At 35.8% G+C, this 144,179-nt stretch overlaps 2 protein-coding genes across 2 annotated transcripts in view; one reads left to right on the top strand and one right to left on the bottom strand.

The window, feature by feature from the left end:
* Positions 1-3,606: 3,606 nt before the first annotated feature.
* CCHa2-R (CCHamide-2 receptor) lies at positions 3,607-117,155 on the bottom strand. Its single transcript, XM_067777346.1, has 8 exons — positions 116,739-117,155; positions 57,399-58,206; positions 43,160-43,379; positions 42,885-43,060; positions 34,412-34,605; positions 21,638-21,758; positions 11,046-11,483; positions 3,607-3,689 (listed from the first exon to the last, which is right to left on the bottom strand). Exons 2-8 carry the CDS (start codon positions 57,833-57,835, stop codon positions 3,659-3,661), a joined length of 1,617 nt encoding a protein of 538 aa, XP_067633447.1. The 5' UTR covers positions 57,836-58,206; positions 116,739-117,155; the 3' UTR covers positions 3,607-3,658.
* A 17,210-nt stretch (positions 117,156-134,365) lies between these two features.
* Positions 134,366-144,179, top strand: part of Or10a (Odorant receptor 10a) — a 15,798-nt gene continuing 5,984 nt past the window's right edge. The window contains exons 1-3 of the mRNA XM_067777347.1: positions 134,366-134,711; positions 136,701-136,887; positions 144,108-144,179. The exon at positions 144,108-144,179 is cut by the window's right edge and continues 116 nt beyond it. Of these exons, the coding sequence (XP_067633448.1) occupies positions 134,366-134,711; positions 136,701-136,887; positions 144,108-144,179 (605 nt within the window). The remainder of the gene's footprint in view (positions 134,712-136,700; positions 136,888-144,107) is intronic.

Raw genomic sequence — 144,179 nt, forward strand, 5'->3', positions numbered from 1 at the left:
TTTGATAAGTTCATTACAATTGACAAGTGCCTTTGGTTTTTTTAAGCCTTTTCAAATGCTGTTGCTTAATTCCCTTCAAGCAAATGTTGACAAACGCCTCAAAAGTGATGTTGAGCTGCGTAAAACGGACCACCATTAGGCCGCCCTGTGAAATAGAAGGTGTGAATTACCACGCACGTAGCGTTAATAAGAGTCGCCTTAGTAGAGTATACGTATTCATCAAATTAACTGCTCTTTAGAAACACTTGTTTTTATTTTTCTAAATATTTCGGCTTTCGGTTTTCATCATTATTTCTGTTCTGATCACTTTCCTGAAATAATTCTTAATTTTTTTAAATTATCCAAAACAATCACGTTGTTTTATTTTAAACCAACCAATTACATAATTACAAGCAATCAAATCCGTATTACTTAAAAGACGGGTACCGAGTTACATGCATGCAAACATGTATGTAAGTAAAGCTAAAATATGCATATTAAAAAGATTTTGAAACGGCGCTGAAATTATGCCAAACATAATTGGAAAATAGTTCCGGAATAGTTCTGTATTCATCTTCAGTCTTGAAATGATCCTAATAAGATTCGGAAATATTAGAGAAATGGTGCCGAAATCATCCATACATATATAAAAATAAAATTAATAAATGTAAGTCGCGATAAACTCTGAGGAGATTTAAGGCCGAGCCGCCGTGGTGTGATGGTAGCGTGCTCCGCCTACTACACCGGAGATCCTGGGTTCACGCCCCGGGCAAAGCTACATCAAGAATTTTAGAAACAAGTTTTTTCAATTAGAAGAACATTTTTCTAAGCGGGGTTGCCCCTCGACAGTGTTTGACAAACACACCGAGTGTATTTCTGCCATGAAAAGCTTTTAGTGAAAATTCATGTGCCTTGCAAATGCCGTTCGGAGTCGGCATAGAAAAAGTAGGTCCCATCGAGCCAATTTGTAGATAAAAATAAGAGGAGCACGATGCAAATTGGAAGAGAAGCTCTGCCTTAAATCTCTTCGGAGGTTGTCGCGCCTTACTTTTTTTTTTATTTATTTTTTTTCTTCCAATTTGCGTCTTGGTCCTTTTTAATTTTTCCTACAAATTGGCGGGACATGACCTACTTGTTTTATGAAGACTCCGAACAGCATTTGGAGGGCACATGAATTTTCACTGCGAAGCTTTTCATGGCAAAAATACACTCGGAGTGTTTGCCAAATCACTGTCGAAAGGCAACACCGCTTACAAAAACTTCATTATAATTAAAAAAAAACTTTTTTTATTTTGATGTTTGCCAGCGAGTTGAACCCAACACCTACAGTGTGGTAGGCGGCGCACGTTATCATCACACTGAGGCGGCCGCCTCACCCCAATGATAACGTGATGCTAAAATTGCAGGTCTTTTTCATATCATACGAGTATAGCATTTTCAGATCATTTCAAAAACTTTAGACTTATTTGAAAAAAAAAAACAAGTAAGGAACGCTAAGTTCGGGTGTAACCGAACATTACATACTCAGCTGAGAGCTTTGGAGACAAAATAAGGGAAAATCATCATGTAGGAAAATGAACCTAGGGTAACCCTGGAATGTGTTTGTATGACATGTGTATCAAACGAAAGGTGTTAATAAATATGTTAAAAGGGAGTGGGCCTTAGTTCTATAGGTGGACGCCTTTTAGAGATATCGCCATAAAGGGGTGACTCTAGAATGTGTATTTTAAAGGGGAGTGGGCCTCAGTTCTATAGGTGGACGTCTTTTGGAGATATCGCCATAAATGTGGACCAAGGGTGATTCCAGAAAGTGTTTGTACGATGTGGGTATCGAATAGAAAGTGTTAATGAGTATTTTAAACGGGCCTTAATTCCATAGGTGGACGCCTTTTAGAGATATCGCCATAAAGGTGGACCAGGGGTGACTCTAGAATGTGTTTGTACGATATGTGTATCAAATTAATGGTATTAATAAGGGCTTTAAAAGGGAGTGGCCTATAGTTGTATGTGTGAAGGCGTTTTCGAGATATCGACCAAAATGTGGATCAGGGTAACCCAGAACATCATCTGTCGGGTACCTTTAATTTATATATATATGTAATACGACGAACAGTATTCCTGCCCTTATTCCAAGGGCTTTTGATCTGAGATGAGTGCCAGAAGCGTACATACACAATTTCATCAAGATACCTCAAAACTTACTCAAGTTATCGTGTTTACGGACGGACGGACGGACATGGCTAAATGAATTTCTTTCTTCGCCCAGATCATTTTGATATACAGAAGTCTATAACTATCTCGATAAGTTTATGCCGTTACAGGGTACCGTTATGCGAACAAAATTGATATACTCTGTGAGCTCTGCTCAGCTGAGTATAAAAAGTTCATAGGAAATGAAAAAAGTTTAATTTTATTAGGATAAAGTTTAATTTGGTTCGAACAAAGTTGCATTTGATTTCAAGGAAGTTCAATTTGAAAAAAAGTTTCATTTGAAATGAAAAAAGTTTAATTTGACATAGAAAAAGTTAAGAAAAGTATCATTAGAAATGAAAGCAGTTTCACTTGATTTTAAAGAAATTTTATTTGATTTAGAAGAATTTGAATTTGATTTTAAAAAGGTGTTATTTGAAATGTAAAATAGTTTAATTTAATTTGAAAAAATATTAATTTGAAACGAAAAAAGTTTCATTTGAAATGAACAACGTTTCATGTGAAATGAAAGAAGTTTTATTTGATTTGGATGAAATTAAATTTGATTTTAAAAAGTTTCCATCTGAAATGCAAACAAGTTTCACTCGATTTGGAAAAAAGTTTCATATCAAGAAAACAGTTTAATTTGACTTCAAAAAAGTTCTATTTAAAAAGAAAAAAGTTCAATATTATTTGAAAAAGTTAAATTTTAAATGAAAAAGTTTCATTTGCAATGAAAAAATTTTAATTTGATTTGGAAAAGGTTTCATGCCATGGAGAAAGTTTAATTTCATTTGGCTTAATTTTATGTGGAATAGTTTCAGCTTGACTGAAAAAGCTATAAATGGGTCAAGTTATATTTGGTTATCGGTATGTCATACGTCAAGTACCAATCCTTTTGCCTGCGGGGTTGCTATTAAAAATATTTCTCTCTGCCACTTCGGTTCTCCTTTCACTGCTATTGAAAATTTATTTCTATTTATAGAGAACTCTTTTATGTAATTTGTTTTCGCTTAAAATCTCCACCTGCAACACTTGACATGCATGTTTTAATTATTGCGCCTACGCAAGCTTTTTTTCTTCATAAGGACGAAAATGCAATATTTTGCTGACCATCTAAAAAAAAATGAATATAAATTTATGCGTTTAATAAATCAGAGATGTTGTTAGTAAGTTTAACACTGAAAGTTTTTTAAATTTAATTTTTTTTTTTATTTTTAAAGCAGAGAAAAACGCCCATAGCAAACTCTAAAACATTGTAAAACTTAAACTAAACCACTAAATTTTTTTATTTTCTTGCATTGTTATCATTGTTGGTTTTTTTGTTTTTTTTTTTTTCTTTTTTTTTTTGCAAACAATACAGTCTTAATATATCGGTTTAGTTTCATTTTTTTAACATATAAATGTACACAAAATTTCACTAACCAACACTTCACAAAAAAACCTTGATGAATGTAAAGCTTTGCAACAGCGACCAACGGTTTCTGACTTAGTAACGCTCCAAACTGTCGAAAGAATATCTGAAATATATTTTTCAATTGAATTATAAACATTTAAGATTAACAAATTTGCCGTATGTCCGAGAAAAAAGATTGTTGTTTTTTCAAATCTATGATTACGAACAACAAAGAAAATCAGAGAATTAGGAAGCAAATAAAAAACACTGAAGAAAAGTTGTGTGATTCTAATAAAAATTAAAATATTTCAAATGCTGCGAATTGAGCAATACACAGTAGGCAATTTAATTAGTAGGCATGTGAATAAAAATTCGGTTAAGTTTACGCTTTAAAGTTATATACAGCAGCGAACAGAAAAATAGTAGTGGCATTTATATTGATTTTTTTTTTTCAAATTTCGCGAAATTTTGTATTTTTTATTTTTTTTTTAAACTTCTATGGTTTCGAAACTGATATTCCTTAAATGAATTCCGTAAACGTTTTCGAAAATAATTGATTTATTTTCATATTTTCAGTAACCAACTTCATTGAAACGTATTCATAAAGTATTGACAAAAAAGGAATTTGAAAAAAATTTGGCACTGCTATTTTTTTGTTCGCTGCTATAAATAATAATGTAAATTGAATGCTAATGTAATGTAAATTTGCGTGGTACTTAAGCCGATTATATAAAATGTTTTAGCTTTAAATGCGGATGACTTCTGAATGAGCAAATTAAAATTTCCCATAATAATGTTTATATGACATTAAAAAAAAAAAAATAGCATTTTCATGGAAATATTTGAAAAAGTTACAAAACTTCACACAATTTCATGTGGAACATAATATTTAATAGATGTTGTGTTTTTAACTGTCAATTTAGGGATTATAGCTTAAAAAAATAAAATAAAAAAATTTTAAGCACTTCCTTTATATAAATGGACAAAAATCAGCGCAAAATGTCTCCTTATATAAAGACACTAGCAGACCCGGCAGACATTGTTCTGCCCTAAATTTGGTCTATTTGCATACATTTTAATAAGCTTTTTCCGTCTAACTCTGCCCTCCCCCTCTTCACTTTTTCTTAATCCTTTTATTCACTCCTCCCTCCGTCTTTTTCGCTTCATCTATCTCTATCTTCGTCTCACTCTATCTCTTTCTCAGTCTCCTTCTCCTTCCCTCTTTTCTCTTATCTCAAATCTTCTCATTTTTCATCATTTATTGCCAGTCCAAGAGGGTGGTATCTATTTTGTTCCAGTCCCATTCCAAGTCCCAGTCCCACTCCGAGTCTCAGTCCCAGCCCCTGTCTGGTCTACTTAACGGAAAAAAGGATCGTAAATACTAATATAGGCAAATTTATATACCAAATTTCAGGCAAATCGAATAGTACGTATGTAAATAGGTATGTGGGTATTATTAATTCGTGTCTTTATTTCGGTTGCGCATGCATATTTATCAGTATTGCCAGGTTGATGCGACTAAATAGAATATCACAATGAAAATTACTTTAAAGCTCTCAGCAACAGCTTTCATTTGATATCCATATTCTGTAAACACATTCTAGGGGTACCAGCATCCACGTTTTCGCTTATATCTCGAGACCCTAGTTACCGGCGGGTACGAAAAATACCCCGTATCAAAGTACTCATAAACAGCTTCCATTTAATATCCATGTTGTACGAACATATCCCAGGATTACCCAGATCCACGTTTTGATTTCAAGACCCTAGCCAGAACGGGATAAAAATTACCCTATGTCTGTCTCCTGGTTCTAAGCTACCCCTCCACCAATTTTAAGCCAAATATGTTCATCCGTTCCTTCCTCTTCAATCACTCTTTATTAAAAAAAGCGCATCAAAATCCGTTGCGTATTTTTAAAGGTTTAAGCATTCAAAGGGACATAGGGACAGAAAAAGCGACTTTGTTTTATACTATGTAGTGATGTACATCCATACATACCTATAAACCTACGCCTGAAGATAAATAACGCAGCGAATGCTATATATGTACGTATGTACGTGTCGCATCATCCTCACTCAAAAGCAATTAGCGCGAACAGTTCACAGCGAACAATCATACAAACACATTTTTTGATGCAGATCGAAGGTAAATAGTTCAAAGTTTTACTGAAAAGTAGAATTTTTGAAATCCATCCATCTGTTTATGAGTTATAGCTGTGTAAACGAAAATTTTATGATTTTTTACTACATTTTGGCAATTTGCCACGCCCCTATAACATATATCTTCAAATTATATTAACTGTACCATCTCACGTAGCTAAGCTTTCAAATGCAAACAACCGTTTTAAAATCGGAGCATTCTGTGTGAAGTTATGTGCATACATGGCATTTAGCGACTTTATTTTATAAGATTTATAGATATTCTTGCTAAACTTTGATTTTTAAATTTTGACATAGAATTGCAAATATATTTATGAGAAGTAAAAATATAAAGTGGGGCGCACATTACTTGGATTGGAAAATTTGTAGGATATTATTAGTCAATCAATTGCGCTCCACCTTTATATTTTTACTTCTCATAAATATGTCAAAATTTAAAAATCAAAGTTTAGCAAGAATATGTCTTTATATAAGGAGACATTATTCGCTGATTTTTGTCCATTTGTATTTGTATTGCTTAGAATTTTTTTATTTTATATTTATTTTCCCCTTTACTTACATTTTCTCTGTGTCTTAACCTATTTGTTAAGTTTTACGCTTGTAGCTCAATGAGAACTGACATAAAAATCAATCCCAAAATTCCCTCCGTTCCGTTTGATTTTTCTAAATATCTCAGTCCGTGCGCCCCCTAGCGAAACTTTTTGTATTGTATCATCGGCTGTCATCGACCTTTGAATTAAGCTGGAAATTTTTAGCCCCTAGCTCATGGCGAAGTTACTTAAAACCCGGTTTCAAATTTCCAAATTATTATTTAATTGTTTCGATCCGTGCGCCACCTAACGGAATTTTTCTCCTTTTCTTAAATTTTCTCGGCGTCTTATCCTATCTGTGAAGTTTTACGTTTGTAGCTCAATGAGAAGTTACTTAAAAATCGATTGGAAGATTTGTATGAAAAGACAAACATTCAACCGACCTAATATAAAGGAAGTAAAAAAAGCTTCGGTTGGTCAGTTCAGCCCAATATACCCTGAAATATTCATTCATAATCGACAGCAGCTTTTATAGGTACACCATGTCGTATACGCAACATAAGCCACTTAAACTAAACAGCGTGTGGCACTCAGTGCAATTTAGTAGTTAAATAAAATTTTATGCAAAATTTATTGCAATTTTAATATTTTTTTATTTTTTTACATACAAATGTAAACCAGACACATAGTGTGTATGTGTGTTTATTTTTTTATTTTATATAAACTACATACAAAGCGAAATGTCGCCATTAACAAGTAAAACTTATTTGGTTTCGTCAATATTTAATTACTAAAATTACGTATAATTTTGATTTATTCACAACAAAAACGGTGCACATAAATATATCATTTAAAGCTATTTTAATATTAAGTAGGTATATTACATAACATTAATTATTTACAATTTGAAAACTATTTCTGTTGACATTAATTTTAATTGAGCTATTGCTTTTTATATGTGAACTATATGTACAATTAATGTGCGCATGTGCCAATTAAATATCAACTTAACTTAATATCTTTGTAAGTATATGCAACACTTATAGTGTGAAGTGCTCAATATTCGTACATATAAAGAAAGTATATATGTGTACCAACTTAAATAATATGTCTTGGTATTTAATATAGAAAATTTATTTTAATGCAACATTTTTTAAATTCGCATACACAAAAACATGTGTATGTGTGCGGTAGCTAAGCTTTAACGCATCACATTATACTTATCTAAATATGGGCATTTCCACAGTATTCGTCATGCTTGAGTTCAGAAATAAAGTTTCCAGTTCTACAAGCTGGCTTGAAAAAGGTTGCAGTTGAATTGAAAAGCGTACAATTTTATTTCAATGGTTTCATTTTGCTCCAAAAACATTTCATTTATCTTGGAAAGAGCTAAATTTATTCTTTGCATTTTTTTAATTTAACTTGAAAATCATTTAATTTGTTTTGGAAACAAATTTATTTGATTAGTAAAAATTTCAGTTTACTGGAAAAGGGTTTGACTTAAAAAAAAAACTTCATTTGCCTTGAAAAATATTTCGTTTCACTTGAAAAAGGGCTCGTTTGACTAAAAAATATTTCATTTTACTCAAATAAGGTTTCATCTTATCCGAAAAGGGTTCTGTTTTACTTAAAAAGGGCTGACTTAACTTTAAAACCTTTTAATTTGTCGTAAAAAAAGGTTCTACTCGAAAACGTAGCGGCCACCGTGGTGTGATGGCAGCGCGCTCCACCTACCACACCGTATACCCTGGATTCACACCCCGGGCAAAGCAACATCAAAATTTTAGAAATAAGATTTTTCAATTAGAAGAAAATTTTTCTAAGCGAATGTTTGGCAAGCGCTCCGGGTGTATTTCTGCCATGAGAAGCTCTCAGTGAAAACTCATCTGCCTTGCAGATGCCGTTCGGAGTCGTCATAAAACATGTAGGTCCCGTCCTGCCAATTTGTAGGGAAAATCAAGAGGAGCACGACGCAAATTGGAAGAGAAGCTCGGCCTTAGATCTCTTCGGAGGTTATCGCACCTTACATTTATTATTTTTTTACTTGAAAACGTTTTCACTTGGATTGGAAAAGGTTAAATTTGGCAAGAACAAAATCTCATTTTACTTATGAAAGGTTTCATTTGATCATTCGGCAAAACAACATTTCATTTTTCTTATAACAGGTTTCAATTCATCAGAAAAGGATTTATTTTTCTTAAAAAGGTTTCACTTGGTTTTAAGGCAGCTTCATTTGTCGTTAAAAATGATTTAACTTAAGAAAGGCTTTACTTGAATTGGAAAAAATTTCATTTGACTTGGAAAAGGCTTCTTCTGCCTTTGAAAATGTTTTATTTTACTTAAAAGGATTTTGTTTGACTTGGAGCAGATTTTATTTTACTTTGAAAGGTTCCATTGTTTTTTAAAAGGGCTTCACATAACTTGAAAAGGTTGAGTTGAAAAATTTATCTTAAAACTTATTTTAATAGAAAAGGCTTTACTTTATTTTAAAAAGGCGTAACTTTACTTGAAAAAGGTTAAATCTTATTCGGAAATGGTTTCATCACTATTAAAAAGGGTTTCACTTTACTTTATATACTAAATTTGACTTAAAAATTATTTCTTTTACTTGAAAAGTGTTTCAGTTTACTTTCAAGATATTTAGTTTGACTTGCAGAAGGTTAGTTTTACTCGGAAAGGTTCCATTGTTCTTTAAAAGGGTTTCACATATTGTTCTTTAAAAGGTTAAGTGGAAAAAGTTTGATTTCACTAGAAAAGGAGTTTTTATTTTATTCTTAAAAGGTTTAAATTTACTTGAGAAAGGTTTCAAAAAAGTTTAGCTTTATTTTAAATATTAAATTTGACTTAAAAATTTGTCCTTTTAAAAAGATCTTATTTCAAGTTGGAAAGGTTTCACCTTACTCGGATTTGTATTTTTTTAAGAGTTTCATATAACTTGAAAAGGTTTAGTTGCAAAAGTCTGACTTTACTTGAAAAGTTGGTTTTATTTTATTTTCAAACGGTTTGAATTTACTTGGAAAAGGTTTAACCGTAAACGTAAAAGGTTTCATTATAATTGAAAAGGGTTTCACTTTACTTAGAATGTTGAAAAACTGAAATTTTTGCTTGTGCTCAAGGCCGGGTTTTCTTAAATAAAACATTTGGATGTGTATTTTATTTTGTTTTACTTTTTCAATATTTCTTTCTTGTTGAAATGGATGCAGTCTTCAAAGCGTAGCTTAAGATTCCTGAGTATGACTACAGACTGAATTCGAAATATTGAAAAATAAAAACAAAATAAAATACACAATCCAAGTGTTTTATTAAAGAAACCCCGACCTTGAGCTCAACCAAAAATTTCAGATTTTCTAAACACTAACGGCCAATAACGAGAAAAATAATGTTAAAATGTTGAATTTGATTTGAAAATCATTCGTTTTACTTGAAAAAGGTTTTGTTCTACTTTAAAAAGGTTTCATTTGACTTGGGAAAGGTTTTACTTTTTACTCGAAACGGTTTCATTGTTCTTGAAAAGGGTTACACTTAGTTTGAAACGGTTAAATTTGAGCTGAAAAAGTTTTTAATTTAACAAGCGTTTTATTTTACTTTTAAAACGTTTCAATTGACCTCAGAAGAATTGTACTTCATTCGGAAAAGGTTTCAATATTCTCGAAAGAGGCCGCAATTGGTTTGAAAAAGTTAAATTTGAGCTGAAACATTATTTTATTTTACTTAAAAAGGGGTTACTTCAGGGAATTGCTCAGTTATATTGAAAATTCAAACACAATAAAATAAAAAAGCCAGTAGTAAATTCTGAGGTTTTGACTTAGGTAAAAAAAGATTAAAAAATTGTAAGATCGCGGGTTCGAATCGAGCTCAAGGCCTAACAATAATTTTTTATCATTATTATTATGATAAATCTTTTTTCTTAATTGAAAAAACTTTTTCAATTAGAATAGAAGAAAGAAAAAATTTAGACAACTGCCAAAAAAACAACAAAAATTGATTAAAAAATTTATTAAACTGATGACTGTTTTAAAATTAAAGCTCAAACTTCTAACCGTTGAAGGCGCGTTTTTTTGTCCAAATTTCCTTTTTGAATATGTTTAGCTCGTTATTTGGGAGCTAACTGTTACGAGCCTTGATACACTTTTTATATAAAATGGAAACGATTTGTATAAAAAAACTATACAAGATTTTTACTATAACCAAAGGAAAAACAAATTTGTTTAGCCCACCCTATTATAAATATAACAAACAATGGACCCTTACTAAATATTTTGAATTTTACTTTTAATAACTTTTTCACTCATAATTTAAGTACTTATTTATTCAACTACTTTAATACATATACATTGACTACATTGTAGTTCTTTTTTTAAATATGTACTATTTCCTATTTAAAAATCAACATTAAATACATAAATTTGCAAAATTCTATAAAAAAAACAATGCCTTAAACATTGATAGTTTTAAATGAGTTCACTAAAGACATTTACAACGCGCATACATCTGCTTTGCATATTGAAGCCATCAAAGCGCCCTTGTAACCACTACGTTACATCACAATCTTTTTTAATTCTTCTTTGTAGTAATATCAAACAATAACCGCGAGAAATAAACAAAGAGCTGTAATAGCAACGTCGTGCGTAATTCCTTTACAACGCCACGCAGTCATCCTCTTCAAAAATATTTACATTTATAAATTTATGCATAATATGTGTGCACGCGCAAGGTGCATATTAAATACATTTGCAACATATATTTAAAGAAATTCATCTGTGTGCAACATCGTCACAATTTTACCTCACCTTTTGTCACCACCAATGCCACCCCCAGCACCAACATTACCAATATCCTTGATTTGTTTGGTCATGCTGTGATGCAGCTGCATTGTTGTTTGCCTTTTAAAACTAGCACTTGAACCAACACGAGCAATACCCTCTGGTCTACCACAAACCATACCACCACCACCACCACCACCACCACTACTACTTCCATTCATGCCATTTCTGCATGAATTGTTGTTGCTATTGATACTGTTATGCATTGATGAACGCTTGTAATTGCTGAGTGTTGAACGTCGCATCGACATGATGCTCGTGTCCATTACGCCTGTTGCTGAGGAATGTTGTCGTAGATGTGGTTGTCGTTTAATACACCAACAGCATAAATACCGATTAAAATGTTGTCGGAATACGCCGGAGACACAATACAATGCCACAGGATTGACGCATGAGTGCAGGAAGCTGCGTGTGAATAACGTTGAATTAATGTGTGCATAAAAGTTGTTGGAATAAATTTGTTAAATGCAAGAGACAAAAGGAAAAAATTAATTAGTTTTAAAGTGGTTGTGTATGGCATGACTACAAGGCTATGATAACAATAACAAATTATTTGGCCCACTAATGTTGGCCTTGTTTTATCCAATTCAAGTCAACACTGCTCTTGTAAATATGCAAAGAATTTGTTTTGTAAATAAGAAAATTTTGCGAAAATATTTACGTTGAATTAGGGGACTGCATACGGCTTTGGTTGCACAAAGTTAAACTCGTTAAACAGTTTGCAATTGGCTACGAGTATAAATGGAAAATGAAAATGGATGAGATATGAAAATAACGAAAATGAATGAAAAACAATGGAAAGTAGAAAATAACGGAGATTGGTTGTAAAATCTAAAATCTATTAACGTCAAAGTCCTTTCATGGCGATACGATTGCATCCATATCAACCAGTAAACTCTTTTATCCTAGATATGACAACCTTGTAAAGCCCGTAGCTACTTTATATCTCCGTTCTGGCATCACCTATTGGAATTTGCTTCTATTGAATGCATTGTCAACGGATTCTAAGCTAGGTATGGTAGGTTACTCAAAAATTACTCGAAAATTTTCATCCGCTCCGTACTACTTTCCTAAATATCGATATCCTCACGCAACATAGCGAAAATTTTTCGCTCATATTGTTACATTGTTGGCGCGATGTAAGTGTTAGGAGTCAAATTTCAAGCTGAAAGAGCAGTTACTTAAAAATCAAACGCTCAAACGATATCCCAAGCATCTCTAAACAGCTAGGTCCCTACCTCAAGGGGTTGTGTAGTGCAACCCTTTCAAGAGGTTGCCAGCGTAATTTATAGCTTCTCCAATACCATTGTGAACCTCACCTACCCGTGACTAATCCTGTTTCTTTAGCAGCCGACGATCTGGCGGCCCCAAGTTCATGGAACTAGGCGGTGGGGGGAGGGATAGCCTAGAAGGTTCAATGTGTTCATAAAAAATCGTTTCCAAGGTAGTCGGGCTTGTATCTCAATAGTGCTTGTTACCGGAACGTTGCGGATTTATATCCGGTCAACATAACAACCCCAAAATCTTCGAAGAGTGTCTTTATCGCTACAGCAACAACAATAAATCGCTTATAGGTTGGTAGAAATATGCTGTACATTTTTTTTATGAACTTATGTTGGAATTAAATCAGGGATATATCCAAAAGATTTTTTTAAGGCATTGAGGTACAGTAAAATAACTTCCACGTAATAAATGTTGAGCAGAGATTGAGTTACTTGAATGCAGTTTGTAAGAATATTTTCTAGGTGACGAAGCAATCTCAACCGAATAACCGAAGGTTTGAAAAGTTGAGCGAAGAAATTTACCATCCCTTGATTGTCGTTAGAAATGTTAACATTCAATTTGAAAACAGAAGGGAAACACATTACACCGCGTTAAGAATTTACGAAACCATAAAATGACCTCAAGTTGCAAACAATGTTCTCTTTAATTTTACAGACGTAAGTTTTATAGCACTTTTTATTAAGCTCAAAGTACTATGGCCAATATTAGCAGTTTCGATACATCACTATGCTGCTACTAAATAAATGCATAACAACAGCAAAGCAAGCAGACACACATACATGTAAATAGCACAGTTAAGAGCGAAGACAATAATTCTCATATACACATACATGTAAACAGCACAGTTAAGAGCGAAGAGAATAATTATCATATATCAAGTCAGTAGTTAAGAGTGAATTAGAAAAAGAAACAGTCACATATACATGTAATCAGCTAAGTGCGAAGATGACATGACTTACGTGTACGCATGTATATAGCTAAACAACCAACTATGTAATATGTAAACGAGGAGTATACAAGAAACTGCTAGAGAGGGCTATTCGTGAATATTCTAGACCGTAGGATAAATAGGCAAGCGAGGCAGCTGAGGGCATAAAAAGCAACGCTAGCTAAAGAATAATAAATCAGTTCGATTTTAACACGCTACAAGTAAAGTACGCGAGTGATTTAATTGTGAAGTACTACTACCATAGTAGTGTTGGGAATAAAGTACATTTTGCTAAAGTGAATATTTGAGTTATTTATTCGACAGTTTAACAGAAGAATTTCCTGAGATTCTCTACAATATGTATGACGCAGAATAGAATACCGAACGTTATCCCCCAGTAAGTTAGGGGCTTAGAATATACCCGCGACTGGTATGCCTGTCATAACAGGCGAATACAATACCAAATTGTTTCAAGGGATTTCCCGCGCAATATATAGTTTCTCCACCCCAATTGTCAACCTCACCTACCCGTGACGAATCCTGTTTCTTTAAAAGCCGAGGCTCTGGCGACCCCTGGTTCCTCTCGAGTCTAGGGGTGGGAAAACGGGATGGCGTTGAAGGTTTCATATGGGCATATTAAATCGTTCCCGAGATGGTCGGGTTACTCCCTTGATGGTGTTTGTTACCGAAATGTATCGGATCTGCATCCAGCATAGGACTATCAAAATCGATAACACCACCCAATGCCTTCGGGGATTGTGCTTATCGCTACAACAATAACAACGACAAACGTTATCCGAATGTTAGCCAGTCATTTTTTATAGTTTGAAGTAAATCAAACTGTGCTGTGAAATTGCTATATACAGGAATCCAAACTTGCTAAATTTTGCAATTATTATGGCAAAAAATTAAATAAACTTAGGCCACAATCTGTGCTAATTTCTTTTAGAGCTTAGTTTATGCACAAGTCTCATTACTGAAACCTGCCCTAAACAACTTGATTCAATAAAGTAGCTGAATGTTGATGGTTACAGCTATTAATTGAAACCTTTATCCTTCCGTTTATGTGACATGGGTTACTACATTCAATTTCAGATTCAATACTTTTAATGTTATAATGGCAAAGTAAAAACAATTCCTTATGCACTTTGTGAGCTCTATATATTTTCTAATGCATCTAAGGTTTTTTCAATGTAATCTTTATGTAAGCCCCGGAGCACTTGAACTTTTATTTCGAACTTGCGAACATGCGAACAAAAGATTAAAAAATAATTGAATTCTATTGGTGCACAACAATGCCATAGCAATAAGAAAACATAAAAGGCACGCAATTTTATAGCAAAACACAACGCACAATTACGAAATCCTTACTCGTACACACAAGATAAACATGACAGCAGGATGCACATTACATATGAAGGGCTCAGAACCAAAAGGATCTAAGTGACATTTTTTTTAAAATTGAGTTATACCCATATTTGTATATTTAATATAGTGTATATTTGTTGACAATGCGATCCAAGCCATTTTGGACATTTTAGTGCCATATATTTGCCAGGCCAAAAACGTACTAAATTTTATTGCATTAATGATTGGAGCCAAAAGGATCTAAGTGCGCTCCTCCAAGCAATAAAATTTAATTGCTCGTCCAAAGAACATGCAGAATTTTTTCAAGTATGCAGTTTTGTAGCCCGTTTAATTTTAGTATAATAAAGTGCTAAACTTAAGTTCGTAGGAAGTCTCGCTGATTTGAAAGAGGTGAAGAAGATGGGTTTGATGGTGAATGAGGACAAAACGAAGTACATGCTGTCATCGAGCAAAGAGTCAGCGCATATGCGCCTTGGCAACCACGCTACTGTTGGCAGCCATAATTTCGAAATAGTAAAATACCTCGTTAATTTGGGAACCAGCATCAACACTAGCAACAACATCAGCACTGAAATCCAGCGAATAATCAATCTTGCCAATAAATGCTGCTTTGGACTAGGTAGGCAATTGAAAAGTAAAGTCCTCTCTCGGCGAACGAAAATCATACTCTACAAGTCACTTATCGTACCCGTCCTGCTATATGGGGCAGAAGCATGGACAATGACAACAGCAGATGGAGCGGCTTTGGGAATGTTCGAGAGAAAAGTTCTTCGAAAGATTTATGGACCTCTACGCGTTGGCGATGGCGAGTACCGAAGAAGATTTAATGATGAGCTGTACGAGCTATACGCTGGCATCAACATAGTCCAGCGAATTAAAACGCAGCGGCTGCGCTGGCTAGGCCATGTTATGCGAATGAAAGATGATGCTCCGGCCAAGAAGGTGTTTCTATCGGAACCCGCCTATGGAAGCAGAGGTAGAGGGCGGCCCCCACTCCGTAGGAAGGACCAGGTGGAAAACGATTTAAACTCCCTTGGTGTGACCAATTGGCGCCGGTTGGCGGAGCGAAGGAGCGACTGACGCGCCTTGTTGGACGGCCATAACCGTTTAGACGGTTAAGCGCCAATTAAGTAAGTAAGTAAGTAAGAAGAAGCCTCTCCCCTCTCTCGTCTGTGCCGCAGACTTGGGTTCAATACTTGACTAATGTAAAAGCAGGCTTACATGAAAATACATCATCGTATAGCAGTATAAATAAAATAAATAAAATAAAATGAAACTGACGTTAACTTAAATTTAGCACTCTATTATACAAAAATTAAACGGGCTACAAGACTGCAAACTCAAAACAATGCTACATGTTATTTTGGCCGAGCAATCAACGTTCGAATTTTTTTTGCAATCATTTTTGGAAATTTTTGCAATAATTTTTGGAAATTTACAGTTATTTTCCATCTGCAGTAAACATCCTTTGAATTAGTTGACTAACCTGCATTCATTTAGACAGGAATCATTTCAAACGCATTTACCCAGAATTTACAATAAGTAATTTACATTAACCTTAATTATCTCAATTCAACGTCGATGTTACTTAGATCCTTTTGGTTCTAAGCCCTTCATATATAATTACACTACAACATAACAAAGGTAACGTTATTACCGAAATTAAACTGATTGGTATTACGCTGTCTAATGGGTTTAGCATTTCTAAGGGAATCATTGCATCATTGTCCTATTGAATAAAAAAAAATGTGTTTGATGCGTAAACGTATTTGCTCACAGTATGGGGTAATCCATAATGTAAGCATAAGACAAGTGTAAGTGTAAGAGTTTGGAAGTGATGGCGGAAAAAATAGAAGAAAAAAAGAAAGAGATTGTGGAGGAAATCATGTAAACCAAAGCCAAAAACAAATTTGAAACCACAATCAGACGGCATGGTGTCGATTTGCTTTCGATAACAACTGCTATCGACGAGTTATTGGATTATTATCATGGAAATGACCTTATTATCATTTTTTTCGACGAGTATGATATGCATTTGTTACGGAATGTTAGTCTTTTTATTAATGTGGTGTGGACGAGTTACCGATTTGTTATCGATGCGTTATAAATTTGTTAACGATATCAAAGTTTATCGATTTTTACTGACGGCTAAGTTTCTATCAATGAGCTTAGATATATTATCTTGAACCTATCGAAAAAGTATCGATTTTTTACGAAAATATATCTTTTTTTTTTTAATTTCGATTTATTATCGAAAATTTATGAAAAGTTATCAATTTTGAAAAAAAATATTTTTTATCGAAAAGTTATAAAAAATTGTTTCATTTGTTAACGAAAAGTTATGGGTTTGTTCTTTTTCTTTCTTTTCTTTAATTGGCGCTTAACCGTTTAAACGGTTATGACCGTCCAACTGGCGCCAATTGTTCACACCAAGATCGTTTCCCACCTGGTCCTTCCAGGGTAGTGGGGGCCGCCCTCTTCCTCTCATGGGTTTGTTATCGAGATCGTATCGGGGTGTTATCGAAAAGTAATCGGTTTGTATTAAAAAGTCAATTTAGAATTTTGAAATTTTGCTTTCGATTTCTAAGTCACTCCTCATTGAGCTGGAAGCATGAAATCTTACATTTACAGTTGAAGTCAACTTGACATTGCCTCAAAAGGAGAAATAAAAAGAAGATAACACATTTTTATGTACTTTCTCCATTTTTGAGATATTTTGATGAAATTTGGTAAGTCGGTATATTTGGTTGTGCGATTAATTATTGGTGGGAACTGATCGGATCGGACCACTAGCATATAGCATCCATACAAATGATCACCGGTTATATTACCCATACAACCGATTTTTCACAAAAGATGGTTTTTTCATTTATTCATCATCTTAACAGGCTCATCTTAAAAGGCTAGTACAGGAGGAAGGGCGCAAAGGGCGGTTGGTCATAGGCGCAGATGCAAATGCGCACCACAATGCATGGGGAGGAGCAGATACGAACGAGAGAGGCGAATCTCTATTTTGTTACATCCTGCAAACCAATTTGCAGATAGCCAACAGGGGAAATGTTCCTACATACATTGGTCCAACATCCAGCAATATTCTGGATATTACATTGAGCTCCGAGCGTGATATATCAAGGTATGATTGGATGGTTCTCGATAGACCATCCTTCTCCGACCATGCGTATATAAGCTTCAGCATCCCACTAAAGAGGGTAGAGAAGGGAGGAACCTTTAGAAACCCTAGGGCAACGAATTGGACTAAATTCCAGAAACATGTAGAAACGAAACTGGGACAACCCAAAGAGGTTGCTAATGTAGAGGAACTGGAGGAGTCGAATGAATTCCTAACAAGGACGCTTATGACTGCGTATAACAAAGCTTGCCCTCTAAGAAGATTCAGAGGAAAAGCAAAGCCGCCATGGTGGAGCAATGAGCTGAGTCTTCTAAGAAGACAGGTAAAAGAAATGTTTAAACTCGCAAAGACCGCGGAAAGCGAAGCGTGTCGGGACGAGTACAGGGATCTACTGAGGATCTACAAGCGTGAAATTACCAGGGCGAAGAGAAACTCATGGAAAAGTTTCTGTACGGACATAGAGTGCTCCAGTGAAACAGCACGGTTGAAAAAAGTCCTAGCAAAGGGAAACATAGTCCAGGGACTAATAAAGAAAGAGAACGGGGAATGGTCACGTGATAGTGAGGAATCCCTTGAGGTGCTTCTCGATACACATTTCCCATCGGGAGACGGTTTAGAAGAACCAGCAGACATCACTCACACTTCGATCACGGAGCTAGTGGTGCCGGGCTTGGTGACCGATACCAAGATCGAGTGGGCAGTGAAGACGTTTTCTAAGTTTAAATCGCCGGGCCCAGATGGTATATTCCCGGCCATGCTACAAGTCTCAAGTAGGGCGGTCGTGGAATGGCTTAAAATAATATTCGATGGGTGCATAAGACTGAATCATGTACCGCACTCTTGGAGAACTACTCGTCTAGCTTTTCTACCAAAGGCGGAGAAGATCGGTCACGTGTATTCCAAAGACTATAGACCCATTAGCTTAACATCATTTCTGCTCAAAACCTTTGAGAGGCTGATAGATGTGTACATAAAGTCCAACGTGGATGAAAAGCTGCTTTCCACAACACAGCATGCGTACACCAAAGGCAAGTCGGTAGACACCGCATTTCATAGGGTGGTAATAAGCATAGAGAAATCCCTGGAATATAAGGAGTATGCTCTAGGAGTCTTCTTGGACATTGCCGGGGCTTTCAATAATGTTGCAAAATGGGCGATTATGGATGGTCTTAATTACATTAAAGTACATCCTGCCTTAATCAGATGGATCGGCTGCATGTTAAATTGCAGAAAGATTACGTCACAATGGGGATTGTACGAGGCCACGAAATCAGTGGACAGGGGCACGCCGCAGGGAGGGTGCTATCACCTCTGCTGTGGACACTGGTCATCAACCAACTGCTCAGGCAATTCGATGAGGGACCCGTAAAACTTACGGCTTACGCAGATGACGTTGCAATTGTCATAAGTGGAAAATGCCTTCCAACGATTAGTTCTTTGATGGATCGGGCGCTTCGGGATATTCATACCTGGGCATCTAATGTCGGGCTGAAAGTCAATGCGGAGAAGACGGATATGGTCTTGTTTACAAAGAGGTACAAGGTCCCAAATTGGACCAGGCCTAAGTTAGGAGCGGTGACCTTACAGGAGAAACCTTGCACAAAATATCTAGGAATCATCCTAGACAGTAAGCTGTCATGGAAGCTCAACTTGGAGGAGAGGGTCAAGAAGGCCTCAACGGCACTCTATGCATGTAAAAGAATGCTGGGGTGTACGTGGGGCCTATCGCCCTCTCTTTCTCATTGGGTTTTTACAGCGATTGTAAGCCCTATTCTATACTATGGAGTTCTTGTTTGGTGGAAAGCCACACAAAAAACAACATACCTCAAAAAATTAGAGGGGGTATGCAGACTATCGATGCTTTGCATTACGGGAGCCCTGAAAACAACCCCGACGGCTGCACTGTATGCCATTCTGCACATTCCACCTGTAGACCTGGTAGCAAAGAACAAATCGTTAACGACCGCAACCAGGCTCGATGCTTCGGGGCAGCTTGAGCGCCGACCATATGGCCATAGTAGTATAGCGTCCTCAGTCACAAGACGAACAGACTACATGATTCCCTACCTGCACTTTGAGGGAGATCTTAAGGCCACAATAGAGGTGGACGGTTGGCGCAAGGGTGCGCAAATGGCGGACGAGGCGATACATGTGTACACCGATGGTTCCAAAATAGTGGAAGGAGTAGGGTCTGCGGTATACTGCGCTGATCCGGAATTAAGCAGATCCTACAGGCTGCCGGATTACTGTAGCGTTTTCCAAGCGGAAATATTAGCCGTAACCAAAGCAGTAGAAACCCTGGAAGAGAATAGCTTAAGCTGCAACCGTGTTAACTTTTATATTGACAGTCAAGCAGCAATTAGGGCAATAATCTCGCATAGCACAGCATCTAAATGCGTGTTAGAGTGTAAGCAGTCTCTGGAGAGAATCGGGACAGGGAGAAGCATACATCTATATTGGGTCCCAGGGCATATGGGAATAGATGGGAATGAAAAAGCGGACGAATTAGCTAAAAAGGGCGCATCCCTTGAAGCTTGCTCCGTAGACGTCCCAATTAGATTGGGCGATATTAAGCGAATGCGAGAGGTGCACATGATCGACCAAGCAGAAAAGGCGTGGGTTCAAGCGCGGGGCTGTAAAGTGTCGAAGATTATGTGTAGGTCTTACAACCTTAGACTAACACAGTTGCTTCTATCATTAAAAAGAGAGGACTGTAGACTCATGACGGGTATTCTGACTGGACACTGCCTTCTGGCGTCACATGCCTTTAAATTAGGCTTGGTCAGTGATAGCAGGTGTAGGAAGTGCGGGTTGGAGGAGGAAACGATCGAGCACGTTCTGTGCTCGTGCCCTGCACTTGCCAGGCTAAGACTCCAGATATTAGGAGTGATACAGCTGTCAGATCTAGAAGCAGCAAGTGTCTTAAGTCCTAGGAAGCTTCTAGTATTTGCCAAGAGGACGGAGTTATTTAATAACATAGGTCCTGGTTTTTGATAGGGTTTTTCAGTTTGGTCGTTAAAACAAACTTCTGGTAACACTACGGACTCAATCAGTCTATGTGAGGTCCTCATGGACCGGCCAGTTCAACCTACCTACCTAACAGATAGAATATTGAAATCGCATAAGATGTTTAGACATAAGACATACAATGAAAAATACTGTCAAGATCGATCATATATACAATATATATCCCATACAACCGATTGCTCAGAAAAGGGATTTAACGTAATTTCTTCCTCATTTTAAACTCTAGAAGCTTGATATCTTTTCAGATACAAATATGGCATATATTATTTCCTGAGATAATCGTTAGGATCGAACATATATATGTATATTGTATATCCCATACAACCGATTCTTTAGATGAGAGGTTTTTCTCAATTTCTTCTTCATTTTGAAAGCTAAAGCTTGAAATTTTACAAGATTCTTAAATATATTTCAGAATTTGTATGGAAAAATCGTCCAGATCGGTCATATATACATATATATCCCATACAACCGATTGTTCAGATTTTATGAATTTTTGAAATTTCAAAACATTACTTTTCAGCTATCAATCATGATAGGTGTGAGGTTTCGGCACAGCCGTTCTCACTAGTTTTAAATAGTATTCTTAACAAAATTATAATCTTATGACTTAAATGCAAGCAACTTGATGCATGAAAAAAATTTAATTTTTCTAACTTTGTACAGCTTTGCCTTAACGTTGACAATTTAAAGAATATTATTAATTTAAAACATAAATGTCGCACGTTCTTCCTAACACTTGCAGTATAAACTTAATTTCCTGCTACTCAACACAGTTAATCTTCTCTTAACTAAATTTGAAATAGTTGTCAAATCATTTACCTTGCACAAAATCCAATCATGCGAATCGCATGCCAGAAGTCATCAAAGTCCTCCTTAGCTGTGGGGTTGAGGTGAAACCACAGCTCGAATAAATGATAAGGAAAGAAACAAACAAAGAATACTAATGAGAAAAATGAAGAAGAAGAGAAGAAAAAAATTAATTTAGAATTTTTGTTGTTTATTTTGTTTTGTATTTTTAGGATGTGATTGATTGAGTACGTACTTATGCTAAGTGAAAAATATGAAACTTTTGAGACTTGTGCTTGTAAGCATTGAAAGTTTTTTATGGGATTTATGATTCTGGATCTAATAAAATCAAAATAATTTAAACGACTTCAACGAGGGTGTTATAACGATGTTGTTATACATTTGTTTTGTTTTTGCCAGTGTTTTTATACCATTTTTTACTAAGTTTTCGTTAAGCTGGAGGCTTTGACAATCGTCACCAAAATCACTAATATCCCTCCCCAAAGAATCATTAATAACCCCAAATTACAAAATCGTTATATTTAGAGGCACATTTTATCTTGAACCAGAGTTGGGAAAATGTATTCAAAAGGCAATTAAAAGACTTTATACACTTATCTTTTTTTATTTTCTGTCTTCTATATAAAAATTGTAGATAACTCTGTTTGACTGCAGTTACATTATTTTGTTTGCTATTCGTATAATAAATTAACATACAGTTTTTTTTATTTTTCACTTTTTATAACGACTTTTGAGTGGAATATCAACCTATTTTGGCGGTCTTTTCGAAAATATCCGGTCTCATAAAACGCCCTATCTCAGAAGTTCTTTCAAAATCGCCTTCTATGAGCTTAAATTCCATACATTTTGACATTCGCCAGCGCATTTTTTAACACCGAATTCTGAGATATGACGGTTTCGAACAGATTGCCGAGATAGGCTGGTTGATAGAGTGATATTCTTCTCAGCAGTCGATATTAAAATAAGCAAACTATAAAAAGTGTATAGGGGAACAATTTGGCTTTGTGAAACAAGTATCCCGAAATTTGATTTTTTAAGTAAAAATTATTCGGCTCGTTTGCTCAAAGTTAGTCCAGGATAGTCCAACCTTCTTTTTCGCTAACCTACTCTTGAAAAAAAATGTTTACCCTGGGCAAATGAACTACAGTGAGTAAACAATCATTTTGTATTTTTTTTGTTTTTAACAGTTTTTCATTTTGGGAAAAATAAACCACAGTCAGAAAACAATCATTATGATTATAAAAACTCTTTTTTACGATAACCTTTTGTTTAAAGGATGTCCCAACAAAAGAGATAGTCGGGCTGTCCTGAGGAAAACTTTGGGCGAACAAATCACAGTAAGTAAACAATCATTTTGCGTTTTTTTTTCGTTTTTGAGACTTTTTCATTTTGAAATTTTCTTTTTTACGATAACTTTTTTCAAAGGGGGTCCTAACAAATAAGAACGTTGGGCTATCCTGGACTAACCTTTAGCAAATGAGCCACAGTTAGAAACCAATCATTTTGAATATTTTAGGTTTTGACAGTTTTTCGTTTTAAATATTTTTTTTACGATAACTTTTTTTTAAGTTGTGCCAACAAAATAGAAGGTTGGCTTATTCTGGACAAAGTCTGGGCAAACGAACACCAGTGAGCAAATAATCATTTTGAATATGTTTGATTTTGAGAGTTTTTTAGTTTTAAAATTTTCTTTTTATTATAACTTTTTTTTAAACAATCTCTTGTATATTTTTTGTTTTTTAGAGATAGTCATTTGAAAAATTTTTTCAAAGCGCGTCCTAACGGAAAAGAAGGTGGGGCTATCCTGGGGTAATCTTGGACAAAAGAACCACATAGTTTTTTTTTTTTTGTTTTTTTTTTTTTTATTTCGTGGTGCCAGCTTCATCTTATATGTACATAAATAAATTTTTCTAAATAATATATATTTATATTTTTTTTAATGATGTCCAACTCTTCTTTGCTTACCCACCACTAACTGGGAAACTATTCAACCGATTTGCACCAAATTTAATACTAAGATATTGCATCATATTTTTGATGATTTCAAACGCACTATTGCCACTCAGTGTGTTTTTACAGAGTTGCCACCTTTTTAAATCTTTCAAAAATTAACAAAAAAAAAAAACATGCTAATTTGGTACGAAGAAAAGTGTTTAATATCGCATTTACACAGAAATATTTTTCAGAAGACTTGCCAGCTAGAGTCGCCACATAAGCGTCTTATATTTTTATACTCAGCTGAGCAAAGCTCACCGAGTATATTAATTTTGTTCGCATAACGGTAATCCGTAACGGCATAAACTAATCGATATAGATATAGACTTCTGTATATCAAAATGATCAGGGTGAAAAAAGAAATTAATTTAGCCATGTGCGTCCGTCCGTCTGCCCGTTAACATGATAACTTAAATTAAATAAATTTCCAGGGCACTCATATCAGATCGCTATTTAAAATGAACGAAATCGGACCATAACCACGCCCACTTTTTCGATATTGAAAATTTCGAAAAACCGAAAAAGTGCTATAATTCATTACCAAAGATGGATAGAGTGATGAAACTTGGTAGGTGGGTTGAAATTATGACGCAGAATATAAAGTTAGTAAAATTTTGTACAATGGGCGTGGCACCGCCCACTTTTAAAAGAAGGTAATTTAAGAGTTTTGCAAGCTGTAATTTGGCAGTCGTTGAAGATATCATGATGAAATTTGGCAGGAACGTTACTCTATTACCATATATGTAGCAAATAAAAATTAGCAAAATCGGATTACGAACACGCCCACTTTTAAAAAAAAATTTTTTTAAGTTAAATTGTAACAAAAAGTTTAATATCTTTACAGGATATGAGTAAATTATGTCAACATTCAATTCTAGTAATGATATGGTGCAAAAAAATACAAAAATAAAAGAAAATTTCAAAATGGGCGTGGCTCCGCCCTTTTTCATTTAATTTGTCTAGAATACTTTTAATGCCACAAGTCGAACAAAAATTTACCAATCCTTGTGAAATTCGGTAGAAGCATAGCTTCTATGACGATAACTGTTTTCTGTGCAAATGGGCGAAATCGGTTGAAGCCACGCCCAGTTTTTATACACAGTCGACCGTTTATCCTTCCGCGCGGCCGTTAACACGATAACTTGAGCACAAACCGATATATCTTTACTAAACTTAGTTCACGTACTTATCTGAACTCACTTTATCTTGGTATAAAAAATGGCCGAAATCCGACTATGGCCACGCTCACTTTGTCGATATCGAAAATTACGAAAAATTAAAAAAAAATCCATAATTCTATACCAAATATGAAAAAAGGGATGGAACATGGTAATTGGATTGGTTTATTGACGCAACATATAACTCTAGAAAAAACTTGGTAAAATGGGTGTGACACCTACCATATTAAGTAGAAGAAAATGAAAAAGTTCTGCAGGGCGAAATCAAAAGCTCTTGGAATCTTGGCACGAATACTGCTCGTGGTATTACATATATAAATAAATAAGCGGTACCTGACAGAAGATGTTCTGGGTCACCCTGGTCCACATTTTGGTCGATATCTCGAAAACGCCTTCACATATACAACTAAGGGCTACTCCCTTTTAAAAGCCTCATTAATACTTTTAATTTGATACCCATGTCATACAAATACATTCCAGGGTTACCCTAGGTTCATTTTCCGACATGGTAATTTTCCCTTATTTTGTCTCCAAAGCTCTCAGCTGAGTACGTAATGTTCGGTCACACCCGAACTTAGACTTCCTTACCTGTTCTTTATGTGTCCGTTACAGGCTCTGAACAAGAAAGCTATATGTTCTAGAAAAACAAACAAAATTGTATTCGAATAATTATCTAAATAAAATTTGTTTCCAATAATACCCAACTCCGCTTTAAGCGTGCGATTTTTATTTATACACAACTTTTCTCGTAAAGTGCATCATATTTTTAGACTATTTTACCGCTACCACTCCGGGTATCTTCATAAAGTTGCCACCCAGTTGAAAACTTAATATCGTATTTTAACCAAAATATATTGAAATAGATTTAACAGTTAGCGTTGCCACCTAAACTTATTGTATTTATTTCTTGACATATGCATTATCCTATCCAAAACGGCATAAACCATTTAGATGCAATTTTTTTATGTAAGTAACATAATTAATTTTATGTAATCTCTCTCAGATGATGCCACTCATAGTATAGTTCTTTGAGTAACTGTCTCCCATTTTCGTTTAAGGGCAGCTATAGGTGGCAGCCTAGAACAAGAACATGCTAGAATATAATAGGCGATTTGTGTGCCAAATTTTATCTAAATTTGTTTAGCAGTTTCTGAGATAGCAATACATACGCACTTATACGAGAATTACTCCCATAAAATTTTAAGGCGTAGTATTTTTATTTGAAATTAAAAAAAATTGTATTTAAATCAATTTGCAAGAGAATGCGTAATCCTCTAACAATGAATTGCTACAATAACAATTTGTGCATATATCAAGTGATAAAATTAATTTCCAATACTAATATATTGAAATAAATTTCAAAAGCTATTGCTTACATTTTATCAATAAATCATTTTATTTACTTTTCAATCTGAAACATTTGCTAAGCAAACATATTCAATAATTCATATTACATTCAATTATTCATGTAACCATATGTTATTATACGTTCCAATAAATTTTCCAATCTAAACAAAGCAAAAGATGCACATACTCGTAGATATAAACTCATACAAAGCCATTTAAGGCACACAGCATAGATGGGCACACAGCATAGATGGGCACACCAAGACGCAACTTGAATAAATGAGTCGTTTATTTTGAAAGTGGTTCCATTCCATTTAAAAAAACAATGGAGTTAATGATAACAGTAATCACAATCCTATATAATCTTTTTTTTTTATAAACAATTTATGTCTAGTATCATTAAAGCCGCTATGATTTTGGGAACTTGAAAATTAGTTACCTAATCCCGGTATTATTTTGAAACCGGTTTAGGTCCACTGAAATAAAATTTATTATTTATAATTTGCTAGCTGACCTTGGCAAACTTCGTTTTGCACAAAATTTTGTTTAGAAATTTGTGATTGCTAATAACTTAGGTTATAGATTTATATAAAAGAATAAAGTAAGGCTGCGTAACTCTAGGCGGTGTTGAGTTATTGAGGTCATACCGAGCCTGCCCCCAAATTCCAATTTTCGCTTAGCTAAAATTCCATCGCCAAAAATATCTAAAACAAAATCAGGTGCGCAGAAAAGCAGGCAATATTTAGTACCATGTCGTCGATAGCAAATACCACCTAAGTAATAGAAGTTAGACAGTTATCGCTTATGACTACATGGTATTAAATGCTGCATACTATTCTGCGCACTTGGTTTTCTTTTAGAGATTTTTGGCGATGGAATTTTAGCTTAGCGAAAGTTGGAATTTGGGGGCTGGTGTCACTGAAGTTAACACACTGTTTCGTTATACCGTGGTGCAATGACGCCACTAACAGCAGTACCACTACAGACTCAACTTCGACATAACAGCAATTATCAACTCTTCAACTCAATGCCGCCAGTAACACCAATAACTCTCCTGTGCTAATCTACTTAGTGCTTAGTACTGGTATTATGATCGGGCGACGTCTGTAATTCGGTAATCGGAAGTTGCTCTTAGTCAAAACTTCACCACAATGCCGCCAATAACACTGCTGTGACGCCACCTATGACTGGTAATAAATAGCGTTATGAGCGGGCGACATCTGTCATTGGTAGTCGAAAGTTCCTGCTAGTCATATAATGCCACCTACGAATATTGTAGCATGAGCGGGCGACATCTGTAATCGAGCGTTGCTGCTATTCAACACTGTGCGTAATACACAAGCATGGGATTCACCACGTGGAAAGAAATTTTTATCATATAAAATAGCATGGTTAATCCTATACCCGTGAAATAATGGCATGAAATATAGCTTGGTAGGATGACTTGAACCTTCTTGTTACTTCTAGTTACCCAGCGGAATAAAAAATACTCTTCACGAATGCCCTTATCAACAGTTTTCATTTGATATCCATATTTTATAAGCACATTCTACTGGTAGCCGGGACCACGTTTTGGGCTATATCCCGAGACCCTATTCACCCAGAGGTTTGAAATTATTCTGCGGTAAAGCACTCATCAACAGCTTTCATTTGATATACATATTGTATAAACACATTCTAGTGGTACCCGGGTCCGCGTTTTGGTCTCAAGACCCTAGCCACCCAGCGGTATGAAATATAGTATATAGCCTATTCGGGTACCTAAATAATATACCCACAAAATTTTATAAAAGTCGGTCCAGTAGTTTTCAAGTTTTAAGTATCTGAACATACACTCACCACGATTAATTTATATATATATAGATTACTAGCTTTACCAGGCGCACGTTGTAACGCCCGAGATCGAATGGATGTTGCGTTATTTTTATACTCAGTTGAGCAGAGCTCACAGAGTATATTAAGTTTGATTGGATAACGGTTGGTTGTACATATATAAAGGAATCGAGATAGATATAGACTTCCATATATCAAAATAATCAGGATCGAAAAAAAATTTGATTGAGCCATGTCCGTCCGTCCGTCCGTCCGTCCGTTAACACGATAACTTGAGTAAATTTTGAGGTATCTTGATGAAATTTGGTATTTAGGTTCCTGAGCACTCATCTCAGATCGCTATTTAAAATGAACGATATCGGACTATAACCACGCCCACTTTTTCGATATCGAAAATTTCGAAAAACCGAAAAAGTGCGATAATTCATTACAAAAGACCGATAAAGCGACGAAACTTGGTAGATGAGTTGAACTTATGACGCAGAATAGAAAATTAGTAAAATTTTGGACAATGGGCGTGGCACCGCCCACTTTTAAAAGAAGGTAATTTAAAACTTTTGCAAGGTGTAATTTGGCAGTCGTTGAAGATATCATGATGAAATTTGTCAGGAACGTTACTACTATTACTATATGTACGCTTAATAAAAATTAGCAAAATCGGGGAAGGACCACGCCCACTTTTAAAAATAATTTTTTTTTAAAGTAAAATTTTTACAAAAAATTTAATATCTTTACAGTATATAAGTAAATTCTGTCAACATTCAACTCCAGTAATGATATGGTGCAACAAAATACAAAAATAAAAGAAAATTTCAAAATGGGCGTGGCTCCGCCCTTTTTCATTTAATTTGTCTAGGATACTTTTAACGCCATAAGTCGAACAAAAATTAACCAATCCTTTTGAAATTTGGTAGGGGAGTAGATTTTACGACGTTAACTGTTTTCTGTGAAAAAGGGCGAAATCGGTTGAAGCCACGCCCAGTTTTTATACACAGTCCACCGTCTGTCCTTCCGCTCGGCCGTTAACACAATAACTTGAGCAAAAATCGATATATCTTTACTAAACTTAGCACACGTACTTATCTGAACTCACTTTATCTCGATATAAAAAATGGCCGAAATCCGACCATAACCACGCCCACTTTATCGATATCGAAAATTACGAAAAATAAAAAAATGCCATAATTCTATACCAAATACGAAAAAAGGGATGAAACATTGTAACTGGATTGGTTTATTGACGCAAAATATAACTTTGGAAAAAACTTTGTAAAATGGGTGTGACGCCTACCATATTAAGTAGAAGACAATGAAAAAGTTCTACAAGGCGAAATCAACAGCCCTTGGAATCTTGGCAGGAATACTGTTAGTGGTATTCCATATATAAATAAATTAGCAGTACCCGACAGATGATTTTCTGGATCACCTGGTCCACATTTTGGTCGATATCCCGAGAACGCCTTCACATATACATCTAAGGGCCACTCGCTTTTAAAACCCTCATTAATACCTTTAATTTGATATCCATATCGTACAAACACATTCTAGAGTCACCCCTGGCCCACCCTAATGGCGATATCTCGAAAAGGCGTCCACCTATAGACCTAATGCCCACTCCCTATTAAAATGCTCAGTAACACCTTTCGTTTGATACCCATATCGTACAAACATTCTAGAGTCACCCCTGGCCCACCCTAATAGCGATATCTCGAAAAGGCGTCCACCTATAGACCTAATGCCCACTCCCTATTAAAATGCTCAGTAACACCTTTCGTTTGATACCCATATCGTACAAACATTCTAGAGTCACCCCTGGCCCACCCTAATGGCGGTATCTCGAAAAGCCGTCCACCTATAGACCTAATGTCCACTCCCTCTTAAAATGCTCAGTAACACCTTTCGTTTGATATCCATATCGTACAAACATTCTAGAGTCACCCCTGGCCCACCCTAATGCGATATCTCGAAAAGGTGTCCACCTATAGACCTAATGTCCACTCCCTCTTAAAATGCTCAGTAACACCTTTCGTTTCATACCCATATCGTACAAACATTCTAGAGTCCCCCCTGGCCCACCTTAATGGCGATATCTCGAAAAGGCGTCCACCTATAGACCTAATGCCCACTCTCTCTTGAAATGCTCAGTAACACCTTTCGTTTGATACCCATATCGTACAAACATTCTAGAGTCACCCTTGGTCCACCTTTATGGCGATATCTCGAAAAGGCGACCACCTATTGAACTAAGGATTACTCCCTTTTAAAATACTCATTACCACCTTTCATTTGATACCCATATCGTACAAACACATTCTAGAGTCACCTCTGGCCCACCCTAATGGCGATATCTCGAAAAGGCGTCCACCTATAGACCTAATGCCCACTCCCTCTTAAAATGCTCAGTAACACCTTTCGTTTGATACCCATATCGTACAAACATTCTAGAGTCACCCCTGGCCCACCCTAATGGCGATTTCTCGAAAAGGCGTCCACCTATAGACCTAATGTCCACTCCCTCTTAAAATGCTCAGTAACACCTTTCGTTTGATATCCATATCGTACAAACATTCTAGAGTCACCCCTGGCCCACCCTAATGCGATATCTCGAAAAGGCGTCCACCTATAGACCTAATGTCCACTCCCTCTTAAAATGCTCAGTAACACCTTTCGTTTCATACCCATATCGTACAAACATTCTAGAGTCCCCCCTGGCCCACCTTAATGGCGATATCTCGAAAAGGCGTCCACCTATAGACCTAATGCCCACTCTCTCTTGAAATGCTCAGTAACACCTTTCGTTTGATACCCATATCGTACAAACATTCTAGAGTCACCCTTGGTCCACCTTTATGGCGATATCTCGAAAAGGCGACCACCTATTGAACTAAGGATTACTCCCTTTTAAAATACTCATTACCACCTTTCGTTTGATACCCATATCGTACAAACATTCTAGAGTCACCCCTGGCCCACCCTAATGACGATATCTCGAAAAGTCGTCCACCTATAGACCTCGTGCCCACTCCCTCTTAAAATGCTCAGTAACACCTTTCGTTTGATATGGCGATATCTCGAAACGGCGTCGACCTATGGAACTAAGGATCACTCCTTTTCAAAATACTCATTAACAGCTTTCATTCGATACCCATATCGTACAAACATATTCTAGAGTCACCCCTGGTCCACCTTTATGGCGATTTCTCGAAAAGGCGTTCGCCTATAGAACTAAAGCCCATTCCCTTTTAAAATACTCATTACCACCTTTCATTTGATACCCATATCGTACAAACACATTCTAGAGTCACCCCTAGTCCACCTTAATGGCGATATCTCGAAAAGGCGTCCACCGATAGACCTAAGGCCCACTCCCTCTTAAAATGCTCAGTAACACCTTTCATTTGATACCCATATCGTACAAACAAATTCTAGAGTCAGCCCTGGTCCAGCTTTATGGCGATATCCCTAAATGGCGTCCATCAATAGAACTATGGCCTACTCTCTCTTAAAATACTCTTTAATACCTTCCATTTGATACACATGTCATACAACCACATTCCAGGGTTACCCTAGGTCCATTTTCCTACATGGTGATTTCCCTTTTTTTGTCTCCATAGCTCTCAACTGAGTATGTAATGTTCGGTTGCACCCGAACTTAGCCTTCCTTACTTGTTTCTGTTCTGTTTGTTGATAATTTAATTTATTGTTCTGTAAATTGAATAGAATTTTGTACGCATATTTGGTGAAATTTTCTGTTAAAACATTTTATTCTTGTATCTTATTTTATATTATTGTATTGCTTTTACCGCTGGTGATTGTTGCTTTGATTACATTCCGAAGAAGCATGACTGGTGAGCCAATTTTAAAAGTTAATTATATGCGCAGGCATTCCTTTTGGTTCTAAGGAGTATAGAAATTCATTTGGATAATTCACAATTTTATCTTCATCTGTAACTGTGTCGATTGATTTATATTTCGTCACTTCACCAGGAAATTGATTTTGAAAGCGATCATTGATTTTGTTAACATGATCATTTTTGGGAGCTAAGATAGTTCTTTCTCATAGCCAAAAAACAAAAACATTTAAATTTAAAATTCTTAATTCTGAAATATGAAGAACTTTCGTCTTGATCGAAGGAACCTCGAGCCAAAATTTGGTGATGATCGAAGTATAGCAAACACGTTTTCATAGGGAACACACACACAGAATTTGATTTGATTGAGAAGATGTAAATAGACTGAAGCTAAACAATTTTTTAACAGCGGCAGATTACTAAACGTCCAAAAGGCATAACAGCTAAACTCAACAATGCAGTCAAACTTTAGGTGTTAAAATAACTTAAGTTTGTACGGCAGCCATAGTTTTTCCCCATTCCACATTTTACTGGAGGTTTTAGGACTTAACGTCACATAGCTCCTTACCAATTTTAATTATCCTACCATTACGACATCCAGATATATGCAGTATAATATATTCCATTTGTATGGAAGGTGCCACGCCCCTTTTATATATCGAAATTATTTTTAGCCTAAAACCTTCCCGTTGATCGAAGGAACCCATAACCAAAATTTGGTGATGATTGATGTTTGGGAAATACGTTTCCATAGCGAACACACACACACACAGAATTTGATTTTTATATATATATGGCTAAACCTATTTAGGATTTCAAAATCAACTAACGATCACCACTCCTTCCTGTATCTTTCCTAAAATTTCATGGCAATCTGTTGAGCCGTTCTCGAGTTATGAAGTGGCAATCGAAATGTACACTTCTTTTTATATATATAGATTTGACGCGTGAAGATTTTTTTCTACAAAACCTCTGAAGGAAGCAATTCATTAAAGATTAAAAAAAGCTAGTGGCGAACCTGTAAATTGGCTAAGGATATGTTGAATGCGATTTATAAAAAGTGAACCCTATAAAATGTTTTATAAAGAATTTATGGAAGTGGATAAAGATTTCAAAATACTTGACATATTACCTTGACGGGGAAGACCAAGGAACTTCAACAAAATAAAATTAATACCAGTATACAAAAATGTACGTTCAACTCCTAACTACTATGATATGATGGAGTTACTAAGGTATATACCACCTACGCACCATGAATATTTTAGCAACCTCAAACTTATTTAAACGAGGAGAAATAATATAGCAAAATCTTTAATATTGTAACAAATTTAGTGCAATTGCGCTTATTTGCAACCTTACTAACGTTCGAGTCACTAAACTGTTGAATAAATAACTCCAGTATTCAATAATGCAAAATAGCCTTTATTAAAGTGCTTCACAATAACACTTCTACTGCTCAACAGATAGCGTGCTTAAATCAAACTGATTCGTTGCACCTCAGCAGCTACTGCTTTTATACTTTTTGGTTTCCTCGTTGACATATTTCTAGGCGTTTCTATTTCTAGAATTTGCTACCAGCTAGATGCACGTTATAGCTTCTCATATGTGCGTGTATATGTGAGTGATACTTCCACAGATAATTGCCTAATTTTGGGAGCATCTCAGATAAGATATATGCATGTGTTTGTGCGTCTCTCTTAACTGTGTGTACGTACATATGTGTAGACATAATGATTGATTCGTTTATGTAGATACAAGTGAATGCCTGCTTTATTGTTGTTGTGGCTTCATTTACTTAGCACCAGACTAGTGATGTGAGTATCATTTTGTGTCACTAATATTCGTCACAATAGTATCCTTAATAAATAAATGAATTTAAATTTAATTTTTTAACAAATTAATTAATATTTATTTTTAAAAAATTTTTTTTAATTACATAAATAAAAATCTGTATCTAAATTGAAAGCTTCCCTATTTATTTTAAATGTACTATATTCATCTACATCAATTTCTATTATTTAATTTCTTAAAAATAAGTGGACTTATTCATTTTCACAAACAAAAAAGTTATTTTATTAATTCCGAAAGTAGTTTAAGTCCATTTTAGGTTCTGAAACACAGCTTATTTTTCTAGTAAAGTTTAAAAAACGTATTACGTTATATATTCTAACATATTTATTTCACAAAGCCATAAAAAAAAAAAATAATACCACTTAACAATATTTTTGAAACAAGTCAAACACAACCCCTTAAATATCTCAATATAAGAAAAAATGGACTTAAACCACTTTCAAAATAAACGACTCAAATATCGTCTTTTCATTTGATTATTATTAGCTGAGGCATAACATTCAAATCGGCTTTACTTGATTTTGCGTATTGAGGGAAACTGCTCATCTATGTTACAAAACCTTTCAACTGCAAATTTTTCTTTGCTTCAGTTTTCAATTTAAGTGAGTATATATGAACATTTATTGCCAACATAACACCCCCATACTTCTTTATTGTATTCTGTATAACAATAACTCTCAATGCTTTTAAGATGTATTTTTTATTTATTTTTGTTTTCATTTACTTACTCACAACAAAAGCGACCACCATGCGTGCCACATGTCGACGTGCCCGTGCTTGTGAACGACTCTGCACGCCTAAAGTCTCTCCAGGCATTTCACGTGCACTGGTGTGCAAACGTTTGGCCATAAGTATATAAAGTGCTCCGATGACAGTTAAAGGAAAGAGATAATAAATGCAAGCTTTAGCGATCACGGTGTAACTGTGGAGACAATAAAAAAAAAATTTAAAAACAAATTAGCAATATGACTCCTTTTTGAGCTGAAATTTAAAAGCGGAGGTGGAGAGTCACACGACAAGGCTCCCTTCGCAAGAGGAAACATTAAATTATTGCCATATAACGCCAATATGACCCACATTCGGAAACAGTCCAGAGTTAAGGTTAGGTTGAGCTCGCTGGTCCGTGGCAGCTCACACAGACTAAATGAGTCCGTAGTGTTACCACAGGTTTTTTTAATGAACAAATTGAAAAACTCTATAAAAAGCCAGGTCCTATGTTACAAAATAACTTCATCCACTTGGCAATTACTAAAAGCTAGGAGCTATGCTGCTTGCTGTTTCCACATCAGACAGCTGTATCACTTCTATTAGCTGGCGTCTCATTAGCTTGGCAAGCGTAGTGCACGAGCACATAACATGCTCGCTCGCTTCCTCCATCAACTCGCACTTCCTAAGTCTGCTATCACTGTTCAAGCCTACTTTAAGTACATGCGACGCCAGAAAGCAGTGTCCAGTGAGAGTACCCATCACGAGTCTACAGTCCTCTTTTTTTCATGATAGAAGTAACTTTGTTGGTCCATGGGTATAAGACCTACACATAATCTCCGACACTTTACAGCCCAACGCTGGGGTTCACGCCTCTCTCACTTGGGCGATATTGTGCACCTCTTGCCTTCTCTCAATCTCGTCCGATCTAATTAAAACGTCTACGGAGCAAGCTTTAAGGGATGCGCCCCTATTTAGCTACTTCCTCCCGTTTTTCATTCCCATCTATTCCCATAGGCCCTAGGACCCAATATTGATTTATGCTTCTCCTTATTCCGATTCTTTCCATGGACTGCAAACACTCCAACACACTATCAGATCTAGAAGCAACAAAGAGCATAACTTAGTATGAATCAAGTATTTGCCAAGAGGACGGAGTTATTTTATAACACAAGTCCTTTGGTTTTTAAGTTTCGTCGTTGAGCAAACTTTTGGTAACACTATGAGCTCGTTCAGTCTCTGTAAGGTCCACACGGACCAGCCATTTCAATACAAACCAATCTTACCCGAAATTCTACCGAAGTATACCCATAACGTTTACGTATGAATATATGTATGTTGATACTAGAAACTTTTTTATTGATGTAAAAATTTTGATGCTCATTTATCGTGTTACCTCGATACTTGCTTTTGTGAGTCAGTTGCCACAGAGCGGCTATAAAAATTTCGTGAAATTTGGCGCCTAGGTAGCTTTTATTGTTAATATATCAACAAGCTAAATTTTTTTTTTTTTTTGGAAATAATTTGAGGTGAGTCTCCCTGTTGAAGTACCTGGCTTTTGGGGAGGCAGTCCATAAATATTCTCGAAATGTTTTTGAAATATCCCGAAAGTTATCGCCTAATTATACTGAAATTAGTTCCCAAATGATTGTGATATGGGTTTTCAATAGCCTCAAATCTTGAAATAGCTTCGAAAAGATGCCTAGAGCAGTTCCAAAATGGTTTCTAAGCATTCCTTAAATTACACAGGCCAACAAAATTTAACCAACATTCAGGCCCAGAAACCAGACTATATATTTCCGAAGGTTTATGATGCGCTGAATTCAAATCTGGCCTCGGAATTGCTCTACCGCTTCTGGTTTTCGAGATATCCTAACCTAAATGTGCAAAAAAATACCGCTTTTACCCATATTTGAGGTTATGTAGCTTTGCAGATCTTTTCTTTCACCAAAATTAAAGGATGGCTGATAGAGCATTTCTGAGGCCAGATTTGGATTCAGCGCATCAAAAGCCTGCGAAAATATATGGTCCGGTTTCTAGGTCTGAGATGATAACGACCTGTGTTATTAAAAGCATCCGTGAAACGGTCCCGTAATTCAAATTATTTCCTTTCCTTTCTTATCCTATGAATAAAAAAAAGTAAGGCGCGATAATCTCCGAAGAGGTTTTAGGCTCAGCTTCTCCTTTTAATTTTTCTTACAAGTTGGCAAGACTGTACCTACATATTTTATGCCGACTCCGAACAACATCTGTAAGGCAGACGAGTTTTCACTGAGAGCTTCTAATGGCAGAAATACACTAGTAGTGCTTGCCAAAGGGCGACTCCGCTTAGAAAAATTTTCTCTAATCGAAAAAACTTGTTTCTAAAATTTTGATGTTGCTTTTCCCGGGGCATAAACCCAGGATCTACGATGTGGATGGCGGAACATGCTAACATCACACCACGGCGGCTGCCTTTCCTTTCATTTTCTTTCCATTCCCTTCCTTTCCATCACACCACGGCGGCCGCCTTTCCTTTCCTTTTCTTTGCTCTCTTTTCCTTTCCTTTCCTTTCCTTTCTTTCCTTTTCTTTTATTTTATTTTATTTTATTTTATTTTATTTTATTTTCTTTTCTTTCCTTTCATTTCCTTCCATTTTCTGATATTTCCCACCAAAGCCGATGCCTCAACAAACAAACTTTTTTGCCTCCTTAGTCATATTTTTGAGCTTTAAGCATCGAAGGCAATTTATTCAATTAAGCAGAAGCTCGTAAGGTTCATCCCTAATCAAGCTCTCAAACTTTTCGCTTATCATTCAATTGCAGTCAAATAAACTTAGCCACAATTAAATTGAAAGGAAAGTAATTTATTTGTTTACAAATCCTACTCCCGCAGACATATTTGCTACAAAAAAATCAATAGCCTTCAAATATCGGAAACATCATTAATCTCTTTCCTGGATGGGGTGCTCTTAAAATCAAAGCTCCCCAAATGTTTTATTTATGTTTTGTTTTTGTTTTTTTTGTTTTAGCTGCAGCAGCTTTTGTGGCACGAAATTGTGTTGATAATACCATCGCTTTTTTTAAGGAATTTAGATTCACATGCTTTCAATACAAAATGTGTAATTTGTTTGGGCACCAAACAAATTTAATGTAGCATAAGAATTGCGAAAATAGCACTTCTACAACAACAACAATTGCGAAAATAACAAAATACCGTCACCCTTAGGTACTGAAAAGCGAAGAAGAAGTAATAGTAATTTGTAACCAACCAACAGTGGCAAAAACAAAACCAAAAAAAAAAAACAATTATTTTACTGTACACATGCCCTGAGCTGAAAGCATAAGGACGAGCACGTATTAGGGTGAGACAATTAATTTTTATTAAATCATCGTTCCTCGCAGGCATGCAATTTCCTGGAAAATTTTGAATTGGATCCCCAAATTATGTGTGGTTGAACTGGCCGGTCCGTGAGGACCTCACATAGACTGATTGAGTCCGTATGTGTGAGTATCACCTTTTTCCTAACATGCTGCATACATAGTTGGTAAGAGCTCTTAAACGTACATCAGTTATTTGCAAATTCAATACCACGAACTCTGTCTGATAAAGCATTAATTGATTGATGCTTTGACGATATTGGATATTGCGCAGGAAAATTTTATCTGCCCCCACCTTCCCTTACTCCATACACATGTCCCCTAATCATGTTCCATAAAACCTTTGCCGCATTCGTCATCAGAAAAAGAATGATCTCCGAGACTTCTTAGTTTTCTTAAGAAAATACTATCAGAACCGCCTGTCATTGTCCTTCCCGACAAATGGTTTGCGTGTATTTTTACAAGTTCCCACTATGGCCGGCGAGCGCACTTCTGGTAACACTATGGACACATTCTGCCTATGTGAGGCTCTAACGGAACGGCCACTGCAATCTTAAATAAATTAACCTTTGAAAAGTTGCCCTACCTCCCCTCCGTATCACTATCTATTCTGTCTTTTTGCACAACAGCCTCTATGTCTCCTTCTTATTTATGTAGCTGTACCCATTCCGTCTATCTTCTTCTTCATCGCTTTCACTCCCACTCTAACTCGCACCTTCCCGTATAGATTTACTCCTATACTTTTTTCTTTTTCTTTTCATATTTCGGCATCCACTCTTACTGTCACTCAGAATTCCACCGACTCACAATCTCAAACTCACTTCCGTTCACTCAGAAAGGCAACGATTAACCAAAATCTACTTTCATGTCGGAAAAAAATTAAGTAACATCATCGCAAAAAATCTCATAATTCGAAGATAGCCTTGCAGTAACAGCTTAATATGGGAAACTTTAATGAGCTACAAAACTGCGTATAAAAAAAAACCTTAAAGTTTAAATATTTACGTTCATCAAGGTGATTTGCTAGTGGCTAAGTAAATAAGCATAAAGCATCTTTCAAGTAGAGCATTCAATTTGTACAAAATATTTATTTTACATTCAATTTTATGTTTGTGAATATGTAATTCTCTTCTGGATAAAGATCTAGTGGTTTTTAGTATTGGAATAATACTACTAAAAAGTACAGGGATCCGAAAAAGTATGCGGGTTTTAAAACGTACTCGCATTATCCGATTCTATAAAGGAACCCGATTCTGAGAAAGTACTGGGATCCGAAATAGCGCCCAATGTTAAAAAGTATCCGGATCCGACAGAGTGCCCGGTCCTAAAAATTTACCCGCTTTTAAAAAGGACCCGGTTTTAAAAAAGTACCCAATTCGAAATAAGTAACCGAATCCAAGAAAATACACGGATAAAGTATATGGATCTGGAAAAGTTCTTTCATCACAAAAGTGACCAGTTCTTCAAAAAGGAGCCCGGATTCGAAAATCTATCCGGCTATAAAACAACATCCGGATCCGAAAAGGTACCCGGTTCTGAAAAAGTACCCGCATCCAAAAAGTACTAGGCGCATAAGTCACGCGACCGACGATTTTTTTAATACTTTTTAGAAGTGCCTAGCTTCTTTTATGACCTATTAAGGAAAAACTAAATTCCATTTTTTTATCAACTCTAATCCTGAAGTATTCGCTTTTTATGGTAGAATTCGAAATCGGTAGGTTAGTAGGTTAAGCCGGCTGATTCGTGAGGACCTCATTTAGACTACGTGAGCTCAAAGTGTTACCAGAAGTTTGTATAAGTACCAAGCTGAGAACCGCTATCAGAACCGTTAGAAAATAGCTCAGTTCTTTTGGCAAATACGAGAAGCTCTCTAAGACCTATTCCGAAATCACTATAAAAGTTGCTTAAAAAACTGTGTCCATAAAAATGGAGCTACCCTAAAGCATTTGTGTTAGGTTTAGTGAAAAATTGTTGGTAATCAGCCCTAAAACATTACACAAAAACATTCCGAATCAAAATGGAACACTTTCACGTGTTTGTAATATATACATACGTCTGTATGCTACGGTGTAACATAATAAATTTTTTTTTCCTTTTGGTATACTGAAATTATGGTTACGGTTTTTGGAAAGTAGCCGGTTCCGACAAAGTATCCGGTTTTAAAAAAATACCCAATTCTAAATAAGCACGGGATCCGTAAAAGTTCACGGCTCTTGAAAGTATATGGATCCGGAAAAGTACCCGAAGAAGTAACCGGTTATAAAAAAGGTAGCCGGATACTAAAAAATATCTGGCTTTAAAAAATACCCGGATTCGAAAAGGTACCCGGTTCTGAACAAGTGCCCGCATCCGAAAAGTAAAAGGTTATAAATCGAGCGATCGACGATTTTTGGGGAACTTTGTATACGTGCCTGGCTGCTTTTATACTTCGATTAGAGAAAAACAAGATTCCATTTTTTATACACCCCAATGCTGAGGTTTACGTTTTTGATGGTAGACTGACCGGTTCGTGTGGAATTGACATACACTGAATGAGCCCAAAATGTTACCAGAAATTTGTGTAAGAACCAACTGAAAATTTCTATCAAAAACAGGACTTATTTTACAAAATAGTTCAGTCGTCTCAACAAGAACCTTTCTTTAATCTATTAAAAATTGCCCACCCTAATGCATATGTGTTAGATTTATTGAGAAATTGTCAATGAGCAGACTCAGTGTTCCTATACATAACAAACACATTCCGAATCAAAATGGAACACTTCCATGTGTTTTAATCTGGAGCTTGAATAACAAGTAACATATATAATAGGGTGGGCCAAAAAAAATTGTAATTAATTATTAAAATTAAAAATTACATATACTTTGTTTTGGTATAGTGAAATTACTGTTCAGGACATCTAAAAAGAAATCCTGTAAAAATTTCAGCTTTTTCATTGCATCCTAAGAGGTGTCTCAACGCGATTTTAGTTTTTCCATACAAATCGTATGTATAATTTTCTAGTTTTTTCAAAAAAAAAAAGAGAATCAAAACCTTAAACCTTTGTACCCAAATCAGTAGCAATACGTTCTCTTGAAGAAAGTTGAACTGTCTAACGAGGCTTTTCGTTAACTTGTTTGTTAGTTGTTTGAGGATAAAATACAAGCTCAAATTGGCTGTGATTGCCCATTCTACTAAATTTGCGCTGACCTTTCCAGAAAATATCAATTTACACTGTAATATCGAACACTGAGTTCATAATATGGACATTTCTCAACCAAACAATATTTGTCCCTTCATAACCGAACAACTCAGAGTTTTCTCGGCATCAATAAAAAAAAATTTTTTTAATATCTTAATTTCGGAACTCAAACAATGATATCACACACCTAGAACAAAATTGAGCTAACTCAAAAATCTGAAATTTTGATGTTATGGGCACCACTCGATTTATTAGTACCTCCAATAAACAGCAAGAAAAGGCTTTCGAAAAACTAAAACTGCATTGGCTAATATAAGGGGGGTAGACAATTTTTCAAGTTTTCTGAATATTTAGATTTTTTGAGTTGATCGCTATTTTGATCTAAGCATGCGTTATCAAAAAACAAACGTCATGAAACTGTGCAACTTTGACAAACACTTCAAAAACTTTAAATCTGGTTTTTTCGAAAACAACGGTAAGTGCCTTTTTTGATTATGCCGGGAAGCCACAGAAGAAAAAGCTGAATTTTTAACAGGTGCTCATGCTCTGAATAATTTTGTGCCGAATTTTAGCATCACTAATCTGTTAGTGAATAAAGCACAACAACAATAAAGCAAGCTGACACTCGTACATGAACACATGAACTTAATCCATTTACACGCGTACATACAAGGCAATGAAGAGATATTACTCGCACACACTTGCGGTCATCAGCTGACGTCGTGCTCACACATACACACGCATATGACTATGAGAAACGCATAAACTAGAAATATACATGTATATCGCTGGTAAACAAGATTCTAGATTCTAGAAGGCGAAACGTCTAGACTTTAGTAGAAATTTGCGAATGAAGCAACGGGGAGTATAAAAGCAGCGCAAGCTGAGTAATCAGTAAACAGTTTGATTTAAACACGCTATCAGTTGCGAAGTGAAGTATAATTGTGAAGTATAATTGTACCACACCCAAAGTAGTCTAATAAAGACCATTTTGCAATATAGAATATTGGAGTGATTTATTCAACAGTTTAGCGATTCCAACGTGAGCAGAAGGTTTCAATAAGCGTAGTTTCTCTAAATTCGGTACAATATTTTCACTATACAATAGGTAAAAAAAAAACGTTTGCCAATCTAATATATCGTCGGCCCTATGGAAGACTAGCACGTTTTAACTTTCCATGGAAGACTAGCACGATCCATGTTCGCGTGGAAAACTATTTGTTATTCGCGTGGAAGACTAACCTGCTTCATCTGTTCGCTAGGCGTTTCAGTTGTTCGCACGTTTCAGTTGTTCGCACTTCTACCCGTGGAAGATTGACACGTTCCACTTGCTCGCGTTGAAGACTAACACGTTTCAGTTGTTCGCGTGGAAGAATAACACGTTTCTTCTGCGCGAACAGCTGAAACGTGTTAGTCTTCCACGCGAAGAAGTGAAACGTGTTAATCTTCCACGCCAGCAACTAAAGGTGTCAGTCTTCCACGCGAATTCCTGAAGCGTGTCGGTCTTGCAAGCAAACAACAACTGGGAGCGATGATATATATGTACTTGTTTGTATGTAAACAACAACAGTATGTTTAACTGACAAGCATAAATAAGCATTTTGGACAAAGACTAATGTGCAGCTATTAGCTAAACCTTTTTTGTTTAAGCAAATCCTTTATCCAATTACTTGTCCTCAAATTCACATAAATGCAATCATAAAATGAATGACGCTTAACAAGGCGCTGATAAAAAAGGACTGGTTGCTTACATTTTGCTATCAAATTACGCCTGAATACGCTTTAGGCTTTGTTTGAAAAAAAAAAAAGCTTTGTTTATCTTTTGTCAGAGCAGAACTGACAACTTTTCACAAAATTTGAGCAACACATTTCAAAGATAAATGCAAATTGATAACAATGACCATAAAAAAAACTAAAACAAGAAAACCATTGAGTTACGAAAATAATGGCAGACTTACCGCGAATACGACTCCAAATTTGGGCGATTACGTCCGAATGGCGAACAAAAAATTATTGTTGTTTTATTTGGCAAAATATGTATCTCCTGAATATCAGAGACTACAAACGATGGCATTGCAAACAAAATTGCCGCCAACCAAATCATTGTGGCTGTGAAAACGGTCAAAGGTTTTGTCTGTCAAATAAAAATAGAAAATAAAACAAAAATTTATTAAAGAAAATTTGCAAAATTTCAATTGAGTCTACATTTGCAATTTAAATAACTGTCACTCACCTGTAATTTGCGCAACGGATTCACTATCGCACAATAACGCTCACCGGACAAAGCAGTCAACGTAAATACCGAAACACCAAATGAAATATCTTTAAAGCACTCACTAATGCGACACATTCCAGCGCCAAATGTCCAACTCTCCTGCGTATAGACAATGCAGGCCAATGGCACACAGATGATTATGACGAGTAGATCGGCCAAGGCCAATGACAGAATGTAGCTGTAAAAGTAAAAAAAAGAAAAGAAAAAAATGTGCGAAAAAATGAGATAAATCAATGCATAAAAACGTATAAATGATGCTATCAAATATGAAAGCAAATCATTGGTAATGATAAATATATAAATGTAAATATGTAAATTTGTACGCAAATCAATCATTAGCGTAAATACATCTGTGACTTGCAAGTGTGGAACTAAATTGCCTTTACAAATCGAATATGCAAATAGTACAATGAAGACATGAACGTTTATCAAAGTTTACATTTGGTTTGATTTTATACATTTTAGCTTTAGTTGTTTTCCTTTTTTATTATATTACCATTATTTGTAGCTCTTAGGCAAGGTTAGGTTAGGTTGAACTGGGCGGTCAATAAAGACCTCACATAATTGAATGTGTTCATAGTGTTACCAGAATTTGTTTGACGACCAATTGAAATAGCTCCAATCTGGTACCAGAATTTATGTTAAAGAATTACTCTACCGTCTTGGCAAGTACGAGAAGTATTCAATGAACTAGCCTCGAGATTTGGTAGCTCTGCCGCACCTAATAGCTGAACCTTTGACTTAGCGAGCACAGGACATGAACACAGAACGTGCTCAACCGTTTCTTCCTACATTTCGTACTTCCTACATGCTATTACTGACGAATTCTAACTTACAAACATGAGCCGCTAGAAGGTAGTGTCCAGTTAGTGTGCCCATTGTGAGCCTTAAGTATTCTATCTTCAGGCAATTTGTGAGTCTCATACCGTAGGGTTTGCACATGATCTTAGAAATTTTGCAGCCACGCACTCTCTGTCCATGCCTTTGCTGCTTGATGAATCATATGCAACTCCTGTCTCCTGACAGGTTAACTTGTTCACGGATGGTTCGGGATGGAAATGTTGGTCGGAGGGTCTTTTGCCAAGAGCTAAATGTAAGCCGCAAGCTTAAGTTGGCTGATCACTGCTGTGTATTCTAAGCGAGCGGAAGTTGCTGCGATTAAGGATGCGATGGATGAAATGCTATCCAGTGCTACTACGGCTAGGGAATTTAACATATACTCTGATAGCCAAGCGGCTATCAAGACCTTGAGTTCAGCTACAGTGCGATCGAGGGTGGTCTTGGAATGCCTGAGTTCACTTTCGATTGCATCGAACTATTTTATAATTGAGATTATCTGGGACCCTGGCCATAGTGATATCCCGGGTAACTGTCAAGCGGATCTCTTAACCTGCAGCGGTGCAACTGAACCGGATAAAGATGGCTGTAGGGTTTTCGGGATTCCGCTGGCCACCCGTGGTTTGCTCCTCCATAGCTGGGCCTCGAGTCAGCTCAGCAAACGTTGGGCGGTCAGCACCTCTTGCAGGGTAGCAGAATCTTTCTGGGCGAAAGTGGATGGCAAGGGGTCTGCCGAAATAATTGGGTTCACTAAGGCTCACCTATCAATGGTCATTGGGGTTTTGACAGGGAACTGTCCCATGGGTATCCATGCGGTACGCCTCAATATACTGGAAACTCAACTCCATACTGCTGTAGCTGTATGGGGGATGATGAGGTGGAATAACCAATTCACTTTATGCTTCATTGCCCAGCTTTTGCCAGATCTCCCGAGGATTTTTCAAAGGTTGCTACCCAATGATTCTCTAAGTAGCTAGATCTACATCACCGTTATTCTATTTTATTTTATTGTATGTGGTATCACAACGGATCTTCGTGTGTCCAAGTGAGCTCTCCTTATAAGGGCAGCTACCTCCTAACCTGACTCCTTTAGATTTCTTCCAAACGAATTTGGCTATCTGCCGTCAATTCAGTGAGTGCTGCACCCTCCTTTGCAAAGTTATTGACCTTTTCGTTACCTCCTATCCCTTTACGACCGGGAACCCAGTATAGATGTATGGTCCGGCCTGAGCGAAGTTTTTCAGATGCTTTTCTGCATTCATGGGACAATCCTTTATGAAGTACTGTATGAGATGATTGCCTTAATTGCTATCAATATATATATTGACGAGACTGCAGCTTAAGCGCGCTTCCTCCAGGACTACTGCTGGTTTCTTCACGGGTATATTTCCGCCTGCAATATGATGCAGTAATCTAGCAATCTATAGAATCTACTTATTTCTGAACCGACACTTAGGCAAACAAGCATTAAATAACTGTTGGGTATGGAGTTTTAACTTTTTAGTGCGCTGAGCATAAAAGAATCGACGAGTTGGTACCTTAGCAGCCACGACAATGTTGAAGCATATAAATTCTAGATCGTGAGGGACTTCGTCAATCTTGGTACCATCAATTACAGCATATACAAAGTGCGTCTAGAAAACAAACAGAGAATAACTCGCGCCAACAAATGCCACTTTGGACTGAGTCGGCAATTGAAAAGTAATGTACTTTTCTATGAAAAAAATAAAATAAATTACGCTCAACAAGAACCTCAGCACACATGTTCTGATGTACGGCTCAGAATCATAGACGAAATTTCTTCTGAAGATTTATGTTCCTGCTCGTGATGCCGACGGCTAGTATCGATGCATTTATATTTATGAGCTGTTTTAATATTGCTATCGACATCCGTATTTGATAACAGAGGACCTACACTCAGCCAGCACAGGAGGCTGGAAGTAGCGTTGATTTCTCTTGGTGCTCCTAACTTACGTCAGTTATCGTTAAAAAGGTATAACTGGTGTGGCTTGCTACGCAACGACCAATGATGTCTAAGGCCCGGTTTTTTGTGCGAGTTTAAACTTCAGTTAATTAGTTGACTAGAGTTTAACCTTGCAACCTTATTTGATAACATAAAATTTTCCTGCTCGTATTAGTTTAAAGAAGGCAGGGTTAAACTTTAGTTAATATAAACTGAAGTTTAAACTCGCACTTAAAAGTCGAGTCTAAATATGCAGCAGGTACACCATTGCGTATGAGTAACGCGCGATGAAAATTGCAAATTGAATCGGTAATTTTACAAGGACATGTGGCAAACGTTTTATAGAATAAAGGACTACCTCTAGCCTGTCGGTTACCTTTTAAAATTAAAACAACAAATCGATAAGTTTGTGTATCTCATTCTCGCTCTTCCCCTTCAGATCGTCTAACCCTGTTTTCAGTCCGTATGCGTTGAACATTCAGTCACCCACTATCGATAAACCTTTGTTCCTTATCCGTTTCTTTTTCAGCCCTTGTGTTCATTCCCTTAAGAATAGACATTTCTAATCCATTTCTATCCGCGCTACCGCATAGCTTCGCCTGTAACACCAATGTAAGGCATTCTTCGTTTAAGGGGCTCCACAAGCTTTACCAACACTATCTTCCACCGCTCTAAAATGTTTCCAGAAAGTACGTTCATATATCATGTATGGCTCACTAATAGCACTTCTGTCTTATAGTTAGCAACTTCATCCCAATACTCGTCACTAATTATTTTATTCTTACTACAGCGACAATACACAGCTCCTGGTGCAGACTCAGTCTTTCTGTCACTACTAAAACTGCAATGTCATCTAAATAGTGTTGTTTTAGGGGAAGTTCATTATTTTAGTGTAAACAAAAAAAACACACAAAAACTTTTCTATGAAAGTCAATATTCATTGTATTTACATGTGTTAATTCTCATAGTTTTTTTTTTTACATACATATGTACATACACACATGTCTATTAGTCACCTTACATGTACATATCGAAAACTCAAGCTGTAATCCTCCAGCCACTATTAAGCACAAAAACAATCAACACAATTTTCACATCACCTTTACAATAGATTGAGTTCAATCTTTAAGCAAATATTGTGGCATTTTCAAGCAGCAGTGATATAACTGTAAGCACACTGCTCACAGGCTGACACAACAACTTTGAAAAACTACAAATCCAAAGAATTGGCCACACAACGTTGTGTACTGAGATGTCAAGCGCTTAAGAGAATAGTATGTCCTCAGGCAATAACACAAACAAAAGCAAAAACTAAAAAACGAGCAAAAAAAAACCAAACAAAAATATCAACAAACAAAAAATTTGCTGAAACAAAACTGACTCGTGATGACTATGCAATGGAAAAATTTATTATTTTGCTGCCACCATTAAAATTATTGATTGATGTGGTTATTCCGGTGCCAATTGTAGCGGAGATCAGCTGTCTACATGTCTACTGCCGTTAAGATATCTGTGACTAACAAGTGATGATTTTGCTCAAATATTTAAGATGAATTTAATTTTTTCGAACATAAAAAATGAAACGTGGCTTTGATGAATTTTGCCAAAAAGCATAATAAATGCATGTATGTGAATACATAACGACAGCCATACAAATATAAAACAAATATTGAATAAGCAGGCATTTAAGTTTATGCTAAATCACTAATGCGATATTGTTTCGTATGTATAACCTTAAACAAGATGACTTAGATATAATACAACATCAATGTATGTATGTATTCAATATCAAATCCATATTGCATTATAGACCCGCATCATACTTAAAGTTGAATATACAAGGGCGAACAGAAGCAGTGGCAGATTTTATCAAACTAGAGTACGCCCAGTGGTTGAAATTCAATCAAAACAGACGGAACTATACCTACATATGTATGCTATTAGGAAAGCTCCTTTGAATTTTTCCCCTTACTCTTAATCTCGTTCAATCTTATTAGAACGTTTACGGAGCGATCTTCGAGGGATGCACCTTTTTCGAATTTTTTCGAAAACGTTTTTGATAAGCGATTTTGAAAGACCTATGGCTTGTACTTTGTTAGACTAAAATTTATTGGGTTGCAAACCTGAACTCCATTTTCCGATATTTCGAACCCTTTCGAAAACATTTTTTGAGATGCGAATTTTGATAGACTTATAACTTTTTATTTATAAGACTTAAATTGATTGGGCTACAAAACTGCATACTCGAACTAGTTCAGAGAACTCCAAAAAATTTTTCGAAATGTTCGTAGAAATTGTTCGAATTTTTGAACTCTTTCGAAAACGTTTTTGGTATGCGAATTTTAAGAAATCCATACTTGTACTTTGTTAGACTGAAATTGATTGCGCTACAAAATTGCACATTCAAAAAGGTTCAAAAAGAAAAATTTCGAAATATTCGTAAAATTTTCTCGAGTGTTCGAATTTGTTCGAAAACGTTTTTGAGATGCGAGTTGTGAAAGAACCTATTACTTGTACTTATTAACACTTAATCTTATTGCGCTACAAAACCGCATACTCAAAAATGTTTAGAGAACTCCAAAAAAAGTTCGAAATTTTCGTGAAATTTCGTCGCGTTTTCGAATTTTTTCGAAAACGTTTATAAGATGCCAATTTCGAGAGACCATTAGCTTTTACTTTGTCGGACTAAAATTCATTGGGCTACAAAACTGCATACTAAAAACTTCAAAAAAAAAAAGTTCGAAATGTTCGTAAAACTTTCTCGAGTTTTCGAAATTATTTTTGAGATGCGAATCTCGAGAGACTTATAGCTTGTATATTGTAAGAATAAATTTTATGTACTACAAAACTGCATACTCAGAAATAAATCGGCAAACTTCAAGAACAACTTCGAAATGTTCGTAAAATTTTCACGGATTTTCGAATGTTTTCGAAAACGTTTTTAGATGCAACTTTTGAGCGACATTTAACTAGTACTTTACTTGTACTAGACTAAAACTTACTTTACTTGTACTAGACTAAAAATGGTTGAGCTATTAAACTGCATACTCAAACAAATTTCGAAAACTGCAAAAAGATATGTTAGGAACTTTCGAGTTTTAGAGATGCAACTTTTGAGAGACTTTAATTTGTACTTTGTTAGACTAAAATATATTGGATTATTAAACTGCATATTCGAAAAATTCAGAAAATTTCAAAAAAAAATTATGTTTGAAATTTGCGTGAAATTTTTTAGAATTTTCGATTTTTTCGAACAAGTTTGTGAAATGCGAGTTTTGAAAGAACCTTTTACTTCACTTTGTAAGACTCAATAATATTGCGCTACAAAACTGCATACTCAAAAAGAAATTCGGAATTTTCGTGAAAATCCGAATCTTCGAATTTTCGCGAATGTTGAACTTTTTTCGAAAGCGTTAAGACGCTAATTTCGAGAGACCTGTAGCTTATACTTTCTAAGACTAAAATTGATTGGGTTACAAAACTGCGTACCCAAAAAATTCTGAATTCAAAAAAAATTCGAAATGTTCGTAAAATCCTTTCGGATTTTCTATTGTTTTCTAAAACGTTTTTGAAATACAAATTTTTAGAGGTTTTGTTAGACCAAAATTGATTAGACTATAAAATTTCACATTCAAAGCAATTCAGAAAACTTAAAAAAAAAATGTTGGAAATTTTTCGAATTTTAAATTTTTTTCGAAAACATTTTTGAGATAAATTAGCATTGTTGCATTGTTTCAGTTTAGACGGTTAAGCGCCAATTAAGTAAGTAAGTAAGTTTCAGTAACAAACTTCATAGAAGTTTTTTCCCAAAATTTTGCAAGAAGAATTGTGCTGAGGAAATTTGAAAGAAAAATTTCACTTCTGTTTTTCTGTTCGGTGTTGTATGCATTGGGCTTATTTTCAAGTAATACTGCAAAAATTTATTATTTGTAAAACTAGTTTGCTTAAGCAGCATTTATGAAATTTTTGTTATATGGAAGGATGTTCGCATCTCATTTCAACGGACTCATAAGTATTTCAAACAAGCAGCTTTTGCATACGTTCAATCAGTACTTATGTCGGAATAGAAGTGGGCAAACTTGGGCTTAGACTGGCAATTGGCATTGCTTCTAGCCATGCTTATAATGGCATTATTTCGGGGCATTTAGGAAGAAATTTGAACTCGTGTGTATCCGGACACCAGGATTGTGAGCACTTTGACAATGTTTGTAGGGTGGGTGCATATTTATACTAAAAAAAACGTCTCAAACATTCTCTTGGCGCTCGTAATTTAAAAATACGAAATAAGTTAAAAATAAGTGTGAAATGTAAGAATTATAAAAATGTTTATTATGGAACCTTTTGTAACTGCGCTACGATAAAACTATGAGCCGCATACCAAAAAAAAAGTGTCAATAATAAGAGTTCATTGGAGTCATAAATGACGCCGGAAAGAATTCCAAAAGAGGCTAAATATAAGCTGTTTATGAATGTTCTAGGCGTCATATGTGAGTCTTATTTAGACTCATATATGAGAATAAGCTTATATAGAGCGACCAACGAAAACAATAAAGTACACTTATTCGGCCTACCAAATGACCGCATAATAAATGCAAACGCTCCCATTTAGATATATTTTTTTTAATCGGTTGTTGGGTAAATCAAAATGTTTGCACCGACGCTGGATTACAGATAGTTCAAACGATGGCGACCTTTGAGTTACACGAGTATAGTGTGGCGAATATTAGCAGTTCTATAGATCACTATGCTGCTACCAAATAAATGCACAACAACAATAAAGCAAGCAGCCGCACTTATGTACATGAAAACATCATAGCAAGCAGCCATACATAACCAGAAGCTTGAAGAAAGAGAAGCAATCACATATCACGTTATCATCAGCAGAAGTTGTTACTCACATATACACACGCATATGGCTAAAAAACCAAGTATGAGATACAACTGTTCCAGAAGGCATGTTCGTGAAAAGTCTAGACCTTGGGAGCAATATGTGAACGTGGAAACAGAGCGTATAAAGGCAGCGCAAGCTGAGGAATAATCAATCGGTTTGATTTTAAACGCTATAAGTGACGAACGCGATAATTGTACTACTCCCAAAGTAGTCTAAATAAAGACCATTTTGCTGTACTGAATATTGGAGTTATTTATTCGACAGTTCAGCGATTCGAGCGTTAGCAGAAGGTGTATAAAATTCGTTACAATAGTATATATCGCATATAATTTGGATTGATTTTGTGTGTAAATATTCTTATTTTGAGTACATACTGGGGTATTTATCCATTTTTATCATACATATATAACTAGTTTACTGTGTATTTACCATATGGGTAATTACATTTTTCCCATCCCTAGGTATGATGGAAGATGGTTCCAATATACATTAGAAATAGAAACCTGTATACACTTCAGAACAAACCCAAAAAATTTTAAAAATTCTAAAAAATAATAAACGCAAAAACACATTTCTCACCCATTAAAAGTGCAAGTTTTTGTCATCACTACCCTGTAAAGCCATAATGCATACATACTTATACACCACGGCATATCTATGAGTGGTTATGTAATATTTCAAATTGTTTGTAATTTTTCGCTCCGTATCCGAAAAAAGAACAAAGTTTCTCATTAACTTGAACAACTTTTCTTAGCAAATGACGCACAAAAAAACCAATTTCAAGTCGTCTTCGTACCTTTCTCTACAACTTTGAAGCTCAAAAAGTTGAGTGTCCTTAATAAACAAAAAAAAAGTTCTTGTACCAAAAAAACAGCAGTAAATCAAAATCAATGTCGATCTCCACCCAATTAGATAAACGTTGTGGTAAATTAAGTGCATCATTATAATAAGTATTTCTGTCTGTCATCCACACATATAACCACTTAATACCAGTTTGTCCTAAATATCAAGGTTAGCTTTATTACTTACGAATTTGAGAAAGAGAAAGTTCAACGTTATATTAAATTTCGGCACGAAATTCCTTATATTTCATACCACTCCAGCTTCTAGTCTAGCATCATGGCATTGCCAACATGTGTATACTACACATTTTTTACAATACACTAACAAAATACACGGCTATGAATTTGCTACGTCATTGCAAAGGAGCAACATCAAATCCACCTTTTTTTCAATATTGAAAAGTGCATAAATCTGTAACTGTCAATGCAAAGTATATGAACAGGAATAAACACGTTTTTTTTTTCAAACCAGCCAATTACACACAAACATATCTGTACTACCTGAAATACCGGTACCAGTGGGTACAGGATAGGTTAAGAGGGCGTGCGTAGATATTTTTGCCCATTGTGAATGCCCTCAGTAAGTGCAGGATAGCGGCACAATCATTTAACCCTATTACCTCCTAGTGGTCCTCAACGAACCATTTGCTTTCGCTGATGAATCCAAGAAGAAGCGAGACGTCCCAACCTCTGGCAGGCTGTCGAAAAACCGAGAGCCCAGAAATATGAACCTTCTTCTTTGGAGTCCCGGACACCGACAGAGATAGTGGTAGATCGACTACTCTTCCTCCTCATCCTGACAGCTTCTGCAGAGGAAGCTTGTTGGTATTCGGCACCGTCGGAGCATTGGTGCTATAGCACAATGATCTGTGATGACACCCGTAAATACCCTCACCGCAGATTTGTTCATTTTCAGGTTTCCCAACCTCTGCCAGGCTGTCGAAAATCCGAAATCCCAGATATTTGAGTATTCTTCTTTGATGCCGGGCATCGGCAGAGAGAGTGGTAGATCGACTTCTCTTCCTCCTTATTCTGACAACTTCTGCAGAGGGAGCTTGTTGGTATTCGGCACCGTCGAAGCATTGGTGCGATAGCACAATGACCTGTGATGACAGCCGTAAGTACCCTCACCGCGGATTTGTTCAGTTTGGGAAGGAAGCTGGTGCCTTTCCTATCCAAGCATGACCATAAGGACTTCGCAGTTTGTCCAAATCGGAACCTTTCCTAGCCATCTCACCTGCGAGTTAATTCCCTTCAATACCGCTGTGCCCAGCGATTTTATCATGTCGGACTCTAACGCCCTTAAGGCGGCTTGGCTGTCGACAAAGATTGTAACATTGATTGAAGTAGCTTTGTTGCTCTGTCTATGCCATAGACCTCGGCCTGGAATTCACTGCATGCGTCAGGAAGTCGGAATAATTGGCTTAACTATAGATGTGTTGAGTACATTCCAGCTGCAGTTCCCTTTTCCATTTTCGATCCGTCGGCGTAGATTGTAATACCCCTGCTATTGCTTAGGCCTTCTTCCCATTCCTCTCTTGAAGGATATCGTATGCTCTGAACCTCGAAATCCAAAACCGCTGTGATGTGGTCGGTTTTGGATGTTCGGTCGGTTATAATTCTGTTTAATTGTCCCTTCGTAATATCGTACAGAATGGTCGCGTGTCCGTGCTTTCCACATATTGGATTCTCTTATTCGAAGAGCCTTGTAGAGGCGTCAAATGAAAGATTACATTAAGCGCTTACTGAGGAGCGCTGCTCACGGCGCCTGACATTCCCAGGTATTCCTGCCTTTGTATCTTACCGGTCCTCTGTTGGTATACGTACAAATTTTTTGTAGAGGTAAAAAAGTGAAACTAATATAATCGTGAAGCTTATATTTGCTATTTGATTAAGCTTCTATACAAATTTAAAAAACTCTTAGGTTAGGTTGAACTGACCGTTCCGTGAGGACCTCACATAGACTGAATGAGTCCGTATTGTTACCAGAAGTTAATTAAACGAATAATCATATTAAAAACCAGGAACTCTGTTATAAAATAGCTCCGCCCTCTTAGCAAATACTAGAAGCTTTTTAGGGTCTATGCCACTTGCTGCTTCTAGATCTGACAGCTGTATTACTCCTAATAGCTGGAGTGCATGAGCACAAAACGATTTTTTTCTCCTTCATCCTGTACTTCCTACATCTGCCACTACTGACCAAGCCTATTTTAAAGGCATGTGACGCCAGAAGGCTGTGTCCAGTCAGTACAAAAATCCTTGAAACATTTTTGGATATTGACCTAAAAATACCATAGCATTCTTACTATTTTCTAGGGTCTGGATGTGGGTTTTAGTATGTGTAGGCAATATTCCATCAAATGTACGTACAATGTAATCCTATAAATTCTGGGTAATGACTGATATAAACAAAAAATAAATTCGCCTATCAATTTCCATAGAGATATCTAAAAAATTGCGCGTCTTATCTGAAACAACTGACTACCAACTACACAGTATAGTGAAGTTTTTTAAGAACCACGCCTCTTCGGATCCTTTTGTGTATATCAATTCTTTTAGTTTCAGACTACCCAATTTTACATTGTTATTACTATGGTTATTGTTAGTATACAAATATCTAAATAATTTTTATAGAACCTTAATCGTATTTGTTGTTGATAAAACGCTGAAATAATATCTTAAATAAATCACACATACATTTTGCACATCACCCATTCTCACGCACTAGCAACCCCGTCGGAAAAGTGGTTAGCCATGACCTTGACGACGTATGCGAATATGCATGCGTAGGCGTAACAAAAACCCTGATGGCAAACACGTCAACATAAAAGTCGTACGTAGAAGAAAATCTGCGCCAAACTGTTCTAAGCTGTAAGAGGAATAAGAGGCCGTGCTACACAAATAGGCATTAAAATCTGAGTCACAAACCAAACACACTGTGGCACCAAAAACGCAACCATTTGAATGCGATTTTTGCACATTATAATAATGTGACGCTACTTATTGCTCAACGATGGCATACTGGAGATCCAACAGAAGCATGGTAATAGTGAGGACAAGGCCCGAGAAAATGGTTAAACGGTAATCATCGTCAGCGCCTTTTACGCGAAAGCCAAAGAGTTTCAACTACGAACCGAAGAGAAAAATGAGTACTGTAAATAACTCCAAAAAGCTCCAACATAGCAATGATTGATCCCAAAACAATCCCCTAATCTAGTGATAGTTCAGCAAGTGATGACGTGACATAAGGTCACTTAAAAGACCAAGTTATCACTTTAAATGAACATAAAGTCAATTGGCCTTATCAGCATGTTAAATAACGACTTCAAATTACCATGAGGTCAATTGACTTTATGACGACTTTATTTACCATAAGGTCAGCTGATGTTATGACCTATTTTATATGTGACGTAATGGTCGTTTAGAAAATTTTCTTTTTGCCTTAAGACCATTTCGGGAAAAACGCCTTGGTTTTACTGATTTGAAATCAGCACAGAATCGAAAAAGCACCGCAGGATAGATTATACGTTTAGTTAAAATAGTTATTTATGCGATTTGTCATTGAGGGGAAACCCAAACATAAGGTAAGAAGAACACAAACTTTTTAATCCAAATTTTTGCTAGGCTTTTAGTTGAAAGAAATGTATGGCGCTGATGTCCATAAGCAGCTTTTACGTTGAAATTATACCAGAATAAATTAGTGGGGTGATATAACGACAACGGCCATTAGCGGGTCAATTCACGCTGTGACCACTTACTTCAAAAGTTCAATTGGCTATATGAACTCTTCAAATAGAGTCAATTAACTTTAAAAGCGCAAGAAAGATAAGATTAGGCGCCTACGACATTGAAGACCTCGAGCTCTAGTCCCAAGCAAAGCAACAGAGAAAATTTTGACAAAAGTATTTTCAAATAGAACAAACAGTTTTTCTAAGCGGGTCCCCCATCGACGTTGGTTTGGCAAACCACCACAATGTATTTCTGCCATAAAAAGCTTCTCAGTGAAAACTCCTCTTGTCTTGCAGCTGTAGTTCGGAGTTGGCGTAAAACAATTACAAGGGAAAAATAAAAAGGAGCACGCAGCAAACTCGAAGAGAAGCTTGGCCTAAATCTCCTCGAAGGTAAATGGCTTTTAATTTTTTTTTTTTTTTTACCATATCTTCCTCAATTTATGAGATATTAGCTCCATTTTTACCGCTTGCTTCTCTATACATTACATATTGTTGTCTAAAAACATCGTAGAGATCTGTCGTATTTATAGTACATATCCCATACAATCGATCGTCTGGACCAGAAGCATTTCGCAGGCCAGGCAATGGTTAGCCCTATTAAAAGAACTAAAGTCGTTTGCTGGCAGTACGTGGGGAAAACAGAACGTTGCTAACCACGAACAAAGCAATAGGCCGGCCGCTCATGTGCTACGCGTCACCAGTTTAGTCACATGGTCTTGAAAACACAAACTGAAAGAGGCTGCAGGCCTATCAAAATGCTGCACTCAGAACTGCCACTGGATTATTCCTTATGACCCCTGAAGATCATCTACAAAACGAAAGTGCTCAATATTAAAGAGCATAGCGAAATGCTGAGTGTGGTTATATGAAATATGTTGTTTAGACTTTCCGTGTAACAACTAGGCGTATACGCGACTTTCTCGTACTGAATATACAGATCCGACTAAATTAATAAATTTCTATTTAATATATGTATATTATTTTATAAAATGTAATTTTTATTTTGATAGATATTTATCTTTTATTAAGTTTATATTCAACACAATTTCTTTTTGTAATGAACATTTTTGATAATCACAAAATCAATATTGAATATTAAAAATTGGTAAAACATTTCAAAATTACAAAATTCAAAGTAACTTAAACACAAAGTTAAATGAAAATAATAAGAATCCAACACTGAGCATGCATAATTTCCAAACGTGGACACCCTAGCAATCAACTGCTAGATCTAGCTTTGCCTACAAAAGGGTTAAACGAACATCTCAATAAGCACTATGATGGTATCCGGCACCTACCTACACAGTCGTTCAGAAACGTTAACGCCTTTGCCTGGACGCGCCCTTTTAACCCCGTTATCAATACACACTATCCTACTCTTACAGAAGAAGAAAACAAACTACTAAGGGAGACACGAATGATCCTGGCACAGCTTCGTTCTGAATACTGTAACAGGTTAAACTCTTACTTGTTCGGAATCAACCCCGACACACGTAATGTATGGCCTGCATGCGATGTGTCGACACATGACATCAACTATCCTTTCAATTGTAATGTGGAACCTATGCCTCTAACACCAACTTCCCTATGGCCCAATCCTGTTGAGACTGCTAGTTTCCTTGGACTCCCGTTAGAGGACTTTGACGGCAATTTGTGAGTGGTCGTACTCATTGAATGGGGCCAAACATTCTCAACACAGCAACAACAACAAACAAAATAGGGCTTTTAATTTTATGGATAATAAAAAAAAAACATAAAACCACGGCAATTTTCAATTAAATGTCTATCATTTTGTAATTCATAGACTTCGATACGTTTCTGTCTATATTCCCATACCAGTCTGTTTCGCGCTGGGAAATGGCTTCCATTTTTAATATTCACACACACACACACACACATGTTCATACATAAGCACACGTATTCAACAACTTACGTGTTTGGAATGTTACGCATTGAACGATGTCGAAAAAATATTATCACCAAAGTGCCATTACCCAAAACGCCTACAATAAAGATGAGTGCAAATAGTACCGTTATAATATATGTTTCAGGTCGCTGGTCTGGTGGCACATAATCTGTAGCTGGATCGATTTCCGTATCATCATCAATTTCGTTAACATCACTACTTGCATCATTCCCATCATTCGTCAACAACCAAATATTCGATTCACTTTTGTTATTGTATTGTGTTTCGATAAAACTGTTGCCTGATGACGTTATATTACTTACAGCAGCAGCTAAAATTTGGCTAGCAACATCAACAAAATATGTATGTGATGTTGTATTCGAAATATATGGAATTTCAGTATTGTTGAATGCTGCTGCTGCTGGAGATGGAACGGTTGCTGGTGGTGGCTGTGAGATGAGCATGTTGATGAAGTCTACGCTGATTGGCGTTGTCACAATACAACTGCCAACTGAATATTTGATGAGATGTATGAGGCGCACTTTGCTTTCATCCGTTTACAAAGGGGTTATTATTGTGATATGTATTTGTTGTTCTTTGCTGTCTGATGCGCTCAACTTTTGTATATTTATTTGTATGTACTTAAGCGCTTTGTATTGTTTTTGTATTCAAGTGGATTTATATGAGCCTTGTTATAGTTTTCGACGTGCCTCATGTCGCCTGACATTGTGGCAATGTTTTAGTAATTTTTTTTTTTTTTTTTTTTTTTTTTGTGGTGTGTATTTTGATGTTGCGGTTGGTAAGCAGCTTACTTACATTGTTGTGTATTTATTTGCTGAAATAAAAATTGTTAAACATTTTATAGCTGCCAACTACTAACAAAAGTGAATAGAAATAGAAAGAAATTTATTTAAATTTATATTGGTTTATTCATTTTTTTTTTATTGCGGATACCGTGGTGTGATGGTAGCGTGCTCCGCCTACCACACCGAATGCCCTGGGTTCACACCCCGTGCAAAGCAACAACAACATTTTAGAAATAAGGTTTTTCAATTAGACGACAATTTTTCTAAGCGGGGTCGCCCCTCGGCAGTGTTTGGCAAGCACTCCGAGTGTATTTCTGCCATTAAAAGCTCTCAATGAAAACTCATCGGCCTTGCAGATGCCGTTCGGAATCGGCATAAAACATGTAGGGCCCCGTCCGGCCAATTTGTAGGAAAAATCCAGAGGAACACGGCGCAAATTGAAAGAGAAGCTCGGCCTTAGATCTTTTTGGAGGTTATCGCGCCTTACATTTATTTATTTTTTATTCATTTTTCGTAGTTTTTAGTTTATTGGAATTTAGTTTTGCGACTTAGTGGCTGGGGGAATGGCATGCTTTTTGGAAGTAAAATTTCGTTTATTTAGCAAAACTGTAAAAACGAAATAAAATTTAAGCGTATCGAATCGTTTTCTACTCATTTTTTAGGCTGCGTATAGAACGCATTATTTTAAGGTTAGTTTGAAATTTGTAGTCGTAAAAAGGGTGTAAACTTGCGTTCCCTAAACAGGTACCAAGTGCGTTTAGGACTTTTCCTACCTGTCTCTTCATACTCTGTGTATGACGTGGATCCCCCCTGATTTAGTAAGCTTTCTTTGTTTTTTCTCATTTACGGTAGGCCGTTCGGGAGCATCGTCGTGACTGAGGTTGATGTCCTAATGCGGTAAGAGTTGGTTAGCCCGAACATTGCATTGCAACAGGGTGTTATGACTCTTAGAATTGAATAGGTGCTATACAGGCCTCCAATCCCACCAAGGTGTAGGTAAGTCCACTCACATCATCGATTGGGACCAAATTAAAAAAAGCCTTGGGCGCTGGACATGTATGTTTGGATATAACGTGGAATTATGCCAACAATGGCAGATACTCACGTAAAACTAAGCACTTAATGTCTCTCCACGCTTAGTGAAGATATTCCCCTTCTATTGCTTCCAAATATGTGTGTCGATAGCAATACTTTCTGACGCGGAGCCCTCTTATCAGTTGGGAGGTAGGTAGAGGAAGACTTCCGGCAGAAAAAGGGATTAGTTTATGCATCCAATTGACGTCAGTTAAGACGAATTTTACGTAATACATTTACATAAATATTTTGGGTGCATAAATATCTTTTCTTATGGCATGAGAGACTACAAAATGTAAGCATAGGGTGAGTGTAGGCGTAATGTTAGGGAGTGGAAAAAAAAGTAAGAGAGGAAAGAAAAGTAAAGATGTAAAACCAATATCGAAACCGGAACGGGAACTGAAACCAGGCAGTTTGTTACGGATTTGTTATCGAAGTGTTAGCGATTTGTTATCGATAACAAGCTTTATTGACCAGCTCTCAAATGTTTATCGATGGGTTATTTGCTTGTTATCCTTTTCGTTAAGTCAAATTATCAGTTTATTATCCATATTGTTTTATATACATGATTTATCGATTTGCTAACGATGTGTTATATATTTTTTATCGGTAAAATAACGTTTTCGATGAGTTATCGGGTTTTTTACAGAAGGGTTGTCTATCGATTTATTTATGTATAAGTTACCGAAAAAACATCGAGTTATTATGAGGAAGTTATCGATTTGTTATCGAAAAAAATATAAATTTTGTATCAAAAAAAGTCGATTTGCTTTTGAAAAGTTATGGATTTTATATCGGCGTATTAGCGGTTTGTAATCGACGATAACAATTTATTATCCAAAAGTTATCGATTTGCCATGGAAAACGTATATATTTGTCATTGAAAAGTTATTGATTTGTTATCGAAGAAATATCAACTGGATAACGAAAGCTTATTGATTTTATATCGAAATGTTAAAGTTTTTTAATCGACGAAATCAATTTGTTATAAAAACATTATAGAATTGTTATCGATTTGTTAAAATAAAATAGTTAATAGAGAAGGCATTTCGCTTAAGCTCATTTCTCTATCCACTACTCGCAGGTACCTGAATGGCGCAGGACCCATTCCGATGATTTTACGCAGGCTCATTAAGACCTTCTAAATTATAGAGGAAATTATGACTGTACTCCCAGTTGGCTCTCTAAAGCTCTGTTTAAAAAGAACCCAACCCCACGCTGTAGAAGCCCTGAGGTCACTAAGTGACTCCGTTCACAACGGAGGTTTTCACCTTCTACAGGAACTTAAAAGACTTGTTTTACGAAACGTGAAAGTTGCAAATACATATATATATGTATATACATATAGAGTAGCGAATAGAAAAAAAGCAGTGGGAATTTTTATAAAATTTCGTTAAATAAATTTATAAAACTTTTACGAGCATTCCAAGCTTTTCGAAAACATTTTTGAGATGGGTTTGTTTAGTTTGAGTTACAAAATTCAAAGACGTTTTTTATTTATGAAAAAAAAAGAGTTTTATTGACAAAATTTCATAAAATCTTTCATACTTATTTTCTGAGTTTATTTGACGAAATTTGATAAAAATTCTCACTGCGCTTTGTGCGCTAACTAACCAGGGTTGCCAATAGACATTTTTTTTTTTTCCTCCACATCGATCTCAAACCCCTGCCAAAATGGGCTTTCGTTTGCGCTCGTATGACCACATAAATGATTACTATTTTATCTTCATAATGACTTCTATTAACAACTAATATCATTATATAAACTATTTCTACAAACATTTGTAACAGGAAGATACTCAAAAGCAACTAAGAAAAATAAAACAACAGAGCTTACTATATATATCAGCGATACAATAGGCAATCAAATTCAGGATAAACCCGGAAGTACGGACATAAAAGCTAAATTATTCAAAAAACAAAAACATTGCGTAATATATTTGCTGCAAGGTGAAGGAAATCCAAGCATTCACTACACATTGCATGCATTTGTTAGTTTTGCCTTCTTGTAACAGCCCAAACAGCTGGTGGCTAATGCTTACACTGACATATTTATTTAGACAACAAAAGCCAATGCGACACCGTTTTCTTGTGCTTTGAAGGCCATTAGATAATAAACAAGAAATACTAAACGAATGTCGAAGTATGGAAAACATTTTGCTGGTGAAAACTATCTTTATAAATGGAAAAAGATAACTATGTACATTAGAGCGTATCAATATGTAAAATAATTTAAAAAAAATTTTTAAGTTAAACGGCTTTATTGAAAACAATACCTACATGAAGTAATAATAATACTAAAAGCTAGCAAATAATTAGGTAGGTCCTAGGTATTAGTCATCACACTCCTCATCAATCTAGGGCGTTGATCAGACAATTAAATAAAAGCATTGGGCGCGTGAATTTTCCCAAAATGTGAGGCGTAGCATAACCTGATTAAGGTTCAGTTGGTTTTACTTATGACTATCAATAGAAATTTGACGCGTGTAAAGCTTTTATTTTTTTTATACTCAGTTGAGCAGAGCTCACAGAGTATATTAACTTTGCTTGGATAACGGTTGGTTGTACAGGTATAAAAGAATCGAGGTAGATATAGACTTCCATAAATCAAGATCATCAGTATCGAAAAAAAATTCGATTGAGCCATGTCCGTCCGTCTGTCCCTTAACACAATAACTTGAGTAAATTTTGAGGTATCTTGATGAAATTTGGTATGTAGGTTCCTGGGCACTCATCTCAGATCGCTTTTTAAAATGAACGATATCGGACAATAACCACGCCCACTTTTTCGATATCGAAAATTTCGAAAAATCGAAAAAGTGCGAAAATTCATTACCAAATATGGATTAAGAGATGAAACTTGGTAGATGAGTTGAACTTATGACGCAGAATAGAAAACTAGTAAAACTTTGGACAATGGGCGTGGCGCCGCCCACTATTAAAAGAAGGCAATTTAGAAGTTTTGCAAGCTGTAATTTGGCAGTCGTTGAAGATATCATGATGAAATATGGCAGGAACGTTACTCTTATTACTGTATGTCTGCTTAATAAAAATTTGCAAAATCGGAGAACGACCACGCCCACTTTTTAAAATTTTTTTTTTTTTAAATTCAAATTTTAAAAGAAAATTTAATATCTTTACAGTATATAAGTAAATTATGTCAACATTCAACTCCAGTAATGATATGTTGCAACAAAATACAAAAATAAAAGAAAATTCCAAAATGGGCGTGGCTCCGCCCTTTTTCATTTAATTTGTCTAGGATACTTTTAATGCCATAAGTCGAACAAAAATTTACCAATCCTTGTGAAATTTGGTAGAGGCTTAGATTCTAGGACGATAACTGTTTTCTGTGAAAAAGGGCGTAATCGATTGAAGCCACGCCCAGTTTTTATACACAGTCGACCGTCTGTCCTTCCGCTCGGCCGTTAACACGATAACTTGAGCAAAAATCGATATATCTTTACTAAACTCAGTTCACGTACTTATCTGAACTCACATTGTATTGGTGTAAAAAATGGCCGAAATCCGACTATGACCACGCCCACTTTTTCGATATCGAAAATTACGAAAAATGAAAAAAATGCCATAATTATATACCAAATACGAAAAAAGGGATGAAACATGGTAATTTGATTGGTTTATTGACGCGAAATATAACTTTAGAAAAAACATATTAAGTAGAAGAAAATGAAAAAGTTTTGCAGGGCGAAATCAAAAGCCCTTGGAATCTTGGAAGGAATACTGTTCGTGGTATTACATATATAAATAAATTATCGGTACGCGACAGATGATGTTCTGGATCACCCTGGTCCACATTTTGGTCGATATCTCGAAAACGCCTTCACATATACAACTAAGGGCCACTCCCTTTTAAAACCCTCATTAATACATTTAATTTGATACCCATATCGTACAAACACATTCTAGAGTCACCCCTGGTCCACGTTTATGGCGATATCTCGAAAAGGCGTCCACATATAGAACTAAGGCTCACTCCTTTTTAAAATACTCATTAGCACCTTTCGCTTGACACCCATATCGTACAAACAAATTCTAGAGTCACCCCTGGCCCACCTTTATGGGGATATCTCGAAAAGACATCCATCTATAGAACTTAGGCCCACGCCCTTTTAAAATACTCATTAACACCTTTCAGTTGATACCCATATCGTACAAACAAATTCTAGAGTCACCCCTGGTCCACCTTTATGGCGATATCTCGAAAAGGCGTCCACATATAGAACTAAGGCCCACGCTCTCTTAAAATACTCATTAACACCTTTCATTTGATACTCATATCGTACAAAGAAATTCTAGAGTCACCCCTGGTCCATCTCTATGGTGATATCTCGAAAAGGCGTCCATCTATAGAACTTAGGCCCACGCCCTTTTAAAATACTCATTAATATCTTTCATTTGATACCCATATGGTACAAAATAAATTCTAGAGGCGCCACACCCCTGGTCCACCTTTATGGCGATATCTCGAAAAGGCGTCCATCTATAGAACTTAGGCCCACTCCCTTTTAAAATTATCATTAACACATTTCATTTGATACCCATATGGTACAAACAAATTCTAGAGTCAGGCCTGGTCCACCTTTATGGCGATATCCCTAAATGGCGTCCATCTATAGAACTATGGCCCACTTCCTCTTAAAATACTCTTTAAAACCTTCCATTTGATACACATGTCATACAAACACATTCCAGGGTAACCCTAGGTTCTTTTTACTACATGATGATTTTCCCTTACTTTGTCTCCACAGCTCTCAACTGAGTATGTAATGTTCGGTTACACCCGAACTTAGCCTTCCTTACTTGTTTTATTTTTTGTTATTATTATTTTATTTTCAAGTTTTTAGTCTTTATTTAATTGCCTATTATTTCTCATTCTATTTAGTTCATTTAGTAGCTCATTATTACAGGGACTCTTTCCTGACAATTTTTTGCAATCTAAGTCCTCAATACATAATCCTTCCAAAGACTTTACTGGACTCTGCGCCATGTATGCTTGTCCCTCCTCGAACTCCAAAATATTTTGAGGTCACTTCTACCATACGGTATGCATTATGTGTTCCAGATATGAGCCAAATCGGTCCATAAATATGATTTTTTGAAATATTTCGATCCCCGCACCAGCTATGGGAGTTTTTTCTTATTATTGCATTGTCATGGGGTTCTGAACTATATTCCAAGTTTCAAGCTTCTAGCTTATCGGGAAGTTACTTAAATTTCAATTACAAAATTCATGCAGGCCGGCCGTCCACCATATCAAATAAAGCTAAATAAAACCATTTAAAAATCATTTTTTTTTACCAGCTATCTTCTTCTCCTTCATCTTCTTGTAGCGATAAAGATACTCCTCGAAGTGTTTGGGAAGTATTATCGATTATAATATTACCCTGACGGATATGGATGCGGTACGTACCAGAAATCAGCGCCATGAAGGTACTAGATTGACCATTATGGAAACGATTTGATAGGACCACGCCTAACCTAACCTATAAGTTGGTTTAAGATGCAGTTTACAGTAGGTATGCCTCACATGAGAATATTCTAGGACTTTGAGGCCGATGTGGCTACTTGAACGAGATAGTTTGATAATTGATTACATATCCAAAACTTGGCCACATATCCAGCAATTGTCTACAATTTTCCTTAAATTTTTATAATCTTAAATGATTTTACATGAGTTCAGCACATAAAAGGCGATAGTTCGCGAATCTTAAGGGAAAATATACGCGTTTCGAAGCTTTCGTGTCTTCTTCGGGGGATATTCATTTTATTTTCATAAATTAAAATTCAAAATATTTTTTTATATTCAAACCAATTCCATAGGTTTTAACACACTGTACCTAACTTATTTAAAACACAAGTAAAGGTGTCTATGTTAGGGTGCAACCGAACATTATATACTCAGCGTGAGCTACAATTGTACATTTCAGTTCAGATAAATTACTTTTCTACATAACACGTGGCACCGCCCGTAAAAAAAATGTCTCCCGATTTCCTCTTGCAATAAAACTTGATAAGTGAAATATCATTGATTCAAAACTATTTTTTGCAAAGTTATAGCTTATTATTCTAGTCTACGACCCTTTTAAACTTTTTTTATATCTAAGTTGCTGTGGTCTTTAACCGATCCCGTCCATTTTTTCTAGAAATATTTCCTACTGTAGGAGAAATTTGTTTACCCAATTTTATTACGATCCGTTAATTTTTCTTCTAGTTATGGCTCCCGAAACATAGAAAATTTCGCCCATTTTTTTAAATTTGATGTTTTTCCTATTTCCTGTCAAAAATCCACTTGGGAAATGAAAAACCATTGATATAAAGCTCTTTTCTGCAAAGATATAGGTTATTTTATTCGTCCACGACCCTTTCAAAAATCTTTTATATAAAAGTGGGCGTGGTCCTTAACCGATTTCGATAATTTTTCTTCAAAGCTTTCCTTATAGTAAAGGCAACCTCTCTGCGGAATTTTGTTACGGTAGGTTTAACGATTTTTGATTTATGATTAACAATATTTTTAAAATTGATTTTATTACAAGTGGGCGTTGCCACGCCCATTTAAAAAAAAAATTTTTTTAATTTTTATCAAGAGTCTCAATATCAGCCCACACGTCAAGTTTCAACATTCTAGGTGTATTATTTACTAAATAGTCATGTTTTTTGTGTTTCCCAAAATGTTATATATATAAAAAGTGGGCGTGGTTATCGTCCGATTTCGCTCATTTTCAATACCAATCTATTCTGGGTGCAGCTAAGCTCGCATACAAAATTTGGTGAAGATATCTCAATATTTACTCAAGTTATCGTGTTAACGAACGGACGGACGGACGGATGGACTGACATGGCTCAATTAAATTTATTTTCGATACTGATGACTTTGATATATGGAAGTCTATATCTATCTCTATTCCTTTATACCTGTAGAACCAACCGTTATCCAATCAAAGTTAGTATACTCTGTGTGCCAAGCACGATGAGTATAAAAAAAGCAAAGCCAATAGGTGTCATCTTCAGTAAACTTATTATACTCAGTTGAGCAGAGCTCACAGAGTATATTAACTCTGATTGGATAACGGTTGGTTGTACAGGTATAAAAGAATCGAGATAGATATAGACTTCCATATATCAAAATCATTAGGATCGAAAAAAAAATGTGATTGAGCCATGTCCGTCCGTCCGTCCGTTAACACGATAACTTGAGTAAATTTTGAGGTATCTTGATGTAATTTGGTATGTAGGTTCCTGAGCACTCATCTCAGATCGCTATTTAAAATGAACAATATCGCACTATAACCACGCCCACTTTTTCGATATCGAAAATTTCGAAAAACCGAAAAAGTGCGATAATTCATTACCAAAGACGAATAAAGTGATGAAACATGGTAGGTGAGTTAAACTTATGACGCAGGATAGAAAAATAGTAAAATTTTGGACAATGGGCGTGCCACCGCCCACTTTTAAAAGAAGGTAATTTAAAAGTTTTACAAGCTGTAATTTGGCAGTCGTTGAAGATATCATGATGAAATTTGGCAGGAACGTTACTCCTATTACTATATGTATGCTTAATAAAAATTAGCAAACTCGGAGAACGACCACGCCCACTTTAAAAAAAAAAATTTTTTTTTAAATCAAATTTTAACAAAAAATGTAATATCTTTACAGTATATAAGTAAATTATGTCAACATTCAACTCCAGTAATGATATGGTGAAACAAAATGCAAAAATAAAAGTAAATTTCAGAATGGGCGTGGCTCCGCCCTTTTTCATTTAATTTGTCTAGGATACTTTTAATGCCATAAGTCGAACAAAAATTTACCAATCATTGTGAAATTTGACAGGCGCTTAGATTCTGGGACGATAACTTATTTCTGTGAAAAAGGGCGAAATCGGTTGAAGCCATGCCCAGTTTTTATACACAGTCGACCGTCTGTCCTTCCGCTCGGCCGTTAACACGATAACTTGAGCAAAAATCGATATATCTTTACTAAGCTCAGTTCACGTACTTATCTGAACTTACTTACTTTTTCGATATCGAAAATTACGAAAAACGAAAAAATGCCATAATTCTATACCAAATACGAAAAAAGGGATGAAACATGGTATTTGGATTAGTTTATTGACGCAAAATATAACTTTAGAAAAAAACTTTATAAAATGGGTGTGACACCTACCATATTAAGCAGAAGAAAGTGAAAAAGTTCTGCCGGGCGAAATAAAAAACCCTTGAAATCTTGGTAGGAATACTGTTCGTGGTATTACATATATAAATAAATTAGCGGTATCCAACGGATGATGTTCTGGTCACTCTGGTCCACATTTTGGTCGATATCTGGAAAACGCCTTCACATATACAACTACCACCACTCCCTTTTAAAAGCCTCATTAATACCTTTAATTTGATACCCATATCGTACAAACACATTCTAGAGTCACCCCTGGTACACCTTTATGGCGATATCTCGAAAAGGCGCCCACCTATAGAACTAAGCCCCACGCCCTTTCAAAATACTCATTAATACCTTTCGTTTGATACCCATATTGTACAAACGCATTCTAGAGTCACCCCTGGTCCACCTTTATGGCGATATCCCTAAATGGCGTCCACCTATAGAACTATGGCCCACTCCCTCTTAAAATACTCTTTAATACCTTTCATTTGATACACATGTCATACAAACACATTCCAGGGTTTCCCTCGGTTCATTTTCCTACATGGTTATTTTCCCTTATGTTGCCACTATAGCTCTCAACTGAGTATGTAATGTTCGGTTACACCCGAACTTAACCTTCCTTACTTGTTTTTCTTTCAAAATTCTTCGCAATTAATCCATATTGTCAGATACCCGGCGAACTTTGAGTTTTGATACCGTCTAATATACACATATATATACTTACTAAATAAAATCATTAATCTTCATATATTTACCAAACCTGAATCAACCAAGTAAAAATTCAAAGGTAAATTCGGGGTGATAGTAAATGACATCTATTTATAGGGCATACAAATACAAATTAAATATCCGACATACTAAGCTCATTTAGCAAATTTTGCTCGAGTTTGAAGCGACATTAATAGAAAGGAGAATAAAGAAATATTAACATTTTCAGAAGAGCCTTATTGCGTACAGCTTTTCCTGTGTTAAATTAATATTTTTTAAGTACTTTTCTTGTGTAATAATAATCTTTTGTTCCTGATCTTAGAAAGGTTTGCTGGTAGACGGAGAGGGAGAGGGAGAAAGATACGAAGAGATAGAGTGAAAGGAATAGGCAGGGCGACAAAGAGGGAGAATAGAAGAACAAGCTAAGCAGGATGCCAAGATTGTGCAAAAAATTAATCATACATAAATTTAACAAGTGTTGGTTTGTTAGTGTCAGAGTATTGTGTGGGGGAAAATCCAGAATGTAAGTGTGGGATAGTTGTAGGCGTAGATTGTGAGCGTCGTGTTATGGTCGTGTCATTTGTTTATATGTTTTCTGTTTATGTGACGCATAAGAGTTCGAGGTCCCTAAGTTGAATGAGACACATATTATCGACGCGATATTGAGTGATTTATTTGTTTTCAAAGTGTTTTATATTTGTTATCAATAGCATTCGTTATCGGTGATTTATGGTTTCTTGTCGATTTTTTTCTAAATATTTTGTCGAAAAAACATTGAATTGTTATCGAAAAAATGCGTCTCAGATTATGTTTCTGAATGAAAATAATTTGCCAAAGCGCAAAACATGTCTGCAAAAAGACAAACACAAAAAATATAAAAGACTAACTTTCCTAACAAAATTTTAACGGTTTGTTATCGATAACAACTGTTATCGACCTCATTCATTTACAACGCGCCTTTTTTAACGGTGTGTTGTCGACGTGCTCAACTGTTAGTGAGATTAATTGTGCGTGGGATGAATTATCCGTGAGATGAATTGTTCGCGCGATAAATTTTTCGTGAGATGAAATGTACGTGAGATAAATTTTCCATGCGACAAATTATCTGCGGGATGAATTGCTCGGGCGATGAATTGTCCGTGGGATGAATTGTCCATGAGATGACTTCTCCGCGAGATAAATTATCCGTGGGATTAATTGTCCGTGAAATGAATTGTCTGTGGGATGAATTATCTTCGGCATGAATTGTTCACGAGATGAATTGTCCGTTATATGAATTGTCTGTGGGATGAATTATAGCTGAGATGAAATGGGATGAATTGTCCGTGAGGTGATTTGTCCGCGGGATAAACTGACGGTGGGATGGATTGCCCACGGCATAAATTGTCCGTGGAGTGAATTGTTCGCGACATGAATTATCCTAAACCCGGAACATTTGATCTGCTAATAAAAGTAGCTGCGTATTTTCAGGTAATAGGAAAATTGTACAAATGTCATCAAGCGTACGCAAAATATATTATGAAAAAAAAGGAGCTACAAGTATTTTTAACTTCACACAACACGCATGTAATACATACGCACTGTCGTTTTTTCAATGAAATATATTACAAATTTACAACTCAACTTTTTTTGCGTGTAATTAATTTTCATTCGTCTAATTTGAAAACAAAAACTTTTTTAATCTCCCATACCAAGCCAAAAATAATCTCACATTTACTAGGCTCGCATACAAATCAAAACAAAAAAACATAGACGGAGAATATTGAACTAAATGCTCATACAATCGGGTAGACCAGGTATTAATGCTCTTGAAATAGAAATATTAAATCCTTGAATAAGAAAAATTTTTCTTGCGAAATGGTGGCTATTGCTTCCTAACCAGCAGATGTTTACAACAATACAAATAATTTACCTTCTATTTCCGAGAACAAACATGAATAAAAATGTTATAAACTTATGTTTGGAAAATGTTTCTTTTTTCTTCATTTTTTGTTTATATTTTTAGCGACCCAGTTTTTGCTAGCAATTTATCATTTTTCTGCTGGCATATTTAAGCGGAAACGGCAAAGATTTTTTAATTCGAAGATATTTGGTTCACATTATTTTGAAGTGAAAACATTTTGCGTTTGCGTGTTTGACTTAGCTGCCTTTCTATATCTTTTGGTTGGATAATTAATGTTGGAAGTATGTATGTACTGGGTTGGTCCCTATACAAAATAAAAAAGGTGGAAATTCCCCCCTTAAATTTGAATTTTATGTTGAGAGGGTCTCGGAAATTATTTTTTTTATCCTTGCAAATACGGACTATACATATTGTGACGAATATTAGCAACACTAAGGGATACTATCATCTCTAAGCCGATACTAAGCAGTCATTTGTACGTACATAAACAAATCAATCATTATGTCTACACATATGTACATCCAAGCAGCGGAGAGATATGCACAAACATATGCATATATCTGAGATACTCACAAAAGTATGCAATCATCGGCGGAAGTATTACTCACATATACACGCGCATATGGCTATGCGAAAGGCTATAAACGTGCATCTGTTGTTTATAGCTGGTAAGTTTATAGCTGGTAAAAAAGTAGTAAATTCTAGAAGAAGAAAAGCTTAGAAGTATGCGAACGAGACAGCAGAGAGTATAAAAGGAGCGAAAGCTGAGTAAACAACAATCAGTTTGATTTAAGCACGCTATCAGTTGCGAAGTGTTATTATGACGTATTTTCAAAGTAGTATAATAAATAACATTTTGCATTATTGAACATTGGAGTTATTTCTTCAACAGTTTAGTGATACTAACGTTAGCAGAAGGTTGCAAATAAGCGCAATTTCCCTAAATTCGTTACAATATGATCCCGTACTTAAGCTCCAAAGGACATCTTGGGGTTGGCGCAAATTTAAAAAGTTTATGTCTTTGTTTAAAGAAGAATTTTCCGTTTCTTCTGGTCCATTTTTATAAAGGAAGTACTTAAAAATTGTTTGTCTTCTTTTTATTTTCTCCTTTTGTTGCATTGTCAACATGACCTCAACTAAGTGTAAGGTTTCATGTTTCTAACTCAATGAGTAGTTACTTAAAAATAGATCGCAAGAATCCACAATTCTAAAGACACTTTTTAATATCTCTGTCCCAACAAGACATTTTTTATCCTAAATATTACAACCTTATAAAGCCCGAAGTTTTATTCAAAGCCTCGGGTCTCTGGGTTATCGGGAAGTTCCTTAAAACTTGAAAGCAAATTATTAATTGTCATGGGGTTCTGAGGTGTGTTCTTAGTTTCAAGAATCTAGCTCTACAGGAAGTTACTCAAAAAGCGGTCGCAAAATTCCACATATTGTAAATGGACATTCTAAATATCTCTAAATACCGCGATTCCTGAATCAACTAGAAAACTATTTTATCCTAAATATTATAAACTTAATGAGCTCTAGCCTTTCCTCAAGGTTTTATATCTCTGAGTTAGCGGGAGCTTCCTTAAAACTCAAAAGCAAAATTTCCAAGTTCGAACATTTTTTAGAATTTTCACGATCCCTGGAATATTTAGCAAAGTTTTCCCCTCATTTTCAATAGTTGCGTGTTTCGGTGTGTGTTTTAAATTTCATGGCTCTAGCTTTCCGGGAACATACTCAAAAATTGATTCAAGATTCTCCAATTTTCTCTGGAAATTCGCGGACAAAAGTCAAACGAAACTAATATAAAGGAAGTTTAAAGGAAATTCGAAGAAATTAAAGAGCCTCTCAAGGTAGCAATATTATCACATGAAATAAGTGAATTTAATATCAAAAAATAACCAAGTTCAAAGAAATTAATTCGTAGAACTCCGAATAGAAATCGACAACTCTTAGTTATCAAATCGATAATTCTTAAATATCAAATCAGTATTCTCAAAAACTTTTCAACAAAAAATCGTTAACTTTTCAGTGGCAAACCGCTAAGTTTTCGATAGCAAATCGATAACTTTTTGATGGCATATCGATAAATTTACATTTGTTGGTGTTAGGAAGACAAACACAAATTTTCATGATCTTTAAAACGATTTGTAAGGACCTTAAGGCCCAAATAGTTTCATTTCTCTTTTTTGTCAGTATTATTGTTATGTTATACGTTTTCTTAAGAAGGAAAACTTTTACAGTCTAATATTTGGGACATACCCAATGTTAGTCACATCATAGGCTTCAACTTGAGATAGTGGCATCCGTCCATCTCCACGTGCTCCACGATGTCCCGAGAAAAGAGCCTATGTGTTGAAGAGGCATTTTCTTTTACTGCTATCTAGGGATGCTTTCCCTCACTTTACCATTACCCTATAGAAGCATGATATGATAGCTTTTTGTCTGAATTGTAGCAGTGCTGGAAAGTTGCAGTTGACTATTAGATTAGGCTACTAAAATTTACACCCGCCCAGCCTAAAATGCGTTGTTGTCAAGAAGCGCTCACATTAAAGGTATTAAGCTATTGAGTCACTCTAGTTTCAGCTACATATACATATGTAAGACTGCAAACATATTCCATACTCCACCCAGCACAGCTGTTTAGCACACCGTGTCGTATGAGCAGTCGAATCGCCCTTTGGCTATTAAATTGTACATGGCGCAAGTCATTTGATCAAGACACGAAAAAGGTCATATAGTTCAAACTACAAGCAGCATCACATTTAAGCAACTTCAAATTGCAAACTTTTGTGACATCGCCAGACAAAAAAGTTCCCTTTGTGGCAATTCTAGCGTAACAAAGTGACTACAGGAAGTTGGCAAACATGATATAACGCACTTCCCTTTTTAAAGATAGAAGAAATAAGTATTCTAGTTATGCAACGTGCCACTTGTCATTTCAGCAAACACATTTGTCACATAACAGCGGTATGAAGCAAAACCGCCTACATATTATTCATTCAAATTTCATTTGCAAAACCAACCATATTTGTTGTTAGGATCAGTAATTTGATAGCAACGGGAAGAAGAATGATTACTTTTTATGGATTGCAGAACGAAATTTAGAAAATTGCCACTTTTTTTAATATATTGTTGATATAATTTAACAGTAAGATTCGTTCAAATGGGCAATTTTGCGTGAATCATATTCCTTACCCAAAAACACCGCATTACATGATCGCTTGATATAAAATTAACTGGTAATCGGGTTTACAATCACAGGGTCTTATCTTGGTAAGATATTGAGGCGATCAAAGATCCTAACTATTTCAAGCATAATGGCATCCGATTGCAAAGCAGCTCCACCTTTAGTTCTATTACCATTACACCTATTCGATGCGGCAGCCTAGCGCAGTTTCAAACATTTCAAAAAAAGTGAGTACCACCCACTCTTGCAACAATCAACTGTTATCCACAAACTATACGCATAGCCTAGATAACATTTAATAAACATTACTCAACAGTTATACTCCGGGGTCAAAATTTAGGAAAGAAATCAACCGTGTCTTTGATCTTCCGCAGAAGAATCTTTGAAAAATGTATACGTAGGTAAGAATATGTAAAGAAGCTGCTTTCGCTTTGTGGGTTGATTACCATCTTTCCAACGAAGAAGATCGCATTACTCCAAAGAGAATACTTTATTGTTTACTTGTAAAGCTGAAGAGACCGCATTACTCCGAGCTCTTTATTGTCAACTTCAGTGGAGAAGAGACTATATAGCCTCGTAAGTATACTTTATTGTCAACTTCCCCAAAAGCGGACTCCCGCAAATAACGAAAAAATTTAACAATGCGACATGAAACCACAGCGTACCGTGAATCCCCCACTAGAGGGCCGAGCCCAAGGACAGGAGATGAGACCTGTATATAAGCATCATGCGATACATCATATCAGGTCACATACTAGCTATTCTTGCTCCCCACGGTACAGTTTTTTTTCGATCATGATAGGGTCGCGTAAGCAATGCACGTTATCACCACTCAGGTATTTTGCTCTCCTTTTAAGACCGGTTAACCATACCGTGAACTTATTCTACGTCCCTTTACCCACAGGGAGAGAAGAATACAGAATGTAAGTGTAAGAGCAGACGTAGTTTTTGGAAAAGATATGCTATAAGGGGGTATATGGAACGTAGGCCTAGTTTAGCCGCTCTGTAATGTGGAATTAATGCAAAGCAAGGCAAGCAAAGGATAGAATGGAAGATTTGTTATAGGTACCTTATCGATGACGTAAAGACGAGTTATCGATTTATTATACAAGTGTTATATATTTATTATCGATAACAAAAGTTGTCGATGAGTTTTCTGGCGAGTATTTTCTCGATGTGTTATCGATTTGTTATCAAAAAGCTATCTACAATAATTTATGGAAAAGTTAACGATTGGCTATTATAACATTACCTCTTTATTATCGAAAAATTATCAGTTTTTTTATAGAAGAAATATAGTTTTTTAATTTAAAAAAAAAAATATTGGTTTTCTATTGAAAGGTTAACGATTTGCTATTGGGGTGCTACCATTTTGTTGTCGACGTATTTTCGAAAATTTTTGATTCGTTATTAAAAAATTCTCGTTTTTTTTCAAAAATTGCCGATTTGCTATCGTAAATTAAAACGATCTGCTATCGAAAAGCTATCTCTTAATTTTCGAAAATTTACCGGTTGTTTATCAAAAAATATCGATATTCTATTAAAAATGTATCTATTTGCTATCGAAAAGTTAACGATTTGCTATTGGGATGCTTGCCGAAAACGTATTGATATGTTACCAAAAGTTAACAATTTACTATCGAAAAGTTATAGGCTATTTATCGAAAATGTATCGATATATCAGCGAATTATTGTTACTATATATATATTGTTATCGAAGCTTTGAGATTGGTTTGCATAGTTTCAGTGACGAAAATATTCTCAAAACCGTTTTCGATAAAATTTTATGAAAACTTTTGAATTTTTTATATACTAGATAACAAAAAGACAACTTTTTGAACACAAATCGATAACAAATCGAAAATAATTTGTAAATTAAGAACTTTGTTTATTAAATAAAATGAATTGATCGATTCTTTTCGAAACAGGCATAATTGAGTATATGAAATCAAATATATTTGCAAATCCGACTATAAAGAAAAAGAACTCTGCAGAAAGGGTGGCTTTAAAGAACTTCAATTCTCCTCTAATCCTATAAAAGTAAATCATTACTATGTAAGTAGAAAAATTTAAAGAATATTTTTTTGTCACCAAAAGGTGTCGACGATATATGGTCATATAAACAAACCCAAAGGTATGGACGATATATATACACAACTATAAGTTTATCATAATACAAGGATAATCAATATATTCACAAACTTTTTGTTATTTACTTTGATTTATGAACTCAGCGAACACAAATCAAATCAAATGAATATGCAGTCAATAGTAAGTCATGTTGATTGTATTTATGATTAACTTTATATGTTTCCTGTTAATATAAGGGTGGTCCCTCTACGGGTTGAAACACTTTTTTTTTGTTTTTGGCGTGGCACCATCTCAATTGCTTCTCTATCCTTAGAACCTATTTCAATATTTACCTGAATTTTTTTGAGGAATATTTAGAGGTCGCTACCGAGAATTGAATTTTGTATGGCGCATGGCTCTCTTATGGTACTATTTACTATTTTACCTTTTCTAGTAACTTTAAATGATTTTTTCCGCCAAAATAACATAGATAATCTTTAAGGTTATAAGCAAACCCAGAGCTGCCCAACCCCTATACACTTATAGCACTTTTGTGTTTGTTTTACCCTGAAGATCAGGCATATGTATATACAAATTCACAATTTGGGTATAAAAAAACTGCATGCACTCTCATATGCCCTCACATATAAATTCGATTCATATGAATTTCATATGAAAGTGCAAAGAAAAAGCACTTCCATATGAAGCCAAGGCACTAAGGTATGATATTCAAATTTACACCAACAAATTGACAACATCTTTTCAGAAATATTTGGATTTAAAATGTATGCTTTAAGGGGACCATCAGAATTCTTTAAACATTTAAAATAATTTTTTTTTTGTTAATTGCAAAAGTTTCATTGTACATATAGTTTTGTGTATGTATTGTGATTTGCGCTTCAATATAAAAGAGCAGCCTGAGCAAACCTTTTGGAAGACCTACATTAAAAACTTAATTTCCGCTTTTTCCCTGTTTTATCATTATTTTTACAATAATTTTTATTAAAGTTAGTTTCACCTTCGGTAGCGATCTCTAAGTACTTAGTACTCAGAATTTTTGAGTAAAAAACGGGTTACGACGTTAATTTTTTAAAAGTCGGAACATAAGGACCACCCCAATATATATATATATATATATATACTAGCAGACCCGGCAGACGTTTTTCTGCCCTAAATTTGGCCTATCTGTATACATTTTAATAAGCTTTTTCCGTCTAACTCTGCCCTACCCCTCTACACTTTTTCCTAATATTTTTATTCATTCCTCCCTCCGTGTTTTTCGCTTCATCTCCATCTTCGTCTCATTCTATCTCTTTCTCAGTCTCCTTCTATATTTTCTCTTCTCTCAAGTTTTTCTCCTTCTTCTTCGTCTCTGATTGCCAGTCCCAGAGGGTGGTATGTATTTTGTTCCAGTCTCATTTCGAGTCTCAGTCCCAGTCCCAGTCCTAGTCCTAATCCCAGTCCCAGTCCGTCTCTGGTATACTTCCAGGAAAAAAGCATCGTAAATACTAATATAGGCAAATTTATATACGAAATTTCAGGCAAATCGAATAGGACGTATGTAAATAGGTATGTGGGTATTATTAATTCTTGTCTTTATTTCGGCTTCGGATGCATATTTATCAGTTTTGCCAGGTTGATGCGACTAAATCGAATATCACAATGAACTTTAGATCTCTCAGCAACAGCTTTCATTTGATATCCATAATACACACACATTTTAGGAGTATCCGGATCCATGTTTTGGCCTATATCTCGAGACCGTAGTCACCCAGCGGTGTAAAACTTACTATGTACTAAAGCATACATCAACAGCTTCAATTTGATATCCATAATGTAAAAACACATTCTACGTTTATCCGGGTCCACGTTTTGGGCTATATCTCGAGACCTTAGCCTCCCAGTTGTATGAAAATTATCCTGTACTATAGCACTCATCAACAGTTTTCGTTTGATATCCATATTGTATAAACACATTCTAGGGGTACCCGGGTTCACGTTTTGGGCTATGTGTCGAGACCCTAGCCTCCCAGTTGTATGAAAATTATCCTGTATTATAGCACTCGCCAACAGTTTTCATTTGATATCCATGTTGTATAAACACATTCTAGGGGTACCCGGGTCGACGTTTTGGGATATATCTCGAGACCCTAGCCTCCCAGTTGTATGAAAATTATCCTGTACTATAGCAGTCATCAACAGTTTTCATTTGATATCCATATTGTATAAACACATTCTAGGGGCACCCGGGTCCATGTTTTGGGCTACATCTCGAGACCCTAGCCTCCCAGTTGTATGAAAATTACCCTGTACTATAGCACTCATCAACAGCTTTCGTTTGATATCCATATTGTATAAACACATTCTAGGGGTACCCGGGTCCACGTTTTGGGCTATATCTCGAGACCCTAGCCTCCCAGTTGTATGAAAATTATCCTGTACTATAGCACTCATCAACATCTTTCGTTTGATATCCATATTGTGCAAACACATTCTAGGGGTACCCGGGTCCAGTTGTATGAAAATTATCCTGTACTATAGCACTCATAAACAACTTTCATTTGATATCCATATTGTATAAACACATTCTAGGGGTACCCGGGTCCATGTTTTGGGCTACATCTCGAGACCCTAGCCTCACAGTTGTATGAAAATTATCCTGTACTATAGCACTCATCAACAGGTTTCATTTGATATCCATATTGTATAACACATTCTAGGCGTACCCGGGTCCACGTTTTGGGCTATATCTCGAGACCCTAGCCTCCCAGTTATATGAAAATTATCCTATACTATAGCACTCATCAACAGCTTTCATTTGATATCCATATTGTGCAAACACATTCTAGGGGTACCCGGGTCTACGTTTTGGGCTATATCTCGAGACCCTAGCGTCCCAGTTGTATGGAAATTATCCTGTACTTTAGTACTCATAAACAGCTTTTATTTGACATCCATATTGTATAAACACATTCTAGGGGTATCCGGGTCCACGTTTTGGCCTATATCTCGAGACCCTAGTCACCCAGGCGCATGGAAATTATTCTGTACTATAGCACTTATCAACAGTTTCCATTTGATATCCATATTGTATAAACACATTCTAGGGGTACCCGGGACCACGTTTTGATCTCAAGACCCTAGACACGTAGCGAAAAAAAAAGTAGACGTAGGCCGACTCTCAGACATACCCAATATGCTCACACAATTTCATGAGAATCGGTTCAGCCGTTTCGGAGGAGTTCAGCCTCTAAAACCGTGACAGAGGAATTTTATATATTAGATATATGTGTATGAAACTAACTTTCTGTTAAGCTAGTTAAAATATGTATGTGCAGAAAATTTTCAAATTCAAATAAAACAAGTAACCGAACATTACATACTCAGTTGAGAACTATGGTGACAAAATAAAGGAAAATCACCATGTAGGAAAATGAACCTAGGGTAACCTTGGTCGCCATAAAGGTGGACCAGGGGTGACTCTAAAATGCGTTTGTTCAATATGGGTATCAAGCGAAATGTGTTAATGAGTATTTTAAAAGTGAATGGGCCTTAGTTCTATAGGTGGACGCCTTTTCGAGATATCGTTATAAAGATATCGTTATAAAGGTGGACCAGGGTTGACTCTAGAATGCGTTTGCACAATATGGGTGTCAAACGAAAGGTGATAATGAGTATTTTAAAAAGAAGTGGGCCTTAGTTCTATAGGTGGACGGCTTTTCGAGATATCGCCATAAAGGTGGACCAGGGGTGACCCTATAATGGGTTTATGCGATATGGGTATCAAATTAAAGGTATTAATGAGGGTTTTAAAAGGGAGTGGTGGTAGTTGTATATATGAAGGCGTTTTCCAGGTATCGACCAAAATGTGGACCAGGGTGACCCAGAACATCATCTGTCGGGTACCGCTAATTTATTTATATATTTTATACCACGAACAGTATTCCTGCCAAGACTCCAAGGGCTTTTGATTTCGCCCTACAGAACTTTTTCATTTTCTTCTACTTAATATGGTAGGTGTCACACCCATTTTACAAAGTTGTTTTCTAAAGTTATATTTTGCGTCAGTAAACCAATCCAATTACCATGTTTCATCCCTTTTTTGTATTTGGTACAGAATTATGGCATTTTTTTCATTTTTCGTAATTTTCGATATCGAAAAAGTGGGCGTGGTCATAGTCCGATTTCGGCCCTTTTTTACACCAATACAAAGTGAGTCCAGATAAGTACGTGAACTGAGTTTAGTAAAGATATATCGATGGTTGCGGAGGTTATCGTGTTAACGGCCGAGCGGAAGGACAGACGGTTGACTGTGTATAAAAACTGGGCCTGGGTTCAACCGATTTCGCCCATTTTCACAGAACACAGTTATCGTCATAGAAGTTATGCCCTTACCAAATTTCACAAGGATTGGTAAATTTTTGTTCGACTTATGGCATTAAGTAAAGTATTCTAGACGAATTAAATGAAAAAGGGCAGAGTTACGCCCATTTTGAAATTTTCTTTTACCTTTGTATTTTGTTGCACCATATCATTACTGGAATTGAATGTTGACATAATTTACTTATATACTGTAAAGATATTAAATTTTTTGTTAAAATTTGGCTTTTAAACATTTTTTTTTTTAAAGTGGGCGTGTTCGTCATCCGATTTTGCTAATTTTTATTTAGCTCACATATAGTAATAGGAGTAACGTTCCTGCTAAATTTCATTATGATATCTTCAACGACTGCCAAATTACAGCTTGCAAAACTTTTAAAGTACCTTCTTTTAAAAGTGGGTGGTGCCACGCCGATTGTCCAAAATTTTACTAATTTTCTATTCTGCGTCATAAGTTCAACTCACCCACCAAGGTTCATTGCTTTATCGGTCTTTGGTAATGAATTATCGCACTTTTTCGGTTTTTCGAAATTTTCGATATCGAGAAAGTGGGCGTGGTTATAGTCCGATATCGTTCATTTTAAATAGATCTGAGATGAGTGCCCAGGAACCTACATACCAAATTTCATCAAGATACCTCAAAATTTACTCAAGTTATCGTGTTAACGGACAGACGGACGGACGGGCATGGCTCAATCAAATTTTTTTTCTAGACTGATGATTTTGATATATGGAAGTCTATATCTATCTCGATTCCTTTATACCTGTACAACCAATCAAAGTTAACATACTCTGTGAGCTCTGCTGAACTGACTATAAAAATGCAGTTTAAAAGTTGTAGCTATAAAAAAATTTGTATGTTAAATTTAGTTCGGATTGGGAGATTTCTGTTCGACCTATGGCATTAAAATTATTTGGGATAGAGTAAAAAAAAGGGGCGGGTTACGCCCATTTTCAAAATTATTTTAAGTTTTGTTTTTAGCTGAACCATACCACTACTGAGGTAGAATAGCAGTCAAATGTAGTTAAATACCATAGTGTAACGAATTCTGTGGAATGTCGATTATTTTGCACCTTCTGATAACGCTCGTATCGCTGAACTGTCAAATAAATAACTCCAATATTCAGTATTGCAATATGGTCTTTATTTAGTCAACTTTGGTAGTAGTACAATTATACTTCAATATCACGTACTTCACAAAAGCGTGTTTAAAAGAAACTGATTATTGATTCCTCAGCTTGCGCTGCTTTTATACTCTCGGTTTTCTCGTTCCCCCATCTCTTCTAAGGTCTAGTTATTTCGCGAACAGTTCAAGAGCAATTGTATTTCATGCTTGGTTACCAGCTATATACATACATGTATATTTGTAGCCATGCGCGTTGGATGTATGAGTAACAGCTTTGGTTGATGACTACATGTGTGTGTGTGAGATATCTCTTCGTTGCCGTATACATACATAGGTGTTGCTGTTTGCTGTGTTTTGTTATTGCGATTATTTACTAACAGCCTAGGGATGTCAACATTCGCCGCAATAGAATTATTGCAAACTTTGTTAACGTTAGACCTTTAGGAAAAGTGGGCGTGGTATTTGACCGATTTTGATTATCTTCACTGAGTCTATATAATTTAGCAAGTTCAGTGTATCTGCCAAATTTCAATATTATATCTTTATCGACTTTTCATTTACGGCTTGTTAAACTTCCAAATTTTCTTCGTCTAATTTTGCAATGCCCAGGTTCCAACATTTTTTAGAATTTATGTTTTGCGTCATAAAAGAAATACACCTACCAAATTTCATTAGCTTAATGATATTCGATTTTTAATTATCTCATTTTTTTCATTTTTCTGAATTTTCGATATCGAAAAAGTGGACGTGGCTATCGTCCGATTTCGCTCATTTTCAATACCAATCTATTCTGGGTCCAGATAAGCCCGTATACAGAATTTGGTAAAGATAAGTAAATATTTGCTCAAGTTATCGTGTTACCGAACGGATAAACGGACGGACGGACGGACATGGCTTAATTAAATTTTTCGATACTGATGATTTTGATATATGTTAATCTCGATTCTATACCTGTACAACCAACCGTTATCCAATCAAAGTTATAATACCCTGTGTACAAGCACAGCTGGGTATAATAATATAACAGTTACATAGAACTGTTGGGAATAGTTAGTTCGTAGCTAGCTTCTTTTCTTACTGGGAACTCATGATTATTATACGAAAGTAAGTAGTTTCAGCGGTAGTTTGAAAAACATTTAATTCAGACTAATTTCCTGTATATTTATGTATGTTTGCTTGCAGCTGTACTTACCGTTGAAAGATTCATTATGGATTACTGTTATCAATCAGCTTTTAAGCAGAACTTTCCAAAGTCAAATAAGTCTATTGCATTCAAGTTATGATAAGTACGCTGAATCGCCGGTTATATGACTCGATATGCAATGATTGTATGTAAATATGTATGTGTATTTGTAATGTTAACTTATATATGCATCAATCATGCAAAGAAAAGGGCTTCAATTGAAAATTTAACTTCTTTAACCCTAAAATATTTTATCAGTTTTCAGGCTCTTTGTGTGCTTTTCAATTCGGATCTAAATTTTGAATGGTTTAACAAAAACAAAATATGAATCGTTTAATTGCTTAACATGGATATTTTTTTCTTTTGAAAACAACAAAAAATGTGAAAGTTTTTTATTTCTTACGTACAACCGTATTTTTTTTTACATTTAGTTGTCATGATGATAAAAGAAAACAAAAATTCAAAAGGAAATTCGTAAATGAACAAATAAGCAATCAATTTCGAGCTCAATACAATGAATCCACTCATAAACGCTCACATGGATACAATAAATAAGAAGAACTTAATACACATACTACTACAAGGCTTCAATTATACGGTTGATTTCGGCTTTATTGAAGAAAAAAACTCAGTAAGACTTTGTTTTCCTGTCGTATAATGTGTAGATGTAAAAAATTGCACAAAATAAGGCGCATTTAAAGGCCATACAATCATCTTAGCGTAGTTAAGCTTGTAATAATGGAAAGCAATCGTAAACAAACATGTAAGGAAGGGTAAGTTCGGGTGTAACCGAGGTGAGAGCTTTGGAGACAAAATAAGGGAAAATCACCATTTAGCAAAATGAACCTAGGGTATCCCTGGAATGTGTTTGTATGACATGGGTATGAAATGGAAGGTATTAAAGAGTATTTTAAAAGGAAGTGGGCGTTAGTTCTATAAAGGTGGACCAGGGGTGACTCTAGAATGCGTTTGTACGATATGGATATCAAATGAAAGGTGTTAATGAGTATTTTAAAAGGAGGTAGGCCTTAGTTCTATAGGTGGACGCCTTTTCGAGATATCGGCCTAAACGTGGACCAGGAGTGACTCTAGAATGCGTTTGTACGATATGGGTATCAAATGAAAGGTGTTAATGAGTATTTTAAAAGGGAGTGGGCGTTAGTTCTATAGGTGGACGCCTTTTCGAGATATCGCCATAAAGGTGGACCAGTGGTGACTCTAGAATGCGTTTGTACGATATGGGTACCAAATGAAAGGTGTACCGCTAATTTATTTATATATGTAATACCTGCCAAGATTTTAAGGGTGTTTAATTTCGCCCTGCACAACTTTTTCGTTTTCTTCTACTTAATATGGTAAGTGTCACACCCATTTTACACATTTTTTTCTAAAGTTATATTTTGCGTCAATAAACCTATCCAATTACCATGTTTCATCCCTTTTTTGTATTTGGTACAGAATTATGGCATTTTTTTCATTTTTCGTAATTTTCGATATTGAAAATTTGGGCGTGGTGATAGTCGGATTTCGGCCATTTTTTATACCAAGATAAAGCGAGTTCAGATAAGTAAGTGAACTAAGCTTAGTAAAGATATATCGATTTTTGCTCAAGTTATCGTTTTAACGGCCGAGCGGAAGGCAGACGGTCGACTGTGTATAAAAACTGGTCATGGCTTCAACCGATTTCGCCCATTTTCACAGAAAACAGTTATCGTCATAGAGGATTGGTCACAAGGATTGGTAAATTTTTGTTAGACTTATGGCATTAAAAGTATTCTAGACGAATTAAATGAAAAAGGGCGGAGTTACGCCCATTTTGAAATTTTCTTTTACCTTTGTATTTTGTTGTACCATATCATTACTGGAGTTGAATGTTGACATAATTTACTTATATACTGTAAAGATATTAAATTTTTTGTTAAAATTTGACTTTTAAATTTTTTTTTTTCAAGTGGGCGTGTTCGTAATCCGATTTTGCAAATTTTTATTTAGCTCACATATAGTAATAGGAGTAATGTTCCTGCCAAATTTCATCACGATATCTTCAACGACTGCCAAATTATAGCTTGCAAAACATTTAAATTACCTTCTTTTAAAAGTGGGTTGTGCCACGCCCATTGTCCAAAATTTTACTAATTTTCTATTTTGCCTCATAAGGTTAACGCACCTACCAAGTTTCATCACTTTATCCGTCTTTGGTAATGACTTTTCGCACTTTTTCGGTTTTTCGAAATTTTCGATATCGAAAAAGTGGGCGTGGTTGTAGTCCGATTTCGTTCATTTTAAATAGCGATCTGAGATAAGCGCCCAGGAACGTACATACGAAATTTCATCAAGATACCTCAAAATTTACTCAAGTAATCGTGTTTACGGACGGCGGACGGACGGACATGGCTAAATGAATTTCTTTTTTCGCCCAGATCATTTTGATATATAGAAGTCTATATCTATCTCGATCAGTCTATGCCGTTACGGATTACCGTTATGCGAACAAAGTTAATATACTCTGTAAGCTCTGCTCAGCTGAGTATAATAAACAAGTATGTATGTATGAGATTTATAGCCTTCATTGAAACCCTTACGTTTGAATGGGAATCCAATTAAGCTATATCAATTATTAAGACTAGCTGAAGCAAAAAATGTTGCTCTGTCACATTAATTATAGGTAGCTTGTTAGATCCTAGACAAGTTTACGGACAAATGATTTTGTTTACTTGAAAGTGTGAAGCAAATTCCGAGACAGTTTCATCCATCCAACTTCATTTAGCTCAGCTTATCTTTCTCCCTCTAATTCTTCATCATTTTTTGTTTCTTTCTCGCGACCTTCCTCCATCGTTCTATTCCCTATCGTGTTACTCGCCCTCCAACTCTCATATTTCCTTTGTTCCCTTTCCATCTATGTATATCACTTCAAGGTGTATCTGTAGTAGTAGGAATATAAGCGCCATTCATTGCTGATTTCTATTTTTAAATCGACGACCGAGTGGTATATCGCCCCAATTTGGCCCGATTCCAATAACGCTCTGTATCAGATTTTTTTTTCAAAACCGGCCTATTTTGTGATTGGACAAAGTTCTCCGCTAGAATAAAATTCTCGGGTCGGGCATTCTTCAAACAAATTCCGAATAAAATAGGAATCGGAATTGTAATTAGAATAGGAATAAGAGAAGGAATAGGAATACGAAAAAACTATGAATAGTTATAGGAATAGGAATAAGAATAGGAATGAGAATGGGAATAGGAATAAGAATAGGAATAGGAATAGAAATAGGAATAGGAATAAAAATAGGAATAGGAATAGAAAAAGAAAAAGGAATAGATAGGAATGAAATATGAACGAATTACGAAGATACATGGTGTCGAAATTTTGAAGTTTTTCCTTCCGCTTTTTTTTTTTTTTTTTGAGTAAATATTTGAACAACCAAATTTCAGCGTACAAAAGGATGACTACAGTCCGAACCTAAAAAAAAAATTTTAATTTCTTAGATCAAAAAACAACACTATACGGAAAACAAATGCAAAAATTATCAATTTTTTTGTTAGAAATGATTGAAAAATGTTACAATAATCATCTCAATGTCATCCTTGTACATTGAAATTAGTTGATCTAGATATCTATTGAATAAAGCGCAAGGAAAAAAATCAAAATGCCGACACCCTGTATCTTCGTCTAAGAAGACTATGCTCTAGAGCGGTGTTACCTACTTCAATAGCGATGGCGAATTTCCTTACAAAAAAGCTAATGCAATCTGCTACTGATCGCACAAAGTACGTATTGAAATCGCTTATGTCGTTATTGAGCGGGAAACGCAACTACGCACACAACTAAATTTTTTATCTACTGCAGCGAACACGAAAATAGCAGTAGCAATTTTAATGAATTTCGCCAGTTAAGTTTTCTTTTTTTCAATTTTCGATAGTAGTCTAAAAAAACGACTATGAAGTTTTTACCTTAAACTATGCAAACTAAACTCGAAGAACGTTTTCGAAACACCCCAGCAGGTTAGGGGGCTTAGAATATACCCGCGGCAGATATGACTGTGTAAGAGGCGATTAAAACACCAAATTTATACAAGGGGTTGTGTAGCGCAACCCTTTCAAGGGGTTGCGAGCACAACATATAGCTTCTTCAACCTATGGCCTAGAAGGTTTCATGTGGTCATGCCAAATCGTTCCCGAGATGGTGGGGCTAGTTTTGTAGCCCAAACAGGTTAAGTCTAACAAAATACAGCTTATAATCTCTCAAAAATGGCACTGATTTCAAAAAAAATGTTTTGAAAGGTTGTTTCACATTTTATTCTTAAAAAAAAAAACGTACAAAAAAACGAAGAAAAGCGCTCTCTAAATTGAAGAAAATATTAAACACCCTTAGGAAAAAATTATTAAAAATCAACGCCAGTTTTAAGAGCTTTGTTACACTAAAATTGACTGGGTAACCAAATTGCGTACTTAGAAAATAATAGAAAATTCTAAATAAAAAAAGTTCGAAATGTTTCTAACATTTTTTCGAAAACGTTTTTGAGATAGTTTCGTTACAAAATTCATGTTAGATTTTCTCTTTAAGTAACGAAAATCAAAAAAAAGGATTAAATGGACGAAATGTGGCAAAAACTGCCACTGCTATTTTCTTGCTAGCCACTGTATTTCTGTACATAAAAAATGAGCAGAATCTTTTTAATCAAATATTTCACTTATATCATTTTCAATAAACCAGATAAAGTCGCTTTCTGCATATGTATGTGCCTGTTGCTAAGTCTGTATTTAGCCATATTTTAGTAACTGTAATTTTAGTTTAGGCGCCATTGTTTGCCAAGATCAGACGCATAATTAGCATTTTGTATAGCTAGATTTAATATTGTATGTATGTGAGCGTGTAGGTTCAATGTATTGAGCCTCAACTTGATTGCTTATTTTATAATTTGGTATTGTATGGATAATTTTCTTTTTTCCAAATATCATCTTGGCAGCTAAATGAAAACTTTATGAAAAATATATGCACGCGTGGAAATTTTTGTATATACAATTATTTTTTTTTTCATTATTAAGATTGAAATAATTCCATGCTGCAAACTTAAAGGCGTCATATTCGACCTATTTTCATTTTCACAACTTTTCTAACATTTCCTGCCAAATCAAACGTACACAAAACTTGACTGATAAGAAGAACAGTGTTTCATTAAGAACCAACCAATTACAAACGCAAATATATCCTGAAAATACAGGTACCGGTGCGTATATGTTACATTCATTGTATTTAATCTATATGTATATCTGTGGCAATTTGAAAAAACAACCTAATTCGAGTTAGGATAAAAGTGAATTCTGGATTCATAACAGAAATCCGTTACAGATCTCCCTGTGTTACTTACTCATAGCCCTAGCGCCAAATGGCTGCTACAAAACATAGGAAGTTACAATGGTGAATTGTGGCTAGCTTTTCAGATAAAGGTCTATGTAACGCCATTATCCTAACTCGAATTAGGTTGTTTTTTCAAATTGCCACAGATATATAAAAAGAAAGGCTAAAATGTGTGTTAGTTGGTCGCCGGTCACATAAGTTGCACATACCTCACGCGGTGGTTATTACATAGGTTTGATTGCGATCGACGCACAAATGCTAGGGTCTTGAGATTAAAATATGGACTTGGGTAATCCTGGGATGTGTTTTTACAATATGGGTATCAAATGGAAGCTGTTTATGAGTACTTTGATATGGTGTAATTTTCATACCCCTGGGTGACTAGGGCCTCGAAATATAGGCCAAAACGTGGACCCTGGTACCCCTAGAATGTGTTTGTAGAATATGGATAGCAAATGAAAGCTGTTGATGAGTGCTTTAGTACAGGGTAGTTTTCATACCTATTGCTGACTAGGGTCTCGAGGTATAGGCCAAAACGTGGACCCGGATACCCCTAGAATGTGTGTGTACTAAAAGCTGTGTGTGTACTGTAAAAGCTGTTGCTGAGAGCTTTGAAGTAATTTTCATTGTGATATTCGATTTAGTCGCATCAACCTGGCAAAACTCATAAATATGCATGCGAAGCCGAAATAAAGACATGAATTAATAATACAAACATACCTATTTACATACGTCCTATTCGATTTGCCTGAAATTTGGTATATAAATTTTCCTATATTAGTATTTACGATCCTTTTTTCCGGGAAGTAGACCAGGGACGGACTGGGACTGGGATTAGGACTAGGACTGGAATTGAGACTCGGGGTGGGACTGAGACTGGAACAAAATACATACCAGCCTCTGGGACTGGCAATAAGGGATGCAGAAGAATGAGAAGAACTTGAGAGAAGAGAAAATAGAGAAAGAGACTGAGAAAGAGATAGAATGAGACAGATGAACCAAAAAAGACAGGGAAAGGAGTGAATAAGGAGATTAGGAAAAAGTGTGACGGGGGTAGGGCAGAGTTAGACGGAAAAAGATTATTAAAATGTATCCAGATATACCAAATTTAGGGCAGAAAAACGTCTGCCGGATCTGGTAGTATTTGATATAAAAGCAAGTTACATATAAACAAAGCTAATATAAACTTTTTAAAAATATTTTATTTCAACAAGTTTTTTGTGCATGATTTATATACATACATACAAAGTAGCATTACAAATACGCATGCATACATATTTACACATATGTATAAACTTAGTTTACTGATATATAACCGAATAAAAGGCACAGTAGACCTCGAGCTAGATTTATGCCGAAGCTCCCTTCATATTTGTATCGTGCCACTTTAAAATTTTGTCTACAAAATGTCATGATGGGATCTTCATATTTTATGCAACGTACCGTTACAATAGTTGAACCCCCTCCCCCACGGTAACCACGTATATAGTACATCATAAAACAGCCAAACACAGACACCATATAGCAATGTAGCTGGATAGCATAGGGCAACAACAAGGCAAATGTCACATGACAACGCACAATAAAAGGCAAATCACTAAGAAAACAAATTAGCGGTTCATTTCTAAAGCTCATCATAACAGAGGCCGTATTAAGGAAAGGAATTTGTTATTGTCACTTAAGTACACGCATGTGAGCCAGCAGGTGGTTGGGGGATGTATTTTTTTATGACTTGTTGACCCCCTCTACTCTGCTCTGTATTCGGCCATAATCCGCGTAAGTAAGATGGAATTTTTGCACACGCCTCCTACACTCCCTGGACTTGCCGACGCGCTTAATCAGGCGCAACGAAACTTCCACGTCAATACCTACAAGGAAGCGTGTAATTCCTGGAGCTGGCGGTGACCAAAGACGAAGTCAGTACTCCTCGTATATTGGCGGGAGTTTAAGTCGTAGGGCATATAAAATGTCTCCTACTAGTTAGCAGGTGAAAGAGGTGGAGGCGTTGTGCAAGTTACCCCTCACCTTGCATCGACGACGGGGTGGATACCTTCGGGCTACTTGCCTCTCCGTTTCCCTCAACTCATTCTTCCGACTACTTTATTAAATTTTTTTTTTACATATTTTGGTTTGATTTTTTTCAATTTCCTATTTACACTGGTTGCCATGGCGACGCTGCACGACTTTACAATAGCCGATGTTTTGTAGTTAACTAGAAGTGAGTTGCTTTTCGGAATCCCGTGAAATAGTCAGCTGTTTGTTAAGTTTCTTTTAGGAATCGATAATTTTTTCTGTACGGTGCATACTCGAAGAAAAATTCTAAAAATGCTTAATAAAAAATTTAAAATTTTGATATAACTAAAATGATCAAGTTCTGGAAAACCTAATTTAATTCCTGACTACAAAAAGTCAGCTACTAACTAATTGCAAAGTTATGCAGCATTGCAATGGCAACCGCTGCAGCAGATCAAACAAAAAAGTCAAAAAGTAATTTTTCAAAAAAACAAAAAATTATTAGAAAATATTTATCTTTTCACGCTGTTCTACATTTTGTTTTATGATTTTTGGAATTTTCTCTAAAATTTCGAAAAAAAATTAAAATAAATGTTGCCCCGACTTTGTCAAGATCTGATTTCATGCATCCTCAATAAAAGCCATATGTTGTTAGGTTTGAATGCATCGCAGTTAGGGAATGTTTTTAAGTAAAAAATTTACATATAACAGTTGTCAGTAGCCTAACTTATCTTTGGACAAAAAATTGTTGACTATTACTTTGATGAGGAGCAGTGTCTGTTTTTTTTTTTTTCGAACGTTGCCATGCAAAATTAATAAGTAATTAATTGATAATTGGAAACCAACTTGTAGTTAGCTTCTAGTTAGCTTCTTTTTCTGCTGGACTGGTTTAAGTACTAAAATTTAGTTCTAAGGAAATCAGATAGAGAAATGATTTATTGCAGCAAATTTTAGTAAAATCATGATTATTCTGCATTCTCCTTTATTGCTCGAATTGCTAAACTGCCGAGTAAATAACTATAACATTTAATATAGCAAAATGGTAGAACTTCTATGGTAGTAGCACTTCACAATTAGATTACTACCGTGCTTCACTTAATGTTTTAAAATCAACTGATTGACCGTGCCTTAGCTTGCGCTGAGTTCATACTCTCATTTCGTTTGTTCGCGTATTTCTCCCAGGTTCTCGACTTTTCACATACAGCCTTATCGAATGGTTGCTTACTTATTTCTCATTTCTGTATATCATATTGTAACGAATTTAGAGCAATTCTGCTTATTTACAACCTTCTACTAGCGTTCGAATCACGAAACTGTTAAATAAATAACTCCACTATTCAATAATTCAAAATGGCCTTTATTAAAATACTTCACAATAACACTTATACTTCGCAACTGATAGCTTGCTTAAATCAAACTGATTGGTCGTGCCTCAACTGTTGCTACTTTTATACTGTTTGGTTTCCTCGTTGGCATATTTCTAGGCGTTTCTATTTCTAGAATTTACTAGTTAGTTACCAGCTATAAAATTATCAGCTATAACCACGTTTATAGCTTCTCATATACGCGTGTATATGTGAGTGATACTTGCACAAATTATTCAGTGCTGTCATGGAATCCAAGTCGGTTTTGCGTTTTGTCGGAATTACAAACCAATATTGATTTAAAATGGTGTCATAAAACCGTATTGGTTTTGCTCTTTTCGAATGTAAATAAAAGCGATGTTCGAATCAGCTGTTTTGCAGTGTTATCGGTGCTCCGGCAATTTTGATGTTAATTTTTTTGCCAAAATTTTTTTAAAATAATTGTTTTGTGCATCTAAACAGAAATAAACAAATTTATTGACATCAAAATGGCATCTGCAGTTATAGCATTTATGTTATTGGAAGAAGAAAGTTGCTAGAAGGTGAAAAGGAAAATTTTGAGAGATCGTAGCAATCCATTTCAGTTGCCAGACAGCGTAATTAAAAATATTTCTTAATGTGGGTTTCTAAATATTTATAGTGTATTTGCAGTTACATTGCATACAATCGCATAAACAAAGAGGCTTTCCGAATGGTATGGGACACCATTGAAGGACGCTTAAATCGCTCGAAAGTTCTGCCAGTGCTGCCACTAGCAGCTACGTTACGACTTTTAGCTGAAGGACCCTATCAAGGAGCAGTTGGCAAGTATTCTAGCTTGAGTAAAGGAAGAAGCACTATGTCAACGACTTTGGATGATGTGATTCGTGAATCTCTTCGCAATATCTGGATGTTTCTTGCATTGAATTTTTATGCTTTCCCCTACTAAGAATGAAAATATATGTAAATTTAAATTTAAACAAGTAAGGAAGGTTAAGTTCGGGTGTAACCGAACATTACATACTCAGTTGAGAGCTATGGTGACAACATAAGGGAAAATAACCATGTAGGAAAATGAACCGAGGAAAACCCTGGAATGTGTTTGTATGACATGCGTATCAAAAGAAAGGTGTTAATGAGTATTTTAAAAGGGAGTAATCCTTAGTTCCATAGGTGGACGCCCTTTCGAGATATCGCCATAAAGGTGGACCAGGGGTGACTCTAGAATGCGTTTGTACGACATGGGTATCAAATGAAAGGTGTTAATGAGTATTTTAAAAGGGAGTGGACCAGGAGTGGGCCTTAGTTCTATAGGTGGACGCCTTTTCGAGGTATCGCAATAAAGGTGGACCAGGGGTGACTCTAGACTTTGTTTGTTCGATATGGGTATCAAATTAAAGGTGTTAGTGAGTATTTTTAAAAGGGAGTGGGCCTTCGTTCTATAGGTGTTCGCCTTTTCGAGATATCGCCATAAAGGTGGACCAGGGGTGACTCTAGAATGAGTTTGTACGATATGGGTATCAAATCAAAGGCATTAATGAGAGTTTTAAAAGGGAGTAGTGGTAGTTGTATATGTGAAGGCGTTTTCCAGATATCGACCAAAATGTGGACCAGGGTGACCCAGAACATTATCTGTTGGATACCGCTAATTTATTTATATATGTAATACCTGCCAAGATTTTAAGGGTTTTTTATTTCGCCCGGCAGAACTTTTTCATTTTCTTCTACTTAATATGGTAGGTGTCACAACCATTTTATAAAGTTTTTTCTAAAGTTATATTTCGCGTCAATAAAACAATCCAATTACCTTACCATGTTTCATCGCTTTTTTCGTATTTGGTATAGAATTATGGCATTTTTTTCATTTTTCGTAATTTTCGATATCGAAAAAGTGGGCGTGGTCATAGTCGGATTTCGTTCATTTTTCATACCAAGATAAAGTGAGTTCAAGTAAGCACGTGAACTAAGTTCATTAAAGATATGTCGATTTTTGCTCAAGTTATCGTGTTAACGGCCATGCGGAAGGACAGACAGACGACTGTGTATAAAAACTGGGCGTGGTATCAACCAATTCCGCCCATTTGCACAGAAAACAGTTAGCGTCATAAACTCTATGCCCCTACCAAATTTCAAAAGGATTGGTTAATTTTTGTTCGACTTATGGCGTTAAAAGTATCCTAGACAAATTAAATGAAAAAGGGCGGAGCCACGCCCATTTTGAAATTTTCTTTTATTTTTGTATTTTGTTGCACCACAGCATTACTGGAGTTGAATGTTGACATAATTTACTTATATACTGCAAACTTATTAAATTTTTTGTTAAAATTTGACTTTAAAAAATTTTTTTTTTTTAAAGTGGGCGTGGTCCTTCTCCGATTTTGCTAATTTTTATTAAGCGTACATATAGTAATAGGAGTAACGTTCCTGCCAAATTTCATCATAATATCTTCAACGACTGCCAAACTACAGCTTGCAAAAGTTTTAAATTACCTTCTTTTAAAAGTAGGCGGTGCCACGCCCATTGTACAAAATTTTACTAATTTTCTATTCTGCGTCATAAGTTCAACTCATCTACCAAGTTTCTTCGCTTTATCTGTCTTTTTGTAATTAATTATCGCACTTTTTCGGTTTTTCGAAATTTTCGATATCGAAAAAGTCGGCGTGGTTATAGTCCGATATCGTTCATTTTAAATAGCGATCTGAGATGAGTGCTCAGGAACCTACGTACCAAATTTCATCAAGATACCTCAAAATTTACTCAAGTTATCGTGTTAACGGACGGACGGACGGCCGGACATGGCTCAATCAAATTTTTTTTTCGATCCTGATTATTTAGATATATGGAAGTCTATATCTATCTCGATTCCTTTATATACGTACAACCAACCGTTATCCAATCAAACTTAATATACTCTGTGAGCTCTGCTCAACTGAGTATAATAAATGAATAAATGTAAGGCGCGATAACCTCCGAAGAGATCTAAGACCGAGCTTCTCTTCCAATTTGCGTCGTGCTCCTCTTGATTTTCCCTACAAATTGGCCGTACGGGACCTACATGATTTTATGCCGACTCCGAACGGCATCTGCAAGGCAGATGAGTTTTCACTGAGAGCTTCTCATGGCACAAATACACTCGGAGCGCTTGCCAAACACTGCCGAGGGGCGACCCCGCTTAGAAAAATTTTCTTCTAATTGAAAAACCTTATTTCTAAAATTTTTGATGCTGTTTTGCCCGGGGTTTGAACCCAGAGCATCCGGTGTGGTAGGCGGAACACGCTACCATCACACCACGGTGGCCGCCTAGTATCCCTTAGTGTTGCTATAGTATCCCTTAGTGTTGCTAATATTCGTTATAATATTATATGTGTATGTGTAATGTGAACCCGTTATTGCTGTTTTCTGCTTCAACTGCTTGTAGTGCTGTTGTCTTTGTCCAGTAATTACTACTAGCGGCATAGTGACATATCGAAACTGCTAATAAATATCGTCTGTCCAATGCCAAAGTCACGAATGTGCATATTTTGGGTGTGGAGAAAAACGCGTAAGACATTGTTAAAAATAGAGATTTAATTAATAGAGGTTTAATTTTGTATTTTTAGCCACTATTTGAAGGTATACTTTTGTAAACCACTAAGTAATATTAACTTAAAAATTATTTTAATTTTTTTTTTTTCAAAAACATGCACATTTATTATTTTGGCTTTACAAAATTTGACATATATAATATTTCGTTAAAACAAAAATGGCACATTCGTGACTTTGGCATTGTACAGACGATATATTTATATTATCTCTTTGTCGCTTGAGTGTTGTTGGTGGTTATGATCCGATGTTCCATTGATTATTACATCGAAGAGTTGAAAATTATTTTAACCTCGTGTCATTTCATCCAAAAACAGCGAAACACTTCGGTATTATTAATTCCGTAAGTGCCATTTTAAAGTTTATTCAAAGTCTAAAGGTTGACTATATTAAATTGATCACTATTGATCCGATTCAATTGAGGAGCTTTTCTGCTTGCTTTCGCGGAAATTGAGCTAATCGAGCATTCTTAGAAGGCAAAGAAAACAAGTAAGGACGGAACTGTCTTCGGCACCGCCTTTCATGAATGGGGCTGAACAATAATCTTATCCCGTTCGTAATATCCAAATAATCGGCTGTATAAGATATGAAATATATAGTGAACAGATGTATATACCTAAGCGATTTTTAAGATAAATATGAAATAAAAAATAGGTAGGTACTTTGCGTGAGGAGTAAGTTGATAAAATTTGAAGCTTCTAGCCGTAAAAAAGGGGGAAATAATGACAGTTTATATGGGATATATACTATATATGCCACCGATCTATATGATTCTTTCAGCCAACAAAAAATGCTATATACGTCAGCATTTGGGGAAATTTTAAGCTTCTAGCTTTTAAAATGGGGCAGAAATTACGAAAAGTTTCTTATCTAAACAATCCGTTGGGATATTGTGGTATGTTCCATTTTCTCAGACAACAATATGTGCAATATACGAAAGCATATAGTGAAGTTTGAAGCTTTAATCTGATAAATTGAGGAAGATATGACAAAAATCCTCTTTGCTGAAAAATTGGATGTATGGGGGATATACGCTATAGTGGTCCGATCCGGCCGGTTCCGACAAATGTCTAATCGGACACCTAAATATACTTGCTCACCAATTTTAATAATAGATTTCATAAATTGAGAGACTAGTTTGCATATAAAGAGACCGACGGACATGGCTAAATCCACTCAACTCTTTAACCTGATCCTTTCGTTATACTTATTGGTGGGCCTATCTCTTTTCCTTTAAGCACTTACAATTTGAGATTTCATTTCATGAAAGGTATATAAATTAAGCAAATAAAAAAATATTAATTTTTACACCAAAGTATGGCGAAACGAATTAAAACATTGACTTGTCATTTTCTTTTAAATTATTTTTATTTACACACTCAATTTCATTTGAAGTTTTTCATGTAAGCGCGGAAAAGCGTTTTCACTTGACTCTGTATCTGCATCTGTTTTTTTTTTTTTTATTAGTTTTTATTTATTTATTTGTTTTTTTTTTTAGTTTTTTTTTCTGCTCCGTTTGGGATTTTCATTAGACAATATTTTATTTGATTTGCTTGCAAAATCTACTTCTAACTACAATTTATTATGAAAAGTTTTTTACCACCACAAAATAACCAACAAAACATACCCACGAAATACTTTGTCGAAAAGTTTAATCGTAAACAAGAAAAAAATCTGCAATAACAATAATGACTACAAATTAAATTTGGAACTTTTGGTGTTGGTAAATTTTCGCAATTTATTTGGTAGTTATTCCGTAAATCGAATTTGTTTGGAGACTGAATTTGAAAGCACTTTATATGAATATGTCTGTGACTTTAACGCATAGACTTAATCATTTTGGTGTTGAATTTTATTAGAAAAAGTTATGTTGTTCGCTTATTTTTTTTAAAAAACGTATTAATTTTAGTACGTAATGCTTAAACTTAAGCCTGTTAAGCCACATCTTCCGAATTTCAATGTGGCATTTTCAGTTTATGACAAAATTAATAATTAAAAGGCTGCGCTGGTTATGACTCTTCAGGGCTTGTCCTGGCCAAGTGGTCATCCATATCATTCGCAGTAACTTCTATCGGACGCGGTCGACAGGGTCAACTAAGCATCAAACTAATCAGAACTTAAATTGCAGGGCAGTGGTCTACAGTCCCAGAAGATTTTATGTATTTTGGAATGCTGTTTCATAGAAAAATAAATTCAAAAAATTGCGTCTAATTGTGATCGAGCCTTACCTTTTTGGGGTACGAAATATACATAAAATCATATTTTCAAATTTACTCAAGATACTTACAAAATTTTATGGGAATCGGTCGAGCCATTTCGAAGGAGTTCAACCACAAACACTGTGACACGAGAAGTTTATATATATAAGACATAAATAACAAGTAAGGAAGGCTAAGTTCAGGTGTAGCCGAACATTACATACCCAGCTGAGAGCTTTGGAGAAAAAATAAGGGAAAATCACCATGTAGGAAAATGAACCTACGGTAACCCTGGATTGTGTTTGTATGATATGGGTATCAAATGGAAAGTATTAAAGAGTATTTTAAAAGGGAGTGGGCCACAGTTCTATAGGTGGACGCCATTTCGGGATACCGCCATAAAGGTGGGCCAGTGGTGACTCTAGAATGTGTTTGTACGATATCGGAATCAAATGAAAGGTGTTAAGGAGTATTTTAAAAGGGACTGGGCCTTACTTCTATAGGTGGACGCCTTTTCGAGATATCGCCATAAAGATGGACCCGGGGTGACTCTATAACGTGTTCGTACGATATGGGTATCAAATCAAAGGTATTAATGAGGGTTTTAAAAGGGAGTGGCCCTTAGTTGTATATGTGAAGGCGTTTTCGAGAATCGAAAGAAGATAAGATAAGTACGTGAACTAAGTTTAGTAAATATATATCGCTTTTTATTCAAATTATCGTATTAACAGCCGAGCGGAAGGACAGACGGTCGACTGTGTATAAAAACTGGGCGTGACTTTAACCGATTTCGCCCATTTTCACAGAAAGCAGTTATCGTCATAGAAGCTATTCTGTTACCAAATTTCACAAGGATTGGTAAATTTTTGTTCGACTTATGGCATTAAAAGTATTCTAGACAAATTAAATGGAAAAGAGCAGAGCCACGCCTATTTTGAAATTTTCTTTTATTTTATTCTTTTATTATGTTGACATAATTTATACTGTTAAGATATTAAATTTTTTGTTAAAATTCTTCTTAAAAAAATTTTTTTAAGTGGGCGTGTTCGTCATCCGATTTTACTAATTTTTATTTAGAACACATATATTAATAGGAGTAACGTTCCTGCCAAATTTCATTATGATATTTTCAACGACTGCCAAATTACAGCTTGCAAAACTTTTAAATTACCTTCTTTTAAAAGTGGGCGGTGCCACGCCCATTGTCCAAAATTTTACTAATTTTCTATTCTGCCTCATAAGGTCAACCCACCTACCAAATTTCATTGCTTTTTCCGTCTTTGGTAAAGAATTATCGCACTTTTTCGGTTTTTCGAAATTTTCGATATCGAAAAAGTGGGCGTGGTTCTAGTTCGATTTCGTTCATTTTAAATAGCGATCTGAGATGTGTGCCCAGAAACTTACATACCAAATTTCATTAAGATACCCCAAAATTTACCCAAGTTATCGTGTTTACGGACAGAGGAATGACGGACGGACATGGCTAAATGAATTTCTATAGAAGTCTATATCTATCTCGATTAGTTTATGCCGTTACGGGGTACGGTTATGCGAACAAAATTAATATACGCTGTGAGCTCTGCTCATCTGAGTGTGAAAATAAAAACCGTTAGAAGCAGACTTGGATTGAATTTTCCTTGTCTATTCAATTTATCAGCACTACAAGTAAATACTTAAGTAAATAAAATTTAATAAGAAAACCTAAAAAGTTAAAGCACATAAAATATACCCAAAAGGATTGCAAACTTTACACATTTGCTTCGATATGAATACTTTGCCCAGCCAAGTTCCTTTAAAACAAAGGAAATCTTTCGAGCATTACAAATGTTCATATACTTAATACTTTTGTGACCTTTTCACTTTCTTAGTCGCCCGTTTGTGTGTGCGAAAATTGTTTTTGTTTAAAAAAGATGAATTTCTTAGTTGGGTCACGGAAATAATTTCATGGGCCATTGAAGTTTTATTAGAATGTCATGTTATGGTCATATTGCGCACAAGAGCCCAGTTGGTATGTATGTATGTTTGTACTAACTTACTATGCTAAGAAAAAATCACATAAAATAATTTATAAATAAATAAATAAATTTGCTACCAGAAATATTAAGCATTGTTATTATTAGGCGCAAAACAGATATTTTATTTATATATTTTACATGCACATGCACATTCATTAAAACAAAGACGATTCACTGTCCAACTAGAGAAATATCGATTCCTTATTAGCAGCTTCGCTACGTCACTATGCCACTAAACAGCAGCTTACAGCGAAGAGAATATTTCACACAAATAGCACACATAGCAATACAGAGCGCATATGGCCTTACATAAATTGCAACTATTCGAGACGGCTGTTTGCGTCTAGACCCTGGCAGAAATGGTGAACGAAGCGAACTGAGAGTATAGCTGAAAGCAGCGCAGTTCAAGTGATAACACAGGTTTGTGAAAAAAATTTGTTTGTCAGCTGCATGAAATATTTTTACTGAATTAAATTTTTTAAAGTGTGCTGATTTCAAAAGTGATGGCCTTTTTTTTCTATCACATAAAGATTTTTTGCCAATTCAAACACAAAAAATTGGTTAAAGCACTCCTTTGTTCAAAATTTTCAAACAATATATATTTTTTTTTAGGCAACGAAACATTATTTTGATACATATGCTTATTCATGTCCTTTATGAAACCTCTTCTTCTTTTCCTTGATACTTTGACGAGTCCTTTTCCGATTTCCATCTTCGGTTTCTCACTTAAGCAGCCAACAGTAGTCAGCAAGCATAGTGACATCCCATCGCCCTTGGTACTTTCTCTCGATATCACGGACATCCTGGTGAAATCGCTCCCCCTGCTCTTCACTGCAAGCTCCCAGGTTTTTGAGGAAAAAAGTATATGTGAGTGTGTAAAAAATAGACCTTCAAGCTCATCTTGCAGCCTTGAGCTCCGTATGCTGCTAGCATCCGTTGCACAATGGTTTTATAGTTGGGATCCTTAGTATTTCCCAAAAACTTTCGCACTACGTTCTTGAACGATACCGAAGCTTCTTTTTCCTTCTCATTCATAGTTTCCACAAATAAAGGGTCCGTTAAAAGTTTTCTAATGTATTGAATCCCTTTATGACAACTTAGCAGAAGTAGCAGTCAGTGGTGTGATTTTTCTGCTCACGCCATATCATAGGAATTCCAAATCGAAATGCATTTTTATTTCCCCTAAACCACAAACGAAGATTTCCTCGCATCTTCTACACACCTTATGCGGGGACCATGGTTTATCTTCATCACCAACTTTTAATTTAAAGTAGGCAAAATGAACTTTCCTTACACAATCACTTATATTACCAATGAACATAGATACTGCAATATGCATAAAAACTTCTGTGATATAATAATTTGAATATTTTTTCTGTTTTTAGGAGGTCAAAATCTGTAAGAAAATGTAAAAAAATCCTATGCAGTTTTTTGGTCTCAGACCTGTGTAATCAATTGGTTTGATTTTAAAACGCTGTAAGTGAAGTACGTGAGTAATTTAATTGTGAAGTACTACTACCATAGTAGTGTTGCAAATAAAGATATTTTTAGTAGTGCTGTACACAAAGATACTTAATATTTGTGTTATTTATTCGACAGTCCAACAATTCGAACGTTAACATAAGGTGCTGAATTATTGATTATAATCAATAATTTCCTGAAATTCGCCACAATGTGTATAAATAACCCACACTAGGCAAAACACTTCTTGGTTTCTGCGGGGGCTTAGCTGATTTCCCTAGCACACCAGCGTATGGCTACGTGGCTTAGTTGTACCAATGCTTTTCCGCAACGTAGACGGCAAGGGGAGGTCAATGAAGACTTACTGCCAACCGCGTTATTCCAGGGTGTTATGCGGACTGTGCCTATAATGTGAATAACGACCAAGGTTATGTATATGCGGCTGTATAGACCGCTTTGAGAATTAAAGGCGGCCTTACAAGCTAAGAGTGTTGATGTGCAGCATATTTTTACTTTCACATATTTTTAGTATTAGACCTCAATGCCCTTGCTTTGCAGGGCAGGTGGTGGAACGAGCACCTCAAATTTTACTCAATTTATCGTGTTTACGGACGGAAGGACGGACGGACAGGGCTAAATGAATTTCTTTTTTCGCCCAGATCATTTTTATATATGGAAGTATATATCTATCTCGCTTAGTTTATGCCGTTACGGGGTATCTTTATGCGAAAAAAATTAATATACTCTGTGAGCTCTGCTCAGCTGAGTATAAAAACAGATCTCCCTGAAGAAGGTAAAAACTGCATCGAAACATGTAGGAGGAAAAGTAAAATTACTTTACCTTACATGCTTATTTGATTGGCGCTTAACAGTATAAGCGGTTATGGCCGTAAATACAGAACAGAGCTTTATTTGGGCTGATTACGCGTTAGTTGGCGCAGTTTGCAGGATCCCTTTCCTTGTGGGTTTGGCAAAGAACCTTAAAATTTTTATCATTTGGCATGCACTCGCCCGACCATATTTTGCAAAGCCCATATTTTGCAAGATATGTGTTCGCGTCCGTTGTATCAGCCTTACGACTCTCTGCGCCAGCATTGAGTGAATCCAATTAGTTGTCAAAGTAAGTAAGTAAGTGTTTAGAATAATTTAATATAAATAAACTGAAATATTTGAATAAAGAGACATTTAGAATTCGCTCACTGATGTCAAAACTCATTTACCTGCATTTAATCTTTTATATGGCGATCCTGCCTATGATTCTACTGGCTGAATTTTCAGCCTAATTTCATAGCTGGCAAGGATTTTACTGGCTGATTACAACCTAAGCCTTGTAAAAGAAGCAAATGATGTTTTCGATGAATTAAATTTGGAGAACTCAAAAATGACGCCATTTAGCAAATTTTATGATAATTTACGGGCTTTATAATCGAAATGATGCAGGAGCAGTGGATATGACCAGTAAAAATGTTGATATTACCTTGGAAGGAACAAAAGAACCACATTCGGAATAAGAGAGGCAGCATAATAAGTATAAATATAATAAATATAATTACCCTAATTTTGAAATAGTTTTAACATTTTAGACATAATTTCTAAGCAGGAAAAATGTTCGGGCAACCTAACGGCTGCCTATTGACAAGCAAAAATTCAAATTTCGGCTGTAAAAACCTTTTTTTTTTTGCTAAATTTTGAGATATGTTCCAAGGAGAGAACATACAAAGTCAAAGCCAATTTGATCAAATTTTTGAAAGATTAGTTAAACTAAATCTGAAGTTCCAAGAAGGTGAAAACAAAATACTAAACTGAAATACTCAAAGCCAATACTAAGCCAATAACAATCGAGGAATACAGACAGAGAAATAAGATTCAAAAAATTGAGGAACCTAAAGTTCATAAACCGATAAAATTTAAAAGAAAAAGAGGAGGAAAGCAATTTGCCATTCGAAAAACAATAGCCAAGATTTATGAAAAAATTAATTAAAGCACAAATCAGGCAGAAAAAATTAAACTAAAACTAGAAATCAAGGAATTAAGGAGAAATAATTATCAAAATAAAAACCAAACCCAGCAACGTAAACATTAGGGTGTTGAAAAAAAAATAAAATAAAATACAATTTTGTAAAACTATTGATTTTAAAATTATGGAAAGATCAAGAAAAATTAAAAGTTATGTAAAAGGCCCACTTGAGGACCTTAAAAATGAAATTAAAATTGTAGATGAGGAAAAAACTCTAGTATGGTTGAAAAAATGGTGGAAACTTATTGATATGCCTCTGAGCATGTTTGAGGGGTAGCTTTGTTTGCGTAAATATGTGTACCCTATAATCATTCTCGAAGCGCTTACATTTCTGGAGATCAATATGGGTCCGAAATATGTGACAAATATCAGCCTCAAAAACACTACCACCTAAGCAGCTTCGGAATCGAAACTCAGAAATTTGTCCATGACAATTCATTCTAAATAAATAATTAATTTAACTAATACTTATTTCATATCTATCTTGTCCTCATGGGAGTTTTATAACAACAATTTTCTCCCCTATATTTTCCGATTCGGATGTGTCAAAAATTCTTCCTAAATGCCCTGAAGTAGTGCCAATAAGGCTCATATATGATATCGGCAGGGGGCCTGTATAAGACTTATGTTAGAGACAAAATATGAGCGTGCTAAAAATCATATAGCAATCGCTTCTGGTTCCTAAATGAGTACATAACGAGGTGAAAACGATCCAAAGTTTTGACTCCTTTCAGACTAATTGTTGACCCCGAGTATTTGCTGGGTTGTTTGTTTAAAATAAAAACAAAATTTTTTTTAATTTCAAATGACGTATAAATTTAATTGCTGAATTCTAATTCCAAGCAGCCTCGATTCAAATGATTTTTAAATACCCAAAAAAGATAGAAAAAAGGAACATTCCGGGTATTTTCCTGGTATTTACCCATAAAAATAGTAAATGCCCGGTACAATCCCAACTCTAAGCATTTCTTATTTTTGTATAAAACTTTTTACTTATTTGTGGAAATTTTTTTTAATTTTTTCAATGAAAAATGCTTGATTGAATATTTCTCGTAATATTTACATGGACGAGTTAGCTCAGTGAACAAGACTCTAAAGTTGCGGATCTCGACTAGAAATCCACGGCCGTGGCAATTACATATACATACATTTAAATTTTTAACATTTTTTTTTACAATTTAATCAATTTTCAAGAAAATTATTCCTATAGCCAAGGAAAAAATTTCTTTTCTAGATTAAGGAAAGCGTTTCTATAGCGCAAAATCAATCCCATTTTTTCTTAGTTTTCAATTTTTCAATTTTTCTTTCGCTTTCTTGTCCTTATAGTGTAGCTATATTGGTGGAATGTATGGAATATTGCTTTCTCTCAGCTAACAAATATTCATTGCAATGTAATACGTGCAAAAAATATTACAATTGCTTGCACGTTTTCTTTTTTCATTTTGCTTTGCAGTAAACATCAATCGATGTGCAACTTTAATCGCAGTAATCCTTCGACCGTCTAAGTACCATTTCCTTTGGTGCGTGCTACACTCAAGTAATCCATCGGGAGATGGCTTTAGCACTAGGCTCTGCGCCGCTTGAGATCACGTTGCCATTATTTCAGAGTCATACGGCATTCGATGAGCTGGGCGCCCACATACGTGTCTGCCAGTTTATTTCCGTCTTTGCTAACTGCATTTGTGTGTTGGCACATACATGAGTGCATGGGTATACATTAGGACGGGTCGATTTAAAAATCGCTCATTGCTCTCTGAAAATCGTATTCTAGGGATCAAAATAACAAACTTTGCCGAAGGAACCATACCTCTAAAGCGAATTCTGATGCCCCCCACCCCTTTGGGTCGAACTTTTGGGTAGGGGCAATTTCAATTCTACTTGCTGTGTCTTGTGGTGGCTTAAAAAAACAACACAAACAATTTTACGATCTGCAATTGTGTCACAGTGATACCTTCATTTTTTAAAACGGTTGAATAAAAAGCCCACACAACTATGTTTACGACATGCAAATGCATCACAGTGATGCCTTGGTTTTAAAAGGGGGTTGTAAAAACGCTAATTTCTAATAATTTTTTTAAATTTCTTTTCTATTACTAAGTTAAATTAATTTTTTCATTTACATATGTTCTGACTAAATAAATTTCTAAAGAGAAAAATAAACTCCAAAAAGAAAAAACATAGGCACTTCAAAGTGGGATTTTTCAAAATTTGCCCCTAAGACCCAAAGGGGGGGGGGGGGGGGGGGGGGGGGGACATCAGAATTCGTTTTAGAGGTATGGTTCCTTCGGCAAAGTTTCTTATTTTGATCCCTAGAATATGATTTTCACAGAGCAATGCGCGTTTTTTTTGTTTCCCCACAAATCGACCCGGCCTAGTATACATATATGTATATGTGTTTGTATTTTTTGTAAATTCATTTAAATGCTATTTCTTGCCAAAGCACTAATTCACTGAGCTTTTATTTTTATACTCAGTTGAGCAGAGCTCACAGAGTATATTAAGTTTGATTGGATAACGGTAGGTTGTACATATATAAAGGAATCGAGATAGATATAGACTTCCATATATCAAAATAATCAGGATCGAAAAAAAATTTGATTGAGCCATGTCCGTCCGTCCGTCCGTCCGTCCGTCCGTCCGTCCGTCCGTCCGTCCGTTAACACGATAACTTGAGTAAATTTTGAGGTATCTTGATGAAATTTGGTATGTAGGTTCCTGAGCACTCATCTCAGATCGCTATTTAAAATGAACGATATCGGACTATAACCACGCCCACTTTTTCGATATCGAAAATTTCGAAAAACCGAAAAAGTGCGATAATTCATTACAAAAGACCGATAAAGCGACGAAACTTGGTAGATGAGTTGAACTTATGACGCAAAATAGAAAATTAGTAAAATTTTGGACAATGGGCGTGGCACCGCCCACTTTTAAAAGAAGGTAATTTAAAACTTTTGCAAGCTGTAATTTGGCAGTCGTTGAAGATATCATGATGAAATTTGGCAGGAACGTTACTCTTATTACTATATGTACGCTTAATAAAAATTAGCAAAATCGGAGAAGGACCACGCCCACTTTAAAAAAAAAAATTTTTTTAAAGTAAAATTTTAACAAAAAATGTAATATCTTTACAGTATATAAGTAAATTATGTCAAGATTCAACTCCAGTAATGATATGGTGCAACAAAATACAAAAATAAAAGAAAATTTAAAAATGGGCGTGGCTCCGCCCTTTTTCATTTAATTTGTCTAGGATACTTTTAACGCCGTAAGTCGAAAAAAAATTAACCAATCCTTTTGAAATTTGATAGGGGCATAGATTTTATGGCGTTAACTGTTTTCTGTGAAAATGGGCGAAATCGGTTGATGTCACGCCCAGTTTTTATACACAGTCGTCCGTCTGTCCTTCCGCATGGCCGTTAACACGATAACTTCAGCAAAAATCGATATATCTTTACTAAACTCAGTTCACGTACTTATCTGAACTCACTTTATCTTGGTATGAAAAATGAACGAAATCCGACTATGACCACGCCCACTTTTTCGATATCGAAAATTACGAAAAATGAAAAAAATGCCATAATTCTATACCAAATACGAAAAAAGGGATGAAATATGGTAAGGTAATTGGATTGTTTTATTGACGCGAAATATAACTTTAGAAAAAACTTTATAAAATGGTTGTGACACCTACCATATTAAGTAGAAGAAAATGAAAAAGTTCTGCAGGGCGAAATAAAAAACCCTTAAAATCTTGGCAGGTATTACATATATAAATAAATTAGCTGTATCCAACAGATGATGTTCTGGGTCACCCTGGTCCACATTTTGGTCGATATCTGGAAAACGCCTTCACATATACAACTACCACCACTCCCTTTTAAAACTCTCATTAATACCTTTAATTTGATACCCATATCGTACAAACTCATTCTAGAGTCACCCCTGGTCCACCTTTATGGCGATATTTCGAAAAGGCTCACCCCTGGTCCATCTTTACGGCGATATCTCGAAAAGGCATCCATCTATAGAACTTAGGTCCACGCCCTTTTAAAATACTCATTAATACCTTTCATTTGATACCCATATTGTACAAACGCATTCTAGAGTCAACCCTGATCCACCTTTATGGCTATATCCCTAAATGGCGTCCACCTATAGAACTATGGCCCACTCCCTCATAAAATACTCTTTAATGCCTTTCATTTGATACACATGTTATACAAACACATTCCAGGGTTTCCCTCGGTTCATTTTCCTATATGGTTATTTTCCCTTATGTTGTCACCATAGCTCTCAACTGAGTATGTAATGTTCGGTTACACCCGAACTTAACCTTCCTTACTTGTTTGATAGTAAGTTTTCTTTTAATAGTCATATTAATTATGTAACTTCTAAATCTTACTCCTTGCTTGGTTTTTTTAGGCGTAATACCTCCAAATTTTCTGATCCTTATACAATCAAACTTTTATATACCTCGTTTATAAGGTCGCACATTGAATATGCTGTATTTATTTGGAAGCTTTGTACTCAGTTAGCCATAAATAGAATCGAGAGGATACAGAAAATGTTTCTTAAGTATGCCTTTGTCCATTAAACTTCTCAGAACCCATTCCATCCTATTCTTCTCGGCTTATGCTCTTAGGACTCAAGTCTCCTGAGAGTCGGCGATCTATACTCTGTTTAACTTTTGTATACAATGTGATTAAGGGGGTTATTGACTGTAGTGATCTGTTGGAAAGGATTCGCTTTAATGTTCCTCAACGACTTTTTCGGAATTTCTTTCCTTTCTATGGAGATAACTTCAGAACAAATTACGCTAGTTATGCTCCTGTTAATTGCGCTACTTGTGAGTTCAATGTACTGAGTAAAAAAGTCTCTCATGATTTTTCGCTTCCAATAGCCGATTTTTTGATAATTTTGAATTCCGCTTTTAAGTTGTATATTTTAATTTAAACTTCAAAAAAAAAATAATGTTGTAAATTTTTCCTGAAGCAACTGCGTTTTTTATTTTATATTTTTTTCATTTTATTTCCTCTATTGCCACGAAATCTATAAAAAAATTTTAACACATTTAAACATTTTTATTTTGAGTCAACTTTCACAAACATATGGCCATTTGATATCATATCAAATAGATTTGCTTTGTGTTTTTTTTCTTCTTTTTTTATATTCGCACTTTCGCATCAAGTAAACATCACTAAAAATGCAGAGACGAAACGTATTTTTTTGCATAACTTCTTGTATTTTTAGTTCTTGTAAAATGAATTTAAAAACTCCGTTTTGGTTATTTACATTTAAGATCCTTTATTGATATTGATGTCATGACGAACACTCAAAGAAATGGTGCTACTAAAATCAATCGGTTCTGTTGTTCTTGACTTAACGGAGATTCGGTGAAATTGGTCGAATTATTGTTAATTCGACCGAGCTCTTTGTCAAGCGAACAAATTAGTTTAGTCATTTCATCAGAAGAGAAGTTGTCGCTCTTAAGTTAACAAAATTGACAGATTCCTAATCAAACTGATTTTTTTGTTAACACAACTGAAAGTGGTCAACAGTCAATACATGAGCAAATTTCAAAGAGAATTTTACGCTCACTGCGCTCTCTACTGTGTACTTATGTATGCTGTGTACTATATGTATGCACATATTTACGTATGTATATGGCGGCCGCCGTGGTGTGATGGTAGCGAGCTCCGCCTACCACACCGAAGACCCTGGGTTCACACCCCGTGCAAAGCAACATAAAAATTTTAGAAATAAGGTTTTTCAATTAGAAGAAAATTTTCCTAAGCAGGGTCGCCCCTCGGCACTGTTTGGCATGCACTTCGTGTGTATTTTTGCCATGAAAAGATCTCAGTGAAAACTCATCTGCCTTGCAAATGCCGCAACATAGGTACCTTCGTACAAAGCTGTCGCAACAACTTTTTTTTTCATTTAACTACTAAAACGGTCAATTACGAATCAACGATTTGTGCGCAGTTGGTTCAACATCTTATTGCGATGGATAAAAATTGACAGAAATTTCGGTTGATTTTACCAGTCTTTTTCTTTCAGTGAATGCATTCTGCTGCCGCGCATGTGGTAATCGAGTCAAAGTGTAAAGGGAAGTATCCTCGTTTACCATATATAGATACCCCTTGAAACCCACGTGCGTACTTCATATCCCCGGGAGTGGGTAGTTTAGTTCGTCGTACTTTGGCTCATAGCATTTCACTATATTCCAAATTAACGTGTAACTGCCATGTTGTTGTTGTTGTTGTAGCGATAAAGACGCCCCCAGAAGGTTTTGCGGTGTATTATCGTTGTTGATCTTTGCGGGATATAGATCCGGTACATTCCGGTAACAAGCACCATTAAGGTACATGCCCGAACATCTCGGAACGATTTGGTATGACCACATGAAACTTTCTAGGCCATACCGCCCTCCAACCCCCTAGGTCCATGGAACTTTGGGTCGCCAGAGCCTTGGCTTCCAAAGAAATAGGATTCCTCATGCGTAGGTGTGGTTGAGAATTGCGTTGGATAAGCTATAAATTGCGCTGGCAACTCTTTGAAAGGATTGCGCTACACAACCCCTTTAATCATTTCGGTATTTTAGTCGACTGTTACGACATGCATACCTTCCGCGGGTATATTCTAAGCTCCTCTTACCCGCATTTCACTATATTCCAAACTAACATGATGTTTTAACGCTACTTCCATCGTTCTTACCACTTAACTATTGTGCATAACCTTGGGCTTCTCTTGGCGCTTGACGAGTAGCTTCGCTTGGGCTACCAATTTCGGGACTTATACGCATAAGTACTTCACTAGTTAACAGAGAAAGGCGGTCTGAAACACAGCCACACCTCGGCAACAGCTGCAAAACCGTTATGAAAATGCTTCCGGCAAGAATGGCAGACTACAACTTTGACAACCTTTTCAAACCATGCTATTATTCCTTTACAGCACCAGGTGCCAACACTAAGTGATAGAATGAGACTACCTGACTGTTTCCTAAAAAAAAAGATGCGTGAAGTTCGATGTGTAAACACTTATAGAAAATTAAGGTTGTTATGTTAAATAGAGCTCGCACAGGGATTGAAGTTAAAGCACAACAAATGCATCTTTATCCGAAACAAATAATCTTAAACTATTTGAGAGGAGTTTTGTTTGTTTTTTTATCGATGACAATCGATACCGACGTTTTATTATTTTATTAGCCGCTTTTATCGATATCGAATTATCATCGGCGAGTTATCGGTTTGTTGTTGGCTTTTTATCGACGTGTCATATGCTTCTACATATTTGGTTTCTTATCTGCCTGTTTTCAACGGGGACTAAGATGTGTCATTGAATTCATATTTAAGTTTTATCAGTATTTATTTTATAAGAAACCAATGAGCCATCGGTAAAAAATTGATAACTTTTCGATATCAAACCGATAATATGTTGATAACAAATCTAGAGAATTTGTATAACTTTGTGACACAATATCAATAATTTTTCGGTAAAAAGTTGATAACTTTTCGAATATAAATCGATGACTTTTAGATAACATATTGATAATTTTACGTTAAACACCGATAACCTTTTGATAACCTTTCATTAAAAAATTGATAACTTTTCGCTTACCAGTCAATAAAGCGCAGGAAATATATCGACAACTTTCTAATAACAAATCGATATCTCTTTAAAAATAAATCGATAACTTTTGTATAAATTCGCTTTTTGTTAGCTTTTCGATAGTAAATCGATAATATTTCGATACAGTTTCCATAAAAAAACCATAGCTCTTCGATAACAAATCGATAGTTTTTTTGGTACAACTTTTTGTTAAATTTCCGAAAGATAATATATAACTTAAACCTGCTTTTATTAGCATCCCAATCCTCTTCGAGTCGGCTCTGCGCATGTTTGTGGAAGTGTTTCCTTGGCTTTGACCTAACTTGCCCCACCTATGCGTTCCACCAGACTATCGCAGTTTCGATAAGTGGCTTAATTTTGGAGGCAGCATACTTAAAGTTCGCTTCTCCTACTTTTGTGAATTTAAATTTTCGGATTTACATAAGCACATTTTGCTCTGTTTATATTTTTTGGATTTCTAAACCGACGAGATAATTCAGCTCAGCATCAATGCTGAAGAGTAACCTACTATGCATTTAATTCTCTACTGTCCCACACTTCGGTGTGTTCATAGGTTAAATTACCAAATCCATTTAGTGAAACTCCGCAAGTGCGATAAATAGACTTAAATTTCACATCGAAATTTAAAAAAAAGTTTCAGTTTAAATGCGATAAAGTAACGCAAAATGATAGTTCCGCCCTACCGGTCTTAAGACTTCCCCGAACTGATACCAATCGAATGCGCAGCGAGGTAGTGCAGCCCTTATCGCTACAACAACAACAACAACACCATCACCAGTGATATTATGGCTTTTTGGCTCCTCACACGTATCAAAGAAGCGTACTCCACTTCTAAAATGGCTACCATTTATTCTGTGCAGATAAGCAGGTGTGGCCAAATTTACTTGGACTTTCGGTTATGGCTTCACGAGATATATTGTAAACTGTTTATATTGCATCCATCGTGGAGCTTAATTTTTGAAATTTTGAAACTGATTGTTTGGCAAACCATCTGGGCTTTGCGAAATCTGCTGTAAGCGCCCACAAATAGTACGTTCCAGAAATGGAGGAATACGCGTTCTTGAATACAGGGGTTAGGGCTATATTTGGCACTTCATAGGAACCTGCATCTTTTAGCGTTGCATGCATTTCCCTACGCTCTGTAATTCCTAGCATTTACATGCCTTTGAGTTCCTCTTCTTGAGATGCTCAGTAATCTTTTTTCGGAAAAACAGTTTCCACGACTTTTCTAATTATTATCGGGGTTGTAGGTTGCTCTAATTTCTGGCCTTTAATGTTAGCTATAACGTTTCTGGTAAGCCAATCCCGAGGGACCTATATCAGCACACCCAATATTTTCTTGAAACACGCTCTCCTGCTCTTTTTTATAGCATTTTTAAGCGCTGTTCATTGGGCTACATAGGTTCTGTGTAATTTATCATATCATGGCCTCCTTGCAATTCGGCATTTTCGGCTCCCTTCCACTATCTTTTTTTTCGTCCTACTAATATACAGGAGTCCGATGAACTTTCGCGTGACTTCTGGGCATGGAATCATCACACGCCATACGTAATGACTTTGTTATTTGTACGGACAGGTCTTCCGCACATGTTAATTCGTATTCTGACATCATTCCATACAATTAGAAATGTTTGTGGTGTAAAAGAGTTGTATTTCCATCGGCCAAGCTCTAGGCGACTACATAGCTTTGTGGCGCTGTGTATGTTGACGTTACTGGAGGAGCACATTTTTGGTCTAGGATCCCCAGACCATAGCCACCCTTAAACTTCTCAAATGTATCCGAAACCAAAAGTTAAACCTCTACTAATACAACGGTGAAAGTAATATTCCATGCCTTGCAGTGATTTTTGTGTGATACACGTACAGACATAAAGCCATGCAGATATTTTCAATCCATATTAAGCTGATTTCTCTTGCCGCGCATGAGTGGCTATTTCAATACATGAAATATTGCTAAAGATATGCAAACAAACTCAAAACTGCGCATAAAGAGAATTGAAACAATTACATCCATAGCAGAAGCTAACTTAAAGAATTTTATAAAATTTCCATTTCATAAATCTCAATGCCTACGGCTACAAATCTTGTGAATCTGTTTACATACAAATGCACATAATTGAAATGCAGCGGAGCTTTAGCCAATGCCAATATGAAAAAAAAAAATTGGTACAAAAATTAAATTTCATCTTTTCTTCTCTCGGCACTATCCATGAATCTGAACTCTGTGCTTCGGCTAGCAAGTCGCCAAAATCATTCCTGCAATAATATGTCCCAGTCGCAGTCGAATTGTTTTATAGGATTTGTAGTCATTATTTCTATCAGCCAGCAGCCCTTTGCATCCTTTTCATTCGCCTCGCATTAGAGCTGCATTACGACGCACGTTATTTCCACCCCCCCCCCCCCCCCCCCCTCTAATCATATGGATCCTGTTGGGAGCGTTCTTCGTGTTGGCGCAACTTTATTTAAACTTTCATTAATAGTTGTTTTTGTAAACGCTGAATAAACTTTCTTATTTATCTGCTGCATATTTATAGCTGCAGTTAATTTTATGCGGCTTGCAAGCTCAAGTCCATAATGATAAGAATGGCATTTTTTGGCATCCAGCTTCCACATCAGTGTTAGTATAAGAGCTAGTAGCATAGTCGGGCATAATGCACACAATTGAGGGGTGACACAAAGTCAACGGTTATAGCGTCAATTAACGTGACGAGCATTTCAAAAGTGCACAAGCACAATTGAAGTTATGACAATAGGAAATGGTCACAACTTCAAATTCCAAATGACTGCAATTTCAGCGACATTGACATTATTACCATTCAGCTTGCCGAAACGACCATGAAGTCAACTTATATGCAACTGCTGAGTTTAAAACTACATTTTATTATTTATGCAAAGTTCTTTTCAGTCGAATGATGAAGAAAGGAGGGGTGACATAAGATCAACGGTCATAAGGTCAATTGACCTTATTACCACTTCAAAATAGCCAAAAAGTCAATTAAAGTTATAACCATTTTAAATGCTTACAGTGTCAACGATATGTACATTATGACCATCCTGCATGTCCGAAATGGCACAACAAATGCACTATTTTTTCTCAAGAGGTCATAAAGTCAACAACTATTGAATCACAGTTACGTTTTATTGTTTTTAGATGCTTTGATCTTATTGCTATATTTTGGTCGTATTCTAATTAAGAATCGGTAAAAAAAATGGCCCATATAATGACCCATAGTTTTGAAAGAATGTGGAATAACACATCACCTGGTTTTTGGAGTGGACATATTGACCTTATTGTTATTTAAAATGATCATAACGTCAATTGAACTTCTGGCCGTTGACCTTCTGTCATCCAACCGTGAAGAGAAATTCGTGCATGCCGATTAACGCTGTGCGAAACATTTGAGTGTAAAGTTTTAAGCTTACATAAATGATTTCCTAAAAAAGGGAACGCGGAACGCCTTTTTCTTTATTTTAGTTTAACTTCAGCGAAAAATCAGATTGAGAACAGCGCCGCTGAAAATAGGAAACAGGATAAAAAACTATCTTAGCTTAAGGGTATGAAGATTCCTTTTCAAGTTGTCATGTTGCCAATTGACCTTATGACCATTTAAAATGGTCTTGAATTCAATTGACCTTATGGCCGTTGACCCTGTGTCACCCCACCCTTTTTGGTTCACTAAAAATTTGACAAGCTTTGTTGTAATACAAATAGTAGCACACTGTGCCCAACTATGGTCGGTATGGCATGCTTATCAACAAAATTCAGGCCACAATCCAATTGCATTTGCATAAAAGGCAACTGTGTTTCGTTTTTTTTTACTGTCTGCCGGACTTTTGGAAAAGGAAAGCGCTGGCAAATACAAATTAAAATTTTAATTTTTGTTTGTTTAACTCAATTATATTTCCTTGCTTAAAAATAGTAAAACAAATTTACAAAGTTATAATCAAACGCATATTTGGATAAGTTTTGAATGCAAATCACATGAAGTTTTTGAAAATGTGCATTTCATTTTGTAAATGAGGCAGATTAATGATTTTTTGAGGCAAAGATATTTAGTTAAAAGTATTTCAGTGGACACCACGGTTTGGAAGCTGATGAAGGGCGAGACCTCTATTGAGTTGGGAGAGACAGGTGGAGAAAGACTTTGATCTTCTTTAGTGCTATCAAATGACAGCCATGTCAGGGAAAATAGGGAGTGGATTTGGGTCGTAATGCTTTGAAGCACATAGCATTGAAGACAAGATTACCATTTGAGCGATAATTAGAAAAGGCGAAGCAGCGAAAGATGAACTTTAGTTCAACGACAGATGTGGCGCATGGTACATGGTGACAATGACAACGGACGGGTCTATTGCAACAACGGTTGCTGACGGTTCACGGACAATTAAAATTTGGCGTAAGGTTAGTTATGTTTGAACTGGCCGGTTAATAAAGACTTCACATAGACTGAATATAACCATAGTGTTAGAAGAATTAGTTTGACGAACAAACACTAAAAAACCCAACTAGATACCAGCACTTATGTTATAAAGTAACTCCGGCCACTTGGCGAATACTTAAAATTTTCTGAGACCAGCTAATTAACTGACTCGAGATATGGCAGTTCTGCCGCTCCTAGCAGCTGCCGCCTTGACCTTGCAAGCGCAGGACATGAACACAACTGTTTCTTCCTGCAACTCGCACTTCCTGCATCTGCTGCTACTTACGAGGCCTAATTTATTAGCATTTGACGCCAGAAGACAGTGTCTATTTAATATGCCCACTGTGAGCATTAAAATATCTCTCTTTAGAGATATAAGCAACTTTATCAGTCTTACTTCGTAGGATTCGCACATGATCTTAGAAAATTTGCAGCAACGCGCTCTGTCCACGCCTTTCTCGAATGATGGATCATATGCAACTCCTGTCTCCTTTAGACTTCTTCCAAATGGAAAGAAAGAGAAAGAGACGTTATTGAAGGCCAACCAAATGTTACTTGCATCAACACGCCAACGTAAACACCTGGTGTCCAGATCCGACAATTAAACTTACCTCATTCTGCATGTCTGCCTATCATTATTCTTATAGAATATTTTTAGGGAAGTGTTATCGGTACTGAAGTGTCGGCATCTGCTTGATTACACATCGATGATCTGTTCATAATTTTAATATCGATTATAACACTTCGATTTAAAAAAAAACTTTTCCCTAATAAGTTTATAACACGCCAATTACAAGCCGATAACTCTTCGATGGCAAATCTCTAACACTCCGATAACAAATCGGTATTTTGTCGATAACTCATTTATAGAATTTGTTATCGATAGCATATATAACTCTTTAGTAAAATTTCCTTATCAAATTGGTATCTAACCTATAGCTAGCCCATAGCACGCCGATAACAAATGATTATCGGTGTGCTATGATAACTTGCCGTAAATAAATTGATAACACGTGCATTACTCGTCGATCACAATCCTATCAAACGTCAATAAGGCTTGTTATCGATAACAAACCGATTTCCCCATATCATGAGCAAAGATGTTTTCACATCAAAAGCCCGTTATGTCTACGCTAATCCGAAACTGACAGTTGTTGCAATGGCTACGTATGCGTCTAAGCTGAAAGTAACTTCCAAAATATGCAAGGCCGCCAATAAATGCTCTTGCTTGGAAGCTGAATTGCCAGAAATCAGGAACGGAGGAATCGTCGAAATTGTTTTTATTAAGAATAACCTTCTAATTTTTTACCCAAAAGTGTAAAGCCTCTTTTTTTTACTTATTTTAACCTAATCTAAATTTTTCAAAGGAAAAGTTGAAAACATGCCTAACTTGTTTGGTGTATCATGAATGTAAATGGCGTTAGCAGATGCTTATCGCTAGTGGATAACAGTTGATAGTCGTAAGAGTGGGTTTGTGCTCACTATTCCTTTTGAGATGTTTTGAAACTGCGTTAGGCTATGCTGAATGGTTGGCAATCGGATTTAGTGTAAATGTGATTAGTAGCTGGGCTGAATGAAGATGTATCTTGCATCTTATCGCTTTGAGATATTTATTCTATATCGAACGAACATTTCAATACGATGCGATGGAAAGATTGTAATTACATCCCTTAATTGTGATGCAGGATATTGTGGTGGTCAGAAAAGGTTGTGCACATCCCCTTATACTTGTGGATTTGTTTCATGTATCTGGCGGTTTCCCAAGCATCAGAATTGATGCAACGAATTATTTATACGTAGAATAGAATTGTAATGGAACTCAAGGTGGATTTGCCTTGCAACCGGATGCCATTATTCCTAAAATCGTAAGAGGCTTTGATAGACACTGTATCTTACCAAAGTAAGATCTTGTGATTGTACACCCGATTACAAACTAATTTGGTAGTACCGATGATTCGGCTACGAAATGTTTAGGTTGAGAACATTGAGCCGATAGTTGATCATGCAATTACAACTGTTGTGTTTTGACGCCATAACGTTGAGCCTTAAGGCAGGTACAGGCGATTCAAATCTATCACAATGTTGCTAATTGTTGATAAACTGGCAGGCGCTACTAAGGTTGGTCAATAGATATAGCAGTCTTCACAGAACTAGGCATACACGGGTTCTTAAGAAAAACTATTATATTAAGTAAAATAAAAATGTTAATTAATACTTTATTGTTATATTTAATGGCCGCGGTGGTGTGGTGGTAGCGTGCTTCGCATACCACGCCAAAGATCGCGGGTTCAAATGCCGCAACAAAGCAACATCAAAAATTTGGAAGAAAGTTTTTCTAAGCGCAGCCGCCTCTAGGCAGTGATTTGGCAAATACTCCGTGTATATTTCTGCCATGTAAAGCTTCTCAGTGAAAATTCAGAGTTCGGAGTCGGCATAAAACATGTAGGTTCCGTCCTGCCAATTTGTAGGAAAAAATAAAAAGGAGCACGACGCAAATTTGAAAAAAGCTCGGCTTTAAATTGCTTCGGAGGTTATCGCGTCTTACATTTATTTATTTATTTAAAGTTTATTGATCATAATATTAATTATTTTTTTTCATTTTCAACTTGAAACTTGTATATTAGTACGTTTTTGTAAAATTAATTTAACACAATTTAAAATTTTTTATTTTAAAGATTTATTTTTAATTTGAACAATTACCTTATAAGTCGCCGGCACCAATTACGAAATTTAGTAAATCAGTTCAGGTAGTTTCATTTTTAAATATTCCTTTATTTAGTTTAGTAATACTTATACTTGTTGTAAGAATGTAAATTAGTTTTAAGACTTTATTTTCAACTTTCTTAAGTTTTTAACCTTTTTTGAAATGACATATATGTGACTTTTACAAACATTTTAAATAGTTTTTCAACTTTTTATTTGCCACACCACTTAAATTTCGTCTTAATTTTTTTATTTATATTTTTTTTTTTTTTTTTTTTGTAGAAAATCACGTTGCTTTAAATTTTGACTCTTAACTTCAACTCACATCATATTCCTATTTCCGGTTTGAGTCAATGTAACACAACAAAACGAATCAATGTAACTTAGCGTCAATACAGTTATAAACACGTCCGAATGCCACGAATCAGTGCGAAGGACTAAACTTAAGACGGTGCAAAGTTCACAGCAAAGCAGCTGCAAACGCACTATGACGCTGTTTTACAAACAACAGCATTAGCACATACATAAAATAGTCAGCTGTGAAAACACAGCTCTAACACTAACAACAACTGCAACAATTTCACATATAAACAAACAATAAAGGTAAAGTAAACAAAAATGTTTCTTCCGAATGAATTGTGGAATGACACGGCGTATGTGGAACATAAAAATACTCGTGCAATGCACGTGGTGGATTTTAATTTTTGTCTACGTTACGTACATAAATACATACATACATATATCTTATATTTGTCTATGTGTTTACATTTGTTTCTTTGCAGACTTTTTTGCATTTTTTTTTTTTTTGTTTTTTTTTTGTGTTTGCGCGCACTTGGTTTCATTCATGAGTTTGTTTATCAACAAAAAAAATTAAAGCGAAAACAAGTAAAAAAACGTCTAATTAAAAGGCTTTCACACATACATACTCAGCGCTAATTTAATGGGAAATTTAACGAATAACAGGAAATTTGAAGGTTTTAGCTTAAACTAGTCCCACTGAAATTTATTCATGCAACCGACAGTGCTCTTCTGGCACATTACTTTGTTTTAGGTTAGGTTAGATTGAATTGGCCGGTCCATGAGGACCTCACATAGACTGAATAAGTCCGTAGTGTTACCAGAAGTTTGTTTTAACGACCAAACTGAAAAACTCTATCAAAAACCAGGACCTATGTTATAAAATAACTCTGTCCTCTTGGCAAATACTAGAAGTTTCCTAGTACTTAAGCCACTTGCTGCTTCTAGATCTGACAGCTGTATCACTCCTAATAGCTGGAGTCTTAGCCTGGTAAGTGCAGGGCAAGATCACAGAACGTGCTCGACCGTTTCCTCCTCCAGGCCGCACTTCCTACATCTGCTATCACTGACCAATTTAAAGGCGTGTGACGCCAGAAGGCAGTGTCCAGTCAGAATACCCGTCATTAGTCTACAGTCCTCTCTTTTTAATGATAGAAGCAACTTTGTTAGTATAAGGTGGTAAGACCTGCAAATAATCTTCGACACTTTACAGCCCCGCGCTTGAACCCACAGCTTTCCTGCTTGGTCGATCATGTGCACCTCTCGCCTTCGCTTAATTTCGCCCAGTCTAATTGGGACGTCTACGTAGCAAGCTTTTTTCGGAACCATCTACGAATCATCTCATACAAACATTTCATTTTTGTTTAGAAATTACGTTTCTTTGTTGACATACTGGAAGATGCATAGAAATTAGGGAAACAAATACGAAGCGTTCCTGGGAAAAATTGTGTTTTGGAAACGGCGCATGTCTCCATCTGTACATATATATGTCACACTGAGGAGGCAATTATATGGCGAAAAATCTATCAAGAATGTCTCGAGCACTTACGCTTCTGACAAGTAATAATTTGGCGCGGGCAACAACAGTAAAATGAATAAAGAATATGTCCAAGCGGGAAACGCTCTAATTATTGATGCGCATAGTGGATCAAAGTTGATTGATCTACAAGTTAGCGTAAGCAAAAAAAAGTCTGTAAAATCTGCAAATATTTCAAAATTTTCCAAGAACATTCTTGGGGTTTAGAATGTTTTCGAAAACGTTGTTGAGATTTAGTTTGCATAGCTTCAATTACAAAATTCATAGAAATTTTCTCCTTAAATTGTCGAAAATAAAACCAAGAAGAATTTAGTTGATGGAATTTGATAATTGTCACAGCTCTTTGTTGATCTCCCACTTTCTTATTCTCTTTCAGTTTTTCGATCTCTCTTTCGAATAACAAATTGATTCACATATTATTCTTTCTTTTCATGACAGTCTGAAGTTGCCAAAAATTCATAAATATTAACACTTTATTTTATATTTAAACGCATTTTTGAATTGATCTTTTCACTTCTTACACGTGACATTTTTTAATTGCATACATGAAAAGGACAAGACGAAGTAATGGCTGTCATCCAAGAAAGAATCAACGCATTCGAGTCTTATCAGCCACTCACTGTTGATGGATATAAATTAGAAACTTTGTAGGATTTCTTCTATTTGGGAACCAGCATTAGCAGCAAAAACAATTCTAACCTAGAAATCACACATATGTACAAGTTGCTCATCACACCAATCCTGATGTATGGCTCGAAATAATGAACAATGTCGAGGGAAGATGTGGTGGCGCTTGGAGTGTTCGAGAGGAAAGTTTGCCGTAAGACAGACAGGATCTTGACAACGTCAGCGAGTATATACGTAGGTATACTAATGAGTTGTATAAGCCTTAAGCAGATATGATGGTAGTGCAGCAAATAAAAACTCAAAGGCTTCGCTTGCTAGGTCATGTTATGCGAATGGACAAAGACGCTCCGGCCAAAAAAAAGTATTTCAGTCGACACAGCAGTTTGGATGCAGAGGAGGAGAGGGAGAGATGTAGTTGGAGGAAACCTTAACCACACTTGGTGCTCTCAATCGGCGTCAGTTATCGCGAAACAGGCATAGCTGACTTGACTTTTTACGAAACGCCCAAACTTGCTTAGGCGGCTAAGCGCCAATTAATGATGATGATATATATATAATAAATAAAACCACGGATGCTATGCATCCATTATTCATAAGCGAAGGAAAAAGAAAATATAATTTGACACCAGCTAACCGTTGAAGCCTTTAAGCATATCACTGCCGCTGCCTCTTCCTCTTCTTTTTATTACTATAATTTTTATGCATTGCTGGTATTATTTCATTTGTGAAGCGTGATGCCAAATGTGGCAAAATTTGAAATATTTTCATTCTTAGTGAGTTCAGGTGTGAAATTAAATTATTCTTGATTTTAGTATTTGGCGGTTGAGAAATCGTCAGGTTTTGTTAAACCACTTGAGAAAAGTTAGGCAAATGTGAATATGGTGATAATATTATAGGGAGGTCAATGCAACAATAAGAAAGTAAGTTTGACTTTAACAGAGTCGCACAAAGCCAGTAGAGCTTCGAATACAAACACCACTTGTTTGGTAGTCGTATGTTTTACACACTGACGAGCCGTGACAAAAATGTGAGCATAGAATTTAGGCATGACGTCTTTACTGCTTGAGATATAAGCAGAAACTGATTCAATCGAATTCCCGACGCTCTGCGAAGCTATTGAGGGAACATGTGGTGCTTATTTTTTATCGACTAGTTATCGATTTTTTATCGAGAATTTATCGATTTATCATCGACAGTGGCCGATTATCTATCGAAAAGTCATCGAACTCTTTTCTAAAAGTGATCAACTTTTTATCGATTTGTCGTCGGAGCGTTACCAATTTGTTTACGGATTTCTTATCGAATATTTATCGGTTTGCTTCCAAAAATTTTTCGATTTTCTATCGAAGTGTTATCGATTGACTATCGAAAAGTTTTGAATACGTAATTAAATGTTTATCGACTTGTTTTTTTCGGAGTGTTATTCATCTCTTTTTGGCGTGTTATCGAAAACTTATCGATTTCTTGTCGAAATCGGCCAATTATTTATCGAAAAGTTATAAATTTGTTTCAAAAGAGTAATTGACTGTCGATTTTTTATCAGAGTGTTACCAATGTGTTTCGGTAGGTCAGCGATTTCTTATTGTATATTTATCGATTTGCTTTCAAAAATTTATTGATTTGCTACGGAAGTGTTATCGATTTGCAATCGGAAATTCATTAATATGTTATTAAAATCTTATCGATTTGTTTTCGAAGTGTTACTCATGCCTTATCGGCGTGCTATCGAAAATTTATCGATTTGTTACCGAAAAGGCATAGATTTTTTATCGAGTGCTAGCAATTTGTTATCGGCGTGTTATCGACAGCTGATCGGTTTGTAATGAAATAGATACCGACAAAACTTTAAAATAAACTCCATGACATATCAGTAACCCTGTATTGATGATAATAAGCCGAATAAAGCGATAACTTGTATCAATATATCAGCAAATCTAAATTGTAAAATTAATATTCATTTGGCAAAATATAAATTTAAAGTCTCTCAAAATTCGCATTAATAGTTGACGAAATTTTCCGAGTCCTGTTTCAGATTTTCACCTGTAGAAATAATTTTTTGTTTTAAATAAAATTTTGAAAATTCGTGTTCAATAGCCGACTTGATACGCAACTCAATTAAAAAGAAGTTTCAGCTGAATTTGAAAAAACAGTATGTTATTGAACAGCTTTCGAATCGCACTTGCTTTCGAACCAAATTACAGAATAAGGCCTTTGATTTTCGCAAATTGGAAAATTTTTTGATTTTAATTCGAAAAACTATGATCAAGTGCATTGAGTTTTCAATTGGAATTGAATTTTCAAAAAAAAAAATCAAAAATAAATTGAGCGATGTGGATTTTTTAACGCTTCTGCTGGGAAAAAAATTATGAAAAATTAATACGAATTTTAAAAAACTTGCACTTTGTCGGACGAAAATGAATTGCACTACAAGTCTGCTTACGCAAACCGTTTTCGGAGTTTTCGAACTTTTTCGAAATCTCTTTTCGATATTCGATTTTTTTTTCGAAATTCTAAAATGGAAAAGAAAATATCCGCTAAAATTTTGTAAATAGTTTTTTCTGTTTTTTTCACTCGCAAGTGTATGTATACAAATAAGTATGAAATAATTAATAAAGTATATAATTTGAAATTAATTTTCATGACACCACAGCAACCATTAATGAAAAAATCACTAATTTCGCTAATAAAAGTACCATTCAATTGGCAGCAGATGCTGTAGCGAAAAATTAATTAGGACAAAGGTTGTTGTCACGTTTCAATGTGTTATTATTTGGCCAAAAAAAGAAACATACAAAAGCAAAAATTGGTTTCTGCATAAGGGGTATTCCAAAGTAACGGTTGTACTAACTATTTTAACTTGTTAATTAGTAACTTGAAGCCACTAATTTAAAAAAAAAAAATATTTTTATTTGTTTAATACGAAGCTAATGAAATTTAAAAATATTATTATTAGTAAGGTAATTTTCGTTGTAAAACTAACTCTTTCTTTGTGTGTGACAGCCAAATCATCGTTTATTAAAGTTAAGGTCTCTGTCCGATTTTAGACAAATCGTAAGCGCCTTTTATTAGATCGAACATGGTTTTTCATTTCACTTATATACATATGTAGCTTTTGATGGGTGGGAAATTTAACCGTGGGACAAGGCTGATTGGTCTCGAGAGTGGGGAGATCAATATGTAAAAATTGTCATTCTGCAGTGAGTGAATTGACAAATGCAAATGGGATGAAATTGTGCGACTTTTGCCAATGGTCGATAAAGCAAATTGTTGTACAAACACAATCGTTGTGCACAATATTTTTATTTTTTTTTTTTTAGATCGCTGGTACGAATCGGGCTCAATCGCCTTAACAATAATTTTTTATTATTATTACTCTTATGATATATATTTTTTTTTCTAAGTTGAACAAATTTTTCAATTTGAATAGGAGAAAGAAACAATTTTAGACAATATTGCATATATCCATTTCGGGAACTGCTAAACACCTTCACCAGCAACGTTGTTAACAAAGAGTTATTTTTAAAGTCTTGAGCTCGGTTCGAACATGCGATCTTACATATCAATAGGCGATAAAACAACAACAAAAATGTTATTTTTGTTTTTATTTTTTTGGCAACACAGAGAACGAAACGGTAGCAATAAAAAAGAAATCATGAAGTTCATCGCAACATTTATTTAATCAGCAAAAAATAAAGAAACACCAATCGCGAACTTAAATACAATCGATGTTTTATTTCTATCAATTTCTTAAGCGTAATGTCATTTTCCTGGAATGACCCATAAGTAAATGAAATCGTTTGTTCTTGTTCTTTATATAAACACTTTTTACCATCTGTTGACTAGCATGAAATTTTGTTTATGCAGTTTTCTTGCAGATCTACATACCTATATGTTTATATGTATGTAAATATGTATGTATATGCCGGAGTTTTATCAGCCAGTACGTGTGACACGTGCTATTTTTTGTTTACTTCAAAAATGCTGTCCGCATAATGTGATTTTGACCGAAACATCACTTTTGACATGAAAGTAAGCAAACCCAAAGACTCAAATGTCGATTTCATTGCGATGTGTAATGCGAGAAGTGAAAGTGAAGAACTACTGAGCGTAGGAAAAATATTACAAGCACACTTAACCCTTAGAAACATATGGTACGCAGTTCATGTGGTCTCTTTAAGGTTTGGGTAGGCCAAATGATGGATTATTTTGTTTGTGGCCTATAAATATTTATATATATATTAAAGGTTGGAGATAGATAAAGTCACACAAACCACTCTAATTACCCGCAAAGCTTTTATGGCTTTTTCAAATGATGTTGAGCAACGCCATCAGCTCCATTAAGATTGAGAAGAACCTATTCGAGCCATTTGAAACCTAAAGAGGCTGCAGATAAATATACCTTATATCATGCGATTTCTTAGTAATTATTATAGGAGCAGATCTTAACCGCAATTTTTGACGTATGCTGATGTTATTGATGTGATTAGCCTTAGCCAGTGCGCACTAAGTTCTACCTTTTCATTTGTTTGGCTAAAGACTTGTTTTTATTAAATCAAATAATTTTTATTGAAATTTCTCTAGAGGAAAATGGCTTCGTGTGCCCTATTTGGTATTTGTATGCATTTATAAAGTTTTCAATAAATTTTTGATATAATTACATGGAAATTGTATGCCAACAGAACCAGAAAGCAAATCCGTTCTTATAGAAAGTGAACATCTAATAAGCCTTGAACTATGTCGAACACAAAGCTAAGAGATAGTATGATTCTTCAATTGTGTAACGTCTTTAGGTTAATAAGGAGACATCTTGGGCGCTATGGAGGGATAGGATCCACAATGTTTAGAACTCGAAGGGAAAATTTTAGGAAAGTCTTTTGCATCGAGGTACCAAGGGCAGGAAGTTCACATCTCAGCTCCACTATACCGGTAAAAAGAGTTTGGTGTCTACTAGGGTGGGTCGATTTGTATGGACGAAAGTTAACCGATATCGCGCCATCGATTTTTCGATAGGATTTGGGCTCAAGAAAAAAAGTTCCACTACGCATACCCAAAAAAATAATTTTCGAGCCTGCGAAATATGATTTTTTTTTTTTACTTTTTTCGACTTTGATTTTTAAGTTTTTTTTCATGACGTTGTCGATAACGGTTTTTAGAAAAAAAAAAATATCGGACAGGGTATACATGAAAATTTTACAATCAAATGAAAAACTTTTAGTAGGTCATTGGGAAGCGTGGACCTACTGGAACAATTGAAGTGTAATAACGAATTTCAGACTGTTTGGTCAGTCTAGACTCATTAATATAATAGGATGTAGAGACTAAGTACGGGATTTACGAAAGTAGCGTGAAAGCATTTACTAGCTCACTTATTAAGATGCAGTTGATTTGTTTTGCCCCAATCAGCCACTCTATTTAGATCTCCTTGAAGGCTTACCGCATCAGATATACAAGAGATTTTTGAGAAGATTTTCAAATCACTGCATACAGAAGGAGGTGGCAAGACAAGGAGTAATATCATTAATAAAGATAACGAAAAGGAGGTGACCTAAGATGCTGCGTTGAGGGACAGCTGAGGAGGCAATGAAAGGGACGGATGCAAAATCATCAACAATAACTACACACTTCCGCATCGAAAGATAGGATTTAACACAGGGCAAAAAAGATAAGTGAAAGCTACTGCTTATTAGCATTAAATGACTAACTTTATCAAAGGCTTTTGAAAATTCTGTATATACTTTGTCAACCTGAAGCCGATCATTTAAAGCGGGCATATGGTAATCATAGAAGAACGCCAGGTGTGAAACAGACCCCCCAACGGGTTAAGGGGCTTATAATAAACCCGCGGTAGGTATGCCTGTCTTAAGAGGCGACTAAAATACCAATTTGATTCAAGGGGTTGTCAACGCAATATATATAGCTTCTCCAACCCAATTGTCAACCTCACGTACCCGTGGCGAATCGTGTTTCATTAACAGCCGAGGCTCTGGCGACCGCCAACTCCTGATGGATCTAGGGCGTGGGAGGTCGGTATGGCCTGGAAGGTTTCTTGTGGTCATACCAAATCGTTCCGGAGATGGTCGGGCTAGTACCTTTATGGTGCTTGTAACCGGAACGTACCGGATCTGCATCCGGCAAAGGACCATCAACATAGACAACACTCCCCAAGGCCTTCGGGGTGTGTTCTTATCGCTACAACAACAACAACAACAACAAGGTTTGAAACAGTGTAAGTGAAAAATACATTTTCTGTTTGACGATATATGCAAATAATTTTGAGTTAGTTGACAATTTAGCAATTGGCCGATAGTTAGTCACATTTACTTTATTACCGTTTTTATGAATAGGGCTTATTGATGTGAACTTCCACTCATCAACAAAACAATGCACTCTCAAGTGGTTTGTTGAAAATAAGAGGTAGCGGGTTGGCCAGAGCTTCATTCTTAAAAAGGTACGGAGAAAAACCATTCAAAATTCATTTTTTAGTGAATTTTATGTTGATAACACTTTCACATTTTTTTTTTAATCTGAGTTCGAATCCAAATATATACTTCCAATTTCTATTCAGAATATCAAAATACAACAAAAATATTCTTCATTTAATTAGAAAATTTTTAGTTTTTTTTTTCATAATAACAATCTTTGAACTTATGACTTTTTTGCAAATATCTAGAGATTTTAATCCGACGAAAAATTCGGAATCAGCGCGCCACATTACACCCATACACACAGCTACATATCTCTTATCCCGTGTACATACCAATTTATTTTTTTTTGTGCGCCGGTTTATTAAATAAAAGTTTAATGCAATATGAAGTAATTATAAGATGACGATGAATAAATTTTCAGTTGACTTTGTTTGATCAAATTATTCCAGGGAAAAGAGCACTTTTAATTATGTATTCTAATTAATCAATTTTTGTATATTCCTCGCGCGCTTATGTGTGTGTAGGTGTGTGCAAGTATGTGTATTATCATTAGGGTGTTTCTAGACCTTCCTGTATTGCTTATTTCAATAGCACTAAACTCCTATACAATTTGTCCAATTCTGGGTGGTGTTCGTTCGTTATTATTGGTAAGTGATTTTGGCTTACCGGAGCATGTCATATTTTCGCTTACTTGGTGCCGAATTATCCGACCTACAAAAAACATATATGTGAAGTAATGGTCTGTGATAAAGACGCTCACACTCATATACGGATACATACATACATACATACTTGGTATATACATATGTAATCCAAATAATGAAAAATACGATTTTTATATTCGGTCGCTTAGAATTTGGCGAAACCGAACCGGACTGCGTGTTAAATGCTGAGTTATTGGTTTGTTATCGTCGGGTTATTGGTTTATTATGGTTGTGTTAATGACAAGTAATCGATTTGTTATTAAAGTATTATTAATTTGTTATCGATTAAAAAATTTATAGATTTTATATCGACCTGTCATCGGTTGGTTACCGAAAAGTTATCGGCTTATTATCGAAAAGATATCGGTTACCAGTCGAAGTGTTACCAATTTTTTATCGGCGTGCTATTGATTCGTTGTCTAAAAGTTATCGATAGCAATGTATAATCAAAAAAGTATCGATTATTTATCGCACGGCTATCTATTTGATAACGGACTGCTAATAGTTTGTTGCCGGCATGTTATCTATTTGTTATCGAAATTTATCCAATTGTTATCGAAAAGTTGCGAGGAAGGCCGTTTGCCTGGATTTGATGTTACCTTGCTGCGCTACGTCTTTGATTGTTCTAACGTGCATTTTCCAGCTCTAAAGCCATACTGCCTGGGTGGTTGTCATCCCACTTGTTCTCTGGCGGCTGCAATTCGTCATTTTAGAAGCTTTCGGATAGAGTTTTTCGCCCAGTTCGAGCAATAGAAAGAAGCATTCGTAATGGGCTTAAGCATCAAATGATTTAGAATATTGAAATTCCATCATGACTACCTCTTTTTTAAAGCGCGATGAACATATTCAGTCAATGTGAGCTCCTTGCGCACCACCCAGTTCAACCTTACTAATTTGTTATGACAAATTTATTGTTGCCTTCCTGATGCTCTTGTTTTATAAAGTTGGTATTATAAAACTATTCATAATGTCGTTTTTCAATCGTTTTCAACAACGTTTTTGTAGTGGGCGTAAGTATGTATATATGTATTAGGGTATACCAAAAAAAGCCAATGTTTTCTTTTGGTGTAATGAAAATATTAGTCATAGCGACCAATTTCTATTATTACTATTATTTCTAGGCCTCGGCGTACTGAAACTTTTATTTAGCATTATTGTGCTTGACCTTTGAGGCTATTACTCTATATGGGCGCTTTAAATATGTCTAAGAACCTCTTCAGTATTTTTACTCGATATTATGAAGTGATTAACAATCACGCCATCTCGATGGGGGAGTTTCTGCCTTGCCAGAGCGACATAATGTGAACCGGTATTTCATACTTCACAAAAGCGACAGATTTGTGTATCGGCTAGATTTAACATACTTAGGTGATATTGTAGACTACAGTGTCCCATTTTTACCCACGGAGAGTTCATAAGTCCTCTCTGCTGTGATTAATGAGTTTGGCTGGTCTCTGCCCGGAGCATTCATTCAGTGTTGTCTTAACTGATATGTTTCCCTAGTGTGTACCATTATGAGTCCACAGAAGGTCTCTGGACCATAGATGGTTGCTGTAGCACCCTGCTTAGCTTGATAGTCTGCCTGCTCATTACATTCATGTCCCTTATGCCTTGGAACCTCATCCTAACAAAACCTTCGAAATCATCCACTAACTTAGAAGTAATTGTGTATGACGCAAGACACGTATGACTGCCTGGCTGCCTGACATAATGAAAACACTTTTCAAGGATAAGCCTTTTCGTAGACATTATCTATTGCAAACTTCTATTGCATGGATTTTTGCCTAAAAATGGTCGTGTAGCATCCCAATGGCATCGATTTGTTGAAGTTCGGCCTTTATATGCTAGCTCAAGTTTTTCATTCATCAAATTTTGATCCATCCGTGTACCAGACCTCTGAATCAGAGTCCGTATACAGATTTCCTGTTTCCCAAAGAATACTATCCACAATAAACTCCTCAAAGTAACGTGAGATTCGGAGCGAAGGGGCGATTTCATCACGTACAGGGAGCGAAATAGCTACAAGGGACTGTTACTCTTCCACTGGGTGTGTACAAACTTTCAAATAAATGCGTTTTTTGTTGTTCCTAAATTGCTATTCTATACCTGTATATGGGGTATTCCATTCCATTTCGACCAATTTTGAACCCGACCCCTTTAGAATTGGCTGAAAGTTTTTCTTCTTTTTCTAGCTTACCAAAGACGTTTTTCAGAATTTTTCAAATTTTTTCATGCAACTCAAAAAAAGTTATGAATTTTTATGAAAAAAAGGTGTTTTTTTTTTTAATGCTATAACTTTTTCAAAAATTTACCGTTTGGGATCTTTTTTTTTTTTAATTTGTTTTTAAATGTACTTTTCGGAAAAAATACAAAAAAATTTTTAAAGTTTTTTTCTCAATTAAATAAAAAAAAAATTATCGGCCCACTCCGGGATTAGTGGGGATGATTGCAGAATTGATTGAAGTTTTTTATGAGAAAAAAAAAAAACAAAAAAATGGCAAAATTCGAAAAATCTCGAAAAACTGAAAAATTACAAAAAAAAAACTTTAAATATTTTTTTGTATTTTTTCCGAAAAGTACATTTAAAAACAAATTTAAAAAAAAAAAGATCCCAAACGGTCAATTTTTGAAAAAGTTATAGCATTTTGAAAACAAAAACGGTATTTTTTTTTAAAATTCATAACTTTTTTTGAGTTGGATGAAAAAATTTGAAAAAAATTGTGAAAAACGTCTTTCATAAGCTAGAAAAAGAAGAAAAACTTTCAGCCAATTCTAAAGGGGTCGGGTTCAAAATTGTTCGAAATGGGATGGAATACCCCATATATAACAACAAATTGTATTATTTCTTTTTCGTTTTCTAAGGTACCATTTGTTTTAAATTGCTTTCCAAAGTCTTAACAAGTAAAACGAAGAAGTTATAGCAGACGAGCGCGCTTCATCACACGTGTTAATAAAAAACTGTGTCTGTTCTTACTTTTGGCTTATCAAAACGGTATCAACGATTTTGAAATTTAACTATTTACACAAAAGTAAATAGATTAATAAAATTAATTTTAAAATTTTCAAAAAGAAAATTGATTTACGATTAAAATGCCGCGAGGAAACAAATTGTCTCCAGAAGAGCGTTCAAGCATTCTTGCTTACAGAGACTCGGGCGCTACAATACGTGGAATAGCAACAAAACTGGATAGAGATAAAAATGTGATACACAACTTTTTGAAAACTCCCAAAGAGTACTGCTCAGTAAAAAGGAAAGGTGCCAAACCAAAACTGGATGAGGGGACTAAGCGAGATTTGAAGCGCCTTGCCGTGAATAAAACTATAAGCCCCAGGGAAATTAGATGTGAGCTATCGCTAAATATGACAGCGAGAAGAATACAACAAATTTTGAGTAAGGATTCTAACCTCAAATACCGAAACCGACTTACCAAACCTAAGTTACAACAACGGCATAAAGCAGAGAGATTAGAGTATGCTGAAAGTTATAAATTTTGGGATAATGAATGGAAATCCGTTATATTCAGCGACGAGAAGAAGTTCAACCTCGATGGTCTGGATGGTAATCAAAAGTTTTGGCACGATATTCGAGCTCCAATTCAAACCCGCGCAATTTTAAAGGTGGCTCCATCATGATATGGGCTGCTTTCAGCTTTTATGGGAAAACGCCAATTTGCGTCATTTCGCATAAAATGAACTCGTAGCTATACGTAGAGCTGCTGGATGAAATATTTTTGAGCTTCGCAGAGGAAAAACATGGTGAATCATGGATTTTTCAACAGGACAACGCCCATATTCATAGATCCAACCATACGCAATCCTTTTTTACTTCAAAAAATAATCACTTATTCTGTTGGCCAGCATTATGTTCAGACCTAAATCCTTTGGAAAATTTGTGGGGTATCGTTTCCAACAATGTGTACAAGAATGGACGCCAATTTGACACCTTGCTCCAGCTAAAAAAGGCTATTCAGGAAGAATGAGCGAAGATTGACCTCGCTGTACTAAAAACTCTAGTAAACTCATTGCCACGTAGAATTGCGTCCGTTGTTATAAACAATGGAGGTCATAGGTAGGTAGGTAGGTGAAATGGCTGTGACCCTGGTCGCCCAAGTAGCTATTTAAAGCCGTTTTGATGCCGTATAACTCGTCTAAAAACCTACGGAATGTTACGGTCAATGTATTACAACCAGACAGAGTTGTTGATAAATTTAAGAATATTCGGGATTGCTACCACAGATAACCCTCCGAGGTCTTCTAGAAACGGGGTTCCAAAGGAACCCTAGCCGACCTCTAGCTAAAGCCGGGCATTTACACATCAAGTGTTCTACTGTCTCCATGGCATTTGGACCTTTGCAGCTTCTGCAGTATTCGTTATACGAAATGCCCATCTTTTCCGCATGCATACCTACTGCCCAATGACCGGTGCAGACTGCTATCAGTTTTGCGTGTGTTAGCCCTCGATTTGTTCAAAAGACTTCTCGTCCTCTTTCCATTATAGTTTGGCCAAATGGATTTTTATATGGCATCGGTGGTGATGTTATTCCACTTTGTTTGTGCTTTCTTCAAGTAAAAGCTTTGGATATTCCCCTTTGGCTGCTGCTAAGGGTATGCCTATTTCGACACTGGTTATTTCCTCGTTCATCTCCGATGAGCCCCTGCGTGCTAGCTCGTCGGCCTTCTCGTTACCCTCTATCCCCCTATGACTCGGGACCCAGATAACGCGTAGTTCTAGATTGGTGGATAACTGTGATATGAGTCTCTTACAAGCCTACACTAATTTTGAGTTAATGTGTGGCGAGGAAAGTACTTTTATCGCTGCTTGGCTATCCGACAGGATGCAAACTTTACCAGCTACATTCAACTCCTCCAGTGATTTGCAGGCTTGGCAAATCGCGAGGATTTCTGCTTGAAACACGCTGTAATGCAATGGGTTTCTGAATGATGCAGACAAATCCAGGAACTCAGAGAAGACTCCGGCCCCACTCCCGATTCCATATTGGAGCCGTCAGTGTAGATTTGGATGTCGTCGACCCTTGGAGGTCATACAAAGTATTAAATATAGTTAAACTAAATAAATACGGAATTTTCGTGTTTGTTGCTTATAACAATTTCCTTTGAAGTTTTAAAGAAAGTTACGTTAACTGAATATAATAATTTATTTTAGATTCATAATATTGTTGTTTTCTTCTTGTTTTATATACTTCTTAATATATACTTCCGGTTGAAACGGGCTATTTTTCTAATACTGTTTAAAATTCGCCTTGTCCCTAATAGTTATTTCGGGTGGTGTAGTTCCAATATGGGATTTCCTATGAACTTCCGTTCTCATTGCACGCGTTATGCCAATGCAAACTTATTGATGCAGTTTACTTAATTTTGCTATTGCTGTTTTTTGCGTGGTCCTTGGTCAGCAAACTAAGGAAGCTTAGGTGACATTTGGCTTCACAAACGTATCCAAATATGGGAGATGTTTTGCCAGAAAGTGTAGACCAAATAAGCTCTTATTGCTTTGTTCAAGATGGCTCTAAACGAGCGTTCCACGTGAGGGTTCTGTTCAGTGTAACCCCTAGCTATAGAATAGGCCAGGACAACCAAAACGTTGGTCGAGTAATTACCGAAAGAGTCAGGTTAACAAAAAATCCGTTAAGACTTTTATGTAGGCCATTCAATTACCTATAAATAAATGTGTAGCTAGTGATTTAGGACCTTTAAGTAAGAGCTCTGGTACGATTTGTATGGACACACCTAAGCATTATAATAAAAATCTGAAAATTTTACAGGCTATAGTTTTGGTTATTCTGAAGAATATTTTCACTATTTCAATAGAAAAGAAAAAGTTTTTTTGGCTCACCCTAGTATGTATATTACGGTGGGTCGACTTGTATGAACGAAAGTTAAGCGATAGCGTGCCATCGATTTTTCGATAGGATTTTGGCTAAGGAAAAAAGTTCAACTACGCATACCCAAAAAAATAATTTGCCAGCCTGCGAAATTTCATTTTTTTACTTTTTTCTACTTTGATTTTTAACGTGTTTTTCACGACCTACTAAAAAAATGTTCATATCTATATATATAAAAAGAAGTGTACATTTTGATTGTCACTCCATAACTCGAGAACGGATAGAAAGATTGCCATGAAATTTTTAGGAAAGATACAGGAAGGAGAGATGATGGTTAGTTGATTTCGAAATCCCAAATCGGTTTAGCCATTCAAATTCAAAATTTGAAAAAATAAAATAAAAAGAACGAATTGAAGCTGTTGATGTGTGCTTTACTACAGATTATTTTGTATACCGCAGGGTGACTAGGGTCTCGAGATATAGGCCAAAACGTGGACCCGGGTACCCCTACAATATGTTTATAGAATATGGACAACAAATGAAAGCTTATCGGCTTACCTTTTCGCTGTACTACCACCCCCTTAAACAAAGCTATTGATGAGTACTTTAGTAGAGGGTAATTTTCATACCTCTGGGTGTCTAGGGTCTCGAGATATAGGCCAAATCGTGGACCCGTGAAAGCCTAGATAGTGTTTTACATTATGGGTATCAAATTGAAGCTGTTGATGAGTGCTTTAGTACAGGGTAGTTTTCATACCTATTGGTGATTAGGGTCTCAAGATATAGGCCAAAACGTGGATCAGGGTAACACTAGGATGTGTTTTTAAATTATGGATATCAAATCGAAGCTGTTGATTGTGCTTTAGAACACAGTAAGTTTTATGCCGCTGGGTGACTAGGGTCTCGAGATATAGGCCAAAACGTGGACCCGGATACACCTAGAATGTGTGTGTATTATGGATATCAAACGAAAGCTCTTTCTGAGAGCTTTAAAATGGTTTTCAACCTGGCAAAACTGATAAATATGCATGCGAAGCCGAAATAAGGACATGAACTAATAATACCCACATACGTATTTACATACGTCCTATTCGATTTGCCTGAAATTTGGTATATAAATTTGCCTATATTAGTATTTACGATGCTTTTTTCCGGAAAGTAGACCAGAGACGGACTGGGACTGCGATTAGGTCTAGGACTGGGACTGAGACTGAGACTGAGACTCGGAGTGGGACTGGGACTGAGACTCGGAATGGCACTGGAACAAAATACATACCACCAAGAATGAGAAAAACTTGAGAGAAGAGAAAAGAGAGAAGGAAAAGACTGAGAAAGAGATAGAATGAGACAAAGATGGTGATAGATGAAGCGAAAAATACGGAGGGAGGAGTGAATACAAAGATTAGGAAAAAGTGTAGAGGTGTGAGGGCAGGTTTAGACGGAAAAAGTTTATTAAAATGTATGCAGATGGACCAAAAAATTTAGGGCAGAACAACGTCTGCCGGTTCTGTTAGTGTATGTATATTCTTTAATTTTTTTTTTTTTTCAAAAAACTGTGATCGAAAACGTTTTTGGCGAACATTTTTCGGTTTGGACAGGGTATACATGAAAATTTTACAATCAAATGAAAATTATTTTAGTAGGACATGAAAAAACCTTAAAAATCAAAGTCGAAAAAAAGCCAAAAAAATGAAATTTCGCAGGCTCGAAAATAATTTTTTTGGGTATGCGTAGTGGAAGCTTTTTCCTGAGCCCAAATCCTAACGAAAAATCGATGGCGCGACATCGATTAATAAATCGACCCAGTCTAATGTATATGAATTATATATTCACTTGTACTTGTTACCACGTGATTGTTTGAATGCAGCCTCAAAACTGTTATGTTAAATGCGCAAGTTTGCAAAAAAAAAAAATAAAACCATTCGAAAACTTTTTAATGACCATAATTGCATAATTACGCACACACTCGACATACACACACACACACTCATTATAACGTATCTATTCAAACAAGTTTTACATGAAAATTTCTATATAAATAGAATATTCCCCTTAAAACTGTAATCATATTACAAAAAACGTTTAACATTTTATTACGAAAAATTTATTGAAATTAAAATTTATTATAAGCCGAAATTTGCTAAAAATTTTCAGTGCAGCTAATTATTTTCATTTTGCTAATTATCTAAACGTCATGAATTTCAAATTTCTTTCACGTAAATTTCCCTTACGCGATTATTATTTTTATGTACCAAGACTTTGTTTGGGTTCGATGGGCTTTTGGCCGCAAAATACTGCACGTCCAGATGCTGTCAATATTGGTGTTTGGATAAATTTTATTATTTTAACAATTGGCGTTTTCACCGAAATTCATGCTGGCTGTACGGTGTTGCGTTCTGATTTGGCATTGGCTTTGGACACGCTCTGTCCCGCTGGCACTTCGGCTGTAACTCTGCTCAAAATGGCACTCATCTACTACTATCGGCGCGATTTGGCATTTGTGTTGCGACGTATGGAGGAATTGGTGTATGAACGCTATGGTGAGCTGAAATTTTGTATTTAGCAAAGGTTTGCCTAACATACAAAGTTACTTATTTTTAAACTCAGCGTGCTTTGCACACAGGGTATATTAATTTTGATTGGATAACTGTTGGTTGTATAGGTATAAAGGAATCGAGATAGATATAGAGTTCCATATATCAAATCATCAGTATCGAAAAAAAAATTTGATAGTGCCATGTGCGCCCGTCCGTCCGTCGGTCCGTCAATACGATCACTTGAGTAAATATTGAGATAAAAAATAAATAAAATAAATGTAAGGCGCGATAACCTTCGAAGAGATTTTAGGCCGAGCTTCTCTTCCAATTTGCGTCGTGCTCCTTTTTAATTTTTCCTACAAATTGGCCGGACGGGGCCTACTTGTTTTATGCCGACTCCGAACGGCATCTGCGAGGCAGATGAGTTTTCACTGAGAGATTTTCATGGCAGAAATACACTCAGAGTGCTTGCCAAACACTGCCGAGGGGCGACCCCGCTTAGAAAAATTTTCTTCTAATTGAAAATCCTTATTTCTGAAGTTTTGATGCTGCTTTGGCCGGCGTGTGAACCCAGAGCATTCGCTACCATCACACCACGGTGGGAGATAGCTTCACCAAATTTGGCACACGAGCTTATCTGGGCCCAGAATAGATTGGTATTGAAAATGAGCGAAATCTGATGATAACCATGCCCACTTTTTATATATATAACATATTGGAAAACAGAAATACCTGATTATTTAGTAAATAATACACCCAGGATGTTGAAATTTGATGTGTGGTCTGAGACTCTTGATAAAAATTTGAAAAAAAATTTTTTAATGGGCGTGGCACCACCCACTTGTGATAAAATCAATTTTACAAATATTATTAATCATAAATCAAAAATCGTTAGAGCTATCGTAACAAAATGCGGCAGAGAGGTTGCCCTTATAGTAAAGGAATGCTTTGAAGAAAAATTAACGAAATCGGTTAAGGACCACGCCCAATTTTATATAAAAGATTTTTAAAAGGGTCATGGACGAATAAAATAAGCTATTTCTTTGCAAAAGGGATCTTTATATCACTGGTATTTCATTTCCCAAGTGGATTTATAACAATAAATGGGAAAACTTTCAAATTTTAAAAATGGGCGTGGCACCGCCCCTTTTATGACTAAACAATTTTCTATGTTTCGGGAGCCATAACTCGAAGAAAAATTAACGGATCGTAACAAAATTGGGTACACAAATTTTCCCTATAGCAGGAAATATTTCTAGACAAAATGGACGAGATCGGTTAAAGACCACGCCCACTTTTATATAAAACATTATTAAAAGGGTCGTAGACGAAAATAATAAGCTATATCTTAGCGAAATATAGAATTTTACTTTCTAAATTTAATTATAACATTAAATTGGAAAACACTAAAATTTTTGAAAATAGTTGTGGCAACGCCCCTTTTATGACTAAGCTGTTTTCTATATTTGGATAGCCATAACTCGAAGAAAAATTAACGGATCGTAACAAAATTGGGTACACAAATTTTCCCTATAGCAGAAAATATTTCTAGTAAAATTTGACGGGATCGGTTAAAGACCGCGGCAACTTAGATATAAGACCAGTTTAAAAGTGTCGTAGACTAGAATAATAAGCTATAACTTAACAAAAAATAGTTTTGAAGCAATGATATTTCACTTATCAAGTTTTATTGTAAGAGGAAATGTGGAGACATTTTTTTTTAACGGGCGGTGCCACGTGTTATTAGGAAAAGTAATTTATCTGAAATGAAATGTACAATTGAAGCTCACGCTGAGTATATAATGTTCGGTTACACCCGAACTTAAACACCTTTGTTTGTTTTATTATATATTTGCTCTGTGTTCTGCTCAGCATTATTTCTACCTCATCGTTTCATGCAAAATTTCTTTAACTTTTAAAGACACATTATATGTAAACATTTTCTTTTGTTTGCTCTCTTTATATTTTATTTGTATTTTTTTCGTCTTTTAGTGCCTCCTAATGCTGTGAAGAAGCATATAATACGCGCACATGCCGTTACAGCAGCACGCCTCAATTTTATTCCTTTTGTTATGGGTTTTATTACTTGCACCTCGTACAATCTGAAACCATTGTTAATGTCATTATTGCTTTACTTGCAAGGGCAAGAACCAATGTGGAAATTGCCGTTCAACATGACGTAAGTACCTTTCTCGATATTTTCATAATAAATAAACGTGCATATGGTAAAATTCCTGCAGGGTGAGGCAAACAAACTCCAATGTGAAATTTTGATATATTAACATCTTTTCTTTTTCGAAGGCTATCGTATGTTATGAATTTCCATAGTTATTAATGACCGATTTTTTATCGTCGAGTTATCGGTTTGTTATTGAAAAGATATCTATTTACTATCAAAAAGTTATCGATATATTATCCAAAAGTTATGGATATGCTCCCAAAAAATTATCCGTTTGTTATCCAAGACTTATTGACTAGATCGAAAAAATATAGATATCTGAAAGAACTATTGCCTCTTTAACGAAAATGCATCGATTTATTAGCGGCGTATTATCGATAGGTTTTCATAAGCATTTCTTATCGAAAACTAGTGGAACTGTTATCAAAAATTTATCGACTTGCTATCAAAATTGTATCGACATGTTTTAAACATATTGTCGATTTGCTATCGAAAAATTATCGATAATAATTCAAAAAATTATCGGAGTGTTATCCACTCTATATCGGCGTGTTATCAATTTGTTATCGAAAATTGCATAATTTGTTATGAAAAAGTTTGCGATTTGCTCACAAAGAATTATCGGTTTATTATGGACGGTAACTGATTTGTTAGCGGTCGCCGTGGTGTGGTGGTAGCGTGCGAAGATCGTGGGCTTACGCCCGGACAAAGCAACATCAAAAATTTAGGAACAAGTTTTTTCAATAAGAAACAAATCTTTGCAAGCGGGATCGCCCCACGGCAGTGACTTGGCTAGCACTCCGAGTGTATTTCTGCCACGAAAAGCTTCTCAGTGAAAATTCATGTGTCTTGCAGATTCCGTTCGGAATCGGCGTTAAACATTTAGAACCCGTACCGCCAATTTGTAGGAAAAATAAAAAGGAGCACGACGCAAATTTAAAGAGAAGCTTGGCCTGAAATTTCTTTGGAGTTTATCGCGCCTTGCATATATACATATGGAAGCGTGTCATTATTCTCTATTAAAAAATTCTGGGTGACAAAAATTCTGTAAATTGCAAAAAAATTCTGCTTGAACACAATTCTGCCTTTTTAAAATTCTGCTTTTTCAAAATTCTGCATGTTTAATTCTGGAATTCAAAATTCCGGAACCATGGCATGGCGTAGCCGGTGTTGAATCGGCTAAGGGTTATTTTTTTAAAGTGCGACCGACGGCCGCCTACGCTGAAAGGTGTTCTACGCAGAATTACTGTGCATGGCGCACTTTTTCAAATTAATTACATGACCTCTTCAACACTGCTAACATTATATTTTAATACAGAATTTTGTAATACAGAATTTTGTAATACAGAAATTTGTAATACAGAATTTTGAAAGCAGAATTTTAAAAAAGCAGAATTTTAAAAAGCAGAATTTTGTTTTCAGAATTTTGTACATACAGAATTTCAACACCAACCCTATACATATACATATATAACCAATTTGTTATCGACGACCTATCGGCTTATTATGAAACAGATATCAATAAAACTTCAATGCAAAATCGATAACATTTGTAACACGTCGTTAACAATTCGATAAGAAACTGATAAGAAACCGATGACTCGACTATACTTATTTGTTTCGATAATAAAACAATAAGTTATCTGTATAGGGTTTTGCCGATAAGAAGCCAACGAAGCTCTTATCACAAAGCCCAAAAATATTATTTTTTTTTTTTTTTGCAATTTATCTATCTACGGTTTAACTTAGGAAGTATTAGTTTTCTAGACTAACATCTGTATAGTTACACATGGAAGTACATGAGTACTTTGTACTCACGCCTTTCTTTTCCCATTCCAATGGAATTGCCCTCGCTTCTTATTTCAAAATTCACATAAGTTCAATATGCTTTCTACTTGCAACAACAACCTAAAATGCCATCCCTCAAAAAAAAAAAAAAAAACATGGCAAACATAGACCACTTGTGCTGCAGGCAACAAACAACAGCTGACTAAGCATCAGCTGATAACCAGCAGCCAATAGCAATTCACTGAAGTGCCACATAAACAATAGACATACTTCTCAAGTTATTTGCTTACTAGCCTACATTTTTGAATATATTACAAAACCAAATTATACTGAACAGAAATAATTTTTAACGAGAAAGTCTGATAGAAACGTTTTTACCTACTGCGTGGCAATAAGTCAAGCTGGGATTAGTCGTAGGTTAAGTTATTATTAAAGGCATCGCGTCAGTACTACAAACTGCTGCTGTGTCAAGTGGTTGAAGCGTGCCGAGCTACCCGTTTAGTATGGTTTCAGATATGAGCACATTCTACAGTTGCATGAAACTTATATCGTATGAAAACCAAAACCGGGACTGAAGCAGTGAAAATGTAATCAAACCGGTAGAGAAACCGGTACTTAAACTGAAATGAGGACCAAAACCGAAACCGCTGTAAGTAAAACTAGAGCCAGAACTGAAAGTGAAACGACGGCCACCGTGGTGTTGTTATAGCGTGCTCCGCCCTCCGGTGTGGTAGGAAGATCCGGGGTTCAGGCGCCGGGCAAAGCACATCGAAAATTTAGAAATAAGTTTTTTCAATAATAAAAAAATCCTAATCGAGATCGCCTCTCTGCAGTGATTTGACAAACACTCTGTGGGTATTTCTGTTACGAAGTCGGCGTATCTTATGCAGTGCCGTTCCGCCAACTAATAGGAAAAGTTAAGAGGAGCACGACGCAAAATGGAATTGAAGCTCGGCCTAAAATCTCTTCGGAAGCTATCGCGCCTTGCATTTATTTATTTTATAACTGAAAAGAAACCCCGAGCCGATGAAGAGAGAGATGTTTGAGCTAAAACTGAAAGGGGAACCAAAACAGAAAATGTGATTGAAGCTGCAATACTCGTATAACTGAAACGAAACAAAAAACAGAAGCTGATACAGAGATCGAAATGAATTCGGGGCAGTAACCTGAATTACAACTGAAACGGGGACAAAAACTGCAGCCGGAATAGAAATTTTAAGTATGAAATGAAGACCGAACCCCGAAATAGGAGTGAAACCCGAACTAAAACTGAAATGAGGCCTAAACTGAAACACCCATAACTGTAACGAAAATCAAAACCGAAACTGGAAATGGAAATGCAGACTAAGTCCCAAATCATGTGAGAAACGGGGCCAAAAACTAAAAACAGAGATAACAACCGAACATTATATACTCAGCGTGAGCTTCAATTGCACATTTCTTTTCAGATAAATTACTTTTCTACATAACACGTGGCACCGCCCGTTAGAAAAAAAATATCTCCCCATTTCCTCTTACAATAAAACTTGATAAGTGAAATATCATTGATTCGAAACTATTTTTTGCTAAGTTATAGCTTATTAGGAGTAGGGCCTGCGGTATACTGTGCTGATCCGGAAATAAGCAGATCCTACAGGCAGCCGGATTACTGTAGCGTTTTCCAAGTGGAAATATTAGCCGTAACTAAAGCAGTAGAAACCCTGGGAGAGAATAGCTTAAGCTGCAACCGTGTTAACTTTTATATTGACAGTCAAGCAGCAATTAAGGCAACAATCACGCATAGCACAGCATCTAAATGCTTGTTAGAGTGTAAGCAGTCTCTGGATAGAATCGGGACAGGGAGAAGCATACATCTATACTGGGTCCCAGGGCATATGGGAATAGATGGTAATGAAAAAGCGGACGAACTAGCTAAAAAGGGCGCATCCCTTGAAGCTTGCTCCGTAGACGTCCCAATTAGACTGAGCGAGATGAAGCGAAGGCGAGAGGTGACATGATCGACCAAGCGGGAAAGGCGTGCGTTCAAGCGCGGGGCTGTAAAGTGCGAATATTATAACCTTAAACTAACAAAGTTGCTTCTATCATTAGAAAGAGAGGACTGTAGACTCATGACGGGTATTCTGACTGGACACTGCCTTCTGGCGTCACATTCCTTTAAATTAGGCTTGGTCAGTGATAGCAGATATAGGAAGTGCCAAGCTAAGACTCCAGCTATTAGGAGTGATACAGCTGTCAGATCTAGAAGCAGCAAGTGGCTTAAGTCCTAGGAAGCTTCTAGTATTTGCCAAGAGGACGGAGTTATTTTATAACATAGGTCTGGTTTTTGATAGGGTTTTTCAGTTTGGTCGTTAAAACAAACTTCTGGTTACACTGCGGACTCAATGAGTCTATGTGAGGTCCTCATGGACCGGCCAGTTTAACCTAACCTAACCTATAGCTTATTATTCTAGTCTACGACCCTTTTAAACTGGTTTTATATCTAAGTTGCTGTGGTCTTTAACCGATCTCGTCCATTTTTACTAGAAATATTTTCTGCTATAAGGAAAATATGTGTACACAATTTCATTACGATCCGTTAATTTTTCTTCGAGTTACGGCTCCCGAAACATAGAAAATTGATTGGTCATAAAAGCGGCGGTGCCACGCCCATATTTTAAAATTTGAAGTTTTTCCTATTTATTGTTATAAATCCACTTGGGAAATGAAATACCATTGATATAAAGATCTCTTTTGCAAAGGTATAGCTTATTTAACTCGTCCAGGACCCTTGTAAAATCTTTTATATAAAATTGGGCGTGGTCCTTAACCGCTTTCGTTAATTTTTCTTCAAAGCATTCCTTACAGTAAAGACAACCTCTCTGCCGAACTTTGTTGTAAATTTGATTTTATCACAAGTGGGCGGCGCCACGCCCATTTTAAACATGTTTTTCAAATTTTTATCAAGAGCCTCAATATCAGCCCACACGTCAAATTTCAACATTCTTGGTGTATTATTTACTAATCAGGTTTTTTGTGTTTTCCAAAATGTTATATATATTTAAAAAGTGGGCGTGGTTATCACTCCGATTTCGCTAATTTTCAATACCAATATATTCTGGGTCCAGATAAGCTCGTGTACCAAATTTGGTGAAGATATCTCAATATTTACTCAAGTTATCGTGTTAACGGACAGACGGACGGACGGACGGACATGGCTCAATCAAATTTTTTTCGACACTGATGATTTTGACATATGGACGTCTATATCTATCTCGATTCCTTTATACCTGTACAACCAACCATTACCCAATCAAATTTAATATACTCTGTGTGCAAAGCACTATGAGTATAAAAGCTGCACCCATAACCCCATTAAATCAAAACCGAAACTAGAAAAAAAACGGCATCAATCTGATATCAAAATCGGAACCGGATCGCGATTGGACAGAAATCGGAATTGGCCTCATAAAAAAATAAATGTAAGGCGCGATAACCTCCGAAGAGATCCAAGGCCGAGCTTCTCTTCCAATTTGCGTCGTGCTCCTCTTGATATTCCCTACAAATTGGCCGGACGGGACCTACATGTTTTATGCCGACTCCGAACGGCATCTGGTAGGCAGATGAGTTTTCACTGAGAGCTTTTCATGGCTGAAATACACCCGGAACGCTTGCCAAACACTGCCGAGGGGCGACCCCGCTTAGAAAACTTTTCTTCTAATTTAAAAACTTTATTTCTAAAATTTTGATGTTGCTTTGCCCGGGGTGCGAACCCAGGGCATACGGTGTGGTAGGCGGAGCACGCTACCATCACACCACGGTGGCCGCCTTGGGCTTAGAAAGGGAATAAAACACAAACAGAACCATGGAACTGAAACCTGAACCATTTAAGATTATTTTTGGAAAACTCTTCTCCTTACGGCTTAAGGGGTATAAAATATAACTACGGTAAGACAGAGGCTACAAAGATCGACATACTCGAAGTTTCATTCATTCACGCGGTATTCGAGCTAGCAACAGGTTTTCTTAGTACCGTAGCGCATCGGTTCAATACTGATATCATGATGAAATTTGGCAGGAATGTTACTCCTATTACTGTATGTGTTCTAAATAAAAATTAGCAAAACCGTATGACGAACACGCCCACTTTTTAAAATAAAAAAATTTTTAAGTAAAATTTTAACAAAAATTGAATATCTTTACAGTATATAAGTAAATTATGTCAACATTCAACTCCAGTAATGATATGGTGCAACAAAATGCAAAAATAAAAGAAACTTTCAAAATGGGCGTGGCTCCGCCCTTTTTCTTTTCATTTGCTTAGAATACTTTTAATGTCATAAGTCGAACAAAAATTTACCAATCCTTGTGAAATTTGGTAACGGCATAACTTCTATGACGATAACTGTTTTCTGTGAAAATGGGCGAAATCGGTTGAAGCTACGCCCAGTTTTTATACATAGTCGACCGTCTGACCTTCCGCTTGGCCGTTAAAACGATAACTTGAACAAAAATCGATATATCTTAACTAAACTTAGTTCACGTTCTTATCTGAACTCACTTTATCTTGGTATTAAAAATGGGCGAAATGCGACTATGACCACGCCCACTTTTTCGATATCGAAAATTTCGAAAAATTAAAAAAAATACCATAATTACATACCAAATACGAAATAAAGGAATGAAACATGGTAATTGGATTGGTTTATTGACGTAAAATATAACTTTAGAAAATACTTTGTAAAATGGGACTGACACCTACCATATTAAGTAGAAGAAAATGAAAAAAGTTCTGCAGGACGAAATCAAAAGCCCTTGGAATCTTGGCAGGAATACTCTTCGTGGTATGACATATATAAATAAATTAGCGGTACTCGACAGATGACGTTCTGGGTCACCCTGCTCCACATTTTGGGCGATATCTCGAAAACGCTTTCACATATACAACTAAGGGCCACTCCCCTTTAAAACTCATTAATACCTTTAATTCGATATCCATATCGTACAAACACATTCTAGAGTCACCCCTGGTCCACCTTTATGGCAATATTTCGAAAAGGCGTCCATCTATAGAACTAAGGCCCACTTCCTTTCAAAATACTCTTTAATATCTTTCATTTGATACCCGTGTCATACAAACACATTCCAAGGTTAACTTAGTTTCATTTTTCTACATGGTGATTTTCCCTTATTTGACAAAGGATGAAGGAAAATCGTTCCAAAAAACGTAACCCTTGGTCTACAGTTTGGTCGATATTTCCCCAACGTATGTGATATGGAATTAAAAATCACTGATAAACCATCTGAGCTGAGTATATAATGTTCGGTTACACCCGAAATTAGCCTTCCTTACTTGTTTTAGCATAGAACTAATGACATAATGATAGACGCTTACCCATTGTGCTGCATGAAAAACCTAAAAACTATTTTATTTTTTTCTTTCATATTTATTTCAGCATGCCTTCATTTGTGTTGAGTGCGCCATATTTTCCGTTAACTTATTTATTTACAGCTTATACTGGCTATAT

The sequence above is a fragment of the Eurosta solidaginis genome, chromosome 3 (assembly GCF_040869045.1).
Source record: "Eurosta solidaginis isolate ZX-2024a chromosome 3, ASM4086904v1, whole genome shotgun sequence".
In the NCBI taxonomy this organism is placed as follows: domain Eukaryota; kingdom Metazoa; phylum Arthropoda; class Insecta; order Diptera; family Tephritidae; genus Eurosta; species Eurosta solidaginis.

What these genes read in the sequence shown, in the direction of transcription:
- CCHa2-R (XM_067777346.1), bottom strand. Translation starts at nt 57,835, where the DNA reads ATGCTCATCTCACAGCCACCACCAGCAACCGTTCCATCTCCAGCAGCA. An exon ending in AATTTGGAGTCGTATTCGCG is followed by an intron (nt 34,606 to 42,884) that starts GTAAGTCTGCCA and finishes TTGTCTCCACAG; the next exon opens with TTACACCGTGATCGCTAAAG. An exon ending in GGCATTGGTGGTGACAAAAG is followed by an intron (nt 3,690 to 11,045) that starts GTGAGGTAAAAT and finishes AATATATTTCAG; the next exon opens with ATATTCTTTCGACAGTTTGG.